The sequence below is a fragment of the Psammomys obesus genome, unplaced genomic scaffold, assembly GCF_907164565.1.
Source record: "Psammomys obesus unplaced genomic scaffold, mPsaObe1.curated_primary_1811, whole genome shotgun sequence".
Lineage (NCBI taxonomy): Eukaryota > Metazoa > Chordata > Mammalia > Rodentia > Muridae > Psammomys > Psammomys obesus.
The window spans coordinates 41,573,994-41,690,554 of NW_026592118.1; the positions used below are offsets into that span (position 1 = coordinate 41,573,994).

Below are 116,561 nucleotides of genomic sequence, written 5' to 3' on the forward strand. Positions count from 1 at the left end.
GTGTGTGTGTGTGTGTGTGTGTGTGTGTGTGTGTGTGTGTGTGTGTGTAGTTTCTGTTAGTTTCTAAAGTATTCAAAGGCTCAATCTGCAGCATACTTTTTAATTTATTTGTAATTTTTATTTAAATGGATTCTTCTTTCAATCAGTACATCTCCCTCCCTCTATTCCTTCCAGCTCCCCTACATCCCTTCTCCCCCAAACCTACTCTGCCTCCTCTTTCTATTCAGAAAAGAATGGGCCTCAAAGGAAAGTCAAACAGTACAAAACAGGATACCAGGAGACCAGGCAACCCGATAGGAGGAAAAGAGTCTTAAGAGCAGGAAAAAAGAGTCAAAGACACAGTGCCTTTCCCTGTCAGGAGCCCCACAAAAACACCCAGCTAAAGCAGTAAGATGCACACCAGAGGACCTGGTGCAGACCATGCAGGCCCCACGATCGTCACTTCAGTGTCTGTGAGCCCATATGTGCCCTGCTTAGTGGGCCGTATTCTCCGGCTCTCCTCCACCCACCCCCCAACCCTCACAATCTCTCTTCCCTCTCTTTTGCTCAAGTTACACACTCATATTCAAATGCCCTAAAAACAGGCATTTAAAAACAGCGTGCATTGCTTCAGCTCACAGCCCCATTGTGTCCTGGGGCCACATGAATCGTCTCTGTAATAAATGCTGGCAATCTCGTTTTAATAGTTTTAATCCCAAACATTTTATTAAGATAAGGTGTGTCATTGATTATGTTCTGAGAGTTAACAGCAAAGAATATATGATCAAGTTCAATGGGTCTGGTATTCCTCAAAATTGTGAAAAATGAAATCTGTACTTCTACATATTTAAAATGACATGACAAAAACATTCACTCCCTGGAGAAAGCATGGCCGTTTGCTCTCTTTCATCCAGCTGTCTGACAGAGAGGGATGCTTTACCCTCACATCCAGAAAGTAAATTTCTACTTATAATATTGAAGCCTACATTTCCCTATTTGTTTTTGTTCTAGCATTTGCCTTGGCTATCTGATGAAATCTTGAGTTACTTCAGTAGCTACTTATCGATGCATTTTATGCCTTTTGTTAGCTATAATCTGGCTCATTTTAGTACATGGAATCCTATCTTCAAGTCTGTCAGTCCCGTTTTGCATTACAAATCATTTATAGTTTTATAACTGTCATTTCCAAGGACATCTGGAAAAGATGGATTTATGAAAGGTTACAATGCCTTCTAAGAAGGCTAGGAATTAGCATGACTTTCTAAAGGTTCTTATAAATCGAGTCCCAGTCACCACTGGCAATGGGGTGTTTTTTGCTCTTGTCAAGTGTCTTTATTTAAATATTAAGAGAGAGATATGACCCTTGGCCTTGGAGATCAGTGTGACACGGCAATGGCCCAATCTATTAGCTGTCAATGGAGTGCAGTGTACTTATTCTCTCAAGGCCCCTATTTGTGGACAGTGTTATAATAACCCTTCCATTAGGCATCCCCAAGGCAAATAACCTCGGCTTTAACAAAGTCAGTTGAAACTCCTCAGAGTAACATTAGGAGACTATCTGGTTTGTGTCAGTTTAAGATCAACTGGCTGTGCCCAGGTTCAATTTTGTAAATTTTAAGTAGTCCCAATCATTTAAGAATTATTTCATATATGCCTGCAGGTAAATATTAGACACATAGAATATAGAAATAACCTCATCCTTTTTTTTTTTTTTTTGGTTTCTCAAGTAAGCTTTTAAGTGATTTCTTGAATCCAAATAAGTCTATGAAACTAATTTTTAAACTGTGATATGTATCTATCTATACCTATCTATCTATGCCAATCTATATGTCTCCTTTCTATACCTATAGGTACATATGTAGACAGACAGACAAACAGAAATATATTTTTTAAGAAATATCACAGCTGCTACAGTAGTCTGATCCCAGACTGGAGACATCAAATGTCCTCACAGTACATAAAATATCACAAATGGAAAATTCAATATATTGTTCACTGGGAAGCAGGAATGCTATTCTAAACAGGTGATGAGAGTTAGCGTGACTCGGCTGTTTGGGCTTCCTGTGCATTTTTGAGGCTCATTGTCTGCCTCTCACAGTTTTAGCCCAAGTGCATCATGCGGTGATGCTCAAGTGAAATGCCTGCATCCGAGTCTCAACCGATTGTTCTGATCTCCAGCTATTTAAGATCATTGCTAGGCACATGGTTAGAGGTATCTGGCATCAAAAGATATCTTTATTCTATAAAATAACCAGGTCAGCTCACCATCCCTGCCTGACATGCTTTGAAAAATTATAGTTGTTCTGGTGACTCTGAAATGCACTGCTAAAGATGACATTAGCTCTTGAATATTGGGGCACACAAGGAATTTGGCGTCTTCTCTAATATTAGCTGTTTTTGTTTGAGGGTCTATGACTTATTTTAATCAAACCATGTAATCCCAATTAGTATTTGTAGTTTATTGGTGACTATATATAGCTTCTTAAGTACAATTTCTACCATTTTGCTTTCTACGCTAAATATTAATAGATTAAAAGGTTAGTTTTGAATCATTGTGATTAAAACTATTTTTTAGAATATTCTCAAAGCACATACGCATCATTAGTGTTCTTGTTTCTACTGTAAAAACTTCACCAATATTTAAAGCAAAAGAAAAAAAACCAAATTTGTTAGAAAATAAAGTATATGCCTAATGCCCATTTTTGTTTATTATTATTTAGTAGGAATATTAAAGGCATTAAACTGTAAGTGATTTTTCATTCAGTTAGGTTCTGTCCTCCAACAGATAAGCAGCTCCATGGGGAGGGGGGAAAAGTGAAGGGATATCATGTGTTAGATGCCTCGTGCTCATAAACAAAAAGCTTTGATTTACAGTGACATCACAGTTCTCCACTTCCTGCTCTCTCTGTCTCTGACATTGCAGTGGAACCCACTGGGCAATGCAAGCCCGACAACATAATATAGGATGTAATTTAGAGAGTTCTATTGATTCCATAAATCACAAGTAGATCTGCTGGGGCGCTTGATGTTTGGCAGTAAAATGCTAGGAATGCATTATACCATTAGAATTATGAACCACATGTAGGTTCTACTATTTGTAATTAAGGCTAAAGTGTAAAAACATGAAAATGGAGGTATAGTTTTCTTAGCATTTGAAGGCTAAGATGTGTGCAGATGTGTTTCGGAACACAAAGCGAAAATTCAGGGTTGTAGAACTGTCATCCTAACGAAAAGATTTGTGTAGGCTAAGAGTAGACCATGATAGCCAGGACTTATTCTGCAGGTCACATGTAACCTAAGAGTCATATACGTGAAACAGCATTGGCTGTGTGCTACCAGCAAGCCTAGTGAGGTTTGTTGGTACTCGATTAAATCACACACAGAGTGTGGCAGCAGGATACTCTATAAATAAGGTGAAAGCAGAGAACGGCCAATCAGCTCCATACAGGACAACCAAAGAGAAAAGTTCAGTTTTTGTGGGCCTTGCAGTGTGCTAATGAATTTTCTACACTGAGCAATTCTGAAGTTCTAAAATGATCAAGATTTGAGATTTTTCTCTCTGAGGAAGATAAAATGGCAATGACAATTCTTCAGCTATTCTATTCGCAGCTTTGACAATGAAGAGGAAGTCCAGTCTCCAATCTCCTTTAGCTGTACACTTTTGTGGTGAGTAAATCATCCTGTGGATGGATCTGTGGAATTAAGCAAGAAACTCTAATTTAATGCTAAGAAAGTTTTGCCAGCTGCTGCTTGGCCTTCTATTCTAAGGAATAAATGATACACAATAGAGTTCTGACATTGTTTTGTAATTTTTAGGTGGGCCTTAGGGTTTTCAAATTAAATTCTCTAAAAGAAGTTAATGCTGCTTTAAGTCTAAGCAGGTCTAGATTTGAGTATGGCTTCCCTTTCTTCCCTAGATCATGACCTGCATTGCCTAACATGCCCTTTAGCTTCCTAATAATAAAATAGAGCACTGCAGAATTTTTATCTGGCTCATCACTCCTTGGAGCCACACACTACCATTTTGGGCTTCTGTTAACACATTTCTCTTTCTAGAGAAAGAAATTCATCCAAGCAGCGTTGCTTAAAAGCAAAGACAAGAATTCACTGGCTAATAAACTATGTGCATTCATTTACCCAGCCGTGGACTGCAATGCCGTATAGATGTGCATGAAGCGGCTTGCTAGGAGTAACTTAGATTGAGATAGTACAAGGACTTAAAGGGCAGAAATAATGAACTCTTGATACTACCAACATGATAAAGCTGGCCTCCTTTTAGAGGGTCTGTGGAATATTTCTGTGAGGAAGTGAAGTTTTAACAGAATTATGAAGGTTAATCAGCATAGAGAGATAAGAACAGAAGAGCCTTGATTAATAGGGTGGAAGAGCAGAAAAGTGGGAGAAGCTGGTGTGCAAAGAGAGTCTAGGAGACTTCCTCACTGTGAGTGCTATACAGTACAGAAACACATAGAAAATAACCCATCTTACCACAGTTTCACTGTTAATGGCAATATGTATTATGTTTTTATGTTTCAGGCTATTTTATGCATAAATTTTCACCGAACAGTCCATATAGTACATATAATTTTCATTATACTTTTTGTTTTGTTTTTGTTTTTTTTTTTTTTTTGTTTTTTTGAGACAGGGTTTCTCTGTGTAGCACTGCCTGTCCTGGACTCACTTTATAAACCAAGCTGGCCTTGAACTCAGAGAATTCTCCTGCCTCTGCCTTCCAAGTGCTGGGATTAAAGGCACATGCCACCACTGCCCAGCTAATTTATATTTATATTTAAAAAAAAAGACTTATTTCATGTGTGTGAACACATTCACCACATACATGCCTGGTGCATTCTGAGCTCAGAACAGGGTGTCAGATACCTGGAACTGTAACTATAGACATCTGTGAGCTTCCATGTGGGTGGTGGAAATTGAAAAAGGGTCCTTTGTAAAAATAGCAAATACTTTTAACCTCTGCACTGTCTCTCCAGCTCCCTACATGTATTATTTTTAAGTACAAAATTATTTCATCTGATTATCATGGTTATAACTCCTTGAGCTTTAGAAAACTAAATATCCTAAAAAGGCTACATAGTTTTTTTTCTTCTTTATTTTCTATTTAATTATTTATTTTTTTATTTATTACAATTCATTCACTATGTATCCCAGCTGTAGCTCCCTCCCTCATCCCCTTCCAATTCCAACCACCCTCCCTTTTCTCCTCTGATGCCTCTCCCCTAGTCCACTAATAGGGGAGGTCCTTCTCCCCTTCCATCTGACCCTAGCCTATCAGGTCTCATCAGGACTGGCTATATTGTCTTCCTCTGTGGTCTGGTAAAGCTGCCCATACCCACCCTCAGGGAAAAGTAATCAAAGAGCCAGTCACGAGTTCATGTCAGAGACAGCCTCTTACTAAGGAACCCACTTAGAGAGTGAGCTGCCATGGGCTACATCTGAGCAAGAGTTCTAGGTTATGTTTATGCATGATGCTTGGTTGGAGTATCAGTCTCTGTAAAGACCCCTGGGCCCAGAGTTTTTGGTTCTGTTGTTCTGCTAGTAGAGCTCCTGTCTCCTCCAGGTCTTTCTATCTCCCTCTTCTTTGATGACATTCTCTGCACTCTGCCTAAAGTTTTGCTATGAGTATCAGCATCTGCTTCAATATCGAATGGCAGAGAAACACTTAAAGAAATGCTCAATGTCCTTAGTCATCAGGGAAATGCAAACCAAAATGAACCTGAGATCTCACCTTACACCCAGAATGGCTGAGCTCAAAAACCCAAGTGACAACACATGCTGGAGAGGATGTGGAGAAAGGGGAACCCTCCTCCATAGCTGGTGGGAATGTAAACTTGTACAGCCACTTTGGAAATCAATCTGGTGTTTTCTCAGAAAATTAGGAATAGTGCTATCTCAAGATCCAGGTATACCACTCCTAGGCGTATATCCAAATTATGCTCAAGTATGCAATAAGGACATTTGCTCAACCATGTTCATAGCAGCTCTGTCCATAATAACCAGAAACTGGAAACAACCTAGATGTCCCTCAGTGTAGGAATAGATACAGAAATTGTGGTACATTTACACAATGGTATACTACTCAACACAACAAGGAAAATCATTAAAATCATGAAGAAAAAAGGAAATCATGAAATTTCAGGCAAGTGGGTGAAACTAGGAAATCATCCTCAGTGAGGTAACCCAGAAGCAGAAAGACAAATGGTATATACTCATATATATATACAAATGGTATATACATACATACATATATATATATATATATATATATATATTATATGGCTAATATGAATATCAGCCATATAATAGAGGATAAACACACTACATCTAAAGAAGCTAAGCAAGAAGGAGGACCCTGGGAAAGATGCTCAATCCTCATTCAGAAAGGCAAATAAGATAGACATTGGAAGAGGGAGGAAACAGGGAACAGGACAGGAACTTACTGAAAGGCTACATAGTTTCATAAGTATGATTAATGTAACAGCATCAGTATTCTAGGCTGTCACTTTTTAGCTTCCTAACAATTCCATGGGAAATTGATGGTTTTGCTTATATTTAAATAAATATTTGCTTATATTAGTCATTGTTAATAAGACTGATATAATTTTATGTGATATAATTTTTTTGCCTTTTTATTATTATCATTTGTCACAAGTAATTCAATTTCTCATAGGACTGGCTGCACAGTCTTCCTCTGTGTACTGGCAAGGCTACACCCCCCAGAGGGAGATGATCATAGAGCCTGCTACTTAGGTCATGCCAGAGAAAGTCCCTGCTCCCCTTACTAGGGACCCACTTGGATACTGAGTCTATGGGTGATATACATCTGAACTGGGGTTTTCGGTCCTCTCCATGCATTGTCCTTGGTTGGGATCTCAGTCTCTGCAGGGCCCCTGGGGCTCAGTTTTTATGGCTCTGTTCATCTCATTTTGAAGCTCCTGTCTCCTCCAGGTTTTTCTGTCTCCCCCTTCTTTCATAAAATTTCCTACACTATGTACAAAGTTTGGCTATGAGTCTCAGCATCTGCTTCAATACATCAATCAGTAGAGTCTTTCAGAGGCAGTATGTCATATGTTCCTGTCATGTTCCCTGTCTTCTCCTGTTTCCACTGTCTATCACGTTTGTCTTTCTGAGCATCTTCCTAGGGTCTTCCTTGTTGTTGAGCTTCTTTAAGAGTATAGATTTTAGTATGTTTATCCTATATTATGTGGCTAATATTCATTTATGAGTGAGTATATACCATATGTGTCTTTCTGCTTCTGGGTTATTTCACTCAAGATATATTTTCTAGCTCCCACCATTTGCATACTAATTTCATGATTTTCTAGTTTTAATAGCTGAGTAGTATTCCATTGTGTAAATGTACCACAATTTTTGTATCCATTCCTATACTGAGGAACATCTAGGTTGTTTCCAGTTTCTGGTTATTGGAAATAGAGCTGCTACAAACATGGTTGTGCAAATGTCCTTATTGTATATTTGAGCATAATTTGGATATATGCCTAGGAGTGGTATAGCTGGATCTTGAGGTAGCAGTAATCCTAATTTTCTGAGAAAACACCAGATTGATTTCCAAAGTGGCTGTACAAGTTTACATTCCCACCAGCTATGGAGGAGGGTTCCCCTTTCTCCACATTCTCGCCAGCATGTGTTGTCACTTGGGTTTTTGATCTCAGCCATTCTGGGTGTAAGGTGAGATCTCAGGTTCATTTTGGTTTGCATTTCCCTGATGACTAAGTACGTTGAGTTATTCTTCTTTTTTAAAATTCTTTATTAATTACACTTTATTCACTTTGTATCCCCCCTGTGGTTTCCTCCTTCCTCCTGTCCCAATCCCTCCCTTCCTCCACCCTCTGCACGCATGAACCTACCCAAGTCCACTGATAGGGGAGGTCTTCTTTTCCTTCGTTCTGATCCTAGTCAATTAGGTCTCATCAGGAGTGGCTGCATTGTCTTCTTCTGTGGTCTGGTAATGCTGCTGCCCCCTCAGGGGGAGGTAATTAAAGAACAAGCCAATCAGTTCATGTCAGAGACTGTCCCTGTTGCTATTACAATGGAACCCACTTGGATACTGAACTGCCATGGGCTACATCTGTGCAGGTGTCTTAGGTTATCTCCATGCATAGTCCTTGATTGGAATATCAGTCTCAGGAAAGACCCCTATGCTCAGATTTTTTGGTTCTGTTGCTCTCCTTGTGGAGTTCCTGTCCTCTCTAGATCTTACTGTTTCCCACTTCTTTCCTAAGATTCCCTAACAGGGAATTCTTCTAACAGGTTTAGTGTGTCTGATTTTATGGTGAGGTCTTTGATACACTTAGACTTTAGTTTTGTGCAGGGTGATAAACTTGGATCAATTTGCATTTTCTACATGTAGACATCCAGTTAGACCAGCACCATTTGTTGACGATACTGTCTTTATTCCATGTATGGTTTTGGCTTCTTTGTCAAAAAACAAGTATCCGGAAGCATGTTTTTTGTTTGTTTGTTTGTTTGTTTGTTTGTTTGTTTTTTCTGGTTCTATTTGATTCCATTGATCCATCATTCTGTTTCGATGCCAGTACCATGCACTTTTTATTAACTGTTGCTCTAGAGTACAGCTTGATCGAGATCAGGGATATCTGTTATTGTACAGGATTGTTTTAGCAATTCTGGGTTTTTTGTTTTTCCATGTAAAATTGAGAATTGTTCTCTCAAATTCTGTAAAGAATCATCCTGGTATTTTGGTGGGAATTGCATTGAATCTGTAGATTGCTTTTGGTAAGATGGCCATTTTCACTATGTTAATCCTACTGATCTGTGAGTGTGGGAGATCTTTCTATCTTCTGATATCTTCTTCAATTTCTTTCTTCAAAGACTTGGATTTTTTTTCATATAGGTCTTTTACATGCTTGGTTAGAGTCACATCAAGGTACTTTATGTTATCTGTGGCTATTTTAAAGGGTGTTGTTTCATTAATTTCTTTCTCGGCTCTTTTGTCTTTCATATACAGGAGGGCTACTGACTTTTTTTGAGTTAATTTTGTATCCAGTCACTTTGCTGAAGGTGTTTATCAGCTGAAGGAGTTCTCTAGTAGAATTTTTGAAGTCAATCATGTATACTATCATATCATGTACAAATAGTGATACTTTGACTTCTTCCTTTCCAATGTGTATTCCCCTGATCTTTTTTAGTTGTCTTATTGCTCTAGCTAGGACTTCAAGTACTATGCTGAAAAGACAGAAAGAGTGGGCAGCCTTGCCTTGTCCCTGATCAGTGGAATTGATTTAAGTTTCTCTCCATTTAGTTTAATGTTGGCTATATGTTTGCTGTATATTGACTTTACTACATTTAGGTATGTGCCTTGTATCTCTGATCTCTCCAAAACTTTAAACATGAATGGATGTTGAATTTTGCCAAATGCTTTTTCAGCATCTAAGGAGATGATCATTGGCTTTTTTCTTTCTGTTTGTTTATGTGGTGGATTACATTGATGGATTTCTGTATATTGAACCACTCCTGCATGCCTGGGATAAGGCCTACTTGGTCATGGTGGATGATATCTTTTATGTGTTCTTGGGCTTAGTTTGTGAGTATTTTATTGAGTATTTTTTGTGGCAATGTTCATAACAGAGATGGGTTAGAAATTCTCCTTTTTGGGGGGTCTTTGTGTGGTTTAGGTATCAAGGTGACTGTGGCCTCGTAGAATGAGTTTGGTAATGTTCCTTCTGTTTCTATTTTGTGGAGTAATTTGAAGAGTATTTGTGTCAGCTCTTGTTTCAAGATCTGGTAGAATTCTGAGCTGAAACCGTCAGGCCCTGGGCCTTTTTTGGCAGGAAGAATTTTGATAACTGCTTCTATTTCCTTGGGGGATATAGGACAGTTTAATCCATTTACCTGATCTTGGTTTAGCTTTGGCAAAAGGAATCTATGAAGAAAATGGTCCATTCAGATTTTCATATTTTGTGGCATATAGGCTTCTGAAGTAAGACCTAATGTTTCTTTGACTTTCCTCAGTGTCTGTTGTCATGCCTCCCTATTCATTTCTGATTTTGCTTATAGTTTCTCTCTGCCTTTTAGTTAGTTTGATTAAGGGTTTGTCTATCTTGTTGATTTTCTCAGAGAACCAGCTCTTGGTCTCATTGATTCTTTGAATTGTTTTCTTTGCTCCTAATTTATTGACTTCAGCCCTGAGTTTGATTATTTCTAATAGTCTACTCCTCTTGGGTGTGTCTGCTTCTTTTTTTTCCTCCACTTTGGGCTTTCGGGTGTGCCGTTAAGTTTTTTGTATGAGATGTCTCAAACTTCTTTTTGAAGGCACTTAGTGCTACAAACTTTCCTCTGAGCACAGCTTTCATTGTGTCCCATAAATTTGGATAACTTGTGCCTTTATTTTCTTGAATTTTAGGAAGTCTCTAATTTCTTTTTTTATTTCTTCCCTGATTCAGCTGTCATTGAGTAGAGAGTTGCTTAGTTTCCATGCATGTGTAAGATTTTGTTAATTCTGTTGTTGGGGTCAATTTTTAGGCCACGGTGGTCGGATAAAATACAGGGATTATTTCAATCTTCTTGTATCTGTTGAGGCTTGCTTTGTGTCTGACTATATGGTCAATTTTTATGAAGGTTCCAAGGGATGCTGAGAAGGTATACTCTTTTGAGTTTGGGTGAAAGGTTCTGTAAACATCTATTAAGTCCATTTGATTTAGCACCTCTGTAAGTGTCATTATTTCCCTATTTAGCTTCTGTCTTGATGATCTATCCTTTGGTGAGACTGGAGTGTTAAAGTCTTCTACTATTATAGTGTTGGGATTAATGTGTGATTTGAGCTTTAAAAAATGTTTCATTTATGAATGCAGGTGCTCTTGTATTTGGAGGCATAGATGCTCAGGATTGTGATGTCCTTATGGTGGATTTTTCCTTTGATGAGAATGAAGTGTCCCTCCTCATTTTTTTGATTAATTTTGGTTGAAAGTCTATTTTATTAGATATTAGGATAGTTACTCCTGCTTGTTTCCTGGGTCTGTTTGATTGAAAAACCTTTTCTAGCCCTTTACTTTGAGGTAGTGTATATCTTTGCCTTTCAAATCTGCCATACACAGTTTCCAGTCCTAGCTTCCACATACCTCTTCCCCCCCAAGGGGATTTTCATCAGTTTCAATTTCTATATTTCAGAAATGTGAAACCAACATTTGGACTTTCTTATTTTCAAAATTATAGCAACTTTTCTTACATGACACTCAATGCCACAAAGAGTTACTTTGCTTGTCTTAGCTGATATTTGTTGATATTTGTAAAGGGACACTAATTCGGATGCCAATTGCCCTATTGTGTTGAAGGCCAGCTATCCTGAAATAAAAATTGAACAGGTAGAATATGTATACTGAAAGGAGAAAAAAAAGTTTAAACTTGATAGCTGAGCACCAGCGGATCTGACATACTTACTATCTAACTAATATGAAGAAGTTTGAATAAAGAAAAATTATTTGCGCATCATAAACAAGTATTTTATCTGAAAAAAAAGAAACACAAATTATTTTCTATCAGACCACTCTTTTGCAATCAATTAATATTTGCTTTGTGTATTCTACTGTTTTTTTAATTTTATTTTATTAATTATACTTTATTCACTTTGTATCCCCCCATAAGCCCCCCTCCTCCCCTCCCGATTCCACCCTCTCTCCCCCTTCTTCACTCATCCCCCTCCCCAAGTCCACTGATAGGGGAGGTCCTCCTCTCCTTCCTACTGATCTTAGTCTATCAGATCACATCAGGAGTGCCTGCATTGTCATCTTCTGTGGCCTGGTAAGTCTGCTCCCCCCTCAGGGGGAGGTGATCAAAGAGCAGGCCAATCAGTTTATGTCAGAGGCAGTCCCTCTTCCTATTACTATGTAACCCACTTGGACACTAAACTGCCATGGACTACATCTGTGCAGGGGTTCTAGGTTATCTCCATGCCTGGTAATTGGTTGGAGTATGAGTCTCTGGGAAGACCCCTGTGTTCAAATTTTCTGGTTCTGTTGCTCTCTTTGTGGGGTTCCTGTCCTCTCCAGATCTTACTATTTCCCACTTCTTGCATAAGATTCCATGCACTCTGCCCAACAGTTGGCCATAAGTCTCAGCATCTGCTTTGATAGTCTGCATGGCAGAGCCTTCCAGAGGCCCTCTGTAGCAGGTTCCTAGGTTGTTTCCTGTTTTCTTCTGCTTTTAATGTCTATCCTCTTTGCCTTTCGGAATGGGGATTGAGTGTTTTAGTCAGGGTCCTCTCTCTTGATTAGTTTCTTTAAATGTACAGATTTTAATAGGTTTATCCTATGTTATATGTCTATATGAGTGAGTATATACTGTGTGTGTCTTTCTGCTTCTGGGACAGCTCACTCAGGATGATCCTTTCCAGGTCCCACCATTTATCTGCAAATTTCATGATTTCCTTGTTTTTCATTGCAGAATAATACTCCATTGTGTAGGTGTACCACAATTTCTACATCCATTCTTCAGTTGAGGAGCATCTGGGCTGTTTTCTACTGTTTTATTTTTTTATTCCATTACCTAAGTCACCGTTTATCACCCAAGTCACACATCTCCCTTACATACAATTTTATGAGGCAACTCACAACTAAAGATAGAGCATGGGAAATATGCTTCCACTTGAAATACTAGCTTTCTCTAAAATACAATCTGCATGTCAGGAAAAATACAGACTGAAAGAAGCTAAGTAACAAAGAGGGCCCAAAGGAGGATGTTTGAATCTCAAGCAGAAAGGGAAATAAAACAGACAGTAGAAGGGGAAGTGGCTGAAGAGAGGGAACAACTTGACCCCCCACTAGCAGGGGTCATGGAGACTGAAGAGGCTACCCTCTAACCAGACAGGACTCCTAGTGTGAGAGGGGAACACCAAACCACCCACAAAAACTTTGACCCAAAATTTTCCCTGCCTATAAGATGTGCAGGGATAAAGATAGAACAGCACCAGGCAATGCCTGGTCTAAACTGAGACCCACTCCAAAGGAGAGAGCCAACCCCTGACACTAATAATGACACCGCTGTGCTTGGAGATGGGAGTCTGTCACAGGAGTCCTCTGAGAAGCTCCACCCAGCAATGGGTCGAAACAAATGCTGATACTCACAGCCAAACACTGAGCGGAAGGCAGAGATCCTTGTGGAAGGAGTTGGGGGAGGAGAGAAGAACCTGCATGGGACAGAAACTCCAAAAGAAGACGAACAGAGCCAACGTACCTGGACCCAAGGGGGGGAGGTGCTTGCTAAGACTGAAGCAACAAGGACCATGCATGGACTGGACCTATGCCTCGTACACATATGTGACCCATGGGCAGCTTGGTCTTTCTGGAGGTTCCCTGGTAAGACCTACTTGTCTCTGACAAGGTCTCTGTTACAGGCTTTTCGATCACTTCCCTGTTGAGGGGGGCTGCCTTGCTGGGCCACTGAGGAAGAGGATGAACTCAGCCCTGATGTGACTTGATGTGCTGGGGTGGATTGGGTGGCGGGGCGCTTCCCTTTTCTGAAGGATAGGGAAGGGGAGGTGGGGAGAAGAGTGAAGAAGGAGAGGATGGAAGGGGCTATGATTACGATTAGGATTTAAAGTGAATAATAAATTATTCAATTGAAAGAGAGTGAGAGGAAGGAAGGAAGAAAGGAAGGAAGGAAGGAAGGAAGGAAGGAAGGAAGGAAGGAAGGAAGGAAGGAAGGAAGGAAGGAAGGAAGGAAGGACAACACGAGATATAAGGAAGCGAGACAAGCATGCATGAGGACCAGAATACAAACAGAAAAGCTTGTGATTGCCCTAGTTCAATCCCTAGTCTAGAGTCCACGGTACAGAAAAGGTAATCCAGGTGGAACTTAAAGATGACCTGAGTCAGGGAGAGCCAAGAATAGAAATATTAAAAAGCCAGGTCGAGATTGCAGAGTACTTCTTAACGGCGGTCCTAGAAAGAGACAGAGGCTCAGAGTTGAATATCCTCCTCCGGTATTCAGCAGAGCATTGTTCGGTGAATGTTCCTGAAGAGGCTGCTAGCTTGGAGAAAGAACCGCTGAGATACGGAACTGAAAAATTCATACCACAGACACAGGGTTAGAGAGAGTGCCTATTTCTACCAACCACACCAAAAGGAAAAAACAACAACAACAAAAAAAAAACCCCAACACATTCTTTAACCCAGTAAATGCATTTATGTAACAACTACAAGCAAACACACAATGGGAGATCAGACACTTCTCAAGGCTGCTAAACGCCTGTGTTTGTGAACCTGTGTGCGTGAGTGTGTGCGTGTGTATGTGAAGAGAGTCTCAGTGTACAGCCCAGGCTGGCCTGGACTCAAAACCATCCTGCCTCAGGCTCTTTAGTGCTAGGACTGCAAGTGTGTGTCAAGAAAAGCAGCACAAACATAGCACAATATTTTTACACGTACATAGCAATCATGGATTGGAGTCAGTTGAATGACTAACAGATAAAATTATTTTTTGTCATATCTTTGCTTTAAATACAGTTGCACATTAGTAACAATTACTTGCAGGTTTTTATTTACTTTTCCAAAATTGTAAGGTAATTTATTTTGTAAAATAAAATAAAAAGCCAGTCTCTACGTGGTGATATGTTCTCTATGTGGTGGGAATGTAAATATTTTATCTGACTAAAATTTATTAGATATCTGGACTAATAGCCAAGTTTATAAATTATTTTAGAAGTTTGGACAATTCTATAGAATTTCTTAATTTATCTTTCAATTTACAAAATTTATTTTGTAAACTTCAATTAGCTCCTAATTACTTTTGGAATGTAATAGCACTTTCTTTCAAAAATAAATGATAGATTTATTTTTAACTTTTTAAGGATTCTCACCTTGATTTCCAGAACACCAGGTCCAGTTTGCAATCTCACTAACAGCAAATGACAATTTCTTTTCCCCACATCCTCCCCGCATTTGATGTTGGAGGTGTTACTGATCTTTGCCATTCTGAATATAGCAAGATGAAATTTCAAAGTTGTCTTGATTTGCATTATCCTAATTTCTAGGGACAATGAACACTTCAAAAAGTATTCTTTAGACTAGTAGTTTACAACCTTCCTAATGCTGGGATCCTTTAATACAGTTCCTCATGTTGTGGAAACCCCAATTACAAACATTATTTCATTGCTACTAACTGTAATGTTGCTACTGTTATGGATTGTAATGTAAATATCTGATATTCAGAATATCTGATATGCTGCCTTTGTGAAAGGGTTGTTTGTCCCTCAAAGGATGAACAACTGACGAAACACTGGCTTGGCCACTTATTTTTTCCTTTTGAAAACTATCTGTCCAGATTCCAGGATCATTCATTTGGTTTTGTTTGTTTGTTTTGACTATTTGCTTTTTTAGTTCTTTATATGATCTTAATATTAACTGTTTGTCAAATGTATGCCAGGAAAAGATTCTTTTCTGTTCTATGGGCTTCACTTTATTGATTTATTATTAAAAATCTATACAGAAGCTTTTTAGTTGTATGAATTATAATTTGTCAATTTTTGACCTTAATTCTTGAGCTAATCAAGTCTTATTTTGAAATCAGAGCCCTACGCCAATGTCATATGAGCTATGTTTTTTCTAGTCTAGCAGTTTTAGTGTTTCAGATTTCAAATGTAGGTCTTTGATCTATTTCGAGTTAGTGTTAGTGCATAGTGATAAACACAGATCTAGTTTTTATTTTTCTACATTTGGACACCCAGTTTCCCACTTACCATTTATTAAAGATGCTTTCTCTTGTCAGCGTATGTTTTCATCATCTTTGTCAAGTTTTAAATAGCTGAAATTATGTATACTCATGTTTTGATCTTTAATTGTTTCACTGTTCTACCAAACTATTTTTGTACCATTACCATATTATTTTATTACCATGGCTCTTCAATATATCTTGAAATATGAACTTTCACAGTACCAGAAACTGACATGCAACTTTCCAAAAGAAGAAAACAACTACTACTCCTACCCAGCTATAATATCTATGAATTACAACAATGATGAGCATGATACGGCAATCCTAAAGATGCAGTATGGGCATGCATGCCTTGGTGGTAAGCAACAACTCTCTAATGAGGCTTACGGCCTGCTCAACAAAGGGAAAAATGGTGGCTGGCACTAAGAACCTAGCCACCTACCAGCTAGTGAAGTCATGGACTTTGGAAGAGGACCCAACACTACCACTTTACTAAAACAGCTTATTCTAACTATATTTAGAATAGTTATCCTTATACCTACAGCTAAGTGTACTTCTCATCCCTCATAAAGGAAATTTTACCTTTTAATATACAGAGACCATTGTAGAAAACCATAACAAAGCAAAATGAAGAATTGTAGAGACTCTCCCAACTGTGATACATAATATACAACTCCTGAACCTAAGGCTCAGGGATCATTGGGGTAAGATTGTAAGACATAGAAGAACAGGGAGTTTGATGGAAGATTCAGTCTCACCAACATAACTGCCAAAACACAAGCTGAGCAACAACAGGAACAGGAGACATGATAAAGTGAAGAGGGTAAAGTCAAGGAGGTCTCAGTAGACCATAGACAAAAACCTATAGGCAAGAGAATATGTCTGAGATCTAGAGGAATAGCCTTTCCCAGCCAAAAGCACAGCAGTTGGTTATCTAGTATGAAATTATCAGCTCAGAAAACGTAGACACAAGTAACATTACATAGACTTAGCTGGATCTATTTATATATTTAAGAATGCATGCACACATACACACACACATACACATGCACACACACATGAATTACCTAAAAAAAAAAAAAAAGCTAGGAATTTGAAAGAGAGCAAGGAAGTATATAGTATAGAGAGTGGCTATAGTATAGAGAGGAAGCAAAAGGGGAAATGGTGTAACTATACGATAGTTTCAAAAATGACTAAGAAATAAATTAAATTCTTCTTTCTAAAACTTTAAGAACATGTTTTAAACAGCACTTAGCACAACTCCTCACAGAAAACACTCAACATTTCCTCTTTATTCTTTATGGGCTCTTGTTAGTTAGGCTTCCTAAGTGGTCATATACTTAATAGTGAGCACGTTTATCTACTTTCCCCAACAATAAATTCCTTAAAGATGAGGACAAATGAAATCTATCTTTGTGTCTACTGCGGGACGGACCTTTATTACAAGTGGATTACAGGGTGATGAGAAGAAGCCATGCTTTCATACTGACTTCTGCATTCCCTTTACAAAATAGCATGCAATTCTGTGATTATCAACATGTAGCTTCTTAGATTGTACAAAGAAGATTATTTTCACTATTAAGAGAAAGAATTCAATCATGTTAAAAAAAAACTATTAAAAAGTAATTACAACCATGCTCTGCTCTGTTTGAAAAGGAGAGGGAGTTGTTTGACATCTACGTTTCCTAAAGCAACAGATCTCAAGTCAACGAAACTTGACATCTGCATGCATTGTCCCGGGACGTAGGGACTGAGAGTGTCAACAAATGAATAAATGCTGTTGTCTGGGAACGACTCAGATGGGGACACTCTGGAACTCCTGCTCTTCTCATAAACATGATGACATGACAGTCATGCTTGGTTGCTCTGTGGGGGGCTATGTCTCTCGCATACTGCACATCTATCAGAAGAGCAGGAGAGTCTCCTTGGTTTGAGGGCATCTATTAGCATATTTTCATTTCACAGTAGAAATTCCTACTCAAACTATTTGAAACACTTTAAAGGGCATTTTCCCCATGCACAGAACTTTAAAAGATACATGCTAGAACAGGGTGTTGATAGGATTCAATTAGAGTTCCAATCCAATTCCTTTGAAATTCTCTAATCTCCTTTCTCCTCAAATCTGCCAACTCTGCCCTGAGGTGTACTTCTGTCCAGATGAGAAGATGGCTGACAGTGTGGATGGGTCCTTCATCTGCTTCATTCATAAATATGGGTAAACTTCAAGCAAATAACTTTGCAACATCGTTAGAATTTCTTAGATTTCTAAGAAATTAGCCACCCTGAAAGCAAGTATATCGCTAAGAAAAGATCATTAACTATGTATTGTCTGAAATGCTTAATCCCAAGATACCCAGACATATGGTGAGAGGTCATACCTGAAAGTCATATGAAATCAGCTCCACCGATGTCACTTATTAAAGAAAGCCTGTCATGACTGAGGGCTGATATACATTTTCACTAATAAAGATAGCCTGATTTTTTTCTGCTTATAAGAAAATATTTTGGGGAGTATGCTTCTATAAGCTTACTGTTACAAGAACTTTTAAGACTATCAGTATCTGTGAGACTTAGGAACTACAACAGCAACCCAACAGGCAGGATGAGACCATCTGAGTAACAGTGACGTGGTTGTTATGAGAGTATCCAATGGCTTTCTGAGTAAGATTCAAAGTCTGCTCCACAGGAAACCATGTCTGGTACTTTTTAGAGATCAAAAATTCATAGCTGAAGAAGTCATAGCGCCTGGAAAGAACTTACAACTGTTGCTTAGCCAAATGGGTACAACATCAAATTACCTTCTAAATGTCTGTTTATATCTATGGGCATATGCAACTTTCTGCCTTAACCAGACAATCTTTTGATGACATTGAATGCAGAGACTTACAGCTACTAGAAGTGATGAAAATAATTAATAGATGAACCATCAGCCCTCAATAAAATATTTTTTTGCTATTCTAAGGCTCAGGGACATAGAGAGAAGAGACAGATGTTGAGTGCAGCTGTAAAATGCCATCTTTTTGGTACGACATAGACACTGTCATCATGAATTCATAGTAGCTGTGGTTATCTGCACTGGGTGTGCATAAGGTTGGTCCATCAACACAGTTGACAGATGAAGAAGGGGCTCAGGAACTCTATCCCTCCCGACAGAACTATTGACTACTGTTAGAAAGTGGGAAGGTATTCATCATCGTCAATTGGGAACTCACTGGTGAGCCCCCCAGGCTTCAGTGGATAGCTGGAATCTAGGGTCACACAAACAGCCCTGGTTAAACTTAGTGAGTCATAGAACAAAAGAGAAGACACGAATGTGAGAAAGAAATCTATAAGAAAGAGGGGATTGGCAGGGGTGGGAAAGAGGTAAGCGAGGAAGGAGAGTGAGAGTAATCAGAATGCTTTATATACAGATATGGAACGGTCAAAGAACAACTTTAAAGAAATAAAAAATAAAAGGGATGGCTGGCCATGGTGGCTCACACCTTTAATTCCAGCACTCAGAGAGGCAAAGCCAGGCAGATTGCTGTGAGTTTGAAGCTAATCTGACCTACAAAGCAAGTCCAGGACAGCCAAGGCTACATAAAAATAACCTGTCTCGAAAAACCAAATATGTCTTTACTTTTTAGTTATTAATTGCCTATACTTCTAATGTAAATGTAAACTAAATGGAAGCAATAAATAAAATAAATAAATTATATAAATAAAATAAACTAAATAAGTTATTATTACTTATTATTATGCCCTGTATATGTAATGATGCCTAAAAGAGTACACATAACACATTTTGTGCTAAAATATACATTAGATAAAACATTCTAGTTAAGCTTGAAGCTGTGATCTGAATTACAGGGTAAAAGATGGGTGAAACATTTATCGTGTTTGTACTGAGAGTTTGGATACCTATGATATATAAGTGGTTAAAGAATGAATAAACACCCTGAAAATTATAAAGTGCTGTGGACATTAATATCTTTCCACTATAAGGATCCTGTTTATTGGAGATGTGGGAGGATGGATGGATTCATAGACAGATGGAAACAGGACCTGGCATTAGCAATAGAAGCCATGGTAATGGGACATCCTTAAAGAAATAAATTTCAGATGTGTTCACAAACAGTAATCGAAAGGAGCCCTCATCTTTAAAAAGCAGCTTCAAGTTTGGTTTACTTGTTGCTATGCCATCCATAGGGGTGTGAGCTACATCTTTTACATACCTGCTTTATTTAAACTAAGCCGGAACCATAAATGTGATTGTTAAACTTGTTTTATACATGCTGTGTGCACAAAGCAACGCAGCACAGACTTGGGGTCACATAAGATTAACAGGAGAGAAAGAACTTGAATCAAGCTTGTCAGACTGAGAAGTGCCATGCACTGCCACAGAATCACTGTGAGAAGCCCCCGGGGGCTCCTCACCAGATGCTCTTGAATGGCTGTTCTTGAATGTGATCTGTTTTGGAAAACATCCTAAATTAGTGACTTCACTCAAGCCTGTTATTTTAAATAATCTAGAGTAGAGTGGTGTGCTGTGAAGTGAAAAGAGTCATTTAGAACCTCAGCCTTCCTCCTCACAAATAATTAAGGAAACTCTGTAGGCTATGCTTTCATTCCTTCATCTTTTATGTATCTCTACTCCCCTCCATTCCACTTGTTTCTTCCTTTCTTTTTCCATTCCTTGTTTCCGCTATTCTTCCTCCTCTTAGCTCTTATTAATACTTAGTTTCTTTATTATTTTTCTGTTTTACAATTCTAAGATTGCACCTAATGTCGTAAGCAAATAACAATTTTACATTAGAATGTCTCAAATCTGCTATACATAGACTGTGTGCTCTTAAATTTTAAATAGAAGCTGGTCTTCCTAGGAGATGGGACTTTTGGAAGGTTATGCATGAGAGCAGGGCCTTTCTGAGTAGATTATATATATATATAATATATTAATATATAATATGCATATATATTATATATTAATATATTATATTACATATTATATATGGTATGTTACATATAATATTATAATATATATGTAATATTATATAATATAAATTATATTATTATATATTATACAAAATACATTCTTATAATACATAATATACATTATATATTATATTATATGTAATACGTAATGAGATATATTAATATATGGTATTAATATATAATATATATAATCCACTCAGGAATATATATAAATATGAGACAATAGATAACTTATCCAGCCATCTTGGCATTTAAGAACACAGCAAAAAGAAACAGACCTAAGTGCCAGAAAGCAGGGCCATATGGAATATTCATTCTTCAGTGCTTTCATTTTGAAACTCTCTAGTCTTGATGCATAAAATAGAAAATGCTGTTGCTGCTAAACCCCATGAGAGGTACTTATTGTTATAGCATCTTAAATAGACTAAGGCACAGTCTTCCTGAGATTCCTGAGTCATCTTCAAAAACCTCAACTATCACACTCTACCTTCCAATAATACATTATAAGAAATCTGTGTATAGTTACTGTGTCCTTCCTCATTTCTAAGATTTGAAATCACTGATGAGTATGTAGTGTCCTTCTTAATCTCTTTTGATTAATTTTGGTTAAAAGTCTATTTTATTAGATATTAGGATGGCTACTCCAGCTTGCTTCTTGGGTCCATGTGCTTGGAAAACCTTTTTCTATCCCTTTACTCTCAGGTAATGTCTATCTTTGTGGTGAGGCGTTTCTTGAATGCAGCAGAATGTTCAGTCCTGTTTACACATCCATTCTGTTAGTCTGCCTTTTTATTGGAGAGTTGAGTCATTGATGTTGAGAGATATTAATGACCAGTGACTGTCAGCTACTTTTATTTTGATGTTGGTTGCAGTTGTGTGTTTGTGTGCTTGTCTACTTTTGGTTTGGCTATTAAATCTCAAGAACTATTCTTTGAATGAAAATTCTAAATCTATTTTCATTAAGTGAGTTTTTATTAAGAAAACAACGGCATTCCAAACACCACGTCAGCCAATTGGTAGCTGGACAGGAACACTACCATCTGCAAAATGGCACAGAAGACATACAGCATGGCGGCATGGGTTTCTAGCCCTAGAGCTAGCTCTGTAAGACAGTAAATCATGCCATTCCCATCTCATATGAGTGAAGAGGTTCTGACAGTTCTGAGCATAGGTGCCTCTAAGAGCTCATGATTAGACTGGACCCACAACAATATTCAAGAATTTTTTTTCTCATTTTAAAGATCTGATTTTAGACACAACTGAGAGGCTTTCATTACCATGTAGTAATCCAGTCAACACATTTCAGAGTAAGAATGAGGCTATCTTTGGGTCTTAATAATTAGCCTTATGAGCTCTTAACAATTTAAGAAACGCTAATTATTAATGTTATGGTATACATAAAATTCCTTCTGAGAAACTTGCCATTAAATAAGTTCCAGTAGGCCACCTCTGTTTTGTTTCCTTTGCTTAATTTTTATGTAAACACAGAAGGTTGAAGGAGGACTCAAAACCCATCATCACAGGAAGTACTGTAGGATGATGGAAAATGAAACTGAGAAATAAACCATTTATGTAAATTTAATGAACTTTTAGTTTTAGTTTTGTATTTTGTATATATAACAAATACATATACTAAAGGACTTAAAAAGACTAGGACTACATAAAGAATTAAAATATATATTGTAAAGGTGTTCCCCTAATTTCTCCACCATTAACAGCTACTACTCTCCTGTATATTCCTTTACACTTTATTTCTGTATATACAGAAGTTATGGATATTTAGTCTTCTACATGAAAATACTCTTCATGTAGTTCTGTATCACATATTAGTAAATAAAAATAATCTAGTCTTACATTATTTATCCATATCAGACCATAGTAGTTTTTGCCATTGCTTTTCATGCCTGGCACAATTTTCCACTCAGTGGATATTCTAAGTTTCATGCTGATGGACATCTAGTGTCGTTCTGACACCACTTCCAGAGGTGTCTCCTCTGGGTTGCTTTATGATAATTTAAATATTTCTTTGTTTTGGTTCTCTCCCTGAAACTGTTCTTCATGTACAGTGCCACAGTTTAACCACTGTGATGTTGAGATATAAGTTACTGAATAGTGATCTTTGTCTCCCCTCATTGCTCTTTTTTTTTTTTTCAAATGCTTCTTTCAAATGAAATATGAAGACCGCTGATGAAGAAAAGCAAGATTTTACTGGTTATTTCTTAGCATGCATAAGCAAAGTGAGTTACTTAGAAGGAAGACCACTGGTTGAAAGAGTGGAAATTACAATATAATTAGTACTCCTAAGAAAGCTTTCTCTTCTGTCTGAGAAGGGATAGTAAGTTGTGGTAGAGATATTTGCTAACCGTACTCTGAGTTCCATATATAATCATCACTTCTGCTCCTCCTCTATCCCCGACGGAAATGTATGCGTGTGCTCCTCCCTGTGAAAGGCTAATTTTCCTTCTCCCAGCAGTCATTAATTGCCTATATGGGATGGTAGATAGTTCTATTTTAATGTAAAATGTATTTTAAAATACATATAGATAAATAATAAGGTGTTTATAAGGTGTAAGACACAGTACTCTTAGTAAACTCAAATTTTCTAAAATCCCAAATAATCCATGCTTCTATATAAAAGTATCATACACTTTTATGTATATGAATATTCTGTGGCCTAAATGAGGAATGGTGGTGACAGACTGTCTGCACTTAAAGGACTCTTTACTCTTTTCTTTCCCACCTACTCCCTGCACTGAACTAGCTTTCATTTGTCTTCAGTTCTCAGTTTATCTGAGAGATAATCGGGTGAGCTGATGTTTGCTTGAAGAATTCCCTGGATTTTCCCAATATCCCATGTGTACACCTTACTAAAAAGTAAGTAAGTAAGTAAGTAAGTAAGCAAATAAATAAATAAATAAATAAATAAATACAATTTGTATTGGTTACAGGCCTTTCATATTCTCTTCAACAGCAAGCATGTCTTTTTAGTCATAGTAATTAATTAATTAATTAATTAATTAATTGAAGAAAGAAATGTCAAACTCTAGAAACAATTTCTTATACGCCTTATTGTTATAAGAAGTCATATTTTAGAAAATCCTCAAGAGAATACAGACTTAGTTGCATCTGAAAGAACTGTAGGAATGATGGAAAGGTGAAGCCTGTCAAGGGTGGTCACAGCCCTCAGGAAGCACTATTTTGTTATCTAAAATATCTGACACACTGGTGCTTTCCTTATCAACAAGTAAAAATAAAATATCACTTAATCATTAACTATAGGTTAAATAAAACACAATGATAAACACTGTAGAAAAGAGAGATAGCTGAGGAATATATTTGGGTCTATGACCATTCATGTAGAGAATTTATGCCTTCGACAGCAATCCAGGAGTAGAATTGGAAGGGCAACTGGCTGATGCATCCAGAAAGCATTATGATGGTGATAACCATAGACTACTGTGATGAGGAAAAGCCTAACAAATGGAAAAATCTCAAAAGCCCTTGTTAGTTAAAGGACATAATGGAGCAGGGTTCCCCTTTCTCCACACCTTCACCAGCATGAGATTTTGATCTTAGCCTCTCAGGCCAGTGTGAGATGGAATCTCAGACTTGGTGTTGACTTGCATTTCCCTGATAACTAAGGAAGCTGAGTGTTTAAGTGCTTCTCAGCCACTTGATATTCCTCTGTTGAGAATTCTTTTAGTTCTGTGCTCCGTTTAAATTGTTTTTCTGTTTTTGTTTTGTTTATTGGTGTTTGATTGCTTAAATTCATTATATATTTTGGGAATTAACCCTTTGTCCTATATAGGCTGGGTGATGACCTTTTTCCAACTGTAGACTCGTTTCATTCTATTGACATTGTACTTTGCCTTAAAAAAGCTTTTCAGTGTCAAGAGGTTCAAGCTCTCAGACAGAAGCCTGTCAAGGTTGTCTCTTGAGAAATTCTACCAAGCAGTGCCTCAAAACAGAGCCTGAGTCTCAGAGCCAAACATTGGACATAAGGAGTCTGTGGGGAAGTGGGAGGAATGAGAAAAGTACCTGGAGATGACAGGAGCTCCTCAGGAAGACTAACGGAGACAATTAACCAGGGCCCAGAGGGGCTTGCTGAGACTGAAGTGTCAACCAAGAACCCTGCATGAACTGGACCTAGGCCCCCTACAAAGATGTAACAGATGGCTGAGCTTAGCCTTCATGTGAGTCCTCTAGTAAGAGAACTGGGGACTGCATTGGTCAGGGTCTCACTTGCCAGCTTTTTGATAGCTTCCCCCTGGCCAAAGGTCAAAGGGGAAGAGGACACAATCAGTCTTGATGCAACTTGATGAGGTTAGGTGGATGGAAAAGGGAGCTCCCTTTTTCTGAGGAGAAGGGGAGGGAGGACGTGAGAGGGAAGGGGTGGGTCTGGGAGAGAAGGAGAAATAGGGCTACAACAAGCATGTAAACTGAATAAAAACTGTGTAATATTAAATATTATCTCAAGAAAAAAAAAGAACATAATCAAACTAGGGCAACCATTGTAAAGACTAAGAGTACTGAGTTGAGGAAGTACATGGAAAAGATCAATCTATGTTTCCAATGCATTTCTTCTGTTTATCCATGAATAAACAGAAATATATTTCTAGGGTGAATGTTTTAAGAATCTTCTGATTCTGTCCTAAACATATAAGAATAAGCTTTATTCTACTGTGGACTGTTGCCAGCACAGTTAAGGTGATGGCAAATCTTGCAGCTCTTAAAAATCTACCTGTTCCATATAATTATACAAAATAACTATTTTAAAGAGATTAACATAAAGCTCAAACACAGTTTTCTCTACCTATGCACACATTACTTTTTATGTATAAGCAAATAAATTATACTCTTGACTGTAGTATTGTTTGCAGCAATTTATTTTTTTTTCCAAGCATAGCTCTTATTCTATTATACTGCTTAAATGAATCGCATGCAACGTTTCCAATCCACTTTTCCTGGCTCCTGAAACTTTTAAAGGAAACGTTAGCATTTGCAGGCGCCAGATGTTTTGACATAAGGAGAAGCAATATGTAGATTTTAATCTATGCTGGGAACAATAGCCTGGAGGCAACTTTTTCTTATTATGTGAATCATATCCTTAACCACAATGTGGTGGATTTGTTCTTCAGCATCTAGAATGCTGTAATCTTGTCCTACGGTTCCCAGTTAATGCAACTGATATCTATTTAACATATATGTTATGATATGTTATGTAGCATATGAGTGACATCATATTGTACCCCTTAGCCAGCACATACTCAGAACTCCGCGGGTGATTAATTTATAACAGCTTTAACGGTGAATTTCAACCTTCTTTCTGGTGGCTAACAAAAGCATTGTCTATATTATATTTTTTATGTTTTAAAATTGTAAACATCAACAAAGTGAGAAAAATATTAGTGTTAGAGCTTTTCTCAACAATTTGTCTTAACTCGAAGTGCCTGTGTGCATGTGTGTGTCTGTGTTTTTATGTGTGTGTGTTTCCAATGAGAGAGGATTAAAGGTGGCTTCAAAGGTCTCTTTCATACCTGATATCAAACGATTAAAAAAATAATGCACTTTTTTGTAGAAAAACCTTTTAACATAAAGATAACATAAACAAACACATCATCTATGGACATATACATTTAAAAGCTGAAAATAAAATCCATCCCGCCATCCAGTGTTTGAGCCTATGTAGAAAATCATTGACTCATTTTCATATGTATTGGATTGGCCATTTTTTCTACGTGGAAATTATCTACCGATCTATATTTTGAGAACTGATAGTGTTCTATTTTCTGTTACTAAACCTGAAAAAACATTGAGCTTATATTTAAATCAGATTATCATTTTATAACTACCTTAAAGTGGGTCTGTTTTATCTTTTTTTATATATGAAGTATTTAAGAACAAAATTCATAAGTGTGGTATTAAATATTAGAAAGTCTTAACACATCTGAAATTCCTTGTTAATTTTCTTAATAAAGGATGGGTGTAGTCAATAGCAATTAGCAGCTTTAAGATGTTTTGCACATTAGAATACAGTAGTCTATTTATTTTAGCTCATCTGGGGAGTATCTAGTATATTAAAAGGCTTTGTAGTTCCGGAGTGACTTCTCTGCTGCCACTATGCCTGTTAGCAATTTTGCAACATCCTGACAAATATTTTCCATAAATCAAAGCCATAACAGCATGCAGAAGCAGATGGCAGGAGACCATATTAAAGAATATAACAATTACTTTCCATAATGGAAAAATATTGGATCATTGTTGTCAGCCTGGCCTATGTAGCAAGCAGTTGTCAATTGTGAAGTCTTTCTGCTGTTAAGTATCAGATGATTAACTCATATGGCTTTCCCCACTACAGTCTATATACAAGGGCAGAATAAAGAGAACTATATTAAAACATTTAATGGTTATGCTCTTTCATTTAATATGTGCAAAGAAAATATTGGTACATTTAAAAAGTACTTGTACAAAAATTCATGTATGCATTAAAGTACACCAGTGTTCTTCATTTTCATAGAAAATAAGACACATTACTTTGTTATTAAAATGAAAAATAGCAATAATTACAAATTCTACAGTCTTATTATATTAACAATGTTTTCTTGATATAACCGATGTTAGACTGAAATTATAGGAATGTTACTTCAGCTATTCATATATATGTAATGCTATTAAAGTCAAAGATTTTTAACTACATTGTTATTATTAAGATTAAATAGCTGAATTAATTTTTAGCTTGGCATGCTATAAGCAATGGCTAAGTTGCTAGATAAGATTCTGGAATTTAGTTTGTTTAAGCATTCATACTCAGTTTTTAAAAGTAAGAAATAGCTTATGGGAAAAGAATTATCTCCTTTTTCTTTTGACTATTTTATTTGCCACACAAAATAATATTTAAATAAAATGGTTTCTGTTTAAAACTATATAATGCTTAACTTTAAAGGTAGCATAGGAATAGAGAAGGTAATCTTGCAAACAACAGTTATTTTTATTCTTTAAGCCTTCTAAGCTGGGAAAACTGAAAATTTGCTGAGTACTTTATCAGCAGAAACAATAGAAATCATTAGATTGTAAAGAAACACACGTAGCATACAAAGTTCCCTTTCCTGTATGAAGCGCACACAAGGGCATTTTATCCTCAAATCAGAGGACTCCTAGAAGACATTGCTTTATATCAAAATAATTCTTTTCTGATAATTTCTCATACACTCAAGTTCTCCAGGAAACTCACGTGGCACAGAAACAGTGAAGCAGGTTAATGGAAACAAACCGCAAAGCACCGCCAACAAATAAAGAACTCACCGTGCTGGCTAGTCTTGAAATTACCACATAGCCCTCTTGGTTTCTGAGCCTATGCTTCCCCTGTTGCAAGCGCTCTTATTGCAAGGGTATATATACCTCTAGATCCAGCTGAAGGATAGGCTTTCGTGGGGTTCTCCCCTTCAGGTTAAAAATATTTTTATTTTCAAATTTACCAACCATACAAATAATAAAATATTAAGCAGTGGCTAATGATGAGGACTTTATCATGGCATCGGCACTCATTTATGAGGCCATGGATGAAATCCCTGTACAGGCGGTTCCCAGGAGCTCAGGTTGACATCAAAAACATGTGAACACACATAGCTTGGGGTACCCCGAGTGTTGTATCTCTGTAGCATCTACACACATGTCCCACATCTATACTGAAGCAAATTCCAGCTTCAGTTGTTTCCACCAAACTCAGGTTTATCTAATGCTGATAGAACAGCAATATGATGAATGGATTTCAGTTTTCATGCACATCTTAGGTGTCATGAGGAAAGAAAATATCAACGTAAGATCCCGTAGAAATATTCAATGAGCTCAATTTCTTTTTGAAGCTTATAATGCATCATGCATTGTCCTTATTATCAATAGTACATGTCCCCTTAAAAATGGGAGCATTCAGCTATGATATTCATTTATTGAAATGTTAAGCCCTCGGTAAGAGGACAAGAATAGGGGGGTATTTTCATAATACCATTAAATATAAGAAAATCTCAATATTACTTAAAATATTAAATGAAAGACAAAATAAATGACTTTTCTTGTATAAAAGTTAATTTCTTGTGGTAAATGGGCACACAAAATCAAAGAATATGTGTGTGTTTTTTTTTTTTTAAGGTAAACCCCATGAAGCAATTTATGTACAGTCACATTTGAGAATGAACATATGAGGCTAAAACTGAAGAGGAAGGCTATTTCTGGGTGTCTCCAGCTCATCTGGCAATTTAATTTTTAGAGGAATTATTTTTTTGGCTTTACAGAGAAAGCCTCACTGATAAGACCCTAAACCGGGCAAGTATGTCCTGTGTACGTGTTCTCCAACTGAAACAGGAAACATTTCAAAGAATAAGCATTAGAAGAAATGAGAACTACACAGTTACATCTAATCACTGAGGTCTTCATCACTGTCAGATAATTGGGACATGGAAAAGACTGATTAATGCAAATCCATAAGAAGAAATCCAACGTCTTATAATAAATGGGAGGAGAAATTGGCTTGGATGTTATCTTATCTTTAAAAAAGTTACTAAAATAAAGACATCATTGAAATTATGTATTATTTTTTGCATGCTTAGCAACTTGTTTATTAATAGTGACTTGATAATCAGTCTTTTGTGCTAGAATTCTTTGAGAAATGATTTTCCTTTCTCTGTTTGGTAAAGCCTGCAACAATATTCTTTTATTCCTCACTTTTCTTAAGGTTCTTCCTAAGTCTCACAGGTGCTCAAATAAACATTTTTTTTGCAATTTATATTATTTTCAATGTGAAATTTATATATCTCATGCCAAATTTTATTGTAAGATTTATATAGAATTTAGTCTGCAGAAAACTCAACTTTAAATCTATAACACATAAATGACATGGTATGTTGAGTAAGGGCTGTTACTTGAATATGGACTACTTTGTGAACGGATAACTTTCTAACAAATAATTTTCCGTTCAGCATGCTTTACTTTCCTATGCAACCTCAACACTATTAGATTTGGAATATTGTTGGTGTTAAGAAGTTTCTCCCCTACAGAAGATATTAGCTGCCATGCCCGTGTTCCAGTAGAGACATAGTTAAGTAGCTGTGTGTGAGTTACAGATGTGATGCAGAAACTTTTCACTTGGTAACCACGGAGACTTTCTGGGGAATTTTAAAATCTTATGACGTGTGCAAATTACTGTCCATGCATAGTTCTCCATTTTCTTGGGGAAAGAATAAATAGCTGTCACTAAGTTCTCAAGGCCTCAATGCTGTGAAAAGTTAGGAATGACTATTTAAAATTTTAAATTATTTTGGTCGACAGGGGCCATAGCAATACCCTACACTGTCTTAAAAGTGTCCTTATCCACTTTGTAATTCCCTGGGATCATACATACTAAAGGGAACATTACATTTATTAGTCTCTTCTCTAGAACTTTATGTCTAGGCTTGATGTCCTTATTTTACCCAAACGCTATGAGACCTCAGTTCCATGGACAAGAAGTATTACCTCAAGACCATGAAAAATGATGGCAGAATAACAGCATCACCTTAGAATATGCAAGCCTCGGGATACGATGAAACTGAGACAGCAGAAACACAAAAGAAATAATATTCCACTTGGAATAGTATGTTCTGCCTGGGCCACAGAACATTTATTTCCCTATTATTTGCAAAGTCAAATCAAATTATCACCCCTGAGGAAAACGTTCATCATTATTATTAAAAGTGTTAAATGTCCTCTTAAAAATATTGAGAAAAATCTTTTCAAAAACACATTTTAGGTTAATCTTACACATCTGATTTTAATGGCAATTCCCAGAAATTATGAATGATTTTTCCATCTCAAACAATCAAATTATTCCAACATTCCAAAATCAGAGCTGATTTATGGTAAGCAAGAGACTGTCCACATTGAGGAATTTGAGTCTCACCACTCTTCGTTAGCCTAAGAGCCTAATACTTTTTGGATGACATACTGTGGACAAAACACTAAACCAAGAATTACACATCTTGTTATTTACTTTTTATTCTAGTAACAAACATTATCTCTATTATATTATAGCATCCTAAATTCATTTGTCTCTGCAACCCCTGAAGAAGGGCACGCAGATCTGTCAATCAAACATCCCATGAAGAAGTTTCCCACACTTTTTTTCTTTGATCATTTGGTCCCCTACACTAACCCCCACTCACACACTTGTTTCCAGCCTGTGCACTTTGCACGATGCATTTCTCCTCCAACTTCGTAATCATCTCCATTGGCTCTGCTCTTCTGCTTCACAGCATATGTTTAGATTTTAATTCTGTGCCCCTCTACCCTTCAGTTTTGTTTTTCATTGGGTCTTGGTGAGTGCCTCCTCTAGAATTAGATCATATATTTCTCATTGGTTCAACATTTTCACAAGGACCAATACAGTTTTAAGCCTTCACTCATCGATATTGGTTGGGTCATGATTATACATTAAGGTCCAGCCATAATGTCAGACAGAGCAATATATGTTCTGATAAAACTCCCAAAGTTTAGAAAAGTTCAAGAATAAAAACACAAATGGAATACTGTATATACAAACATTTATATTGTACTAAATGTTAACAAAAAGCCAGACCACAGGGCAAGAACTTCGTCTCCTAGTCACATTTAAATAAAATAAAATGTAGTCCCAGTTTACAGATTATCAGCTGGCAATCTAATGTTCAATATCCTGTCAATTTTTGAGATAATATACATCAACCAAAAATCTATATCTAACATTGGACATGATTACAAGTGTTAAATACCAGATACATTTTCAAGAATAGGGACATTTTACATTTTAGTTACTAAAACTGATTACACAACATCCTTCAAAGAACAAAAAAATAAGAATTGGAATATAGTTTATGGTGTTGATCAGATAATCAGAGGGATGAACATCCTCCCTACATTGTGTGTGTGTGTGTATGTGTGTGTGTGTGTGTGTGTGTGTAAAAACCATTAAATCTCAGGACCATGTCCCACAGGAGATTCTGCACTGTGTTCCCTTTTCTGAAGAGAACATACACACACTAATCTGCAAGAAGATGTTTAGAATTGGTCTTTCTGAACTGATTAAAGAAGTCAGAGTCTAATTTTAGAAAATGACATTTTTGGAAATGTTCTTTGTTCTATTTTTGAAAAGTTGTCATGTTCATTCCAGACTTGAGTTTCAAGTTTAAGTGACAAAAATATATATTTTATACTTTTTTCCTGATAGTGGTTCAACAATACATAATATGTCCACCAGACCATGGAAAAGAAATTATCGCCAAATTTGTTAGTCTTGATTCTTTAAAAAAAATGATGTTGTAGAAGGTGACACGGAATATGGAAGTAAGAAAAGACTGAGATTGCAGACTCTTTAAGGACTATAGCTCCAATAATATCTTATCACGTCACTGCTTTGAAGGTATCATACTAGGGCCATTATTAAGCTGTACCACCTTCCAGGAAAATTAAATAAAAGAAAATCTGAAAGCAATACTGCAATCTTCAGTAACTCTTTAACATCACGCTTCTTCTTCCCATGAGTTCTTCCCTTGGTTCTGATCACATTTTCCCCCACGGGCAATGTAATTCCTTTCAAAGGATTACGTGCAAACAATGCATGAAACACAGATCATGACTGCATAGCACCAGTGTGGAGTTGCTTCCTGTTTTTGAGCCTGTTTGTGGCTTATAATTCATCGCCATCCTCGGAACTGAGGCTGCTTCCGCTGCTTGCTTTGGACACAGCAGGAGAAATGGCGGAGAGCAATGGGTCTCTCCCAAAGGGACATATTGTATCACTGAGTAGCATGCCTTCCAGTCGCTGTTCCTCCTTCAAAGCAGCACTGTAGGATAAATCTGTGAAGTGGGACAAAGGGTCAGAGAAGGCCACAGCTTGTTCACAGAACTCCGGGCTTGTCCCCTGAGATGGAGTCAGTTGTTGGCAGTAGCCCAGGCAGTTCTTCTCAGAATGGGTCTGCTGTTTGGTGAGGTGGGCGCTGGGGTCGATTGTGCCTAGCGAAGCCAGCATTGGCAGACCATGAGCACGGGCCTGTACTTCTAGTTCCTGCAATTCCCAATAAGAATCATTAAATAATGCATTGGAGAGGTTGCTGTAATAACTAAAAGCAAACTGAAAATAAAACAAAATATTAACTAGTATTCAAAATGAAGAGGAGAGCAAACTATAAACTTTATTATTATTATTATTATTATTATTATTATTATTATTATTTTACACATAAATCTGTTGTACTTACAATGCCTAAATATTGTCTAAAATAATAATGCCTAAATAATGCCTAAAAAAAAATCCTCTCATGTCTGTTAGCTTCATGGCATGTGATGGCTGCAATGTGGCTTGGACTAAATAGTGTAATATGTAACTTCCGGAAAGTCTTCCATTTTTGACTCCTGGCTAATCACCTGCCATGACTCAAGAGCATTTCATTGAAACAGGGTAAGTGTATTACTTGACCATATGCATGTTTGCATTAAGAAGAGATAGAGACGAAGATACGAAGCCCAGATTTGAAAATCTTGTGACACATGAACTGATAAGAAGTAACAGTGTAAACTACTAAAATATGCCTGGAGGCAACGAAACCCACAACAATGTTACCAAAGAAATGATAGTCTGGGAGAAAGTTAGTGTCCAAAATTCTCTTACAGAAACATATGTTGTTTCCTCTGAGTTTTCAGGGGAGAGTGAGTGCTGAGATAATACTAGGAGTGTGTCAAATGAACATTGTTTTCCGCATTTGGTTCTCGTTCGTTCTATGTCTATTTAAGTCATCTTGGCCTTAAATCTCTAATTGAAATCTAATTGAAACAATTCAAGTCAGAAGCCTCTAAGAAGGCAGTAAAGTTACTTTCCCAAAGAAAAAAAATAGTTGTTAATTAAAAAAATACACAAATGAAACTAATAAATAAGGGCAGTGTGAGGCTAGCCGTATGTGCGCGGCGCAGCTCAGGGCAACCATCCCAGAACCTGAATTCGAAGCATCAGCTGCCGGTTGGCCTGCTCTAATTTCTTCTGTCGGTGTTCTAACTCCCGGGCTCTCTGTTGTTCTTTTTGTAGCCACTTGATGTACTCCACAGACGCTTTTAGAATGGTCCCTTTGTTCCAGCGCATATCACTGTAGAAGGGAGAGATAACCTTTTCACAATTGTGCATGTCAGCAGAATTCATAAGAACTTACAAAATCTTTTACATTAATATGAAATAATGATTTACATGACTATTATTCACTCTTAGATATTATTGCTTCTGAATAGAAATTTTAATAGAATAGTTAAGAAGCCCTTATATAGTAAAATTAATCCCAGAATGAAAATAAGTGTCAAAAGAAAGTAATAAAGTGACTTTTTGTGGGAGAGCTAAATGCAATATCATGATTCTACCATTACAGTTTTTATATTTTTAGTGAAAATTGCTTTTATTATTAACTCTAAGATTAAAATCTATGTGCAGTATTTCTGCATTAATGAACTAGGAAATGTACATTACTGATGACATAAGCCTAAATTTTTAAAGATCATTTCAAATGTACCAATCTTTTAACCTATTTCCCAATATGGTTGCTTTTGTTTCTAAGAAAGAAAAAATACATTCTTCCTTGAATGGTGATCTCAGTGGTTGCCCAACATTGACGTTGGATAACATTTTTTTTTATGCAATAGAGCAAGCTTCCTGAAACCGTTTCATCAATTTTTTTGTCCATAAATGTTAACACTGTTATTTTAAAAGCTTAATTCAGAAAACTATTTTCAAATATTTAAGATAAATCAATAGAATTAAACATTTCTGAAAAGTATTTTAAGTTTTAGCAATATTAAAATGCTTTTAATATAGGAAAAATAATAAATACAGAAGTGTAGAAGAGGCTAAGAATGATTTTGATATCTGCAAACATCATGGATGTAATGCTGCATGAGAACTACTAATATGCAGTAGAACGAAGAACAAACTAATTATCAAACACTAATTAAAGTGGTTAGAAAATGCTGTCACCTCTGCAATGGGTTCATCTGAGAGCTATTTATTCAAAATGATAATCTTAATTTTTTTTTTTTGTTTCCTGTTTGAGTTTTTGGTTTCACCACTACCACACATCGTAATGGTATTTCTTATTCACTTTGCTGTCATCAAACAAAATTCTGCCTTCTCTCTATTGTCCCTACAATCGTTCCCTAGTATTTTTCCTGAAACTTTTAAGTTATGTGTATTAACATCTAAAATTCAAACAAACAGTCAAAATTGTTTCAAAGACTAGTCATTCTTGGAGTCTTCAGATCAAGACTCTAGATTCAACCGTGACATTTTCACTGCAGAAACCCGAAGGGCATTGAAATAACAGACGGGACCTCAGCAAGCCAGGGACTGAAATGTACTAAAGTAGAATTTAGTGCTCAGGAGTTTGAATGGCAGGCTGATAGTCTTTTCTGCCTGTATCATCTATTCACATACAGAGATATTCAGTGTTTGACTATCTGGTGTCTTTACAGCAACACTTTAATGCTGTTTGTCTACAGATAGCACAATACAACAAGGTAAAGAACAGCCCTCCTTTCTGAGAGTCATAAGGACTGAATCCATAAGGAAGAAAATTATGCTTGAGAATGCACGTGGGGAAGTTTTCGCAACTCTCTTCTCCTTCATCGGAGTCTGTGGTAAATTGATTTTCTGTCTCCTACACCGAAACAAGACGAATGATAGCCACAGACAGTTTTTTTCAAGAGTTTCAGTGGCTATAATCATTCTCACTCATTTACATATAGTCTGTCTGATTTGGGGATAGAATGACAGAGTTAAATAACTGCAGAACAGCTTATACAAGACATAAGGCTTGAAATACTTATAGGAAAAGCTTGTCATCCTATATGCTATACAATGACGTAAGCCTGAAGGAAGAAATATTACCAAAATAGCTTTAAATGTTAAAGAAGACAGTCCTTCAAAGAATCTTTATAGTGTATTCTCATATATCCCATCCTTATTTTTATAGAAACAATTATAAAGAAAAGGCAATTAGTTATTCTATTTTACAGACTTATATCTATTTTTAAATGTTTATGCATAGGGATTGGAGGGTTGTCTCAATGTTTAAGCGCAGTAGTTTTTGTTGCAGAGGACCCAGAGTTGATTCTCAACACCCACATAGAATCTAACAAACACCTGTCACTCTAGTATCAAGGAATCTGATGCTTCTCCTGTAGGATTAGGTACACACATGGCTCACATAGAGGCATGCAGGTAAACATATTCATACCTATAAAACAAGAGCATCAGAAGTTGATTTGGATGTGTGCCTGACTCTGTGAATGTATGCCAAGTGTGTGTGCAGGTGCCTGCCAGTGCCGGAAAACACTGGATGCCCTAATGTTGGAGTTACAGACAAGTGTGAGCTGACCAACACAGGTGCTGGACACCAAACCCAGTTCCTCTAGAAGAGCAGCACGAATTTTAACCACTGAACCATCTCTCCAACCCAGCTGTTCTCTGTGAATACAAAAAGAGCCCTAAACTTAGTGAATTAGAAGATGTGAATGGTTATCACTATTGCCCAAATTAGGCCTGAGCCCCTAGATGTCTGTTCTGGGTTAGGTCCTTCTGCCATGTTCGCCTTGATGCCTGCACTGTCTAGTGTGCTCAGGAGGAGAAATGTTAAACTCTTTCCTAAAATTATTTAATTGCTACTAGTTGTTAGATTTAAGGAAAGAATGTTTTCAATTTTTACAAGTATCTCTTCATTAATACCCCCATTTATGGATTATGGGTAATTGATGATATTTGAAGAGATCATTTTTAAATCATCATTAAAGCTGCAAATCACGACTGTTTTTTGTAAAAAAAAAAAAAAAAAAAAAAAACCCACTTTACTTTCTTTTTTTTTAATTTTAATTTTTCTTTTTAGTTACAATTTGTTAACTCTGTGTCCCAGCTGTATCCCGCTCCCTCATTCCCTCCCCATCCCCAACTCCCTCCCTGGTCTCCTCCCTGCCCCTTTCCAAGTCCACTGATAGGGGAGGACCTCCTCCCCTTTCATTTGACCCTGTTTTATCAGGTATCTTCAAGGCTGGCTGCAAAGTCCTCCTCTGTGGCCTAACAGGACTGCTCCTCCCCTGGGGGGGGGGGAGGTCAAAGAAGGGAAGTTAGTATGATATGGAAAGGATAGGAACTCTACAAGTACCAAATATATCCGGGCACAGGGTCTTTTCTGAGACACTTTACTTTCTAAATTGAAATTTTGATTAATTAATTCTTGATGAACCTAGAAACTGGAAGATTCTTCCACTATCTCAAAAGTCATTTCAGGTTACATATATCAGAGGTCTTCAACACCTGGGTTCTTTTTCCTAATATTTGTATAGAAGGGTAGAAAAGAAGGAAAAGCTGGATGATAAGTTGATGTGAATAAAAACTTAAGTTTTTTCTTCTTATTTCAAGAACTCATATACATCTATTTCATTAGTTCTGCCTTTTTCATCTAGAAGTGGACTCATTGATATTTTCAGTTTCCAACACCACATTTGGCTTTGTGCTTGGCCACCAAAATCTGGTTGGCATCAGTCAAAAATATTTTACAGTTCTACTTGTTTTCACATGTGAATCTCCTGAATTTGAACATATTTGAAACTGTGGCAATTCAATTTTAATGTTCATGTAAATCTTAAATTGGAAGAAATGTCATTATCATGAATTGAGTATCTCAGTCAGCAACATAAACAGCCTTTGACACTATCACTGAATTGCCAAAACTGTTAATATGCTGAGAGCCACTGTGATCTGAGGGAAGCTCATACTTATTTTTATGATCAGAAGGATGAGACTAGAAAATGCCTTGATACCTAATAACTATTACACTAAAATAGATATTTCAAAAGCAGTCGAGTAGACTTATCTTTACTATAAGATGCTTCATTTCCTGGTCACTGGATCTCTCTTCCCTTTTCCCACCCACCCATTTCTTGGGTACTGAAACTACAACATTATTGCACAAATGATTTCGAACTCACGGATCATTAGACTTTGGAATAAGAGTGCCAAGTTCCTTGATTCGGTAATTAATATTATACCTTCTTCTTCTTTCAACTATTAAGAAAAAAATATTATTGATTATTCTCATTAAAACACAGTTCACTGTTGGTCATCTAAAAATCTAATAATCTTTTTAAAATAGTAAAAAAAAATTCCAAGTTAGTCAAAAGATAGCATTTAATAATAAGATAAAAATTCAACTCTATATTACACTACCAGTAAAATTTGTAATGGTAGAGTTGTGAATATGTACTTTATAACAAGATAAAATTTTTTTTTGCCACAAAACACTTTTATTCTTTGTATTTGCTCCCAGTGGTATACACGTCCACACACAGACACATACACATGTTCACGTGATTATCCTGTTTGATACCTCACACATGCACGTTCTAGTAGTCTGTTAGAGCAATCTTCCAAGGCCATTCCCCATGCGTTACCCTGCTTATACACTGTCCTCAATGTTTAGCACGTTGTACTCATGACTAGTTAACCTGGATTGTGTCTCCAGAGAGCTCAGCCTTTTGGGGAATGCGCTAAATGACATCTTGTGGGGACAGGTTTTACCTTCCGTGGCGTGGATCCTCAGAGTCAATCTCAGGTTGTCAGACTCGGCAGCGACACTTTTACCCACTGAACTATCTCACTGGTCCTAGTTTTCTAATTTAAAGTTTTCAATAATACAGGTGGGTAGTTTGTAAACGCTTGCTTGAATCAGACATATCTGGAAGGATGGTTGTACAGATGTGTAGCTAACCTGGGAAGTCTGATTTTTGTAGAGTCTATGCACTTCCAATGTCATTAGGTGAGGCTGATGTTACCTGTGAAATATGAGCTGTCTAAGAACTATTGATAAAAGCTATTTAATATTTCTCTCTCTTTAATTTTCCATACATTCATTATTTTATAACAATTCCATATATTTAGAAACTATTCACTGCCAGTGACATGACGAACCTATATTGACCCTACATAATGTTTTCGCAGTAAATCACAGGTATAAAGTATTCAGGGACATTTGAGCAAAAAAGGCCATGAAAAAAAAAAATTGAAGCATACTTCTAAAACATGGTAACATACCAGAATAGTCCTACTTGAGAACTAAGATCTGCGTCACCAAATGAGAGAAGTCACTAATAAATATCATTTGCCTTCATAATCCTTCTCTGCAAAGTGAGGTACCTTTAAGGAACTTAAACTTTAAGAAGAGTATGTTCTGTTGCTCTCTTTGTGGTACACAGATGTAGCCCATGGCAGCTCAGTGTCCAAGTGGGTTCTCTAGTAATGGAAAGAGGGACTGTCTCTGACATGAACTCAGTGGCTGACTCTTTGATCACCTCCTCCTGAGCAGAGGGTGGGGGGGCAGCCTTACCAGACTACAGAGGAAGACAGTCTAGACAGTCCTGATGAGACCTGATATATGAGGGTCAGATAGAAGGGGAGAAGGATTTCCCGTATCAATGGACTGGGGAAGGGGCTTGAGAGGAAAAAAGGGAGGAAAGGCAGGATTGGGAGGGGATAAGAGAGGTGACTCAACAAGGGAAAGAAAGTGGATAAATTATAATAAATAAAAAATAATTTTAAAAAAAGAACAGCACATTCTTTTTTATTAATAATTAATTCAATTTACATGTCACTCATAGGCCCCTCCCTCCTGTCCTTCCAGTCTCACCCTCCCTCCAGCATTCCCTCTCTCCTATTCTTCAGGGAGCCCCCCACCCAGACACCCCAGTTCATCTAGTCACATGAAGGCTGAGTTTGTTTTCCTCCCCTGAAGCCTCGTAGAAAAGTCCTATCAGGGGGAAGTGATCAAAAAGCAGGCAACATAGTCCACGTCAGAGATATCCCCCACTCCTTTAACTAACGGGCTGATATGAAGCCTACGATGCCCATTGGGATTATCTTAGGGTCTGTGCATTGTAGTATGTCTGTCCTGCACTATATGACTAAAATCTGCTTATAAGTGAGTATATACCATGTGTCTTCTTTCTGGGTCTGTGTTACCTCACTCAGGATGATCTTTCCTAGTTCCATTCATTTCCTGCAAATTTCATTCAAATCAGAATGCAATCAATCATTGAACTTATTTGTGCTCTTCACTAATCATCCTATTTCTTTGTGTATGTCTTATAAAGTAGCTAAATAATACTACATAATAAATAAAAGTAAAACTGTTAGAAAAACATGTTTTACAATGAGAATTTGATAATAGTTCTGTTCACATACAGTATCTTCTATTGCATAAATACAATATACAATAGCAATAAAAAAAAGTTCATGATTTTATCTCAAGGTAGGTTAGTTTTATGTTTGTTCAAAATATTTTACCTCACTTGACCTTGTGCATACTATCAAAACTCTTTTACTCTCCTTAGATTCTATCTAAAGGATTTTAAGTAGATAATTGCAACTCCAGTTCCTCAATGTTGTTCTTATATATACAAGTTCCTTGTAAAAAAATTCATTTTAATAAATTACAAAATCTTACTATTCATTACCTTCTTTCACTCAGTCTAGTAAAATTCAGGCAAACAGGGGCTCTACTCTGACTGACATTCAGTAGACCACTTGTGCCTTCTCTGGTCACATAGACCAAGGCAGACCAAGGCCAAGAGGAGCCTGCTGACAGTCTGGCTAGTTTGCCCAAGGAATCTCTTCTTTCGCCCCAAGGCTCATTTCCAGGTCCAGTACAGAAGAGAGCCTGAGCTCTCTTCTTCCAACGAGAGGAGATCACACCTTGCCAAAGGTGTGTATACGTATGGAGTGAGGTGTTGGCCCATGTTCAAAGCTACTGACAGTAGAAAATAGACAGATATGAGATATAAGTTTCAAGATAAAAGCTGATATAAATCTTCCCAGGCCAAACTCAGAGGACCTGAGCATTATCAGTCCACTCTTGGCCTGCCAGGCTTTAATAAGGATTCAGCATTTCCAAATTCGATTTCTAACTTTTACATATTTAGGCATCAGATAGAGGGAACCTCATTGGTGGTTTTGCGATGATCTCACAAGTTCTGTAGTTTTAACTGTTTTATATTTGTCCTACATAAAATAACATGGCTACTAAACTTTTAGAATTGACTTACCCTAGAATAAAATAATTTAGCCTAAGAATCCAGTTACAAAACACTTTGATAAGACATATAGCACACACCAACCGTACTGTACACTCAAGTACATGCTGGCAATATAGAAGGCAGAAGGAGCGTGTAAGGGCAGTGATTCTGTGGGACCCGCGGCTCCTCAGCATGTTAACTCTTTTTCTGTGATGATGTGTCTCTCAGAACAAAGCTGTTTCACACTTGATTAGTGGAAGTCACTTGGGATACTGAAGCTCTTAAGACCGAGCACTCAAAGCCTTGGCTGTGCTGCTCATCTGCCTCTCTCCCTGCATTTCTGCAGCTCATGTGACTGGCTATCAGAGTCCAATTGGCCTAAAGAAGGCACGCAAAAGTTCAGCACTGCAACTTAAGCTGTGCCCCTCCGATAACAAATCATTAGAAATGGAGGAGCAAACGGATACTGAAAAGTGAGAATGTGCAACGTTGCTGATGCAAAGAAGTTCACAACATAGCTGGTTCTTTAAGTCTGGGAGTTGGCGAGTCACAACACTGCTCAAGGGTAACTAAATGCACTCATTTTAGTCACGCACCACACCCTCCCCAAGAATGAAGGGTCAAAAGAGAGTTCGGCCTGCTTTCTTTTATGAAAATGCAAAACTTTCACGAGAGCTCTCAAGGTTAGCATTTCCAAAACTAGCTCAAGTTGCTAAGCGAAAGACTAGTTTTTCCCCATGCATTCCCTCTTGTATTAGTTTTGTTTGAAGAAAAGAGAAAACATACTCACTGAGGTTGTGGTTGTCCTTTTTCTGTCTCTCTTTCGTCAAAGCTCTATTGTCAGTTTCTGAACAAAAGATAAATAATTAAAACAGGGCTTAGATCTGCCTTAAAGCCTTCCTGTGAAATGTTCAGGAACACTAGGTAGAAATAAAATATTGCTGTTCTAGCATGGTGTAATAATATGGTTGGTGCCAATAAGAAGGAATTTTAGTAAAAAGAAATGGCAAAATTTTTAATACTTAGAGTAGCAAAAGCCTGACCTGTTTTCTAGCTTTCCATCAAACAGCTATGTGATCAATTACCAAACTTGGTGCCTCAGGCTGGCTCCTCACTTGGAAAATGAATGCAATACAATAGCTACCTGATAACAGATACGAAGATTATACATACAGGCATGCTGCGTAGAAAATGCCAAGCTCTTCACCAGCTTCTACTATTATCCCGTCATTTTGAGATTCAAAAATTAACCTAATCTCTTCAAAAATAACTAGGATTGCTACATCAAAGGAATTAGAGCTAGTTATGTATCTCAAATATTCACATCAAAACCCTCAGAAAACAGCACAAAGTTCTCTACAGTCTGGATAATTCTTATCCCCTGGTCTCCATTACTTGGGTTAATCCTTCAGTATCAGTTGCAGTTAGGACACCAACAGAATGTCAAGGAAACATCCAAGGAGGCTCTTAAAGCTACGTGTATTGTACCATCTATAGAACCTTATGGAGAGGTCCGTGCAGTTACAAAACAAGACTATTTGTCAACATGTAGCATTTTCACAGCCTGTGTATGAACCAGCTTTGAAGTGTATTGTTCAGGCCCAGCCACAAGTCACAGTCTGTGCTCTGGATGATTTCCAGAACATGGGATCACATTGTACATGTTTAAGAAAAGCATATGAACAACTACTAAAATACTGAATCCATTCAATTAAAATGTAAATGATATTTGCTTAATGTCTAGTTATATTAAGAAAGGATAGATTTACTCTCAATACTTTTAGCTATTGTAACCATACTTTAAAAATTCATTCAGCAGGACAGTATGGCATTTATATGTTATGCAACTGACAAAAAAATTTAAAAGGTAAAACTTTTTTGAAAAATCAACATTACCTGCAATTTCTTTTTTCATGGGTAGAATACTTGGACAAGAAGCACTAGTAAGACCAGTATTAACAGGAGAAATGCCCTGTTCATCGCTGTACACATCCAAAATACTACCAGATAACTTAAAAGAAAAAAGAGAGAAAAAACAAACTAATTAACATCATTGCTGCACATACATACATACATAGTGGTGTCAATCTTTCACTTTAAATTTGTCACTTGGCTAATGATTGTCAGAATAGATATCATATAAATTTTAAACAATAATATACGTTGACTTTTTATCTACATTATGAAATGTTTGTAGATAAGATACGCTTAAAACAGTTTTTGTGTTTCAACAAAAAAATTTATCAGTTCACGCATGAAAGAAAATTTGGATGAATATTCATAAATCTATAGAGATTTGAGCCAGGTTATGACATGGTTATAAGTTAGTACTATTAAGATATATTTTTTAGAGTAAACATACAGCTTAGCAAGTCTGGAAGTTCTTGGCAGATCACAAGTTAAGTACATTGGTGAAACACTTGGGAGCCTCAGAACGCTGTCGGTACTTTCAGAGACTGGCCACCAAGAGGAATTTTATGTTGTTAATGAAGTGGGAAACCGTACTTCCTGGAAGGCATCCTTTTCCCCATTGTACACGAATGTTCTAGATTAGTATAAATACCACAGCTGGTAACAGAGAGTGTACTAAGACTACTTTGCCTCTGTGAATATTGGCTCTTTACAATTGCAGGCACTGCAATTTTTGAAGTGTTTCTTGAGAACATTTTTTTTTTTTTAGAAACCCAACGTGCTTTGTATACATTTCAAATTGCACTGATTCATTATGCAAACTATGCCTATTGATCATGCAAGATTCAATAAATTATATTCATAGTTCAAGTAAACATCTATTATTTCAGAAAACAGTTACAATTATAATACAGGACTTAAAATTATAAAACAGTTTTATTTTATATGTCTTTATTCTATTTCTGAGGAGTTAAACCAAAGCTGAACAAGAAGCAACTTTTTTCCTTTCCTCAAGGCCTGGGGGAAAATATATGTAATATATACATATGTGATAATATATATATACATAGATACATATATAATAAAAACAACTATGCCAAAATTATTGCAAAGAATTTAACTCTACATTTCTATTTATTGCAAAATCCCAATTCAACCAAGAAAATATTTCAAGATTTAGAAAATTAGTTTGGCAATCAATATAAAGTACTTATTAATACTAAAATTAACTACCAGGAAAATAAATTATTATAGTGTATGAAGTAAATGTGTATTTCTAAGGAAAATCAACTATAAAATGAAGTTTAAGTCAACTAGTACATAAATTTATGTTCATACAAGGGGGTGCATTCCAGCCTGCTTTCGACACTTTGCTGTGTATTTTAGTTTACTGGTACTATCATTAACTTCATTGAAAGGTTCACCTTTAGGTTATACAGCCTATAATTTAATTATATTACCTTACATTGATTTTTGAAGTTCTAAGAATCAACCCAGGACCTGAAGTATGCTATGTACATGCTCTATCATGAGCTACACACTTGGCCCTACAAACTATTGTTTTAAAATGTTTTTCCTGGCAAGACATTAGATGAGAGATATTTAAGTAGTGACTCCATTTCAGTTTACTCATTTTCAAAACAAACAAAGATTGATTCAATTGGAAAGATGAGGTATGGGAGTCTCTGACAAATACAATTAGGAGGCGTTCCACAAACACAGACCCTTTCCCTAAAAGGTACGTCATTTAAGCAGACCTTTAAGCATACACATTCTCCACGCTCTTTTTTGAAAAGCTTCTTGGTTATGAGCCGAGGCATCCCCACCTGAGTTATGTGTTTCCAATGTGCCTTTGAAAAACATAATAGACGTGCTGAACAAAAAGGCAGGGAGCGGAGGGGGAGGAACTAGGTAAAGAGCTCTTTTCCTCTGAAGAGCTGGAATTCAGGTGGCTTTCAAGGTAGCCTGGCAAATTGCAGAAACATTAAGAAAGAAAAGAAGCTCTGGCCCATGTACTGTAACAATGGAGCCAGTGGATCCTAACCAGAATCCACAGTACCTGCTCAGACAGTGTTCGGACATTATTCCTTAAAAATAAGGCAGGATTCTGACAAGGAATCTAATCCTGCTTAACTGGAGCTAGATTACGTCCCCACTTGACCCTGGTTACAGTCTAATTTATGCCCTAAAGAGCAATAATTAATACCCTATTTAATTTTATGCTGTAGGGACTGTTCTGTTTAGTGTAAATGGGTAATACAGTTTTGAACATCATTTGACTGTTGTGTTTCAAGGCTTGTAATATATTTCTTGCCATCTTCTCTCCATTAAAAGTTCTAAGCGTGCAATGTTAGTGACCGTTGAACGCAAACATACCCATCTGAAGGAGCTTACAAAGCAAATTTGTATCTTCCATTGTCAAAGTCATGAGCTAATTCAGCAACCAGGCTTACATCTTTGTATGTCAGTAAGCAAATGGATACGCATTTTGTGAAGATGTATTTATTCTTCTTAAGAAAAGGCAGGCTAATTTCTCATTAAGGTAATACATTTGACACGACAGTAGATGAACATACTGTTACCAAACCAAATAAAAATAATTTATCTCAAAATGAATTTAAAAAGGTCGAGTACACATCTGAATAAGAGGGTTCTTCTCTCTGATAGAGGGAGAATAATAGTTGCAAGAAGCCACTCCATGATAAGCTGTGATTGACAGTGATCTCGTGGCATCTAGAGGTCTTAGGAACAGGCATAACCTTTATCTGGCCTTCGTAGGTGATAGATCCATTTAATATAGCCAGCATTTCCTGGAGAGGGTATTGTGGGAATAAAACATCTAAGAATTGTGACTACTGAAACAAAAACCAAAACAAAACAAAAAGAAATAGCATTTGAAATGACAAAAAAAGGAAAGAAGCAGAAAATTAGCCTAAAATAAGTTAGAGGATGTGTTTATAATAAACTGCTACAGAAAATAGTAGGTAAACACAACAATAGCCTGCAGGAGGGAATTTTATGCCTGTTGCTGTAATCTTGATCAAAAATCCTGTGTCAGGGGAAGCATAGGCCTTTGGATAGTAACTGCTATTGTTATTTTGCAAAACTATCATGCTCTCAAATTACCCTCTAAATGCTGTTGTTCATATGGATAGACCTGGGCTGAGATCAATCAGGTCAAAGTAGCATCTCTTTGCAGTGGACAACAGCCAGCGGAGAAATGGATAACTGTCCAGTGTGCTCAGAGCAAGAGACAGTGTCCAGCCCTAAAGAGGATATCTATATTAAGTCCAACATCAAGGATCAGGGAACATTCTACATTACAAAAGAGGAGACAGAGGAATGGAAGAGCCTGACAATGGACAAGAGTGCTGTGAAATGCTGTCTTTTGGGCATGCCATAGCTATCACATTCAGGAACTCACGGCAGCTATGCTACCTGCATAAAGTGAAGCCAGCCCAAGTCCAGGCATAAATGTGGTAGATGATTGATCGCCAAGTCCCACGCCTTACTGAGGAGCGCTTGGCAGCGGATAGCTGCTGAGGAAGGGAGAGTCATTCTGTTTTAAGATGTGGCCGCTGGTAGGGTTCGCTATGCCCCAGCAGATGGCCCCACATCCAAGCGCAGATGGGCAGTACTAACCAGAGTTAGTGGGCTATCAAAAAAATGGTAAATTGGAAAGAGGAGATTTGGGGTCATATGGAAGAATGCAAGAGGGAGAAATGGAGTATGTGTAGGTGGATGTGGATGTGGTCATATTCCATTACATGCATGTATGAAATTCTCAAAACTAAAGAAACAAATTAAGTCAATAAAACACTAGAATTATAAAATGACCGTACAATGACAAGAGAAAATCTGTAAGATTTTTCCAATAACACTAAGAATTAAGTGTAAAGTGAAATGGACGAATGTCTTCTAAATATGAAAAAGATAATTATGCAAATCTTTCTCCTCCAGTCTCGACGCCATGCATATATGAGGCCATGATTAAAAAATATTCCTAAGGATACATTATTAAGTTTTCTACCCTCTCAAGAAAAGCAAAACCAAAACTGGCTTTTTAAGGAAATGAGGGGGATCTGGGTGGAACTGGGGAAGGGAAAAATAATGATCATATACTGTATAATTTTTAGTGAATGAATCACAAGAAAGGTTTATTAAGAGTAACACTGAAAAAAAATGAGTGAAGTTCCTAAAAGGAAAAGATATTTAAAGGTATGTGTTACAAATATGAAATTAAATTGACCAAATTACTTAGAAAAGTGAATGTTGAGAAAATATTAAAAAAAAAAAAGTGATGTTTAAGATAAAAGAAAAGAGAGAAGTTCAGTCTTCACACCACAAACCTGAGTGACTGGGATAGCAAGCAAGTGATAAGAAATTACTTTGAAATATGCTTTTATAGAATTATTTATGTGTATGGGTGTTTTGCCTGAGTATATCCAGCACCCTGTGTGTGTGCCTGGTGAATGCAAATGCCTCTTCTGGGTGATACTCTGATAGAATTCCTGGGACTGGGATTACAGACTGTCATGAATACCATGTGGGTGGTGGGAATTGAATCTGAGACCCATGAATGAGTAACCACAACTTTTAACTTCTGAGCCACCTCCCCAGAACCAGGAAATATGCTTTAAAAATAGCACATAAATAAAGTAAAAATATATTGTATTAGTCAGAGTTCTCTAGAGGAACAGAATTTGTAAAATAGATATATATTTATATATTCATTCTTTCAGGTTGTGGTCTAGCTAATCCAGCAATGGCTAAACACCAACAGAAGGTCCATAAATCCAGGAGCTGTTAAATCCCTGAGGCGGGTTTTTCAGATTGTCTTTAGAATCCCAAAGAAGTAGGCTCTAATCTAGTGAAAGAATGAACTTGGTAGTGAGAGTGAGGACAAGCAGGCAAAGAGCAAGAGCTTCTTTCTTCCCAGTTTTTTAAATGGAATTCCACCAGAATTAAAGGTGTATCTTCCCGTCTCAGAACATCCAGGTTACAATCGGAATGTAAAGTGAGTGAGGGAAGAAACAAACAAGCAAATAAACAAATAAAAGAGATAAAGACAGAATCTATCTTTAAAAAAAAAAAAGTGGGCCTTCCCATTTCAAATGATTTAATTAAGAAAAAAAAAACCCTCACAGGTGTGCCTAGCCACTGGCCTTAGTTAATTCCAATGTATTCAAGTTGGCAACAAAGGATAGCTATCATATATGTGAATAATAATAATCATAGTATACGAATAATAATGTCTGTCACTCACCCCATATAAAATGTAAGCTGATAACTAGATATAAGTAGCTCACAAGAGATAGCTAGTAAAAGATATACAAATGTTGAATGAAAAAAAACCTAAAGTCAGATATGCCAATGGATTATAATCATAAGGGAGCTGACAGAGCTATATTACTATCAGAGAAAATGGGCTTTCAAATTAGAAACGTCATTAATGATTATGATAGTTAACATTGATGGCCAACTTGACAGGACCTAGAATCACCCAGGAGATGAACCTCAGAACATTTCTGCATGAAGGGTCTTTGGAGATTATGTTAAATGAGGCGGTAAGACCTGTGTGAATGTGGGTGGCACCACCACTCAGGCCAGGGTCCTGGACTGCACATAGGAGAGCTGTGACTGGAGATGTAATGTAAGCAATTGCCTTAAACTGCTGATGTTGTGACTCCCTCACTTTAACACACTGTGCCCTCAAACTATGAACTAAAATAAACCCTACCTTCTTTAAATTGCGGCTGTCAACTATTTTTAGCAAAACATGACTAATAAAAGAACAAAATAACTACATATAAAAAGTGAATTAAAAAAAAGACTAAGACTGATAAGCATGTATATGCCTAATGAAAACCACACCAAATTTGAAGAATGTTGAAATCTACAGAAATAATTAGACTACCATCAGAGTAGAACATTTGAATTCATTCTTTTTCATTTTTGAAAAGTCAAGCACACAAAATAATTTTAATGAAAGAAATATTATGAAAGATTTGAACAAAACTATTCACACTGGACAGTGTGCAGAGAATAAGAGAATTTGGAGTTCTAAGTCATAAATGGGATATTATTACCAAACCCCTACCCTCAAGGTTCAGATACCTATGCAGAAGAGACTGGATGATTTAAGAGCCAGAGGTGGTTGATGACTCCAAGGAAACAGCACCTTATAAACACAAAAGAACTGATACATATATGAATTCAGAGAGTGTGATCTACTGAGTTTCAAAGCACACACAATTTCTACACTAAGAAGGGAAAGTTGGCACAAAGTCGCATCCCTAACCAAGAATCTCTTTGGAATTGATACCTGGGAAAAGGAAAATCAAATTTCTCCAGTGGAATATCACTGGATATATCAACTATACTCCAAGACAGAGCCCAGGCCCAGGAGAAGTGGGCCACCACTAAACAAATTTTGTTTGGGTTTTTGTTTGGTTGGTTTTTGTTTGTTTGTTTGTTTGTTTTGTTTTTCTTTTGCTGCTGCTGCAGTTGTTGTTTTAATTGGTGGTGATAGAGCTGTTGATTTGTTTGTTTGTTTTTTGTAGATATTTGATTTTTGATTTTTTTTTTTTGCCTTACTGATTTTCTTTTTTGTTTTAGTGTGTGTCTTTCAGTTTTCTCTCTCTCTCTTTTTTTTTTTGTTTTGTTTTGTTTTGTTTTTGTTTCTCAGCTTTTGAGGTAGAGGAAATAGGAAGTTGGGTAGGGAGATAGGAAGGACTGGGAAGAATTGAGGGAAAAGAAGTGTATGAGGCAGTCTTTCTATGTAGCTCTGGATTTTTCTTTTCTTTTTTTTTTTTTAATTTTATTTTTCTTTTTAGTTACATTTTGTTAACTCTGTGTCCCAGCTGTATCTGGATTTTTCTATGTAGACCAGGCTGGTTTCAAAATAACAGAGATCCACCTCCTTAACTCCCTGCTGTTGGGATTAAATGTGAACCAACAAGCTCAGTCTTGTTAGAAAGATTTTTTAATGAAATAAAAATACTAAATTAAAGATCATAAGCTTTTCTTTAATATCTGGACCAAGACAAGGCTGTCTACTTTTACCTCTTTCATTCAACAGATAGTCTAGCCAGAACAATCAGTCCAGAAGACAAACAACAACAATGAAAAGAAACCCCAACAACAACAAAGAACTCACAAATTATCAAGAAATACTCAAAATGAAATGGTCTCTGTTTACAGATCACATGATTCATAATCTTATATTTAGAAAACGCAGAGATTCCATTCAAAAAACATTAAAAAAAAAAAAAAGCCTCACCCCTATTTGAGCTAACAAAGCTGGCTATCCCAGCTGCAAAACATATAATCAACACGTGAAAACCAGTTGTATTGATACACATAAGTGATGAACCATCTGAAAAAGAAATTAAATATTTTTATTTAAAATAACCTCAAAAAGAAAGACATGCAAGTCCCATAAACAAAACATATATAGGCTAAAAACTAAAAAGTACAAATAAAACTAAAAGACATAAAAATGGGGAATATTTTATATTTCTAGAAAAAGATAATATTATCAAGATGATAACACTATCAAAACATTCACATATCAAATGTGACCACTGTTAAATGCCAGGTGCATTTTGGAAGAAATTGAAAACCATATGTTAAAATTCACATGGATTACCAAGGAACACTAATAAACTAACAACAGTATTGGAAAAGAACAAAGTGGAGAATTAGTACTTCTGTATAGCCACGCTGATGACAGTGCCAAAAAGGGTGGCACAAGTGGTGCCACAAAGGGTGCCATTCTGACGTCAAGACAGTTATATAGTCTTATATATTAACAACGTCAGAACAAGACTTTCTAATAAAGTCCAGCAAATTTAACAAGGTTGCCTGGACCACCCAGCGACCACCCAGCGTCAAAGGCAGGCTTTAAATGAATGACAATGGTTTCAATGGATGTCTACAGGAAAAGGGACCATTCTGGTTCCTTATCTTCCACATATTTAAAGATTAACTCACAGTGGGTTGAGGAACTAAATACAAGATAGACTGCAGTAAGAGTCTTGAGAGAAAATGCAGAGCTCTGGATAAGAGTGGAATCAGCAGAACAGCGTCTGGCCAAACTGTAACTTTTAATGACAGCAGAGAAAAATAGCTTTGCCTTTGTTTACAGTTGGTGCTGCCCAGATAAGAAAACAGAATCTACAACCAAAATTGCTGCAGAAGCGTCTGCACAAGTATAAATAGTGCATATATCCATCCCCTCTAACCAGAGAACCACAATACTATGATCTAAATTCCACTTTAAAATTATTCTTATTCTTTCTGTACTAGAAGCAATCTGACCCTTGACATGACATTTTAAAATACTGGTATCCACTTTGGAATTTCGTCTTTGCTTTTCTTCCCCAAACTCTTCAGGTCCTTATACCTAAATTAAGCATTCCCATCTAGTGTTTCTACAGCCCTCCTAATAAACTCCCACCTTCATTCTCATACCAATGATACTTAAAATGCCATTAAAGGTCTAACTGATCTCCAGATTCTGAAGTGCAAAGTTCCTGCCATTTAACTTATATATAAATCCCAAACTCTTGTGTCTAGAATTTAAAATGTCATTAAAGCTTCTTTCTAACTGACTCAATGTTATTTTCCATTACCCCTTCATTTTTAAAGCCTCGTCATTGTCAAGTATACATAGTCAATAGTAGATTTGATAGTGAGGTTTTCAATAGTAGATTTGACACTCCAGTGTAAGGAAGGGTTTGATAGTAATGAATCTGTGAATCCATAGTTGTGGAATTCTTCGGCAGACAATAAAACACAACATAATGACACATGTCATACCATAGGCAATAATTTATTGCATGTCAAGTATAACATAGTAACTCAAAAAAATCTTAAGTCATCTTTATAACAATGTTATGTTTTCGTTACCATTCTAAAATGCAGCTCAGAAACACAGTCATGGTATAAAAAATAATGTACATAGAAAAGTAATAAAGGTTGCAAGGGAGAAAGATCAGGGCCTTGTAAACACAATGACACAAGTGTGGTCTCCAATACCCATGAGAAAAAAGAAGAAAAAAATCCAAGAGTGGTGGCATTTGCTAGTCATACGAGCACCAGATTGGTGAAAACAGGTGTTTGGGAATAAAAGGCCATCCAGCCTCAACAGCTCACACTGTAAGCTGCCAGCCAGTGGGAGCCATCACCTCAAAACAGAAGTTGAAATACTAGCCTAGACTCATGCCTGTATGACTCAAGGCTGTATTTTCTACTATCTACCCCACTGCAAAGCATTCTTGTCTTTCCTACATATTTTCCTGTCTTCTTCCCCACTGTTCTTTTCTGAACTCCACCCCACAGATAAGTATCAGAATCAAACAGTTTCTCTCCAGGGTTTAAAAGCGTAGGGGCCAAACCTTCTCCAACAGGCTTCCTGAAGGTAGCTTGGCTTTTCTCTTCACCAAAGCACTATAAGACTAATCAACTTAAATAAAACTTTAAATGCAGTTGATACGTATTGCTTTAACACTTTTGATTTACATTCACTTAGCAATGGAGAGGGTCCCACACTATACATTCTTTATGTTCCTAAAAATAATACTAGTCCCCAAAACCCTGTCACTTTTCTGAAAATACATGTGTATCTGCTAGCTAATCTCATTTTAAATGGACAAAAATGAACAAAACTTAGGAAAGCTTACAAGTTAAATTTGCAACTAAATTTCCAGTGAAGTAACAAAAGGCAAAAGGAGCCCTAATTAGTTCTTGCCTGTGTGTGTGTGTGTGTGTGTGTGTGTGTGACCACACATAATTAGTGTGAGTTTTCAAAGGACACTGCTGAATGGATGTGTTTGTTTAGATCCGCGCATTTTGCTTTTCTGTGAAGATAGTCACTATGACTCTGAAAGGGTAAAACTGAGCAGGAAATTGTTGGCTAGAGACACTGAACATAAAAGAAGATAAACCCCCCGTCATAACGAGGGGCACCACAGGGCAGCGTGAGCTGGAGAACATATGCACACATGAAACACTGACTTTCGAAAGATTATTTTATTTCCTTGTGGGTGTTGATTCATTTCGATTCGGTGGGCCAGAGTTTTCCAGTTTTAGGACACACGCCACCGATTGCCTCGAAACTTATTTTATTTGTTAAAACATCATTCTGAGGCTTAAATGACAAACACTGAGCCACAAGATCCTGCTGTGTTCTTTTGTTACTATTATTTTTGTTCCATTATAAGTGAATAAATATAACAAGTGGGGCTGGGGCTAGAGTTCCCTTGGCAGGCTAGCTTTTACACAAATAGGAAAATACAAAACTGGATATTCACACAGTTTCACATCATATATACGCTATGTTCCTTATTCTTCTAGCACTAAATTAGCAAAACAGCTGTTAGTGTGAACACTAAATGAACAATTCACTGAATCTTTACATTTTATATAAAAGTCACAATAAAACATTAATTTTAACAGTTTTTAACTAAATACACTATGTAATTTCTTAGCATAGCCCAGAATACTCAAAAGCTATTTGTAAGTAAACAAACTCTTCAAAACACACAGTTAATACATTTTAATGTTAATGTCTACATACCTTATTTTAATGACTATAGCTCTATAAATTTTACATTTCATATTTAATCCAGTTTCATCACCAAATAGTGAAAGAATTTCACAATGTTCTTACCAGTTTCAACTTGGACGGGTCTATAACCTTCACAATAGCAATGGTTTTCTCTTTCTCCTTCATCATTTCTTTTTCTTAGGCGTGCAAACAGTAAGCAGGAGAGGCATACAGAAACTCTGCACCAAGGTGAACTTTGCTTCTTCCTTGGACTTTAAGACTAATCTGGCCTAGATTGTGACTGACAAAAGCTTGCTCATTGATGTCATGCAATCCTTTCACGTTCCCAGCAAGCTCAGGGGCTTGTTAATATTTACTCAGTCCTTGCCTCTGGAATGGTCTTGAACTATAGCAGTTTACTTAGATTGCCAAAGGCCACCAGAATTTACAGATGCCCGGCTGAGAAACACCTGTGAAGGTTAACATACATGAGCAACTACCTGCAAAGATATCTCTAAAAGAAAAGAATGAAGTAAAGCCAGTAGGTATAAATGACCGAGGGATGTCCAAACATAGAAGTTAACTAGGCATCCAGCTTTGGTGTGGCCACGAGACAGACCTGTCTCGGGTTCTTTCACCGTTGATCTAGCTACTTTTTTACGTTGCCTGACGCACCGGTGTGAGGCACGGCTCTCCTACAGGGATGATCGCACCAAGCTCTGGACTGCCCTTTTCATTTAAAGAATGAGATGGACCACATCACTGAATGTCTCTTATCGTCTTTCTGCTGTATGAATTTTCCATTAATTATCAAAAAAATATAACCAGTCTCTAGCACAGATAATTTTTTTTCTGAAAACAATACAGAGATTTTCATGAAAATTGTATTATAAAATCATTATCATAATACGTAGTCAACGCAAAGTGGTTATATTTTATTATTGCCCCATCCTTGCTGCTTCTTTATCCATGGCCTTTTGAATTCTCAGAATATTTATGAGTATTGAAAGTGTTCAGAAATAGGAATTGTAATGGGAACAACTAATTACAGTCCTGTACCAGAATTTATAATAGTTTATTCAGTATTTATTTGCCAACACCCATGTTGTGTGAGGCACTGTGTTAGCTGCTAAAGAGAACGACCGTACAGAGTGATTTTCAGGAGGCAAAATGTTGAGAAGCATGAAGATTATATAAATACTGAAATTGGGAGTCCAAGACAGTAGGGACCAGAGCACAGCCTATCTGAGGGGCACAGGAAACAAAACTCTGAAATTGGTGAGTAGGGGAGGGGAGCAGCTAAAGCCAGAATATCCACATTGAGGCTTCCTGGGTGAGAGGGGACAGTTTGGATCCAGGTCACTGAACATCTCTGGGGCCTGAGAGTGGCAAATATTCAACCACCCTGTACTTCCCCTTGCCCCAAGCACCGGCCTCCCTGCTCAGAGGCAGCACTGGCTGCCCTAAGCAGGATCCTCTGTGCTTGGTGACGGAGACAACAGAGGTGCCTGACCCGAGTACGTGTCTCCCTGCCCAGCGGCCAAAGAGTAGACACCACTGAGCTAACTGATTGCCTACATTTTCATTTGCCCTTGTAGGCCCAAATCTGAGAGGAGAGAACAGGGATAACCCCTGTGCTTTCTGATTAGGCCTGTGAGCAAGTGAGCGAGTGCATGCAGAGCCCCAGATCCAGGGTCTCTCTAAACTATCAGGCAGACATTGGATACCTCACACCCTCACTGTGGGCAACATAGGGATCCTTGGGGCAGCGTTCTCGACATTGAAGCCCCTGTTCTGTGAGCCTCCCAGTAGAGTCCAGGCAAACAATTCATGGATGGTGCAACCCAGACAGATGTTAATATTTTGAGGACAGTACCACAGTCCTGTGGGCCACTGAAGCATTCAGGGCACCTGTACCCGCACCTGCACTTACGTCCTACCCTTCCAGGCATCTACACGCTCTAGTATCCTGTCCTTCAAGGCACACTTCCATGTACTCTCCCATGCTTGCACACAAGCACCTGTGACCTTCCTTCCTTAGCTACCGCTGAAACACCAACATCCACTCTCGAACCGGTGGAGCTCTCTCATCTTCCTGAAGAATACTCCGGACACCAGAGACGACAAGACACCCAGTCTGAAGTACAGACTCCAGTAACAGACAGTGAAGGTTACAGAAAAGCAGATGGCTAGGGGTTAGTGTAAAAACACATCCAACAAAAATCAGGACATTATGACCTAACCAGCAACCCCAAAAATCAATGGATATTTTAGTTCATCGGAAACACAGGAAAATAGTCTGAAATATATGTTTATCCAGTTATGAGAGGCACATAAAGAGGAAACAAACAATGCTCTCAAAGAAATACAGGCAAATATAGCCAAACAATCAGAGGCACAAGTAGAGGTAAAGAGGAAATGGACAAAAAAATAGAAGACATCATGGAAAGACAGGAATCCACATTCAAACAGTTGAAGGAAATTGGTGCAAGACATGAAAACAGAATTAGAATCAATACAGAAAATGCAAACAGAGAAAACCCTGGAGCTGGAGAACTTAGAGAAAAGATCAGGAACCACAAAGGTAAGCATCACCAACAGAATACAAGAGATGGAAGAAAGAATCTCAGGGGCTGAAGATACGCTAGAAGAAATTGATACATCTCTCAAAGAAAGAGTAAAATCAGAGAAGTTCCAAACACAAAACATCCAAGAAACTAGACCTCACCAAGAACGCCATGAAAAGACGAAATCTAAAAATAATAGGAATAGACAAAAAAGAAGGTTCCAGGCAGCAAGGTCCAGAAAATGTTCTCAAGAAAATTATAGAAGAAAAACTTTCCCAAGTTAAAGAAAGAGATTACATAAACAAATAAGAGGCCTACAGAACACCAAATAGACTAGACCAGAAAAGAAACTCCTCATGCCACATAATAGTCAGAACACTAAATCTACAGAACAAAGAAAAAAAATATTAAAAGCAGCAAGGGAAAAAGGCTAAGTAACATATAAAGGTAGACCTATCAGAATCACACCAGTGTTCTCAACAGAAACTATGAAAGCCAGAAAGTCCTGGGCAAATGTCACGTAGACTCTAAGGGACCAAAGATGCCAACCCAGACTACTAAACCCAACAAAGTTTTCAATCAACATAGATGGAGAAAATAAAGTATTCCATGACAAAACTAAACTTAATATCTAAACAGCAACCCAGCCCTAGAGAAGATACTAGATGGAAAACTCCAATCCAACAAAATCAACTACACCCAAGAAAACAAAGGGTGTAGATCACTTCACAAAAAAAAAAAAAAAAAAAAGAAAGAAAGAAAGAAAACAAGCATAGAAACACAGTAAGACCACCAACTCCACAATAAAAGGAGCTAACATCCATTGGTCACTATTATCTATCAATGTCAATGGACTCAAATCTTCCATAAAAAGACATAAATTAACAAACTGGTTGTGGAAATGGGATCCAACATTCTGCTACATCCAAGAAACACATCTCTGCAACAAAGATAAACACTACCTCAGAGTGAAGGGCTGGAAAAAGATTTTTCAAGCAAACAGATCCAGGAAACAAGCTAGAATAGCTATCCTAATATCTAATAAAGTAGACTTTCAACCAAAATTAATCAAAAAAAGATGAGAAGGGGCACTTCATTCTCATCAAAGGAACAATCCACCAGGAAGACATCACAATCCTGAACATCTATGCCCCAAATAGAAGAGCACCTACATTTGTAAATGAAACATCATTAAAACTCAAATCACACATCGATCCCAATACCATTATAGTGGGAGACTTTAATACTCAATTATCACCAAGGGAAAGATCATCTAGACAGAAGCTAAATAGGGAAATAATGACACTTAAAGAGATCCTAAATCAATTGGACCAAATATATGTCTACAGAACTTTTCACCCAAACTCAAAAGAGTATACCTTCTTTTCAGCACCTCAAGGAACCTTCTCAAAAATTAACCATATAGTCGGGCACCAAGCAAGCCTCCGTAGATACAAGAAGATCGAAATAATCCTTTGTATCCTATCAGATCACCACGGCCTAAAACTAGACCTCACCAACAACAGAAATAACAAAAAGCCTACATACACATGGAAACGAAACAACTGTCTAATCAATAAAGCTTGGTCAGGGAAGAAATGAAAAGAGAAAATAGAGACTTCCTAAAATTCAATGAAAATGAAGGCACAATTTACTCAAACTTATGGGACACAATGAAAGCCATGCTAAGAGGAAAGTTCATAGCACTAAGTGCCTCTAGGAAGAAGTATGAGACACCTCATACAAGCAACTTAACTGAACACCTAAAAGCCCTAGAAAAGAAAAGAAGCAGCCACACCCAAAAGGAGTAGATTGGAAATAATCAAACTCAGGGCTGACATCAATGAACTAGAAACAGAGAAAACAGTTCAAAGAATCAGTGAAACTGAGAGCTGGTTCTTTGAGAAAATCAACACAAGAGACAAACCCTTAGCCAAACTAACTAAAGACAGAGAGAAACTATCCAAATCAGCACAATCAGAAACAAAAAGGGGGACATAACAACAGACAGAAACAGAATGATAGATCAATGGAATCAAATAGAAGACCCAGAAATAAACCCACACACCTACAGATACTTGTTTTTTGACAAAGAAGCCAAAACCATATAATAGAAAAAGAGAGCATCTTCAACAAATGGTGCTGATCTAACTGGATATCTACATAAAGAAAAATGCAAGTAGATCCATATTTATCACCCTGCACAAAACTAAAGTCCAAGTGGGTCAAAGACCTCAACATAAAACCAGACACACTAAATCTGTTAGAAGAAAAAGTGGGGAAGAACCTTGAACTCATTGGCAAAGGAGACAACTTCCTGAACAGAACACCAACAGCACAGGATCTAAGATCAATGATTAATAAATGAGACCTCCACCCAAGTACCATTCATGGAGATAACCTAGAACCCATGCACAGATGTAGCCCATGGCAGCTCAATGTCCAAGTGGGTTTCCTAGTAATTGGAACAGGGACTGTCTCTGACAGAAACTCAGTAGCTGGCTCTTTGATCACCTCCCCCTGAGGGGGGAGCAGCCTTACCAGGCCACAGAGGAAGACAATGCAGCCAGTCCTGATGAGACCTGATAGACTAGGATCAGAAAGAAGGGGAGGAGGACCTCCCATATCAGTGGACTGGGGGAGGGACATAGGTGGAGATGAGGGAAGGAGGGTGGGATTGGGTGGGAATGAGGGAGGGGGTTACAGCTGGGATACAAAATGAATACATTGTAATTAATGAAAAATAAATTAATTAAAGAAAAGAAATATTGAAATTAACTGGGACTGACTGTAGAGGAAGGAAGGAATAAAGCAGAGAAGAGAACAACATGATTCTTAGATTTCTTGTTATTATTATTTTTCCAGATCAACTAAAATAGATTTGGGAATAAAGTATCTTCAGCTGGTGTAAGCTGAGATATTTAACACAACAGATAAACAAGTAGTAGGGTAGATAACATTAACATGGAAAAGAAAGACCTAAGTGGAAAATAGCATAACATCATATATAATGTGTGTACAGACACACGAGAAGCGATGATCAAAGGCTGGGCCTAGAGACACTGCATTTTGCCATAAGTAAGAAAAAGGTCAGCAAATGGATGAAAAATCAGACAGTGCCTTGTGGTGTGGTTAAACACCTCAAATACAACTTGTAATCCAAGTCAAATGAGAGTAGAGACAGTGATACCAGATGTACTATTTTTTTTTTTATTTTGAGGCTTTTGAGGGAGAAAAGGAAATGGGAAAATTATGTAATTATATTATAATCTTAGAAAAAACTTTTCAAATTGATAGATGTTAAGAACCCTTTTAAAATCATAAAGAGAAAAGCTTGATTGGAGAGGAGAAAATGGGGTCATCGGATGATGTTGGGAGGGAGAAAATGGAGGCTGTGAGTTTTGTTTTGGTGTGTGTGTTTGTGTGTGTGTGTGTGTGTGTGTGTGTGTGTACATATTTTCTCTCCAAAGCACTATAGGAAGTTTCTGAAAAGTGGATAGTAGATGGGGAAAGTTGAAATTATAAGGGCAGATGACATTACAATATCTCCATTACTCTTAATGTTACAGAGTTGCTGTAGGCTTGTCTCACAGTTATAATCACTCCTGTGAATCTGATGATATATTCAGCATAATCAGTTTGAACAGTGTTTGGGTGCTCCTCTTTTATCTGCTCAGTACAGATGTAGCAAAATAAATGAGTTTATCCTGTACTGAAATTTAGCTAGGATAAAAAAACAAGAAGTTAATTGTAAAAATAAAGGGGTTAGGGGATGGTATATTTTGGACTCCAGCCAGGTTAAAAAAGAATTCTTTAATATAGTGAATGGGAATAAATAGCCATTGAAAACAGTAGCATTAGTCAAATTGGTATGGCATCTCAATGAGCTTTAACAAGAGTAGACTAATAAAGCTAGAGGAAAAACAATTAAAAAAATGGGAAGTGATAATAAATCTATTAAATAAAAAGCTAGAGTTATAGAGAAACTAACAAGAGTAAGAGCTCATATATGACCCTGTGAGGGATGGTTAAAATAGGAAGGAAAAAATAGCATAGGTGCTTAGGAAGTGAAGACCCTGAGAGGTCCAGGTGGATGAAACCAATTCCTTGTACAGGAGATCACCTATCCAGAACACATAGAAATGGGCAGGTCATTGCCATCTCACAGTCTAGTCACTCAATAATCATTGTTAGGCTAAAATGCAAACCCTTGAGCCCCTTCCCTGAAAATCCAATTAAATTAAGTTAATTAGAAACATTATGCCAGCCAGTGGTGGTGTACACCTTTAATACTAGCACTTGGGAGGCAGAGGCAGGCAGATCTCTGAGTTTGAGGCCAGCCTGGTCTACAGAATGAGCTCCAGGACAGCCAAGGCTAGACAGAAAAACCCTGTCCAAAATGACCAAAAAAAAAAAATTATTATAAAAGAGGAGTGGCCAACTACCCAATCTTAAATATCAAATGATTGTGTTATACTCAGCCAACTGTAATGTGTGAAGTCTCACATGCTAGAGAAAAGGAGGAAGAGATAGTTTTTCATAGTCTGCTTAGAAATAGTAAAGAAAAAAAATGGATGCTTTCACAGACAACTTCATGCATTTATTTGAATATTGTTTAACTAAATGATTCAGTGATCAATGGTTGACCTCAGCCTAAAAATTGTAGTCACCCAGATTCTCCAAATGAAATATTTAAAGTAGCACTTTCGTTAAAACCTTCTACATTTCCTCTTCTTGTGATTTCTAAAGGACCTTAACTTACAAACTGACCAAACAACCCTTCAAGATATGTTGAAAGAGTATGTGAGTACAACATTTACAGATAACATTTCTGAGACTAATAACTGGACAGTGAGTAAAGTAATCAAATAAAAGATAAGATAACATTCCTTCTTGGAATACGATTCCAGGAATTAATACTGACTTCTACACAGAATTCTTTTTACATTAAGGTGATGAGGCCTCATTCCTTTTATTCACCTCTGAATATTATCTCAGAAATGATTCATATTTTACCATAGTAATTTTTTCTATTTTCAACAAGGGAGTAAAGCCTATGAATCTCAATCTACTAATCACAGTGAAAGAGTCAAAACTGAATCGGGACCTCATGACGGTATTTGATTATAAGCAAGGCTTCAAATAGAAAATGTCAAAAGTTAAATCATTCCTGGATAATGCTACAGCAGATTAGATATGGAATTGGAGGCTTGAATATAAGTATAATATAGATAGTTAGATAGATAGATAGATAGATAGATACATACATACATACATACATACGTACATACATATGTATATACATACATACGTACATACATACACATACATAATCACAAATATACACAGACAGACACAAAGAAAGAACAGTGGGACCCTATAATCTTTCTCAAGTTTATATTATCTTTTGTTTGCACCAAATGTTTTGCAATATTTATTTGTTGTCTTCTATTTCTAAAGTGCAGAAGAAAGCAGCATTCTCCAGTCAAATGGCATTGCTTTGTTTTGTAAACTGAAGTGAATATTAATTTAGTCCTTTTGACCTTTTAGGGTTTGGAAACACTGTTCTTTGCATTAGTGGAGGAGAGTCTACTCTTTCCTCTTTAAAACTTAATTCCATACAGACTGAATCCTCAACAATGTCCATCTAACAGAATACAATGCACCAGAATACTCTAAATGGTGATTAAAGTGGCTCTTTAGTTTGAAATCACAAAGAAACTCAGTGAAGAGCAAAAGTTTGTTTTGTGGATTTAAGTTTTAAAACGCTTAGCCATGTATATCAAAGCTCACATTATCCGAGAACTGGATATGAGACTCTGATTGGCTGATTTCCCTGTATTACCTTCCCTGATCTCCTTGGTGACTGCTATTCAAGGGCCCCTGGGGCACACTCTTTGAAATAGCATCTATGTCAACAGAGTTCTTCTCATAAAGTTCTTCAAACCAAAGTCCACAACCTTAACATGTTGACAGAGGACTTCTATATCATCCTTTTTCTTTCAAAATGTTTCCTAAGTGTCCAAAGGTCAGTGGTGAAATTTTAACTGACTAGTCCACATGACTTTAGATTATATGAAAATGTACATCTGCTCTCTTTATCTCTATAACTAGTGATGCAATTAACGGTATTCACAAACACCTTAAACAGCAACAGTACCAAACACTTGTAGAGTGCAGGAGATGGGCTAGGCACCATCTCCAGTGCTTGCCATATACCAATCATTTAAGCTTCACAGCAGCCCATAAGATGAAGCTTATACTTGTTCTCATCACAGGGAGGTGAAAAGCAAAGGAAAAAGAATTACTCACCCTGTCCCAGATTACCTACCTAGTTAGTGAGTGGCAGAGGCAAAGTTGAACTCCTGAACTCTGGATCCATAGTCCTAACCTCAATCTAACCTATTTGCATTTTCATTTCTTTCCCACCAAAAGCTTCCTTTTCCTGACAGAGATGGTTTAAGAAGTAACCAGTAGATGAGGAAGGGTTTTTTTTTTAAAGGCATATAGTTTTTCAAAAGACTATGTGCTTCTCCTTTGCTCTTTCTATTCCTATACACTTTTTTTGACAATAAAAAAGATATTTATTTCACTTCCGAAAATAAACAACTTAAATAATTATCTTGCAATTCTTTTTGATTGTGCTAAGGTAATAAATATTTATTTAAAACAATAAAATTATTGCTCCTCTATTTTCTTCTTCTTTTCCTATACACTTATAATAGTCTTGATTGTCAGCTTGACACAAGCATCACCTTTCAGTGAAACACTGCCTAGATCAGATGGGCTATGGACATGTCTCTAAAGGATGTTGTTTTAATTGCATTAGTTGTGGTAGTAAGACCCACCCTAAATATAGGTACCATTTCAAGAGCTGGACCCTGGACTGTGCAAGAAGGGAAACAGTCAGCTGATCACTAATATGTATTTATTTGTTCGTTCTCGTCTCTTGACTATGGATGTGATATGACTGACTACTTCAAGTTCCAACAATATGAGCTTCCTCACAGTTGGGGTTGTGACCTAAAACGAACTATTTCTCCCCTAACTTTGCTTTTGTCAGGGTATTTCATCACAGCAACAGAAATGAAACTAGGAACAACTGAAACTCTAGTTCTCTTCTTTCCATTTGTACTGTCTGTAGTGGAACCTAAATATATATAAACTGAAAGTGTGAATGCTGAGTTGATACAAATGGTATAACTTTGAGGTTCTCGTCGCATTATAAGAAACAACCAGTTCCATATATATTACACTGACCTGCAATCCCATTACTTTTGTATTCTAAGCAAAGTAGTTGGTCAGGTTGGTTGAGAGACTCTATTAAGTTGCTCAGGTATGACTTGTCAATAAATTCACAAAACTATTCAAATGCCAATTACCAAATACTTATCAAGCAATATTTATTGTCAGACCTTTCAAGAAAGTAGAGGTGTTTCTACAACAGCCAACAGTGTGAAGTTCTTGCCCTCACAGAGTCCAAACACTATTGAAGAAGCAAACAACAGTAAACAATAGAGCACATGGAACGGAGGTTGACTGAACTCATTCTTCATTCATTCCCTAACTTGCCAGCAGAATCCACTACTTATCATTGGGCAGAAATTTGCCTATGAGTAAGGTATAACGTTTTCATCACTATAGTGACAACCTAAAGGAATGAAGAGTGTTAAGGAGATATTTAAAATGTATTGTGTGCTGTGGAAATTCTTTAACTGAGGTACCAAATCTATATGGAGAATCACCATGGAAAGTCCTGAAGGAGGAAATCTCAAGTTTGTGTTTCAGAGATAGTTAAAATCATTCAGACAAATGACAGAGATTGAATGAGAGGAAGTTAAAAAAAATCGTGTTTGTGTGTGTGTGTGTGTGTGTGTGTGTGTGTGTGTGTGTGTGTGTCTGTAAGGAAGACCTGAGCACTAGAAGTTGTGTACAGGCTCTTATAGTAAAGCACAGAATAGCACAGGAGTACTAAATGAGAAGCCTAGGCTAGTAGCAAGGGTTAGTGTAAAAGGCTTCCCTCATCCGTACACATAGAAATGCCATTTTCATCCTGGAAAAGTATATACTGTGAAATGTTTCTCTTAATTTTTACCCATCTCTGTGCCAGAGACCTTCAGTTTCTTACTCAAATTCCAATCATCACATCTGAAGGCAAGGACATTCCTATCAAGTGATACTATGATTATTACTTGGAACAATGAAATGTTCCCTTTCCTTAGTAAAGAAGGAGGCATAGAAGGAAAGAAGGAACAAAACCAAAGAAATGTCAATAGCCACCCTCTCCTGAGCTCTAACCATGCCATTGTGTTTGGAAGGATTTTTGTCTTGTTTTGTTTTGTTTTTTACAATTTCTTCTCTTTGTATCCCAGTTGTAGTCCCTCCCTCCTCTCCTTTCGGTCCCACCCTCCACCCCCTTCTTCCCTTATCTACTTACTTTAGTCCACAAGTTTTAAAATTTAAAAAAAAAAAATTATGCTGACTCTCCTGCCAGGCTTGTTGGCACACTACTGTAATTCTAGTCTTGGAAAGGTTGAGGAAGGAGGATCTGAAATTCAAGGCCAGTGTAAGCCACATAGTGAGACTCTATGTCAAACAACAAAAATAAGCATAAAAACACAAGATATCAAATAAGCAGCATCTTCAATAGAGAAGAACATGAGTGAACAATCAGTCTTCGTGTAAGAGACCCCATGTCTTATGGCCTCTTTGAGACATAGTCCTAGAAACAATCAGTGAATATTAGGAAATTGTAACCACAAAGGTAATGTTCTAGCTATTGGGGATAAAATATGCATGAGTGATGGCAGCATGTGTCAAATGTGGATGTGACAAATCCAGGTCAGCGACCATATTTAAAACTCTTACATACTAAGTAAAACTTTGATTAAATTGACATTCATGATGGTTTTGAATACTTTCATGTAGTTAGTTTCTATTCTAGTAGCTAAAAACAAGAAATGTCTGCAGCCATTTTCATATTGCCTGTAGGTAGCTAAACCCCGAGAGACTATCACTTCTTCCAAACCATGCAGTCCTCTTTCTCTGGGGCTGCCTGATAGACCAGGCAGGACACACATTTTCTGTATATATAAACTTACTATAATGGGAAAGATAAGGTGTGAGCCCAAGGAATAAAAAATGATTTTGTGGCAAGCACAAAAGACTGACATATACTACCTACATAAGACAAAGGACTACTTTCGAGATTTTACTTCTCATTGAGTGACACATTCATTACCACTGGGATTTGTTTTTCTTGAAAAAATCCGTAATCCTTACAAAAAACAAAGAATAAACTTTGGAAGAGGTAGTGGAAAGATAAATTGTACTGGGTGTAGTTCTACTCTGTGCAGGTGGCTCTTATCCTAGTTCTGAATTCAACTTTTGAAATATATATGTGTGTGTATCTACATATATGAATATGTCTGTACACTTTTGAAAGTTCCAAGTGTATATGTGTATACACCCACTACTAAAATGTTTAAGTAAATATGCATACAGAGACAGGCATACAGTTTTGGAATTTTGTTTGCCATTAAATAATCTATCTTTCCTGCTTTCCAAGTTAAAGTAAAAATTGTTTTTAAAAAATCTTTGTTGTCTGTTTGGATTCAATTAATGAGACTTTAAGTATTCTGCCTTTGTGGGTTTTTTTTTTTTTTTTTTTTTTTTTTTTTTTGAGGCTGAGAACTCAGGAGTGCTCATAGGCAGTTTGGACTGGGAAAGGATAAGTTACAGAACAAAGTTCTACCAAACCAGTCAAGCAAAACAGGGAAAAAGAAAAGAAAGCTCTGTTATCAGCATAAGCTTTCTATAAGACAATACTAAAGTTTCTCCAAAGTCTGTTTTTTTCCCCCTACTTTGTGTCATTTTTTTTAAGTATATTTGAAGATTCACTTAAAAGCAAATCATGTGCCAAGAATCTAGCCCTTCTTGTTCATTCTGAAGCCTCAGCATCCCTCAGCATGCCCATTAGTTAGTAAGTGGTAGGGAAGAATTTATTTAAATAAAAAATATTGAAAATCAAATGTAAAAAAACCGCTATAATTTTAATTATAAATCTATAATTTATGATCCATTAAATATTTAATTTTTAAATTAAATTTTTATTTTTATATTAATTACAGTTTATTCACTTTGTATCCTAGCTGTATCTCCCTCTGTCATCACCTCCCATTCCCACCATTCCTCCCTCATCTCCACCTATTCCCCTCTCCAAGTCCACTGACAGGGGAGGTCCTCCTCCCCTTCCGTCTGACCCTAGCTCATCAGGACTGGCTGCATTGTCCTCCTCTGTGGCCTAGCAAGGCTGCTCCCCCGTCACAGGGTTGGGGGCTGGTCAAAGAGCCAGCCACTGAGTTTAGTCCCTGTTTCCCCTACTACGGTACTCACTTGGATACTGAGCTGCCATGGGCTTCATCTGAGCAGGGCTTCTAGGTTATATCCATGAATGGTCCTTGGTTGGAGTATCAGTCTCAGAAAAAAACCCTGTACCCAGATATTTTAGTTCTGTTGCTCTCCTTGTGGAGTTCCTGTCCTCTCCAGGTCCCACTATCTCCCCCTTCTTCCATAGGATTCCCTGCACTCTACCCAAAGTTTGGTTAAGAATCTCAGCATCTGCCTTGATACACTACTGGGCAGAGTCTTTCAGAGGTCCTCTGTGATAGGCTTCTGTCTTGTTTCTTGTTTCCTCCTTCTTCAAATATTTAATTTAATAAAATATTTTTTAATAGTTAGCATTTTTAAAACACAAAATTTGTAGCCTTTGAGTAACTTCTACCAGTTTTAATCTATGGCTATTTAAAATATTTATAAATTCAAAGAAAGTTAATCAAAAAACCTAAACTTTCACAATTAGAATTAAGCCTTCTAAGTACATAGAATTATTAGCCACTCATTCATAACTAATTAAGTATTAAAATGAACTAGCTAATTTGATATTAAATGAATAGTTATAATTTATTATGCATAATTAATATGTGTATGGTTAATAATTTTAGACCAATTACTTAAAAACACATTTCTTTTGTCACACTTTCATCTGAAATAATTACTTCAAAATTCCTAGCTTCAATTTCTAGCACCCATGATAGACTTTATAACCAGCCACTGAACATACATGCCATTCCGCACCGCCATCTTCTTTCCCAAGGGCCAGAAGGGTTGTGAGTGGGTTTCCTGTGCAGCCAGCATCACCGTCCGGGCTCATGGGTCCATGCTCTGCCAGAGGCATACAGCTTGGTGCCACAGGTTGTGTTCTCTTGAGAGTCTGGTTGAGTACCTGATGGTCAAGGGTCATGAAAGGTGTTACTTGCTGTCTCTGGACCTTTGATAGTTGAGGCCTTGTAGATGTCTCTAGGTGTGCCTGGACCTACAGATTCAAAAACAAATAAATGAGATGAGGGACACCACAAGTAAATCAGTTTTTACAGCAAAGGAATCAGACCTCTAAGTCAGCTGTAATCCAAATTCTTTTGGGTTACATTGATGTGTCTGTCCTAAGGCGACAGGATTTTAATGGTCTGACAACTTTAAGAAAGCAGTTAAAATTTGATTTAAAAAATGTAGTGTTAGCCAGGCTTGAAAAGTGAATATCTATAACAATTATAAATAAATATGAAAACACTGAGATTATATGAGTATCTATAAATAAAGAAGTCTTAAAATGGCACAAGGAAATCAAGCACATTCAACAACATGTGGTCTTTATATAATAAAAATTATATATATATATATATATATAATAAACCGGGTTCTTATGTACAATAAAACATCTTATTAAGAAAACCTAAAAAGCATCTGCAAGGAAGCAGAAATTAGAAGTACACATACTGTTAAAGTATGACAGTATAATAGTGGTAAAATATTGGATGATTTCTTTTTCCCTTTTCCTGTGTTTTCCAGTGTTTTTATTCTGAGCAGAGTTTTGTCTTATAATTTTTTTATAACTTTTTTGTAAGTTCTAACAAATAATGAGAACATAATGGCAAGCATTATCATGAATCAACAGGTTGAAAAAGCACTGTGAAAAATGTCTATTCTTGTGTGCTGTGTGCCAGCTAAACAACTGTCTTTTGAAAGCCCTTTTACAAAATACGCCATTACAAGTCTGGGCATCCGCACCACACAGATGGCCCTGGTTACACACTCTGCGTCCCAACACAAAACGAAAGCACGGGTGTGAGAATGGCACAGAACAAATTTAACAGAAGAATTCTGGGAATACACAGTTTGGTTGTCATAGTTAATATCACACCATCATTTATTAAAAAATAAAAATAAAAAATAGAAAGGACAGCTTTAAGCACCTCTGGCTTCCCTTTAAAAACCTGCAAATGGAGTATTTATAAAGACCTATAAAATGGAGCCTTGCCTTCCAGTTGCCTTTATATTTACTATGCTGTGATGTGGCTTTTAATACATTTTCCTCAAGTGGCCTATATATAAACCTATTTAATTTTCCCTCATGTTAAACAATAGCAAAGATTGCTGTACAGTGCTTATTTTTCTTTTTATTTCATTACACAAACTACTCCTTAAATCCCTTACCATGTATTAGTTCAGATAAATAGCCTGTAGAAAGTATTTTGCATTTAAATTAACTGGTTTGGGGTACAAAACTGTAGCAGTTACTTTATTCTAATTCTGTTATGCTGACATTTTTAGCATTATTTTAATTGTACTACCATAAAATAATTTTTCAGCCATATAAAAAGATTAAGACTGGTAATAAAGATTACACATATTACTAATTATATTGCTATGATCTTTAAAGCTGTAAAAATAACATTTCATTAAAATGCCAGTAGTTATTTTTTAAGGGTAGTTGTTTAGATGATCCTAACCTGAAATTAATCTCTCTTAGTCTGTATACAGTTAAAACACAGACTTTATGAAGAATATTTTCGGTTTCACAGATCTGAACAATCTTTCATAGTATTTGACTAAATGAATTGTGTGTAACGGTAGATCACTGTACTAATGAATGGAACATATCTCCTTTATTAAGGAAAGCATCTGGAATTAGAATGTAGTGCATTAACTAATTCACTTTCCACCTTTCACACACTGACACTAAACATATTTATTAAACCTCATATGTTCATGAGATATCAAGAATAAAGAATGTTTTCTATGGGATCACAGGGTTCTTAGAGTTCATAATCTATTCCTTAGAACTAACTAATTTAACTACAGCAACTATAATGGCCACAACAGCAAGCAAAGCAACAGGTATTGAGCACTGGAATAGGCAGTTTGTTGTTTCATTCGATTTTTGTTTAAAAGTCAGGAAATAGGTACCCTTACTCTCCCCACGGTACTCTGTTAATTGTAACTGAGATTCGGAAACATTAACTGGCATGCTTGTGATCCTCAGCTAGTAGGGGAAAGAATTGGAATACACAACCTGCGTTCAAGCACAATGACATTGGCTTTAGAGTAAACGCTTCAAATTGCAGAGTATGACAGACAGGTTCAGTAGTGGTGAGTTTTAAATGATAGGAAAAATCAGCACTTTTTATGAGGATCCTAGACGGAAATGTGGTTACAAGCCAGGTGCCAGATGGAGGGACATTCCTGCACACAAAGGAAATGAAAAAGAGTGTCAGGTGGAAATAAGATGAAATAAGAGGTGGAAACAATGTCACAAATCTGTGTCATTCAAGAAGCCGCACAGGTACTCTGTAATGATAGAAGATTCTCGCAACAGGACGTATTCTATCTGAGTGGTCGGCCACTGGAATTGCAAAGGCTTAGCAGGCGAAGGTGGGGACTGTCTTGGGTTCTATCTACACAACATCAGCAAACTAAGCAGGAAAGCCTTTGTTTCCTGAACACAGGAAGAGTCAATAAACCGTGATAACATGACTCCCCCCAAATCTCTGACTTCCCAGTCACAGACTGATACCAAAACAATGGGACAGCTCAGGGTGAAACACCAGGAAAGCCACAGTCAAGATACTGAACTCTCCTGGGCTCTAAACACACAAAGCATCTACTCAGTTTCTTCTACTGAATGGTCCAGTGTTTTGTGATATTAAGTAAGTTTAATTATAGGTTGCTGTTCATTTATCCATACATTCAGTGTCTGCCTCTAAGGGTCAAGCACATGAGTACTGAGCTATATTTTGAAGATACAGGGAGAGAACCATTTTTGTCTGACTTCAAATGGCTTAGTCTAGTCTTATTGTGACCAGGAAGAAAATGAGGGAACTCTTTATAGGCAAAGACCACGAATTTACATTGTGCCTCAGTGCTGTAGGGAACACAGCTTGTTGGTCCACAAAAGTGGGCCTTGGTATATAATATTCAAAGCTTATATAGAAAAATAATCCCCAAAGAAGACAGTGGGAAACAGTTTGCCCATAGATAAGAAAGGATTAGATCTGGCTTCGGCTCAGCAACCATGTGCACACTGAGAAAAAGAAGTGAAGCATTCAACAAGTGCAGGGAAAGGTACAGGCTGGATCTGGGTGCCATGTGTAAGTTCCCTCTAAAAGTTATTGAATAATAAGCAAATTTTCAAAGAAATTCAAATTCAGCAAAATTCTCTCCAGTAGGCTTGAGAGGGGAGTTAGAAGCTTTTCCTCGGGACATTAAGGGAGATGTTGGCCAAGCCTCAGACCCAAAAGAAAACAGTAGAAAGCCACAGGTGAACATAAGTGAATATTTAAATTGGTTTTTGCTTTCAATTAACTTAATCCGTGATGTTTTGTTCAAAATAGTAATAACAAGGTATCGGTTGCATGTGTTTTACATGCCCTTGTAAGGAAAATGTGCTTACACATGTTGATGAATTAGCGACAGCAGTAATAGGACACAGGCAGCAGGAGGCAGGGACAGGAGCTGCCTTGATACCCTAAGCAATATGCATCTCCATATGTTACTTCAAAATGTTATTTGAAAATATACGTGAGGAGAGATCCAAGATGGCAGCGCTGATTACAATCTGTGTCTGATCAGCCGTGACTGCACATTGACCAACAGACAGAACTGTGGGCCCCAAAACACCAGCAACTGTGTTTCCCAGGTGAGAAAAACCCCCGTGGTGAAGGAAACAATCGAGTCTAACCTCAGGTCACTCAGCTAATCCCCAAAAAGGTTTCTGGGTTCCAGCAGATAGTCTAGATGGTCGCCAGCACCTAACCACAGGCCTGCACACTGGGCTCACCACCCCAGACTAAACTGTTGGCACCAAAACCCCAGAGACTGGGTCTCCCAGTCAGGAGAAAAACCCCACTGTGAGGGAAACAACTGGGTACTAAGGAATGTTACCCGACTAATCCCCAGAAAAGTACCCATGTTCCCGACAGCACTCAGTCTCCAGTGCCTAGCAACAGGCCTGAGAGCTGTGCTCGCAGTACCAGGACACACAGCTTCAACCTCAGGCCTCCTGACACCCAGGAGCCATGGAAACAGCTCCATACAATGCTCCAAAATTGAACCCATCTCCCTGGGGAGACCAACCAACCCTCTGGGCTCCATGGTTCTCCAAGCAAACACAGTCTCTGGGCAGCTGTACCTCATTAACCTCAGAGCAAGAGAGCCAGGGACAGGGCAACTGTTCCTAGGACTTCCCCTGGTGAAAGGAGAGCCCGTGTGCTCCTGAGGAGTCCAATTAATCCACAGGATAATATACCTGAGGAAAGATAAGACAATTCCCTGAGATCCACCCCCCCCGCAGTCGGAAACTCAACCCACTGAACTACAGAGTACTTCTACAAGAACATCCAACTTCCTGCCGCCCCAACCCCACCCCGCTGCCCAAAGGACTTCAGCTAGCATGAGAAGTTACCAGACAATGCCAGAGACAACCAGATGGCTAAAGGCCAGTGTAAAAACACAGTCAACAAAAGCCAAAGCAATATGGCATCGCCACAACCCAGTTATCCAAAGGCAAGCACCCTAGATACCCTAACACAACTGAAACACAAGAAAATCTATGCTTATAGATAGACGATAACAGAAGAAATGAATAAAGTCTGTAAAGAAATATGGGAAGATGAAGTCAAGCAGATTGAGGACATTAGAGAGGCCTGTAGAAAAGAAATGAACAAATCACCCAAAAAAATATGGGAAAATGCAAAAAATCAGATAAAGAAAATCAATAAAATGGTTCAAGATCTGAAGATGGAAATAATAAAAAACAAAAAGCACAAACTGAGACAATCGTGAAAAGAGAGAACTTAAAGAAGAAAACAGGAACTCAGAGGCAAGCGTCTCCAACAGAATACAAGAGATGGAATAAAGAATCTCAGGTATAGAAGATACAATGAAAGAAACTGATGCATCTGTCAAAAGAAATGTTAAATCTAAAAATTCCTGTCACAAAACATCCAAGAAATCAAGGAAGCCATGAAAAGACAAAAACTAAGAATAATAGGAATAAAAGATAAAGAAGATTCCCATCTCCAAGGTCCAGAAAATATTTTTAACAAACTCGTAGAAGAAAATTTCCTCAACTTAAAAAAAAGAGGTGACTATAAGTATACAAGATGCCTACAGAACACCTACCTAATAGATTAGAACAGAAAAGAAAATCCTCCCACCACATAATAATCAAAACACTAAATGTACAGAACAAAGAAAAATATCAAAAGCTGCAAGGGAAAAAGGCCAAGTAACATATAATGACAAACCCATTAGAATCACGTTCAGTATTTAAGTACATTATTTAAAAGTAGTTTAAGTATTAAAAAAATCATCTTAAATACCTTTAAAAAGTGGCTGGAAGCAAAATTGATTAAAAAAATCAATAGTTCTCCTATATTAAACAGACAAACAGGCTTAAAAAAACAATTCTCAACTCCATATAGAAACACTAAAAACCCAGAATTGCTAAAACAATCCTGTACAATATAAGATCTTGTGGAGGTATCTCCATCCCTGATCTCAAGCTGAACTACAAACCAACAGTAATAAAAACAGCATAGTACTGCCATAGAAACAGACTGATGGATCAATGGAATTGAACAGAAGATCCAGAAATAAACCCACACACTTACAGACCCTTCATTTTTGACAAAGAAGCCAAAACCATACAATGGAAAAAAGATAGCATCTTCAACAAATGGTGCTGGTCCAACTGGATGTCTACATGCAGAAAAATGCAAATAGATCCATATTTATCACCCTGCACAAAACTAAAGTCCATGTGGATCAAAGACCTCAACATAAAACCAGACACAGTAAATCTACTAGAAAAAAAAAAAAAAAAAAAAAACAGTGGGGAAAAGCCTGGAAATCATTGACACAGGAGACAACTTCCTGAACAGAACAGCAACAGCACAGGCTCTAAGAGCAACAATCAATAAATGGGACCTCATGAAACTGAAAAGCTTCTGTAAAGCAAAGGACACTGTCCTCAGAACAAAACAACAGCCTACAGACTGGGAAAAGATCTCCACCAACCTTACATTTGACAGAGGACTAAAATCCAAAATATATGAAGAATTCAAGGAAGTAAACATCAACAAAACAAATACTCCAATTAAAAGAATGGGGTACAAAACTAAACAGAGAATTCTCAACCGAAGAATTTTGAATAGTGAATAAACATTTAAAGAAATGCTCAGTGCCCTTAGGCATCAGGGAAATGCAAACAACTCTGAGGTTCCATTTTACACCCGTCTGAATGGCTAAGAACAAAAAGTCAAGTGGCAGCACATGCTGGCAAAGACATGGAGAAAAGGGAATCCTCCATCATTGCCCATGGGAGTGCAAACTCCTACAACCACTTTGGAAATCAACCTGACACTTTCTCAGACAACTGGGAATAGTGCTACCTTGAGACACAGCTATAGCTAAGTATATATCTAAAAGATTATCCACCATAAAACAAGGACACTTGCTCCACTATCTTCATAGCAGCTTTATTCATAATAGCCAGAATCTGGAAACAACCTAGATGTCCCTCAATCGAAGAATTAATACAGAAATTGTGGTACATTTACACAATGGAATACTACTCAGCTATTAAAACAAGGATATCATGAAATTTGCAGGCAAATGGATAGAACTAGAAAAGATCATTCTGAGTGAGATAACCAGACCCAGAAAGACACCTGTGGTATATACTCACTTATAAGTGGATATTTGCCATACAATATAGGATAGCTATACTACAATCCACAGACCTAAAGAAACTAAATAACAAGGAGAACCTAGAGAGGATGCTTAATTTTCATTTAGAAGGGCAAATAGAATAGACACCTGAAGCAGTTAAAGACAGGGAACAGGACAGAAGCCTAATACAACTGTCCCCTGAAAGACTTTACTCAGCAGGGGATTGAAGCAGATGTTAAGATTTACAGCTAATTTTTGGGCAGAGTGCAGGAAGTCTTACAGAAGAGTGGGGAAAGAGGAACCTAGAGGGGAAGGAGCTCCATAAAAAGACAAACAGAGCCAACAAATCTTGGCCCAGGGAGACCTGTAGAGACTGATGTACCAACCAAGAACCATGCATGGAGAGGATCTAAACCCCCTGCTCAGATGCAGCCAATAGGGAGCTCAGTCTCCATGTGGGTTCTCTAGTAAGTGGAGCAAGGGCTGTCTCTGACATGGACTCTGTTGTCAGCTCTTTGATCACTTCTGCCTCTTTGTGGGGTGTGAGGAGGAGGCTTGCACAGAGGAAAAGGATGCAGGCTTGATGGGCTGTGGTCAGATGGTAGGGGAGGAGGGCTCCCCCTTTCTGAGGACTAAGGGAGAAAGATAGTGGGGAGGAGAGAAGGAGGGTAGGACTGGGAGGAGACAAGGGAGGGGCTACAATCGGGATGTAAAGTGAATAAATTATAAAAAGTAAATTTAAATTAAAAAATACAGATGGACTCTCCGTGAATGTTCTTTGAGAAGCACAGAGTATCTACTAAAGCGTATAAAGCATGTGCAAAGACAGTGAGAGAATAACATTATTTAAAGTGCTCTAGGGGCTGCAGGGATGTGTCAGCTGTGAAGAGCACTGCTCTCCCAAAACACTGAGGATCCATTAAGCTGCATGCATGTTTCAGCCTACAAATGTCTGAGGCTTCATTCAGTTCGTGGAGATCTCATGCCTTCTTTTGGCAGCCACAGTCATTGCGCACACACACACACACACACACACACACACACAGTGCACATATAAACACACATACACATGAAACAGAAACAAAAAATTTTAAACTGTTCAGTTAAAGATCCCAAAGACTGAAAAGGTCTAAGAAGTAATAATAATAATAATAATAATAATAATAATAATAATAATAATAATAATAATAATAATAACAATGAAACGACAGCCATCAGATAAAAGGGTTGCAAACATCATAAGAATTAATTCAAGAATACACTTCACTTGTTAGAAATGAGTTGTATACATTAATAAATAAAATGTCAAGAGCAAGCTCTTCATCCAGGAAATATGAGGCATCTTTTTGCAGGGTCTATCTGCACTTTCATTCCACACATTCTAGATCCAGTACCCCAGTCTCTTCTAGCCACCCTCTCTTAGTCTCTACCAACTTATAGGCATCCACCAATATTCAGACCCCATCACACCATATCCAGCCTCTGCACATCCTTCTCCAGGGTCCAGACAGATGAGGATAGTCCTCACCCTTCATCAAGGAAACTTCTCTTTGCAACAGATGGAAGCCATTATGGAAAACCACAAGCAGTCAAAATGCAGAGTTGTAGAGCCCAGTCCTATCACATCCTACAACACAATTCGTGCAACTAAGGCTCACAAACCATCATGGAAGAGTGACGGAAAGACTTCAAGACCAAGAAGAACATGGAGATGGCTGAAAGATTGTCTCCTAAGAATGTCAGAGAAGCTTCACCCATGAAGTCTTAACAACACGGCTGAAAACTTGACCTGAGTGGGGACACCAGTGGACGTGCTAATGTGGAAGGGGAAAGCCGGGGAGGCTTCAGCACTTGACATGGAACTGGAACTGCAGGTAACTAAGGACTGCTGAGAGCATAAGTCCTTTTCCCCAGGAAAGAGTTAGTTCAGTAATTGTTTATGCAATACCAGATGTCAGCCCTGAAAACATACATACAGGTAATACTGTACAGACTGAGCAGGTTGTAGTTCTATTTTAGGAAAACACACACACACACAAACACAGAGCGAGAGAGGGTGGGAGAGAGAAAGAGGAAAGGAGAACAACAAAAAAAGAGATTATAAGTTTGAAAGAGAGTAAGGGAGCCATAAGGAGGGATTTACAGTAAGAAAGGAAATGGGTAAATGATTTAATTGTATTAGGATTTCAAAGTAAATATATACATAATCTTTCTTTAATAAAAATATCAAGAAAAGGTAATTTGTTTTAGATATTGAAGTGAACATGGATTATAAGTAAATAAATGTAAAAAATATCATATGAACACTAGTCTCTCCCAATACAAGAACACCTATAATAATTTCAGATAGAGCAGAGCTCAGAGTTATCAGTAATAGTGAGATCCAGGCACTAGGGAACGGTTCAGAGGGTAAGAGTTGTAAGTTGTAAGAGTTGCCACGTGTAAGTATCTGATGCCAGCACCACCGAAGAGCTAGAGCTTGTCCAGGTACCCTGTAGCTCTGATATGGACAGTAGTGCTCAGAGGATTGCGAGGGTTTGGTGGCTGCTAGCTCCAGATTTAGGAAGAGACGTTGTCTAAGGGAGAAAAGCACAGGTAGAACAGGAAGGAACCTGATTTCGGCCTCTGGCCTCTGTCTTCTCCCACGTGAAGATGTCATACCACACTCATGCACAAAAGAGAAAGAAAAGAAACAAAGAAAGAAAAACAAACACACATAAAAAGAGAAAGAAGGATATTCCGTAACGATGAGTGATTAGTCTTCCAAGCTGATAATAAAGCACTGAATTCATATTCAAAAAGAAAATGTCAAAATCCTGAGACAGAAGCAGGTGGAAATGACAGAGGAAGGAAACGAATCCACTGTTAAAGCTGTGGATCAAATCACTAGTACAAAGAATCTGTTTTCCTTTTCCTGTCTGTTTTAGTGCAGACTTTAGCACAAGGATTCTTATTTCCAAGATCACTGATGGAGATGCATCAGAACACCATGTAGGCAATGTGCTGTGTTATATTATTTTATATTATTTTATATTATTATATTATATTATTTATATTAATTATATTATATTATATCATATCATATCATATCATATTATATTATTACATTATATTACATTTCATTACATTATATTATGCTATATTATATTACATTACATTACATTATATTATATTATATTATTATTACATTATATTATGTTATATTATATTGCATTATATTATCTTACATTATATTATTATATTATATTATATATTATATTACATTATATTACATTACATTATATTAATTAGTATTAGCTAATAATAAAAGTTGAAACAGCAGTAAACAACAGTTTTAGGGTATGTGATACCTGATATTAAATCTTGTCTTTTGGATCAGTCTTTTAAGGGTTCAAGAATGCAGATCATCAAAAATTAACTTAAAAATGAAGTAAAACTTAGTGCATGCTCTTGGGTGGCTAATTGCATTTGGGTTTAAAATCTTGTAGACACTAGAAGAGCTTCTGAAAAACAGGGGTAAGACATACAGTCACGGCTTGTAGCAGGGCTCTCTCGTTACCACGTGGAATAATGAATTTTAACATGTTTTCACCTGAAAACAACAGTTTTCAAATTACTCATCAATTTATTCCTTGTGCAGTTCCATACCCTACTGACCTAACTTTCTCATGGATTGTAGAACCCATTAGGTAAACATCAGTTTTTATTTGTTTTGCTTTGTTTTTTTCCTACAAGGAAATTTAAGAAACAAGCAGGTGTTTATGTCAAAACCAACCAACTTTGGAGTGCCCTGTGTGCAGACCCAGAGATTTTTTTAATTCTGTGATGCCATCTACTTGTATTTAAATCTTGCTATGAATATTCTAAATTATTTTAAATATAATTTAAATTTAAGTAGGATTACAGTTATTTTTGCTTCTTTAACAAGTTATATTTTTATAGACAGAAAGTAGGGAGAACTGGGGAAAACTCGCGGCTACTTCAATATCCAGTAAGCAAACATTTAAGTGTTTTCTTTAAAAACAGCAACAAACAAACAAACAAACAAAAATCAGTCCCAAGAGAAAGTTATTCCTCTCCAGAAACCAAAGCTATGACCCAAGCCTCACCATCCACCTGGAGACCACACAAGCACATACCTAAAAAGATCACTAATGAAGTAAAACAAAATACACTAACACATTAAATATGTATTTCTTGGTACTAGCTAGCAAAGCTCATTCACAATCACCAATTACACGTGAACATGGAAACAAGCATTAGGCAGGATAATAGACAGCCATGGTCACTGCAACATGACAGCCACAAAGAAATTTTGTTAATTTTATACTCCAATTGGACATAACAAATGAAGTGAAACATTTGGACTTCACAAATGAATAATAGGTAACTATTAGTTATGTCTCAGATATCAGAGGTATATAAAAGGAAGTCTATTTTGGGGAGCTTATGAATCCACTACCTCCTAGGTACCAACTCATAATAGCCACATGACATTTCTTAATGTTCTGCAGTGAAGATTAATAACTCATTTCTTCAAATCTTACTCTCCTCATAGCAGCCTGTGAATATGATACGCCCATAAATCTCATCCTGACTAAACCTAAAATTATACAGCAGAGCCTGTCTGATTGAGATGTAACTAACTGAACTAAAGTAGGACTCAGTTCATCAAAAGTTTTACTTGGGTTTCTGAATAACTGTCAGCATATTTCAGTTGAGTATTATATAATCCAGAGTCGTTTAACGAATAATGATGTAAAATGTGATTGTAACATATTCCTTCAGTCTCAATCATTTGAATTTGGATAATTCCACTGATGTGTCTTTAAAGGAAAATCTACACTTAAATCACTTTGACAAGACATGAATATTATCAAGGAGAATTTTGCTAGTTCAATAAAATGTTTGCATTCAGCAAGATTCAATGATGTCTGGCTTTCTTTTTAACGCCATCTGGCTCCTCTTACACATGTGCTTATTGCTTTTATTTATATGAATTCTTCAACCAAATTATCATTTCATACATATATATATATATATATACATATATATACATATATATATATACATATATGTATCAGGAAGTGGTTGTTTAATTTGACCTACTCTAAAAATTAGGCTGAAATGAACATTTGTGAGTCATAAACAAGGATCTGAAAACATATCAGACATTAACCTCTTGACCTGGGTTTCAAAGCACTACACACACTGTCAACAAACCACATGCTAGAGCTGGAGACCAGGACACACTCCATGAACACTGAGCGGTTGACCAATCAATGATATACAACCCTCGGCTCAACTCTACAAATATCTTTGTATGCCTAATACATGTCAGACACAATGCATTCTTCGAATAGATGACATTCTGAGAGATCAGTATTTAAACATATAATTATAATTAGATGTGACAAGTTCTATGAAACCAAAAGAGGCCATAAAATCAAGCATGGAGTCCTAGATAAAGTATGAGCAAGGCAATCAAATGAAAGGTAGTTTCTTCTATTTTAGCAAATGCATGCAGTCCTGGGTCCAGTAGATATTTTGGCTGGGCACAGCAGTTGATACGTTTAATCTGGTCTCTCTTCTTCAAGCACTTATACACATGACTGTGTGCCTTCAAGTGCTCTAGGTAACAAGAAGAAAAAGACAAACACTCCTAAATAATCAAGTATTGGCAGTTGATGGCTGCAGGTTCAGGAGGAGGGTAACATGGACAGAGCCCCTGCGAGGTCACCTGTGCTCCAGTATGTAGTCAACACCTGTGAACATGTTGTAGCACTAAGTGGACTTGGTGGGTTAAAAAAAGAGAGTACATTATCAAGTTCAGAGGGAAAAGCAGGAAGTGGATAGGGACAACCTGGAAGGGAGGGAAAAGCGGTGAATTTAAACAATTAATATCACAGTCTTGCATGAAATTCTATTTATTTATTTATTTATCTATTTATTTATTTATTACAATTTATTCACTTTTTATTCCAGCCCCCTTCTTCATTCCCTCTCAACACCATCCTCCCTCCCTCATCTCCTCCCATGGCCCTCCCCTCATCCACTGATAGGGTAGGCCCTCCTCCCCTTCCATCTGACCCTAGCCTATCAGGTCTCATCAGGACTGGCTGCATTGTCTTTCTCTGGGGGCTGGTAAAGCTACCCAAGAGTCAGCCACTGAGTTCATATTAGAGACAGTCCCTGTTCTCCTTATTAGGGAAATTTTCAAACAATAGAGGAAAAGGAAAATCAGCTACACAACTAAATGGCATGTTCTCAAAAGAAGAAATACAAACAGTGATGGAAGACTTAAGAGCATGTTTGATATCTATATCTATTAAGAAACCATTAAAAAAGTCCATGTCATCCCATCAGAATGGCTACCATGAAGAATTACCAATAACTACTGCTGGTGTGGATGTAAGGAAGGGAAACTATTACATGCTATTAGTGGGAGTACAAATTAGTACATTTTGGATGTTTCTCAAAAAATAAAAATAAAAAGATAAGTACCACATGACCCAGATACACACTCCTGGGCAAAGGCTACTCCACCCTATGAATGTGTATGCTTGCATATTTAGGCCCACTGTTGTTCTATTCACAATAACGAGGAGGCTGAACCAGCCTGCATGTTCACAAAATAATACATGGATAATAAAGAGGTGGTGGGTACACACAATGGAATACAATTCCTCTGTAAAAAAAAAAAATCAATTATGAGTTTTTTAGAGAAAAGGATGGAATTTAAAAAAAAACAAACAACAATATATGTAAGGTAACCCAAGCCCATAAGGACAGCATGTTCTGTCCTATATGTGCCCCCTAGATTTGACTCTTCAGTTATTTTAGTTTTATTTGTTTAACATTGAGAACCTGTGGAATCTTGGAAACAAGAGGATGAGGGGAGAGAGGATTTATCTGATATCACAAGACCTTAAATACTAATATTTATTAAGAGTTGTCAACAAATATGTTCAAATAATACTCTGTATTTCTTATTCACTCATCAGTTAAAGCAAAACTCTCCTGAAATTCTTGACTGTACTATTTTTCATCCCCAGTGACCTTTTGATATTATTTTCATTATGAAGTAGCAAATGTTCTTTCAATGGTGTAGAGAATAAATGGGAAACAGTACTGGCTTCTTTAAAAGGTCATGTTTCAAATATTTTTGGAAAGTTACCAATGCACTTTTTAAAAAATTCCCCGTGTTTTAAAATAGATCTAAAGTCACAAAAGAGAATGTTTGTGATAAAAATCCAAAACTCACTGTTTTTGAAATGTCTTTCATCACTCTGTCCCACATGTATAACATTTATCAGATTTTATGTCCTGGTGTTTGCATTTGGGATGATACCAATATAATGTCAATTTATTTGAACTTTATAAAAGAAATTCATAGGCTATTTAATGTGGTTGGAATTAATATATATGAATATAGGTATTCGTACATATATGAACTTTTTACACTTTCCTAAGACCTCAAATGTCATATAAAGGTTTACTCTTCAGAAAAGAATCCTAAACAATTAAAATGTCTCTAAACTCTTTTTGACGGCCAATTTTTTATATCTTTTATCTACTTTATGGGTTGATAGATTATCATCAATTAATGAAGTCATTTCTATCATAATAAAATGTCATCATTAGAACTGCAGTATTCTAGTCTAACAATTTTCTAAAGAATATGATTGGGGCATTTTAGGTTGTTAAATATTAAAATAATCTAATTGAAAATGAGACTTTGAGATTATTCATTTTGATTGACAAACTGCAGACACTGGCTCCGTTCATAAGTACATTTCCATCACTCAATTTTTATAGAGATTGCTAGCATTTATGAGAAGAGGGTAAAACTGATTTTGTCTTTGTTTTACTTAAATAGTATAGATGATAGGATTTTTGCTTTCTATGTCTCACAAGCACCTGTTATTAAAATATCTGCAATATCAAAGTCCTTGAGTATTGTGCCACCTTAGGAATAACCTTCAGTTATACAATTGCCAAAGATCCACCTCCCCTTGTAACTAAAGAACAATGTTTCTTTAGAATCAAGGGAATGGATCTGTTTTAAGTTTTTATGGATAGAAAAAGTATATATTCAAGTAATATTAATCCACTGGGAAAAAATCAAAGAAGCTGCTGTACTGGCTGAAAGCCTTGAATGTGAAAACAAAACAGTGAGTCACAAGCTAAACCATACAGGCCAACCCTTCAAGTGACTGTCTCCACATTTCCCATAAGGAGGGTTCTCAAATGCAGCCTGGTGAGGAGGCTTGAAGGCTTGCCTATGATTCCATAGCGGAAAGCTTACACAGCTCCACAAAATTGTCCTCTGCTGTACACTCTCCTCCCTCCTCCCTCTAATAAAATATTTTCAAATCTATACAGAAAGGATGTCTACTAAATCTTTCTTCTGTATCACTTAATGTAGAGAAATAAAATAAACCTTCCTAAAGGATGCTGTAATTTGGAATGTTCAGAGAATTTTCTAGTAGAGTTTCAGACTCAGGGTCCCTTTTCCATTTTTTTTTTTTTGAGAAAAGAAAAGAAACCAACTAAAAAATAGAGAAAAAACATCTTTGTATGATGACAAAAGGAGCAAACAAACTATTGGAAAGATATTTTTAACCCTTTCCAGTAATGTTTGTGGGGTTTTTTTTAGTATAAAATAATACCTCCCCTATCAAAGATACAACATCTTAATCCAAAACAAAGGAAGGAAGCGGGATTTGTAAATTTCAATTAAACAGGAACTCTGTAGATGTAATAAAGGTTCTAAGAGCTAGAACCTTGGTCCAGTGTAACCCTTAGGGACCTACAAGAAGGAGACAGGATAATCAGACAGGAAGAGCAATGAGAGCTAAAGGCAGCATGGTGCAGGAAACTAAACCAAAAAAGTTGGGAAAGACAGGTAACAGGAACTCCCTAGAAAGGACCGCTGGAAAGGGACTAAGCCTCAGTTAAGCTCTGAGTGTAACCCAGGGCGGTGTTAGGAGGACTCTCCCCACCAGATTCCAAGACAATGCATTTCTGTCCTGATTTCAAACTAGTAAAATTTTAGCAAAATTGTTATAGCAGCAATGAGAAGAGAACTAAGATATATTTCTAAATTAATTCTGTGTTTTATTTTTCTCATTCTAGTGACATGGATTTTGCCAGAGACTGCTTAAAAAACAGCCAGACTAGAAATGCTGAGACTATGGGATTTCTGAGGGAACAGTTCCCCAAATACAATGCCACCAATTAACCTCTTGTTATTACCAACATGTTCCTATAGCAGAAATTATTCTGGTAAAATGCAGTCTCTCTCTCTCTCTCTCTCTCTCTCTCTCTCTATCTATCTATCTATCTATCTATCTCTATTGCTATCTATCTATCTCCTACCTCCAGCTCCCTCCCCTCCTTCTCACTATGACCTCAACAAAATATACATTTTTAAAAAATCATAGAAAGTGAGACAATGGATAAAGAGGTGAAAATCTAAGCTTTATTCTTAAAGCCCTATTAAACTACTGGGGAACTTAAGGAAGACAGAGTCACAGTCTATTCAGAAATATCCCTCCAGCAATGACATGGAGACTAAATTATTAAAAGAGCATCCTTGGACCAAATCAAGTTGCTTAGTAACTTAGGAGAGTAGAAGAGAGAGCCCAAACAAAGACAATAGATTTTGTGGTGGTAAAATAGAAGCCAAGTGATACTCATAAAACCTACACAGTACTTATTAACAGTATTTATAGCTCTGATGAACTTACACAGGTGATAAGGAAATAGTCTCATATGATTCTGTGATACAGAATGAGAAGAGGTGTAGAAGTCAACTAACAGACAGTGTATTTTGAAGAAAAGACAATGAAGTCAGCATTGGCTTAATGAAATCTGAGTGGGAGGAACATCTCAGAAGGAGGTCATGCTCAGCCGAAGCGCAGAGTTAGGTGGAAGGATGGACTTGGGAGAAGTCACTGAATCCTTTTTTTTTTTTTTTTTTTTAAATGAGTTCATCCAGAAGAACAAACATCAGAAGGACAGAGCATTCAGAATTCTGAGGAACACTAAGGGGTGGGAGAAACAAAGAATCTCACAAGCGTACCAAGAAATGAGGACAGTGTAAGATCATGGGGTCAATGTATGTCATTTTGAGGAAAAGAGCGTTCCACAAAGTCAAATGCCACAGAGAATGTGGAGAAGATGCTGTTAGCAGACCTGGAAATAAGTGGGCCCTGGGGATTCTCAGGAGAACACTTTGCAGGTATGGACAGAGAATGGAAAGCAGCCTGCCGGGACAGTGAACTTTGAACAAGGAGATCTTGTGGCTTAGATGGGGCATTGACTCCTCTCTCCCCACGAGCTCCATGGAGAAGCTCATCTGATAATGCAGTTTGAAAAGCCAGCTACATGTGAATGCCTTCCAAGTGAGCTTCTCTGTGCCAGATCTCTGTGTGAGATAGCATCAAAAGTGCAGTGATTTGTGAAGTAGACTGCACTCAACACCAAGCTGCCACTGTTTGCATAGGTGATGCCATTCTGTGGTTTCCAAGGAAAATGTCAGAGGTTGTGCTCATGTTGTGCTCACGTTCTAAAGTTCTCTTATTTTCTTAAGTTCATGTGTGTATGCTGGGGGTTGGGAGACACCTAACATAAACAAGATAATAAATTTTGCAGATTTCAGTCACTTCGGTGGCTCTAGAGGGAATAGAGGTATGTGTACACACACACACACACACACACACATATGTTCACATGTGTGCTCATAGAAAGAGACATTACAGTGCTTATATGCAGAAGGTAATCAGTTATTAAACACACGGAGGAGACCCTGTTGATTAGGTAGCTGGCTGAAAACGTGTGTTAGCCCAAAGCAAAGACATAAGTTTTATCAGAAATACTCTCTTTCTAGAAAAAAAGAATCTAACATTTCAGGTTTCTGAGAAGGGGCTGGCAATCTTTTGTTGTGTTGGATTATTTCAATACTGCCATTTGCAAATTCATCTCCTCCTAATGGAGAGAGGGCTAAGGAAGTCTGAAGCAGTATGAGAGAAGCTGATTATAAGAATTCTGCCCAGTGGGATGGAAGATGGGTGCCACCAGGTGGAAGAGAAGGCCCAGCTCAAACCTGTGGAATGGTAATCACAGATTGGCATAGGACTGTCTGTCTATACAGCAGCAGCTTGGGACTACACTGGCCATGGATGAACTAGGCCAATATAGGAAGAAAGTGACAAGGCATGCAACTCTAATTAGGAAAGGCTGGATATGAAAGAGAGTAAGAGGCAGACCAAGTGTGAACATCATAGAGGATCCAAGGACTCTACAAGACCAAAGAGAATACCCAGAATGGAAGAGATCAAAGAACTGCAGGCTGAATTAGGAGGTCTAGCCAAGGGTATTAGAGCCCTTCTGAGCACACTTTTCAGAATCAAAATAAATCACCCTGATATATCTTTAAAGGCTTGCACCTTTTCCTGAAATTGCTCACTATTAAAAGAGATGCTCAGCCTAATAACAACCTCCCTCTGGCCATTTTGTTCATCACAGCACATACTCTACAGTAAAAGAAGTAAGCTTGTCTATCAACCATGCTTCCTCAAAGTTTCAGTGGCAAACATGGTTCTGACTTTGTTGTTGTGACTTGTTGGGTACTTTAGAATGGCAAACTGGCTGCAGAAAATGACTCAGCTATTAGGAAATCATAAAATCTGCAGGCAAATGGATGGAACTAGAAAAGATCATCCTGAGTGAGGTAACCCAGAAATAGAAAGACACACATAGTATAAACTACTTATAAGCATATATTAGCCATGTAATATAGGATAAACATACCAAAATCTGCAGACCTAAAAAAGCTAAACACTAAGGAGGGCCCCACAGAGGATGCTTAAATCTCATTCAGAATGGCGAACAGGATAGACACTGGAAGCAGTGAAAGAGAGGAAATAAGATGGGAGCCTACTCTAGAGGGTCCTCTGAAAGACTCCACCCAACAAGGAATCAAAGTAGATGCTGAGACTCACAGCCAAACTTTGGGCAGAGGGCACGGAGTCTCATGGAAGAATAAGAGTGGGGATGGAAGGACATGGAGGGGAAAGGAGCCCCACAAGGAGATCAACAAAGCTAAAAATTCTGAGCCCAGGGGGTCCTGCAGAGACTGATGCACCAACCAAGGACCATGCTTGGAGAGGACCTAGACCCCCTGCTCAGTTGTAGCCAATTGGCAGCTCAGGCTCCATGTGGATTCCTGAGTAAGGGGAACAGGGGCTGCCTCTGTCATGAACTCTGTTGCCTGCTCTTTGATTACTTGCCCCTGACGATGTGGCCTTACCAGGTCACAGAGGAAGGGGATCCAGGCAGTCCTGATGAAACTTGACCAGCTATGGGCAGATGGAAATAGTGGAAAAGTCTTCCTTTCAGTGGACGAGAGGAAGGGGATAGGAGGAAAGAGAGAGGAAGGGGAAGACTGGGAGGGGTCGAGGGAGGGGGCTTCAATTGGGATATATAATGAATAAATTATGAACAAATAAAAAGAAAAATGAAAGAATGGCAAAGTGATAGACATTTTAGTATAATTAAATATTACCTCTTCCCATGAGCACAGCAAAAATAGTGATATAGTAAACAGATGACTTAATGTATCAATATTTCCACCACTGGTAACTTCACTTTCCATCAGAGGCTCGGTATATATGAGTGTTCTTTAGCATACAAACTGAATGTTTTAATGTGTGGCTACAAGATTATAGGATACCAACCAAGTAGCACTGCAGCCAATTCTTATTCAATATTATTTATTCATAAAGAACTTTAAGTCCACTGATTAATCCCTTTTCTGACCTCAAATCTCTTCTAACTATCATTGTTTATTTGTATTTCAATTAATTAGTTAAGGTGCAGAGAGATAAAGATTACAGACTTAAAAGCCAACCAAGTCTACGTTCCTCAGTCTTTTTAACTTCTAAGTTAAAAATTACATTCATAGTCTTAATAATAATACTTTAATTAGGTACATACATACCATTTGCTTTAAAAATGTATTTCTTGTTGTTCTGTCTACCTTTTTCATCTGACCATCACACCCAGCCAGTGAACTGAAAATCATTACTCACTGTGCTCAACACAAAAGGTTAAAATGTGGAAGTATATGATAGAACAAAGCAAGCAGCCAAAACCATCCAAACCATCCTTGCTCCCAACTAATAGTCATTATTGAACACTTTGCTTAATCTTGTTTACTTGTTAACATTTTCCTTTTTATTTATTTATTTTTATTTTTTACAATTTATTCACTTTGTATCCCAGCTGTAGCCTCCTCTCCTGTCCCCTCCCTAAATCTCCCTCCCTCTTCTCCTACCATGCCCCTCTCCCAGTCATTTAACAAGTATCTTCATGAAAATTTCTAATGCTAAAGAGGGACTATTTCAAAATTCACCCCCCCCCTGAGTTATTTTCTGTAAGGTAAATGTGTACAATTTATTTATACAGATTACTAAAATAGTCTTAAAAGTGTAAATGATGTGAATTATCAAGATGCTTACTGAAACAATCTGAATATTGATGCTACAGTTTGTTAAGAACATGTGATATTTAAATACATAGCCCAATGCCTCCTGATAGCATGCTTTATAGTAAGAAATTTTATATAGCTGTCTCTTTCACTCTAGTCAAATGCTTTATTGCTAAGAACAATTACTCATAATATGACCAGAAAACATAAAGTAAAGCCAATGTAAGCTTCCTGTCCCTTGATCAATCACAAATTTAAAAAAATTAGCATGGTAGATTAAGTGACTCTAACATAGAGAAAATATGAGTGTTAGGCTATCTGAAGAAATGTGTCATTATTTTAAAGTCTTTGCAAACTTTCTGCCCCTAACTTTTATCTAAACTTACCGTTGAATTTATTTTTCTTTGTGGTACATGAGATAACATCTAAATCCTGAACATTTACAAAACATTTTCACATGAAAAGTAAGAATCTGGGGGGAGTTAGGGAACAGCACATAAATAATTCTTCCTAACAATAACAGGATCTTCAGATTCTCAATGTAAATACATTAGGCTACTCAACCAACATAAACCAGACTTTATAAAAATATGCTTAGAGCAGACAATAACCTCATTATGTCTTCTCCATAAAAATCCAAGACCATAATATACGTATAAATCATTCTTTCCATTTTTACAGTGTTATTTTTGTCTTGCCCAAGTTTGGAAGTTCATTACCAAATCAAGTTTCTGAAGGGACATTATAATTGATACCTAAAATGGCTTCCTTTAAAACTAGCTCAAATAGTAAGTTCAGCCAAATTTTCTTGCCTCTCATAAAAATTTCTATTCAGTGTTTTGTTTTTGTTTTCTCTCATAAATTCTCTCTAGAAGGACTGTCACTACTGGCAACGTCAACTCTGTTTACAATAAAAACATTACTAATTAAATTGGTTACAAGATATCTAAGAAGACACTGTCATATGTCTATCATCAAGGCTTCAGAAAGACAGCTGAGATGAGGCTTTCTTAGGATGCTCCAAAGTTGGAATAAAGTTTCAGCCTTATTGAACTGTATGTACATCAAGAAAATGTGATTGTGTTGTAGCCTATAAATACATTGCCAACTCTAGCTATCACTGAGACGTCTCAGTCTAGGAAGTCAAACGCTGTCACTTTCCAACTTCTCTCCCTGGGCCCAGGGAAATAAGTGCAGATTTTGAATAAAGTTATTTAAAGTAGATTCTGGTATACAGCCACCCACGTCCTCCTGAGTCAAATTTATCTGTTCGAATGTCTCCAGTCAATCTGACCACTTCAACCTGACAGGCAAGCCAACCAAATCGGCAATCAGCAGGCCAAAAAAAATCTGTCAAAACCGTTGCCTTCAGTGGTGATTACATTTTGACTGACTTGAGCCGGCAAGTTAATCAAAACAGTCAAAGCAGGTTTCCCGTGTATACAATCTCAGGGTCTGCCGCTCCCGAGGTGTGCTCTGGTTATAGAGAGTTTTATTACATTGCATTGTTTAGGAATTACAAGTTCAAAAAGGTGCGAGCTGCAAGTGTGACAGGCTCACACTGGAGTGAGCCCACAACTTCCACTAAGAGGAGAAAAGACTCACGGCCTGTCTGAGAGCTATGGAGAGAAGGCAAGGCGTAGGAGCAGGAGACGAGAACTCAGGACCTCACGGGGGCCCAGAGGACCGTGTTTCTCCATTAGGAGGCTAATGCATGTGTTCAAACGAAGGCACACACTCGTCATACTTCACCAGATGAAACACCAAGGAGCATCCCATGGAGGGGGAGGCAAAAGTGATGCTAGTATTCCCAGTTCCCTTTCATTTTCAACATGAGCAGGCTCTTTTGAGAAGACATAAAAATATGTCCTTGCTACATTTGAAAATGGAGGTCAAAGTGACTCAACTGCTCACTGACAAGCGCCAAGGTGGAAATGTACTCTGGCGTTTACAAAGCTGTGGTCGGTTGCACTTTTCGAATCAATGCAGCCAGCCTGACTCTACATTTAAAGGGCAAGCCTTGTGGATTTGAACCAGACATGTCCTAGCAGTATACATGTATACTTAAGTGCACAATGAATATAATACAACAACATGAGTTCCAGGCTTTTCCAATCGGAATTACTTTGTCTGGAAAATCATCTCCAATATTGGGTGAAAGCTTGCGGACCACAGCTCAAGAGCACCGTAATATTGAAAGCCATAAGTATTTTGTTGAGTAGTGGACCACACAGCATACTCTGTTTAAGTCTAGTCCCATCAATAGTTAATCATTCAATACATTTCCAATACCTAATAATAGCACTAAAAAGCATAATGGCCAGAACTGCAAGACCGCTCTTCTGTGCAGGCATTAATTAATGAGCATTGTCCTTGGCTTCTCATTTAACAGCTATAGAAGTCCTAGTAGATAGATCAAGTTTACAGATGAAGAAGCAGAATTCTATAGATCAAATAATCTGCCTGGGATCAAACAGCTGATTAGAACAGAGGCAGTTTGGAAATTTAACCATCTTGCTTTAAACCCTATGCTCCTCCTAACGCAGATTTCTAAGAATGCACAACACAATAGCTTGCTTTTCCGGTTACCCAGCAGAGAAAGAGGTTGCCACAGCAGGTTTGAAACTTCCTGAAGAGACATGTCTCACTCAGTAGGAACTGCGAGCAAACCACAGACGCCAGAATGCTCTTACAGGAACCCAGCATCTGCAGAACTCTGTACTTTTTGTTATCATTTATTACAATTTATTCACTTTGTATCCTAGCTGTGGCCCCCTCCCTCGTCTCCTCCTAATCCCACCATCCCTCCCTCTATTCCCCCTAGGCCCTAGGCCCGTCTCCCAGTCCACTGATAGGGGAAGACCTCCTCCCCTTCTCTTTGACCCTAGCCTATCAGGTCTCATCAGGACTGGCTGCATTGTCTTCCTCTGTGACCTGGGAAGGCTACCCCTCCCAGGGGGAGGTGATCAGAGAGCCTGTCACTGAGTTTATGCCAGAGAAAGTCCCTGCTCCCCTTGCTAGGGAACCCACATGGAGGGAACCCACTTGGAGACTGAGATGCCGTGGGCTACATCTGAGCCGGGGTTTTAGGTCCTCTTCATGCGTTGTCCTTGATTGGGGTATCAGTCTTTGCAGGGTCCCAGGGCTCAGTTGTGCTTTGTTTTTTTGGTTTTTGTTTTTTGGGTTTTTTTTTTTTTTTTCTGTTGTTGTTGTTTCGTTTTGTTTTGTTTTTGGCTCTGTTGGACTTCTTTTGGAGCTCCTGTCCTTTCTATCTCCCCCTCCTTTCATAAAATTCCATGCCCTCTTCGCAAAGTTTGGCTCTGAGTCTCAGCCTCTGCTCCATACCTCAATCAGGAGAGTCTTTCAGAGGCCCTCTGTGGTAGGCTTCTAAATTGCCACATTAGACTCCAAAACAATAAGTATTTGTCTGACAAAACTCACAGTTTCCAAAGGACTTGTTGCTGTAAAGGATTTTAAAGACTGACTTATGAAGCAAGCATGAGGTTCAAGTCCTTGTTACATTATGGTAACCCCAGCACGAACAGGCAGCAGATTAAGATGTTTACAGTATCAAAATCATTTCATACTGCTTTCATGGGTGATTTTTCAGTCCTCACTAGAGACATCTCTCCAACAGCAGTGTGCAAAAAATCCTAAAGACTGAAGGAGCAGGAATGAACTGTGCCGCTGAGAGGCAGAGCCTGGGCTTCCTGCTAGAACTCAACATTGGAGGGTATGATCTCATGTACAGGATTAACATCTCAGGAGACTTGCCCCGGGTCAGTCCCTCTTTCTGTGATGCCTTATCCTCTAGATGGAAATAAAAACAGTGAACTCTTTTAAATGTGCCCTATGGTCTGATTAAAGATTGAAAAGGGCTCTAAAAATCCACAGCACTCCCAGGGAAAATGCTAAATATCATTATCATTATTACACCAAATGCCATAATTTGGTCTCCTCAGATTCCCTTTTTATGTAGATTCCATCAAACTCTGACTTTTGACTTTTCTCCTCTCTGACCAAATCTCCAATGACAAAGCAAAGGGAAATGTTGAGGCAATTAGTGGGAAATGGAAGCAATTAATTCCCTTTTTTAGTGGAGACCTGGCCTCAGTGAACCAGTTTAACCAAAAATAATCAATGACCTTTCTCTGCCCAAACTGAAGCAAATCTACTTGATATTTGTCACTGGTTATCCATCTACTGCTTCGACATTAATGAGTCTCTTCACTTTGCCCCTTTCTTTCATGAAACGCAGACATCTTTTCTGGTCCCTTGTTACCTCCGCATCTGCTATTTTTGCAAATTGAATACAGTTAGAGGCCTCGTTATCCTCGTGTGGAGCCTAGGAAACACTGTTAGCATAGCACAGATTCTGATGGGTCTTCCCCGCTCCACACGTGAACTCTTTCCCCCTTTCTGCTAAAAAGATGAGGGCATGTCTCCAACAAATGAAAAGTTTAAGCACCATGCAGACAGAGATCCATTCCTGTCCTAGTCCACTGGTCACCTATTGTGGAAAAGTCAACTAGCCTTCAAAATCATCATTCTTTTCTTTGGAGAAATAGTGATAGCACCTCTTGGTTCAAGAGTTCTGTCACACTCAAATGTGTCAGCTCATGGAAAACCTTTAGTACATAAAGAGTGTATAATCAGTACATAATCAGTGCTTCCTGTTATCCCCTAAGAAAAATGCAGCTGTAGAAAGAGATGAGAAGAGCGGGGGGCTGGTGGCATACGCCTTTAATCCCAAAATTTGGAAGGCAGAGGCAGGCAGATCTCTGAGAGTTCCTGAGTTCAAGGACAGCTTGGTCTACAAAGACAGTTCATTGAGCTACCACGGGCCACATCTGAGCAGAAGTTCTAGGTTATATCCATAGATGGTCCTTGGTTGAGTGTCAGTCTCAGAGAAGACCCTGTGCCCGGATATATTTGGTCCTTGTAGAGCTCCTATCCTTTCCATATCATACTAACTTCCACATGGACTATTTCTAGCAGGATCTCAAGGGCAGGCTGTTTGAACCCCCCCCCCCCCCGCCAGGGGAGAAGCAGTCTGTTAGGCCACAGAGGAGGACTTTGCAGCCAGCCCTGAAGATACCTGAAAAAACAGGGTCAAATGAAAGGGGAGGAGGTCTTCCCCTATCAGTGGACTTGGAAAGGGGCAGGGAGGAGACCAGGGAGGGAGTGTGGGGTTGGGGAGGGAATGAGGGAGCGGGATACAGCTGGGACACAGAGTTAACAAAATGTAACTAAAAAGAAAAATAAAATTTAAAAAAAAAATTATAATTAAAATTAAAAAGAAATAAGTTCATGAAAAAAAAAAAAAACAACAACAAAGACAGTTCACACATCCAGGGCTGTTACATGGAGAAACTCTGTCTTAAAAAACAAACAAAAATAAATAAATAAATAGCTAGATAAATAAATAAGTAAGTAAGTAAGTAGATAGATAGATAGATAGATAGATAGATAGATAGATAGATAGATAGATAGATAGATAAGAGAGAAAGAGAGAGAGAGGAGAAAAAAAGAGGTAACCAAGGGGAGAGATGGAAGAGAGAAGAGGGAAGATAAGGCAGGGGAGAAGAGGTGGGGAATGAGGAAGGAGATTTCACCAAATACAAATGATTTAGGCATGTGTTAAAATTCATCAAACAGGACTGCTGCTCAGGCAGGAATAGTTAGAACTCAAAACAAGAGGATCACTCTTTGCTTTTCCACTAAAAGAGTTAATATTAACTTACCTACTTACTTTACAAAGCAAATTAAATATTTTATTTCCTTTTCTTGAAAAAATGTATTTGTGTTGCTGTGACAATTTGCTTCATCTTTATGAAAATTGACAAAAGCATTGCCATGCATCTCATTGGCTGAGCTTAGTGGGACCAAGGCATCTTAGTACAGCCAGCGGCATGTAAATGAACTGGCAATACCTTCTAGAGAATAGGGGAAAATGTAATAACTTCTGGAGAAAAAGCAAATAGATTCTTCCCTCACAAGCTATGCATGGCTACGTCATTCTCCACTTGGTTGTGCTCTGAACGTTCTATCACAAAGCAGAGTTCTCTAAGAGAACTGCTCTGATAAGAGACAATGTGGGGTGGGTAGATACGGGGCATTGTGGGTAGAAGCTCATTGTTCAGCTGCATGCTGTGAAACCTGTCAGAAACGTGGAATTGAGACTTCATAAGAAGTCAGCACAAGGCCCTCCTTCTATACTCCGAGTTAGATTTCCAGTCTCAGAGCTCCTATGTCCAGTGCAAGTCTTACCTCCTAAGAAATTCAAAGACATCCTCAGGCACTAGAGTGAAATTTAAGCCCAACCAGGTTCCTCATCCTTTACCCTCATGCTGGGGCCCAGAATTCCACTCTCCACACTAGGCGTTAATTCTAATGCTTTCCAAAAGAGACTTACTCAAAGTCACATGGGAAATGAGTAACTAACTAAAAATGCTGATGATCTGACTTCCTATTTCACTGTGTGTTCCACCGATTCCACACCAGGCAACCACAGAGAAATCACTGAATCATGTGTTTGCTGGAAGAACTTGTTGGAGAGATAATCATTGTCAACATAAATGACTTCCTGCTCTAGGAACTGTCACCGCATAACACTTTCAATCCTCTACTGAGGTGGGGTCTCTCATGTGCTCAGCAATGTGCTCTCTGATTGCCAACAACACACATCTTTGCAAAATATGGCCCAGAGATACCACTCATCATAGTTTTTCTAAACTTTTTTTGAAAAAAGATTTTTTCAATTAGCATATTCTGGTTTGCCCTTCCTTAATTCCTCCCAGAGCCTACCCACCTTTCCATAGACCCACTTATCCAACTCCATCCCCTTTTTTTCTCTCTTTTTTTAGAGCACAGACTTCCATGGAAAAAAATTACAGAATTAAAAAAAGGAAAGAAAAAGACACAAGAAACACTGTGCTCATACAAACGCATGCACGCACACTGTAAAAACATGAAACCAGAAACTGTAACATACAAGCCAAGCACCAGTAAGACGAAAGCACAAAGACAAACAAAACTCTACCCTAGCATAGCAATATGAGACAAAACATCTACAAGAAATACCATGGAGTTCATTTTGTTTTGACCATACACTGCTTGGGCATAGAACATTCACTTACGTGATTAATATGCCCAGTGACACTTCAATGGAAGAAACTACCTTTTCCCTTGCAAGCAGATGTGAATTAGAAAGACTTTCTTGGTTAAGGAAGAAAAGTCATGTTCATTTCTCCCTCTCTGCACTGGGCCTCCAAATGGGTTAAAGCAGGCATAGTATAGCTCCATAAACAAGCCAGCCAGTCTTTTAGCTTCTAATCTCTCTAGATATCTAGAGCCAGAGAGGTCATGGAGATACTGATGCTAATGCATGATCAGATTAAGCTACTTCCCTCATCAAGATCATCCAAGTTTAAAATTACCAGAGCTTTTCAAGGTCTGTCTCCACCTTATCTCTCCACATTTCCTTCCTGCTAGTCCTCACAATGGCCCCAAGCTCTAAAGGAAACTGTGTGTCATGTTTTGCATATGTAAAGTTTTGGTTTAAAACTTTTCTTTTATTGTTTGTCTATCTAGAAAACAATCAGTTTTCAAGATACACTTTAGCCTTCATATTTTTATGATCTTCTCATACTTCCATACTGACAGGAAATTCATCTACACTTTTAATAAAGCACTTGTCCTGAATTGATTATTGGCAGATAAGACCATTCTAGCAGCATTCTAGAATCTAGCTACTTATCTATATACCTTCAACTTAACTAAATTTGCAGATGTTAACTTAGCTTGAATGGCATGGTCTCCAACTTCTTTAGAGGATGGTGTCATTGTAAACACTTTGCGCAGACTCATCTGCTGGCTTTTTCTACTCAGTGTAAGAGTAGGTATGTCCAAGACTTCCCAAACATTTTATAAGGCACTTTTCACAAGAAATTCTCAAAGGCACAAAAGCAATGGTTGTTTTCAGTTAAAAAGAAGAAGAAAAGAGAGACTGATGCTTATAACTTGAGAATATTGAGAAAAATGTAAAAGGCTTGTATGATCCTAGTTGAAAAAAAAAAATTTAAAACGTCTATATGTGTAGGTAAGTACAATTTTAATAGAAAGAATAAATCATCCCTTGCCAGAAAATTACCTGCAAATTGTAATTGTAGAAGAAGAAAGGTGAATTTTTCAAATTAGAGAGAAACATCCAAGGGGATGGTCAAAGGGCCAAACGCCTGTTCTCTAAAATTTATTAAGGAGAAATCTAGATTTAAAGTTTAAAATCTAGGCGTTAAATTGCCGTCTACCATCTGTTGGCAAGATGTGGTCCAGTAGTTCCAAAAACATCTGCATCTGTAGAACCTCTAAGCAAAGAGAACTGTATGCCACCCATAGCCATCTCCAGTATTTCAGGTCCTGATCTATTGTGTAAAGATGCTCAAACATACATCAGACAGGAAAGCCAATACCTAATTCTGTAGAAAATCCTGGCTCCCGTTCTTATTTGGGTCTGAGTACTAAGAAAACCAAATATTTATCCACACGCACACAGTCTTCTAAGCACTAGAAACATGCTTGCATAAGAAAAAAAAATAATGGAGGAAGTCAAAGGCTGGGCAGAAGTGTCTGGTCTAACGGAAGCAGCTAGAACATAAACATAATGTCTTCATTAGGCGGGCTAAAGAATGTTTCAATAAACATAAGACGTGATTGAAAAAAAAAAAACCTTCAAGGTAAGTCAGAAATGGACATGAGAATATTGGAATTCGACGGGAGGACCACCTCTATCTCCTGGAATGCCTTTTATTACCTCACCTCTAGTCTCGTTAATGTACATCATGTGAAACTTTTACATCAAATTCTCACCTTTTCTTTTAATCCTGAACAAATTAAAAAAAAAAAAGTGAAACTAATGGCTCTTTAAGGTTACAGGGCTCAATCTGCTGTTTTCTCTGGGAGCAATCTTAAAAAATCAGTAACCAGGGCTTTCTGTCCAAGAGTTTTCCCCCTGAGGACGGGGACTCACGATTTTCCCACGTTGACCTGGAATCTGAACTCATGATCTTCCCACCTCTGCCACTCACATGCCAGGGTCACAAGCATTTGCCCCCATGCCAAACAGCAAGTCTATTTTTAACCCTGGTCTCTAAAGGAAACTGCATAACCCTTTCACCTTTCCAATACTTGCCTTTCCCTATTGTTTTACTTTATAATCTAAATTGCCTCCATTCTGTAATTCTCCTGTTTTAGTCTGAAATGGCCAGGACTTCCCATGTCCCAAAGAATCTAATTTCACAGAATCACAAGACCAGCTCTCAACTATACTCACAAGCCGGGGCCGGGGAGATCAGCCAAATGCTAAGACATCTCCACACACCTGCCACCCACCTCCACTGACTACTAGCTTGTAATTCACCACTGTGCCAATAAAAGTTTCGTAGATTCATTTCTCGTTCATGCTCTCACTTTCTCCTCTCTCTCTCCCACAAATCTACTTTTATCTTGTCTTCATTGGTTTTATTGTTTTTTGTTCCTCAGCCATACTTACTGACTTATGTCTCCTCTGTTAGGTCATCATAGATACTACCCGTGAAACCTGAGTAACAACATATTTTACTGTCTACAGCTGCTTTGTTGCCAAACAGGTATTCATTAGCAACAGGACATTTGCAAACATCAAGGTGACAACAGCAATTTGTTTGTAAACTTTGCCCTTTTCTGGATTTGCCAACACTACATTCCGTAACCTGGCGTTGTCTTGGTTGTTTTTAACTGTAAGATCTCCCTGAGAACTTGGCAGGATTGACTTGAGATGGCTTTAGTTGTACACAGGTGGAAATGATGAACTTCCAGGATTTGCACAGGCATTCCGTCAGTATTTACATGACTCCATTCGAAGCAGCTTTCATCCGTGTGTTGCAACCACTGTGTAAGGACAGTCTGTTCTTTCCGTCTTTGCCTTTCCGTCCTTTAGCCTTTCTGACTGTTCAAGCCACTGGGGTTTTTGTTTGTTTGTTTGTTTGATTGTTTTGCTCTGCTCTGTTATTTAAATCATTCTCTACCTCTGCTGTGCAAATCACCACAATTCCTAAAAAGTGTGCTTGTGATAGTTTGGCACTATACACAAACATCTTGCAAGTATCTTGGCTAGCTAGAATTTAAATACTCAGGTCTAAGACACTAAATAGAGCCAATTTCTAAAAATCTTGTTTTGCTTTTGACATCAGTTCTAAGTTTCAGTTCAGCAAAAATGTACTCATCTGCTATACTATACTGCTGCCTCTCAAGAAAACCAAAGATGAGAAAGTAAAAATCAAAACCCAGGAAAGAGACAATGGATAGTATATGTATTCCTCTGAGTTCGTGGCTTTAAAAGTTTCTTTACACACTCAAGTGTAAACCTCAAGTCTGACCTATTTAAGGTTGCTTCCACCAAACATGGGGAAGATTTAATTCAAAAGCTGCTTGAAAGGGTCTAGCCACAATCAGTTTCAGGTAAGATCCAAGTGAAGCAGCCTTCTCTCATGATCTTGCTGAACTCTCCATTCTGTTTCAGCTTGCTTTGCTGACATAGCCTCTGAGCACCGAAAAAAAATTGTCAAGGCCATTGCAAGCTCTTTGTCACTAAATGAAGTGTCTAGTAAATAAATTACCAATGAACTACTCAAGCAAAATTAAATATTGCCTCAGGCTCATTATTGTTCTCAAATGTCTATTGATAATGAAATCCCTGAGATAGCATTGACAATATGGAATAATCAGAGAAACAAATAAGGCCTATACATATACCTATGTTACACTTCTGTATTCATGTTTGTGCAAATATAGAAAAATAACCCCGCCCTAATTGTTAAGACATAATAGTAATTCTTATTTGTTTCAATTTAAATTTATTGCTTTAAAAGTTACTGGTTTAGTGTACTTGAAGTCTCCTCACCAAAATAATTAGATTTATATGTGTACAAAAAGAATAGCATAGTCTAGCCTTGGGAAAAGAACACGTGCTAAAATCCTGTCTGGGGTTAATTGCTGCTATAAACAAAACTTATATAGTCTTCCCTTTAAAAACCATTAAAATAGACATTGCTAAAATGTAAATGGACATGAACATTTACTCATAAAACAGCATATGATACAATAAAATGTTAAGTGATATTTCAATTTAATAAATATCTGAGAATATTAACCTGGAAAACAAATTCCCTTGGTTATTATAAACTAAAACAGTGATTTCTACATCTTGATTAAAATAAGACACTAATAGCATTCCAGTGATATTTCATCTACATTAGAGCAAATCATAATTTGCCTGTGCGAACATCCTGATACCTGGTTATCACACAAGATGAAACCAATAATTACAAGGGAGCTACGCATATCAAAGTAAAACAGGTATTGATTGAACTTGTTTTCATATTTGTTTGAAGTACAGAAAATTAACCATCCAGTTTGGTTACCTACCAGCAGTGATTGGATTCACCACGACAAACAGCTCCAAATAACAGTCCCTCGTCCCATCACACCAGCACAAAAGCCAGGGATCTGTTCACCAGTAATGCATGGTTAGAACTGTTTGGAATCCAGTTAGTGGAGGAAGGAGAAAAGAGAAGTCACTCATTAGGGCATTTCCTGAACTCTGGTTGGAATTTCAGTTGAGGAAGAAGAAATGACACAGCAGTTTCACGTGGAGGCGACTTCCTTTCTTTATCAGAAATATGCTACTAAGTTGAGAGAGGGCATTCCAGCAAAACCGTCTGCAGTGGCGCGGCCACAGTAAACACTCCCTCATTTATGCCGTCCTTGCCCCATAATGAACATTTTCCTCAGGAATTTACAGTGGCAGAGTGTGCTTGCCAGCTCAGTGGACCAAGGCCCCAGAGTTATTGCAACACATTCTGCTTTACAAGTAAGTTTCTTCAGAACCCTGACCTTCCCCACTTTTCAGTTAAGAATTGCGCTTTGAAAATATTAATAGATTGAGTTTTGCTTTAAGACTGTTTCCCAAATTTTACATAATGCAAGTTTTCTATTCCTCAATTTTCTCTCAAAGACCTCATGACAATTTAAATCTTGAACAAGACTAATAATTGGTCTTCCCACTCAGATTAGACAGGAATATATAAATATATTTATATATATAGTGTTACAAATATATATAGTGTTACAAATATATATAGTATTATAAATATATATATTTATATGTAGTGTTATTATAACTATATATATATGTGTTCCTTCACTAGAAAGAAAAAAAAAAAAAACACCTTTCATCTTGACTGTCAATGCTGTCTCTCAAATCAGTTTTCACTTGTATTTTTTTCTTTCTTTCTGCCCAGTCAGACTTCATTAATGTAAGGGGCTAAAATATGAGTGTTAAGACAGCTTCACAAATGATTCTAATAAGAACCCAAGTTAGGAGCAAGTAGACGAGTCTGATTTTCAACACAGAACAGAAATGCTTTTTATTTGATCCATCTTTTCTGTAAAGAACGTGATAATAATCATTTTGTACTTTGGGGGTACACAGCATTCATGACGTTACAGCTCTGTCACTGAAATGACATACTTCTGTAACCCACGAATGGATGACCACAGTAAGCAGCTGTCTTTTTTGTCTCCATTTGAAAGCTCCAGAAACGTTTGTGCTCTCTGCATGTGATGCCACCTGTTATGTTCTCTCTTACACCCATTCTAGCTAAGCACGTAAAAGCTTCCTACCAGAACACCTCAAGCACCCTTATCAGTATTACTAGTGGCGATAATTTTTCAGTCCCAACTTATTTTCTATATCAACAGTATATGCTTCATAAGTCTTTAATGTTCTCTTCCATCTGTATCACTAATTGTATAGAATGATAGGCCTCACAACCTTCATCTTCCTACATTTTGGTCATATCCCTCTCAGACATTCTTTTATTTAGTCAGGTGTTTGGTGTCCTCTTCTATTTCCTTCTCTTTTCCCTGATTACTAAAATTGAAATACCTGCAGGGTCTTCTTCCCTTCTGTAGCTGCAAGCCTGACGGTGGCTCCAACAAAGCCTCTGCCTGCTGGAAAGTAAACTACCATTCACCATACTACGAGGGTATTGCTGTGGCATGGCACTATTAGAAAACAATGGAAACTTGAGGAAGCAGGAAGGACCTACTGGAAGGCCTTTAGGTGCTGGGGACATGCTTTTGGAGTCCTTCTGAGTTTTTCCTCTGGCCATGAAGTAAGCAGATGTCTTCTGCGAGCCATTCTTTCCACAAGTCGCCTTACGAGCCTCAGTGTGGGAAGCCAACTCATTGTGAACTGAAGCTTTCTAGAAATGTGGTCTTAAATATGTTCTCCTCACAACTTGATGTTTCTTAAAGTATTTGTTTCAAAGACAAAAAAGCAACATTTCTATGGAAACAGAGATCAAGCATCAAACCCAGCTGCTGTGATTACTTATGATAAGTCCTGTCATGCAGAAGACAGTATGAGATGGTTCAGCAGTTAAGAAACTGACTGGCCTGGTGCAGTGTCACAAGCCTGTAATCCCAGCACTTGGGTAGGCAGATACAGGCATATCTCTGTGAGTTTGAGGCCAGCCTGGTCTACAAAGCAAGTCCAGATAGCCAAGGCTACACAGAGAAGCCCTATTTCAAAAACCAGAAAAAAAAAGAAAAGAAAAGAAAGAGAAAGAGAAAGAGAAAGAAGAAAAGAAAAGGAAAGAAAAGAAAAAAAAGAAAAGAAAAGAAAAGAAAAAAAGGAAACTGGCTGCCCTTCCAGAGGTCCTGAGTTCAATTCCCAGCATTTACACAGTGGTTCATGATCATTTATAAAGAGATGTGATGCCCTCTTCTGGCATGTATGTGTACATGTTGACAAGGCACTCATACATTAAAAAAACAAAAACCCATAAATGAAGAAAAATTAAAAAATAAATAAATACAATAAAAATAATCCATAGTTCTATTTACATTAGCTTCCACATAAGAAGTACAATACTTATTAATTTATTCATTTATTATTATTTATTAATTTATTCATTTATTATATTGTCTTCTGTATATCATAGAGAAGCTGAACTCAAGAAATTTCAAAAATATGGTTGCCTACACAAGATCTGCACCACGACAACACCAGGTGACATGAATGTGACACCAATGAGGATGGAAGAAATCTCACAAGGCCTTGTCCACAAGATGAGGACATGCAGGCAATTAATAGCAGCTAAAAAGGAGAGAATCAATCTTCTTTAGGGATGAGCCTCCTCATAAGTTTATCCAATCCTACTCAGCTGTAAATAACAATAAAAGGATTCAACCAGCTGTATTTATATAAACACATGTAACAATAGCTAAGAAAGAAGTCATGAATTTGAAGGGAGTGACATGGAAGAAAATGGAAAACAGAGCACGGAGATAGTATAAATTCAATACTCATGTATGAAAATTTCAAAAACAAAAATTTAAACTTGAAGTATACATTCAAATGTTCTCTGTGGCTTAGTATTTTGCTTGATGATGCCTTTATTGATGTACGATGATCTATTGTATGGACATAACACAAATTTTAATAATTTATTTAATTTTTATTTTATGTGCATTAGCGTGAAGGTGTCAGATCCCTTGGAACTGGGAGAACAGTTGTGAGCTGCCATGTGGGTGTTGGGGATTTGAACCTGGCTCCATTTGGAAGAGCAGACAGCACTCTTAGCCACTGAACCATCTCTCCAGCCCCAACATACCACATTTTAAAACAATTTAATCACTGGTAAAGGGCAACTTGAGCCTGGCGTGATCATGAATGCCTTTAATCCCAGCACTCAGGGAGGCAGAGGCAGGCAGATTTGAGACCAGCCCAATGTACAAAGTGAGTCCAGGACAGCCAAGCCTATACAGAGAAACCCTGTCTCAGAAAAAAAAAAAAATGTTTCCAGTTGGCACACTTATCAGAATGGATGATATCAATATTCTTCTACAGAAATTTGCTTAGAAATAAGTTTGTATTTAAGTGTTAAGTTGTTGAACCATGTATTTAATCTATATTAACTTAATAAACTCCCTCAAAGTGTCTTGTTAGTTTTTTGAAATATGTTTTTTGCCATTATCATATGCACCCAGTGATATGTACTTGTTTTATTTTGTAACTAACTGCTAGACAGCATTGCCAAACACCGTTATACATACATGTCTGTCACCTGCAAGTTTAGTTTGGTAACATATCTTTTCTGATGTTTTGCACACATTTTAATTGGGTTCTTAGTACACATCTTGTTGAAATAAACATATTTTATTGAAAATTGAACATATTTTAGACATAATTCTATCATCAAAAAGTAGTAAAAAAAAAAAAAGTAATATATTTTATTCATGATAATCCGTAATAGCTTGCCATATAGCAGGCTATACACAAACTGTTTTCTTACCTTCCAACAACTCCAACCCAGTTGATTTTTAACAAAAATCACTTTAAATTAGTTAATGACAACAAAACAATGATTTAGTAAGAAAGTATATGAAACAGTAAATAAAACCAATGCTCCCATGAGATATTTTTTGTTTTTTGTTTTTGTTTTCTTTTTTCTTTACAGTTAGTCTTTGGAAAGAGAACATTGAAGTGAGAAATGAAAATAAAAGAGTGTGTGGTTTGCAGTGGCCATCAAAAAATGTTTCCGGTTATCATGTGGCAGCTAGCAAAGTTTTGTAAATGGATTCTGGAAGTATTTTCTAGAAGAAAACTTCATGTTAGGCCTTCAAGAAATAGAAAATATTTTCTGTTACTTTAAATGGCCTTCAGTGAACTCTGAAAAGTAAAATATCATTAGAAAAAAAGTCCTTTACTTAACAAATGATTTCACTCATGGAATATGGTTATGCCCGTAAGAACCCCATCTTGTGTGTGTGTGCGTGCGTGCGTGTGTGTGTGTGTGTGTGTGTGTGTGTGTGTGTGTTTGTAAGGGAGAGAGAGAGAGAGATACATACATATCTACTAGCTATTTTATTGAAAACTAGAGTATAAAGCACTGAAAAGATTGAAAAATGTTCTAAAAAGTTAAAGCAAAGGAAAAGGTAAATCTCATAACACAAAGTCAATGTGAGCACAGAAGACAAGCTGAAAAATAAGATATAATACACAGAACTGTCTGTTTTATGTTACTAGTTAATAGAAGCTATATCTAGAGAGGTTAGTAATATACTTAAGAGCACTGGCAAAAATATATATATATATATATATATATATATATATATATATATATATATATCATTCTAAAGCTTGATTTCATTGCGACTTTGGAGAAGGACAGAAGTTAGAATTATAAAATCTCTTTTTTATATATGTTAAAACCAAATGTTGTGCGGCTAAGACAAATGGTAAATGACAATTCTGACCTTAGATCCAGTATGAATAAACTATGGATATTAGTAAGTAAAATACTTGTAAACATTTTAAATACCTTTAAAATTGCACTAAATTTTTCTTTGCCAAAATGATGATGTTCTTTCTTTTTCTTGAAAAAGACAGCTCATTTTATTCTATTTTCAGTCTCTCTATAATTTTCTTTTTCTTAATTTTTTTTATTAATTACAGTTTATTCACTTTGAATCCAGCTTTAGCCCCCTCCCTAGACCCCTTCCAATCCCACCCTCCCTCCGTCCTCTCTTCCCATGCCCCTCCCCCAGTCCCCTGATAGGGGAGGTGGTGATGATGCTCTTAACTAGAGAAATGCTGTCTGCAGAACTGCCGCTGAACACATGTCCCTTGCGTGTACATTACTATAGAATTTCAGAAGTGGATATTTGTCTTTCTCCATTTGGCAGGGGCCTGGATTTTGGCAGGGGCCTGAAACTCAGCTTCCAGTCTGAAAATGGGGTTCCGTTTCTCTCGGGGCAGCTAGACTGCTTTAGAGCAAGGCCCAGGTGCTGGACACATGGTTTTCCACAGAGTGTTAGGGTTTAGCTCTTTTAGCGTGAGATCGCCGGTAGCAATGGAAGCGCAGGCATTCCAAAGCCTATGGCGATACCAAAGTGTTAGCTCTTGGTTAAGCAGCTGTGCTAAGCATGGCAGAGATGCAGATAGAAACCCATGACTAGTCACAGGACTGCCACAGGACTGCCCAGTACCAGGCCCAAAGGGCCGGAGGGCAGGCCTGGTAATGACCGTCTCAGGTGGTCGTGTTGAAAGCTAATGCAACACAGGGCCATGCAGAAGCAGGCACCCCCAACGTGTTTATTTGAAACCAGGGATTTATAAACCTTGTGCAGTGGGAGAGATTTCAAGGGTGAATGTGTTTGATTCGCTGGGGTCAGGCAATCAGGTCACGTAGTGCTACAGTGTCTCATTTTCCATGTAGTAGCAAGGTCCTATCACAAGAAGGAAAACACAGCACCCAATTATCCTAAGTACAATTGAAGGTCACCGCTTAAGCCTTATCAGGCTGAGGCATTTCTAGGAATAGATAGCTAGCTGAACCGGTTTCCTCATCAGGAAAGAGTCTGGCCTATAATCTGCCCTAAAGGCTACACCATGTTTCTTAAAAGATCTGAGGTCCTTGTTCCCCTCACTATGGGAAACTAATTGGTTACTGAGCTACCACAGGCTACATCTGAGCAGAGGTTCTAGGTTACATTCATACATGGTCCTTGGTTGCATGTCAGTCTCAGAAAAGACCCTGTGCCCAGATATATTTGGTCCTTGTGGAGGAGCAGTCCTGTTAGGCCACAGAGGAGAGCTTTGCAGCCAGTCCTGAAGTTACCTGATAAAACAGGATCGGATGAATGGGGAGGAGGTCCCTCCTATTAGTGGACTTGGCAAGGGGCACGGTGGAGATGAGGGAGGGAGGGAGGGACTGGGAGGGAATGAGGGATCGGGACACGGCTGGGATACAGAGTTAATAAAATGTAACTGATAAGAAAAAAAATAAAATTAAAAAAAAAAAAGATCTGAGGTCACAATGGAATACTACTCAGCAATTACAAACGAGGAAATCATGAAATTTGCAGGCAAATGGTGGGACCTAGAAACGAACATCCTGAGTGAGGTATCCAAAAAGCAGAAAGACACACATGGTATATATACTCACTTATATAGACCGATAAGATAAGATAAACATACTGAAATCTATACACCTAAAGAAGATGAAGAAAGAGGACCCAGGGTACGACGATCAATCCTCACTTAGAAAGACAAAGGGGATGGACATTGGATGTAGGAGCAAACAAGTAACAGGACAGGAGCCTACCACAGACGGCCTCTGAAAGACTCTACTTAGCAGTGTATCAAAGCAGATACTAAGACTCATAACCAAGCCTGCGGCAGAGTGCAAGGAATCATAAAAAAAAAAGGGGGGGGGGAGGAGGAGTTAATATAGCCTGGAGAGGACAGCACAAGGACCAAATATATCTAGGCACAGGGGTCTTTTATGAGACTGTTTCTCCAAACAAGGACCATGTATGGACGTAACCTAGAACCTCTGCTCAGATCCAAGTGGGTACCCTAATAAGGGGAACAGGGACTGTTTCTGACATGAACTCAATGGCGGGCTCTTTGACTCCCCACCCCCCAAGGGAGGAGCAGGCCTGTTGGGCCACAGAGAAAGACTTTGCAGCCAGTCCTGAAGATACCTGATAAACCAGTATCAGGTATCTTCAGGAGGGGAGGAGGAGGGGAGGAGGTTCTCCCCTATTAGTGGACTTGGAAAGGGGCAGGGAGGATATGAGGGAGGGAGGGTGGGATTGAGAGGGAAAGAGGGAGCGGGGTACAGCAGGGTTACAAAGTTAACAAACTGTAACTAATATTAAAAAATAATTAATAAATAAATAAAAACAAAACAAACAAACAAAAAAAGATCTGAGGTCACCCAGATGGGGGGGGGTGAGGATTTTTAGGGATTCACTGAGAAAAGGGAATCTACCATCATAGACAAAGCACAAATAAATGGCTGTCTGGAGACATTAGACTTCAACCTATTCCAGCAAAGTCCCATGGGTGTTTTCACTTCTAAATGCTTTTCATCTTTGTCAATGAAATTTGGATCAATCCACCCATTTCTCATCAATGTCAGCAGAAGTACCTATACTAACCATTGTTCTGTCAATAGCAATAAAAAACCAAAACAAAACAAAAAATAAAAGCAACCAAGCGAACACACACACACACTCAAAATAAGCAAATGACTTTCCAAAGTTTTCTGTCCCCAAAAATTCAGTTTTAAAGAACAGAAGTCTCTAGAAACCCATATGGCATAAATATAAATTAATTTTCTATAATACTAAAGATATTAAAATTTCTCTAGAGCCTATATTTACTTGTAACACGCACTAGAGTATTAAACAAGTCCAACTAAAACTTTTGAAATAGACAAAATTAGTCTTTAACAATCAACCTCTGTGTTCTTTTCCCTCTTTCCAGACAGGAGGTATGATGCCTTATTCGCTATCATTTTTTCTGTTATCTAAAGCCATTTTAAAAAATACTCTACTTCATTACATACCTTATTCACTAAGGAATAAATGACTAATAAGAATTTAAATATCTTCCTTCCCAACGGCATTTATATTTTGAAGTTAATATGACCTTAATGAAGAGAAGATAACACTGAAAAAGAAATGTTATATGCAAAGGTCCTCAAATAAAAAAAAATCTCATGTAGTCTTCCATCTACATTTAGCATGGTATATGAAGACCTGACAACATGTTATCTGTAAGATAAATAAAAGAAAATATTCTTTTTTTGCAATGTTAGGGTGTTCCAAATGAGATGGAAGCTATCATGACTGACACTGTGAATCCCTAGGGATTAGAAAAATGACAAGTCTTCCACAGTCCTTTGCAACTGAACAATTATTTCCTGTCAGACAGAATAGGATGTAATATGCTGTCATAAGAAAGAACTTGAAAAATTATTGTTGTTGTATGTGTGTGTGTGTGTGTGTGTGTGTGTGTGTGTGTGTGTGTGTTTGTAATGGTAGAGAGGCTTTGTTCCATCTGGCCACTTAAGGACCTAGAATGATAGACACTCATCTCCAAATATGATTTTAGTACATTGGGGTAGGAGATAGAATGTGGAAAATAATAAATATCTTTTGAAGATTCTGTTGAACTGATAGTCATCATTTCTGTCCATCATTTCTTCTTCAAAGCTTGCATGTCTCTCCCTTCTTCTAAAAACATGAACATGTAAACATAACAGAAGTTAAGAAGAGAAACTTGATTTCTTTAATTGGAACAGTGGCTATGACAATCTGACTTGTTCCCAGAAATTACATTTTTGGCAAAACATGGCTCTTCTATAATGTCATATACTGAACAAACTTAGTGCATCAAATAAGCTAGAAACTTTTTTATTATCCTTTATAAAAATTAAAAAGATAAGAGAAAGAGATCAGAGAAGAGTTGTAGAAAAAAGGGAGGAAGCAGGACGCCAAACACTTGAAAGTGATAAATAGCATCCATTGGAGATCAAACTACAATTAAAAACTCTATAGATGTGTATATTTCAGAAGAGTGTAAAATTGAGTCAGATTGGAATTGAAGAGATTGTTCAGTAGTTAAGAACACTGGATGAATTTTATATGCTCATTTTTATTTTATATTATTATTATTATTATTTTGGGGTTTTTTTTTGAGACAGGGTTTCTCTCTGTAGCCTTAGCTGTTGTGTACTTGCTTCGTAGATCAGGCTGGCCTGAAACTCACAGAGATCTGCCTGACTCTGCCTCTCTGAGTGCCGGATTACAAGCATACACCACTGTGCCTGGCTTATGCTCATTTTAAATATATATTCTCTGCTCAGAATAAATATCTACTATGGTCACCTGTGCAAAATCTTCACCAAAAACAAACAAACAAACAACAACAACAAAAACACATGAAAGCAGGAAGGGTGCTAGTTGAGAATAGTAAGAGTGTCAGCAGGAATGATGGGATAAGAAAGAGAAATGGGAGGTATGAATATGATTACAATGAAATCATACATGTACAATATTGTCAAAATTGAAATAATTTTAAAGACTATTATTGACAAAATTGCACAGGCTACGATGTCTTTTTTTAGTTCCTGGATCAAAGACATAGAACCTGGCAAATCTAAATATGTTGTCACAACCCACAGTGCTCCATTATCCTGATTATTGAAAAGCATCTTGCTCTTTCCACATCATTTCACCAGCTCTCTCATTAGCACTTAGGATAGGGCTCTATGGTTTAACCACAGATTTTCATACTCTTTTCATGGCATGGACCTTGGAGAATGTTGACACTCTCACACTGTGTGGTAAAGAATTAATACTATATTTCCTTTGATGTAAACAGTTAATATAGAAAAAAAATAAATGTTTTCATAGCTCAGAAAATTTTAAGGGATTTGTATTTGGTAGAAGGTTAGATCAAGGAAAAGCTAATCCTCGGTTGTCCATTATACAATTCATCTGTCCCAAAGATTCAGGATCCATTAAATCTGCAAAATGAAATATCTTCCCAATGTGCAAATAGGCAGGTGTTCCTATACAAGTCTTTTTTTTTTCCTATACAAGTCTCATTACGTATATTAATTGCTTTGGTCGATATGTGAGTGACCTTATCTTTTAATACAACACATGTGCCTTCTAACCTGTGCTTAATCCTTTCACTTTGCTGGTGACAACTAATAAGGAAGTAGGGCACAATTAATGATGCCAAGAAGGCAAATGGGGGGTGGGGGAAAGAGGATGTTCAAAAAGGTGGAAGAAAGAATATCAAGAACAGAAGCATGGACTTTATCGAAATAGTAGTTCCAGTTTCAAGCAAGGAGACGTGTGTTGACTGCCAGGAGCTTTCTCTTGCATGTGCTATAGTATTCAGTGGTTTAACAAACAAAGCAAATCGAGGTCAGGCAACAAACTTTAGAAGTTAATGAATTAGAACATTGAAAAATTAGGCCTACTGAAGAACTTCCATTTTAAACCAGAGAAAACCGACTATTCATGGTGACTTTGATCAGACTATATGAAAAGCCCTAACAAGCAATGATTTGCTCATAAGAGATAGGCTTTGCCTTCTATGTCTAGACCTTGCTAAGCATGTAGAAAATTGTACTTCACTGTCCAGTTATAACACAAAGCAGTTATAATACAAAGCAGATAGAGCTTTTAAAAAGTACAAATGCCACAGGTTTTCTGTTCTTTATGATTTTTTCTGTATTTTGGATGAAATCTCTGAAATAAAGACACATGCGCCTGTGCACACTTGAACACTTGCAATCGGTTTGGCTGTTGGTGCCTCTAACCCCTCCAGGACAATACAAGATAAGACCGTTCCCAAAATAAAGAATAGGCACCCCTCTCGCCCTCACCGTGCTGACCTACAAATGTTCCCCTTCTGCTGCAGACAAAGCTTCCAGTCTGGTAGGAGAGAATGACAACAGGTGTGACAGAGGAGGGACAAAGATGGGAGTGAAACCTAGTAACTTTCATTTTAAGGGGGAAAAAAACAGGGTGGAAATATCAGACACAGCCCGATTTTAGATGTCTGGATCATCAATTCACATAGTACAGGAAGAAGAGTGAAAATGACATTTTAGCACAATGGGGAAAGTGTAATCCCACAGGTACCACAGAGAGTCGGCAGAATGGCATTCTTTCCTAGAATAGAGCAGTACAGGAACATTCATAGCTTTAAAAATATATAATACAGCATAAGCATTGGGTGAGCTGCATTATACATGATGAGGAAGAAACTAAATAGGTTATGTTGGCTCAGGGAGATTCAGTGTACCTGACTATGACCAAATGCTGAAACAAAGAGAAGCAATACGGAATAGGCAGCCTTAAATATCAATAATGAATTGGCGGTTTGGGGGCAGTAGTATTCAATTCTAAATAGGACGTGTTTAATAGAAGGCCAGTTTCAGGGTTAAAATAGACAGATAAGAGTTCGTGGGGTATTTGCTAACAGTTTACCCCAGTAGAAATGTCACACTTAGCTCTGGGTAGAATAAATAACCTACAATGCTGTTTTATTACACATAATCTCCAGAGAGTTCCTGGAAACTAAAAACTAAACTTTTTTTTTAAAGCAGTCACAGTCATCAAGCGGAATGTAGAGCTAGTTTGAGAGATGTGGGTGCCAGAGAAGTGAATCAGAATGTCAACATCTAGGTCAATTTGACTCTCTTCTTTCATAATTCCATTAAAAATCTCAGCAATTCAGTAGTATACTGCTGAACAAAAATGTAAACTCGAATGACATATTTGGACTTATTTTAAAACTAATTGTTCATATTTTCTGGAGCTATAAGATAAAATTTCCTTACATTGAGAAATAGATAGCTACAATGTGGGAGAGAATTGATTATAAATAGATGTATTCTTGTTGCTAAAACTTGAATATCTTTACTCATTAATTCAAACTGCCTTGACTTCTCATGTTTATGCAAAACAGATTTTTTTTTTAAGAAAAAAAGAGAGGTACTGTAACATCAGAGGAAATCATCAAAGAACTACTGGTAACATCGTGAGGCTTTTATCAAAGTAGTGAGGGAATGCATTAAAGCAACAATATCTGGAGCTCACGTGTGATGGGACTGCTAAGTCTAATAGTATATCTTATGAACATATGTGGATATAATGATTTTTCTGTAAGAATACTCCTGTCCAAAGGCTTTTTTTTTCCAAGTAAGACAACACTATTCTTTCAAGACAATTCAAGGGGAAAAAAACCTCCAATATTTCATTAATAATAGATGCCTCACACTACAAACAAAAGGCTAAAGGTTTTTTTTTTAATATAGCCACTGACATAGACTACCAGCCAGCCAAATAATGATTACCTAATTCTAATATTACAAAGAATTTGTATAATAAATACTTGAGATACTTATTGTAGATAATAATAATGGCAATGTACTGAGTTCAAATACATTTATTTCTACTATAGTTGTATAATACATTTATTACATGAACATGAAATTTAAATCATTTGAAATATTTTCCTGTCACAGTAATAGGTGCAAGAATTGACATATTTACTTACAATTTATTTACTGTAAAATATTTATCAGGATAGTTTATTTTCTGAGGCTACTCTATGTGCAAGACGTTCTTCCATTCCCCACTCTTGTTTGGGAAGCATGTTTGAGGTTAAGGAACGATATAAGTTACCTGTTTGTGGTAAAGAGCCCGGCTGTGAGCATAACTAACATTCTGAGCCCACACACGCCGACTCCATACACCTGCTCAGGCTGCAAGGCCAAATGTAAACTATTCAGCTAGGATAAAGAGGGTTTCTTTTTCTGTACTTATTTGCACTGAGAAATACTGTGTACTTCCATGGAAATGAGAGCAGATTAGATTTAACCAGTTAGGTAAGAAACTGAGTGAAGAAACCTGAGCAAAAGACTAACTTAATCCAGTGACTTTCAGTGTTTCTTTTTCAGTGACTCCAAAATGCTGACATCATATAGTACCAAAAAGGAAAAGTGGTGCTTTTTATAAGTTAATCCAAGAGGGAGTATCCAAAGGAAAAACATGGTTGGCTTTCAGCCATTTGTGTGTTTCTCTTACTCTTCTTATGTAAAAGTGCTGTAGCAGACTCATAGTTCCAACCCATATGATGATAACAAGCCATTCATTATTGAATGAATGAATATGGGAGACCGTTAATAAACTCCTTACACTTTCAGTGCAGCTAAGCATCATCCTTTCTTTATTCTAGGTCTCTTTCAAAGAGAAAGAGACAAACAGTTCGAAAACAGAGCAGTTTTTCTGCAAGTCTAGGAAAATATGTTTTGTTTTATGTTGATCTACACCTGATGACATTTAAGCCTGTGATAATTTATATTTATGTGGTTTTGTCTATATTAGCATATTCTGACTCAGTTTCATGAAGGAGAAAAGATGCATTGATAGACTAAAAGTAGCTATAATTATTTGTTACTGTTTGCATAAAACATGATTATCAGTGCTTTTCATAAATTATTGATTTAATTCTTCCTGGAATTTTTTTGTTAACATTTTTCCTATCATTTAATTTTTTCAGACTAGAAGACAAAAAGATTAGGAAAATTAACTTTTTTTTTTTTTTATGTGGGAGGGCATTAGCACAGGCCTTGTGCAGCAGGCACGCACCTTGAAAACAAAGCAGGAGCAAAAGCTTTGTGCTAAGAAATTGCAAGGGTGAAGCTAGGACTTAGGATGTGGGTGATCTTCTGACGACATCAGGAACAAGGCACTTGGACGTGATAGTTTGTCGTGTCTCTTAGTTGTTCAGCATACAAAAAAGGGGAGACGTGATGCAACACAAAAATCAGTGAGGTGATGGACAAGTGAGTAGATTTGGATCCAACAGAGAAAAGCCAGTGGCTGCAGACTGACTCTGAGCATGCAAATGAAGTAGTAAGTCCATGGAAATTTTCTTTTGTCTATCTACTACTTTCATTTATCTGTTTACTCAGCAAAGCATACCAAAAAGCAAAAGGAGATGACCAAAGCTGCTGAGAGAAGAGAAACATGAAAGGGAGGTTGAACGGATCTCTGTAATACAATCTGAGTGCTGGGCAACATAGAGTGCCAAGGCCATGTTTATGTTTATTTGCCAAAAGCAAAACTTCTTTTTTTTAACATTCATGTCCGAAGTACAGTAGAAAATGAATAGGTTTGATAGAAAGATGATTGAAAGTCTGAGGGAATTTAGGTCCTGTTTGATGGCTATAATGGTGATGATGACGATGAGGAGGAGGATAAGAAAAGCTAATGTTATAGTGCACATCACGGACCAGAAAGAAATTGTTATTGTGCTTAACATAGAGTGTTCACCATAACAATTCCTTATGTGGAGTGTCTCATTAGCGTTTTTATTTTACGGATTTCTGCAGCTGAAAAACAGGGTAATCTGATGAAGAGTACAGCTAGTAAACGGTAAAAGCACGACAAGGCTCTGTAAATCCAGATCATCTGCTCCATGGAACAGCAGTTCTGTACCACGAAGGACTCTGAGGCACACTGAATGATCAAACAACGGTGAGGCATTAATTTATTTTAAAGGTAAAAGTCAAATGTTAGAGTTAGGATATTCTGAGACCTAGATGAGAAAAGCAGGAATGGCTGGTTAGAAAGTAATTTGTTTGGAATTAGAGACTTCTGAAACATGCATTTAGTTGGAATGTTAGTGCCTAGCTGATAATCATAGGAAAACATAGCTGGTGTAATGGGAATCAGGGATCACAAAAACAAACACATCATGAGTTAGGGCGGCAGCTCAATAGTTCGGAGTGTGCTGCTCTTTCAGAGGCTCTGGGTTTGGTTCCCAGCACTCATATCAGGTGGTTCATAAATGCCTATTACTCCAGCTCAGAGCATTGGATGCATGGGCACATAAGCAGCAAACACACACACACACACACACACACACACACCTAACAATAAATCTTTAAAAATAAAAAGATAAAAATAATAAAAAAAAAAGATGCAGAAAAACTTAGAAACAGTTATCTGAAGAGGTATTGAAGTTACAGTAATAAGTTTAGTTTGGGGAGAAGAATTTAAATCTGGGTCTATAATGGCTACTGAAATGGGAGTTGACATTCAGCTTGTGACTATGAATAGCAGGCTTGCCAGAACTAACGAACAGAAATACATTGGAATTTCAGATTTTTGAAAAGAATACTTTAGTGTAAGCATCTTTCAAATGTTGCTTGGAACATATATATGTCAAAAATTATTTATTGTTCATCTGAATTTTAAATATAGCTAAGCATCTTTTATTTTATCTGGAAACCCTACGAAAGACACCTGCATCACAGATCCGATTTGTCACCCCCACGCACCAAATTCCGAAACTGTCTATGACAGATCTTCAGCGCTAGCATGTATTTTAAACAAATAAAACAGTGAACAAATCTTACCAAGTCAAAATTCTACTCCTATTTGCTAAATTAGAGTAAATGTATTCCATAATCTTACAATAATATATTCTCATGAAAATATAAATGCACATGGCATTTTATGAAAGCAAAGTATTTTGATGTCATCAACTGCAATCTCACATTTGTACCACTGGTAGATATGTAGGAAGGAATTAATGGGCAGCCTCCCAACTCATCTCTCTGTTGTTAATTCAGTTTGGTGAACAGTCCAATTATGATGACAGGAAAATAGCCTGAGCATTATCACATATCAGCTTTCATCTTTGATGTAAATGGGAAAAAGATTCTTCTCAGCAATTCCATAGTTACATTTAAAACAAATCTAGTATTGTGTTTGAAGTTATGCTTTTAAAAGCAATGCGTTCCACAGTTTGGAATCAATACTGTAAAAAATGTCTGTCATTAAAGCATGGGGCAAAACTCTTCTGCTAATGCCGTTTCATGCTATTTCATTTTTAATTTAAACCTTATTGAATTATGTAGAAAAGTCATGAAAGATAAGAACATGTGTGCATAAATAGAAAGGTAATTCTAGATGAATTAAACATACAAATATTTTCTAATATTAGTTACATAATGATTTATAATCTGTTGCAACTCTCAGTGTTTTCATAGTGTAGGCATTTTCTGTGGATGATGTAAGTAACGTGGTAAATATTCATGAACTAAGTACTATAAAAATACTTACTTACAGAAGACATTTTATAAAGCTAAACCATAAAATTTTAAAAGAAATTGTCTAATTGGAGGCAATGTTGATTTTCTTCAAAGCAGATTGAAAACTATTGTAGCAAGTGACTGTCACAATTATATGAATATTGATATTATTATCATTATTTGGTAAATAAGAAAATTCAGTATGAACAGAAAGCTTCAAAAGTCCCCTGTTAATTCATGGGAGATAATCAGAAAAAGATACCCTTGTTATTGTATCTACAACCTTTCCAGTACAATGATCTAAATGCTCTGATAATGAGCATTTAGTTCCATATATACTGTACCATACCATCATTTGCCTTTGTTGAAATTATAATTAAGAGCTGTTAAAAACACCGAATGGTATTTTTCAGCCTTCATCAGAGAAGCTTCCATTTTGCAGAGGGTGATGATTTGTACGGGGACTCAAAGCTGATGGGAAATGAGAAACTGTGAAGTACTCAGCACCAAATGGGGACAACTCTAGCACTCATTCTCCCCTTCACGTGCCGCGTGACATCGAGGAGGGCTGTAAACACCACAGGCTGTGGTGAGATGCTGGGAAACAGCATCTTCTAGACGTGACAGTGTGGTCGCACCGTGAGCTCACAGCCGCTCTGTTGGACCTTCCTGAGATTAAGTCAGTCAAAAGCTCAGCACAGATGAGAACAGGCGCACAAACACACACTCCTAGCTGAGGAGCAGGGCTGCTGCCCTAAGGAGGGTTGGTTGTCGTCAGGAAAGTGGGCCCTCGTGGGTTTCCAAGTTCCAGACGATAGCCTTACATCCGCGCATACACTGACTGCCCTGAGCGGGCTCTGAAAAGTGGGCATGAGTTGGGAAGAGGATGGCGTGAAGGGATTCTGTGAGGGGGTGGAAGAAGGGGAGGAACAATATGGTCCAATTATATTTTGAGTATGTATGGAATTCTCAAATAATGACTTTTTTAAACCCTTTATGGAGGACTAAAGAGACTGTGAGTAAAGAACCTGCCACACGAGCAGGAAAATTATGAATGCAAAACCCAGCATTCACATCAAAGGCTGGGATCTTATTGGGTACTGCAGACAGCTTGGGAGTCAGAAGTAACAACAGATTTGGTACTGACTGGGTGCTCACTGGACAGCCAGCTCCACCACCTCAAGATGCTCTGCCTCAGTGGGAGATCCTGCTTCAAAAAGTAAAGTGGGGGAGATTGAGAAAGACAGCTAATTTTGACCTCTGGCTTCTCCACACACAAAAGATTGTTAACATGTCACTGAAATATCACTAAAATAATAATGTAGATACTTTTTAAGAGTGTACTACTTGATTCCTACATTAGTCTACTAAGATATAATGACAGAAGTTAGTCAATGCCTTCTACACAGGAACAAACAAAAACACAGACAAAACACTTTAAACATCAACTTTCAATAGAATGGACAATAAAAAAAACAAAGGGAGCGATCCCCAAGAAACAGATTACAAAAAAGAATTAAAGTGAGGCCAATGGCTGCCCTGGGTTAAAACTCCCAGTTTACAGGCTGTGGAGGAGGAGGAGGAGGAGGAGGAGGAAGAGGAGGAGGAGGAAGAGGAGGAGGAAGAGGAGGAGGAGGAGAGGAAGAGGAGGAGAGGAAGAGGAGGAGGAGGAGAGGAAGAGGAGGAGGAGG

General features: G+C 37.5%; 1 protein-coding gene across 1 annotated transcript; it reads right to left on the bottom strand.

Moving 5' to 3' along the window:
* Nucleotides 1–31,205: 31,205 nt before the first annotated feature.
* Tfec (transcription factor EC) lies at nt 31,206–98,892 on the bottom strand. The gene is made up of 7 exons (XM_055612545.1): nt 98,807–98,892; nt 66,902–67,153; nt 42,646–42,760; nt 41,540–41,596; nt 37,672–37,747; nt 33,644–33,791; nt 31,206–32,719 (listed from the first exon to the last, which is right to left on the bottom strand). Exons 2-7 carry the CDS (start codon nt 67,079–67,081, stop codon nt 32,342–32,344), a joined length of 954 nt encoding a protein of 317 aa, XP_055468520.1. The 5' UTR covers nt 67,082–67,153; nt 98,807–98,892; the 3' UTR covers nt 31,206–32,341.
* Between the last annotated feature and the right edge of the window lie 17,669 nt (nt 98,893–116,561).

Coding starts and splice junctions, on each gene's coding strand:
- Tfec (XM_055612545.1), bottom strand. CDS start 67,081: ATGACCCTTGACCATCAGGTACTCAACCAGACTCTCAAGAGAACACAA. Junction 41,597..42,645: donor CATGAAAAAAGAAATTGCAG/GTAATGTTGATT, acceptor TCTTTTGTTCAG/AAACTGACAATAGAGCTTTG. Junction 33,792..37,671: donor ATTCCAAAGTCTAATGATCC/GTGAGTTCGAAA, acceptor TCCCTTCTACAG/TGATATGCGCTGGAACAAAG.